The 144,179-nt window shown below is 40.6% G+C and overlaps 1 protein-coding gene across 3 annotated transcripts; it reads left to right on the forward strand.

The window, feature by feature from the left end:
• Positions 1-29,257: 29,257 nt before the first annotated feature.
• Positions 29,258-113,828, forward strand: LOC147448147 (putative methyltransferase PMT8). Of its 3 annotated transcripts, none has more exons than XM_086524008.1 (4): positions 29,258-29,564; positions 30,518-30,886; positions 31,007-31,171; positions 81,015-81,897. In XM_086524008.1, the coding sequence occupies exons 2-4, from the start codon at positions 30,536-30,538 to the stop codon at positions 81,165-81,167; spliced, it is 669 nt and encodes a 222-aa protein (XP_086380134.1). In that variant the 5' UTR covers positions 29,258-29,564; positions 30,518-30,535; the 3' UTR covers positions 81,168-81,897. The 3 variants fall into 3 exon arrangements, with proteins under 3 accessions (XP_086380134.1, XP_086380136.1, XP_086380135.1); XM_086524010.1 differs by lacking the exon at positions 81,015-81,897 and adding an exon at positions 113,802-113,828 and having other exon boundaries at positions 29,262-29,564; XM_086524009.1 differs by having other exon boundaries at positions 29,262-29,564; positions 81,010-81,897.
• The last annotated feature ends 30,351 nt before the right edge of the window (positions 113,829-144,179 follow it).

The following is a 144,179-nucleotide window of genomic DNA, read 5'->3' on the forward strand; positions in this document are numbered from 1 at the left end:
TCTAGATATCTATCAATCTCTAGACTTTATCTTTGCCTACTCTCTGTCTACCTAATCTCTACACTCTCCCTCTCTCTTCTCTCTCTATTCCTTAATCTCTATCTTTGCACTCTCTCTATCCCTTAATCTCTATCTTTACCTAATCTCTATCTCTACCTAATCTCTGTCTCTACCTCTATGTACTCTATCCCTATACAGTCTCTCTCTACACCTTATCACTACTCTCTCTCTCTCTCTCTCTCTCTCTCTCTCTCTCTCTCTCTCTCTCTAATCTAGCCTATGCTATATCTACACATTTCCTCTCGCTAATCCTCCCTTCAATCTCTCTTTCCTCTCTGTCTTTTCTTCTTCTTCTTCTCTCTCTCTCTCTCTCTCTCTCTCTCTCTCTCTCTCTCTCTCTCTCTCTCTCTCTCTCTCCGTCCTCTAATTAACACTTAATCTCTAATTAGCACAAAATTAACACTTTTCTTAATGTAATTTTTCTTTGAACTCTCTTTTTTCCTTTTTTTAATGTCCAACCTCTTTTTCAAAATTTTAATTTTCTTTTCTTAATGTTTAACGCATAATGTTTAAACCTTTTGTCTTTTTTTTCACTCAAATTTTTTTCTCAAACTTAACATAAACACATTTCAAACAATTTCTCTCTCTCTCTCTCTCTCTCTCTCTCTCTCTCTCTCTCTCTTTGCTCTCCCTAATCACCCCAAGCAATCAAGAAAGCACCTATGATTGCAAGCAAGCAAGCACACCAAACATGCAAGGTTTATGAAATTTCTACTTCTATTATTTCTAATGTGTGGTTGGGGTAGGGGGGTTTGTGAAGAAGCTTACCTCTTCGCTTCCCTCTTCCTTTCGATCAAGGTTCTTGGTTATCAAGCTCCAACCATCATCCATGTAGGATTCTCCTCCAAAGAGGGTTCGTGTGTGTGTATGTGTGAGTGTGAAGGAAGGAGAGAGAGAGAGAGAAGCTTATTAATGGTGCAGGTGATAAGACGTGATGAACGAAAGAGTAAGGCATGCTTTCAAAAATGTGGCATACCTTGCTCTATTTCTTTTTTAAGAGTGCCAAATATTATTGTATCTATTATTGTGGATATTACCATGCCTGATACTGCCCATATTACCACATTTTGAATTTCAATACTAGACACATCTATCTACACCCTCCTTTTCTCTCTCTATCCCACTTCTCTACCTCTTAGTCCTCTCTCTCTACCTACTCTACCTATCTACCTAATCTCTAGATTCTCTCTTTATCTAATCTATCTATAACTCTCTCTCCCTATCCCTTAATCTCTAGTCTATACCTAATCTCTATATCTACCCTCTCTCTACTCTCTATAACCATCTCTCTCTATCCCTTAATCTCTATCTCTACCCTCTCTACTCTCTCTCACCATCTCTCTCTATCCTTTAATGTTTACTCTCTATCTTCTCTCTACACGCTAACCATCTCTCTCTATCACTTAATCTCTACTCTCTTATGATCTCTATCTCTACCCTCTCTAATCTCTCTAACCATCTCTCTTTACTCTCTCTCTCTCTCTCTCTCACTCTCTCACTCAGCCGTTTTTTGACCTAGTAGACAACAGTTTACTCTTTTGATCATAACTTCTTCATTTGAACTCCGATTTAGGTGATCTATAGCCTCAATCGAAGAGCACAAAGCCCTCTACGTATCGATGTAAAGACATAATTTTTTTGAGCAATGGAAGGCTTTGCTGTAACAGTATCTCAGAACTGAAAAAATTATCAAAACTTTACGTTTTTGTTGCCGACTTGACGGCAATGTCGGACAAAACTTGCAAGGGTGCAAAATACACACTCGCCATGGAGAATGATGCAAAATATCCAAGGAATTTGGATGCTAATCCAACCACATCTTCTATAACAAAACGGAAGCAATGATCATGGCTTACTTGATCTCATTACAAGAAACCGTCAACAAGCAAGGTGAAGAGTTGCGCGCACTTGCAATGGAGAATGGTACTTTAAGAGTTCTTGTTGTGGAGAATGAGCAGCTCCAGAAGGTTCTTGAAATGCAAAAAACACGCTTGGTGTATCTTGAGAATGAAGTTCAAGAATGTAAGCGCTCTCTTCTGGACATGAATGTATTGAAAGAGTGCTTGAGCAAAGTTGAGAGTGATCATGTATTGAAAGAGGAAACGATAGATACAATACGACATGATGTATGTGAGATGAGAAATGCATCCAAATCATAGGCTGATATATGTAAGGATAATGTGGTTTCTACATCTCCTATCATGCAAGCCGTTGTGCAAGCAAAGAATGCAGAGAATGTGGACACTCAAGAATTGCAAGAACGGCAAAAAAGCTCAAAGAACATCGTCATTCGTGGAATCAGGAGGAAAGCATGGAAACACCCCAATCTCTTGCGGTTGCTATTGAAGAGTTTTTTGCTACACACTTTGGCATGTCTGGAATCATGGCTTAAGGTGCACATCGAGTTGGAAAACAAGGAGTCCCTCGCTTGGGAGAAAGACCTACTGTATGTACCATGGCTGATGAGGTAAAGAGAAAGATCAGGGCCTTGACAATAGTTGGATCTACCTCAAAGGAACGGGTTGTAATGTATATGAGGATTGCACTCTTATGCAACAAAATGTATGTCGCAAAGCATATGAGGAAAGAACCAAGAAGGTCAAGGTGTCATGTCAAGAAGAAAAGTCACTTGAGGAATATGCAAGTCCATCCAACAAATAGGGACACATGATCTATGAGACCAACTCACGCTTGCGAATAAGCTTTTGGAATTGTAACGGCTATCCATGGAATGTGAGAATTGGCATTAATGAACTTACCAATGACTCCGATATGATACTTCTTGTTGAAACATGGGAGCATGATGTGCAACAAATTCTTGGATTTGACAAATATGATGTGCATTCTTTGATGTGGACCAAAAATGCAAAGCAACATAGCGGCCAAGGAGGCGTAGCATGTATGATCAAAAAGGGTTTAAAAGATGTTTCCACATCAAAGAAGATAAGTATAAACGCTACTTATGGCTGAAAATCAGCCCACCCAATGGTCAAGTCATGTTTGTGGTTGGTTGCTACATTCCTCACTATGACTCCAACTTTTATGCTCGCTTGGGTATGGATAGAGATCAGCCCTTTTTTGAACTAGAGGAAGACATTGTTCATTACAAGGACCAAGGTGAAGTCATTGTCTTTGGAGACATGAATGCTTGCACAAATAGGTTACAACACAACACACAACAAGTTGACATGCCGCATGTCTCAAGAAGAATGGATGGCTCATACATGTATAATCAAAGATCTAATGATGCAAAAGAATTGGATCACTATGGAAAGTCACTTCTACATATATGCAATAGTACCGGAATGCTCATTGCAAATGGTGTATCTTTATGGCAAGGCACCAATGACTTTACATGTAGAAAGCACAATGGTGATAGTGTGATCGACTATATGTTGTTTTCGGAAGCGTGACTATAGAATGCATACAAAAATTTACACTTGGTGAATGGAATCCGGAATCGGATCATAGGATGCTATGTATTGACCTCAAGTGTGGTAAAAGACCCGAGAATGTAGCCTCCAATCATGATGTGAATCATTCATGCCTACATCTAGACTTCAAACGAGCACTTATATATGCTGATATGGTGGACCAAATGTTAAGCATGACAGAGCATCAAGAGAGCCCAACATTAGAATGCAAGTGGAAAGTTTTCAAAGAAGTAATTTTCTCTTGTGCAAGGGAATGCTTTTCAGTGAAACGCGTCTTGCAAAAGATCTAATAAAGGTAGCACCAAGAAGAAATGGTTCGACATGGAATGAAGTCAAGCCCAAAAACACTTGGTAAGGTTGGATGCAAGCAAAGACAAGGAAGGTTACTTGGAACATTCACACACATACAAAGAACTTGTTCAAAAAAAGAGGAGAAGGCGGGAAGTCAGAAAACAACTTCTTTTAGCACAAGAGAAAGCACATGCATGTGGCAAGTTTTGGCAAAATCTAAAAGGAAAGCGTGTTGAGAGCTTTGGTGACTTGACTCTTGAGGATAGGTATACACATTGCAAGAACCTCTATGAGAAACCCAATGTTGATAAGATGGAGTGTTGTAGCTCCCTTCCGTTTATGCCTCCCTTCTTTACCATTGAAGATGTATATTGCGCGCTTGAGAAACTTTCTACCCACAAGGCAGGGGACCTTCAAGGTTTCAAGGCTGAAATGATTAAATGGACAAGCAAGAAAACACGATATTGGATATGTGATATGTTTAACCTTGCACTTCAGCATGGCATGCCTCATGATTGGAGTGAAAATTGGATCAAATCTTTGCACAAAGGAGGAGAAGTAAACAATGTGAACAACTACCACACTATAATGGTTGGTTCTTTGATGGAAAAGTTATTTGGATGTATCATGGAGATGAAGATAAGTGAATGGGCTGAAAAGAACGGCAAACATGCGCTATGCCAAGAAGGTTTTCGAAAGCATCATAGCACTATTGATCACCTTGTCACTCTTCGAGTTCTTATGGAAGCGTCTCGATTAAAAGGAAGAAAGTTGTATTGTTGCTTTGTGGATTTCAAGAAAGCTTTTGACATGGTACTGCAAGGAAATCTTTGGAGACGTATGCAAAGCCTTCAAGTGCCGAGAGAATTTATGCATGCAGTCTTTAGCATCTACCAAAAAGTGATATGTCGACTACATATGGGAGATGGAGTTTCAGAATTTTTTGCAAGCACCATTGGTGTCAAACAAGGATGCCCACTTTTCCCAACCCTCTTTGGCTACTGATTGATGAATTGGAATGCATGGTTCTTGATTTTATGCAACAAGAAGGCATAGAAGAGGTTAAAATCGAAAATGCAGTGATCATGCTTTTGCTTTATGCCGATGATGTAGTGCTCTTGGCACATACCTTAGAAGATGCACAAAAGCTTATGAGTGTCTTGGAACGCTTTTGCCTACATAGCGGGCGGATCGTGAATGGATCCAAAACCAAGATTATGCTTGTAAAGACCCTCAATGATGAAAATCCATGCATTGTATACAACAATGAGCAACTTGAAGTGGTAGATAGCTTCAAGTACCTTGGACTTGAGATTCCATCCAATCATAGATGGAAGGATTGCGCAATGCGTCGCTTGGAAGCGGGAAAGAGGGCTTATTATGCATTTGAGAACATGTGCAATGCTTGAGGGATCAAGTGTTGGGCTCTCAAAAAGTACCTCTTTGACACATTGGTGACACCGGTGCTTCTTTATGGAGTGGAGGTGTGGGGTGGTAGAATCGGGAAGTCTACTTGGAAAGAGTTTGAGAATGTCCAAAAGTGTTTTCTCACCAACTTTTTCCAAGTCAAGACATAAACACCCTACATGCTCTTACTTCTTGAGTCCGGATTGCTTCCCATTGAGGTCTTGGGCATGCAAAGGGTTGTGGAGTACATGCTTAAGACACAACGTAGCACTTTGTATCGACTTCCTAAAATCGCATATGAAGCAAGTCAAAAGGTCCAAAAGACATGCAAGAGCAAAATACTAAGTTCGGGGTGGATGCTTGACATCAAGAAATGGTTTGGAAGATGGGATGCATGTCACTTGGTCAAGGATGCGTCGATCGACTCCCAAGTTAATGAGGCCTTCTTACAACGCCAATGTATCACGGCTTGGGAGAAATTCGAAGGTTCTTGCTTCAGCCATTACACCACACACATTGTCCCAAACTACAAATCTCTCTTCTTCTCCGAGCGAACCCATGCCTACATCCTTGAGCCCATCCCATTGAGTGCGATCCGCACCATTGCCTCCATTCGTCTTAGCTCGCATTCTCTACGCTACGAGACAAGACGTTGGGGCACTGGCGAGGAGTCTCATCGACTTTGCACCTTATGCCCTCGTCAAGTGCAAGAGAGTGAGTACCACACACTACTTGAGTGCTCAGCTTTTGACCACATTAGGTACTCTTTTCCCCATATATTCAGCCATGAGCTCTCCCTATATACCTTCCTCTCCCAACCACGATGTGGACTCTCTATTGCGATGCTCATTTCAGCCACTTTTGAGCATCGAGAGTCACTTATGACCTCCACTCACACCATGTGACATGTTCATTTGGTCCCATAGGTCATATTTGACCTCCGAGGATGATAATAGAACTCTCTCTCTCTCTCTCTCTCTCTCTCTCTCTCTCTCTCTTCTCCTCTCTCTAATCTAGTTGACAATATGTTAACACTTTTCCTCCCTCTAATCTCTCTCTCTCTCTCTCTCTCTCTCTCTCTCTCTCTCTTCCACTCTCTCTCTCTTTTCCACTCAGATAACACAAATTAAACAATTTTTCTTGATCTACTCTTTCTTTAAACTCTCTTTTTTATTTTATTGTTTAATGTCCAATCTCTTTTTCGATTTTTCAATTTTCTTTTCTTAATTTTTAAACTTTTTCTATTTTTTCCACTCAATTTTTTTAATCTTAAATTTTTAATCTTAAACTTAACATAAACATCTTTTCAAACAATTTCTCGCTCAAACTTAACATTAATTGAACATATTTCAAACATTCTCACTCTTACATTAAACATTAATCTACACTAGCCATTCTCTTTTCCACTCTCTCATTTTTCTTTCTCCCTTATCACACACCAAGCACCTACGCCAAACATACAAGAGGTATGAAAACTTAAAATCTACCTTTTCTAATGTGTGTCACAATAAAGCTTTCAAATCGTTTATCATAGCTCTTTACCGCATTTTGCAGAGAGAGAGAGAGAGAGAGAGAGAGAGAGAGAGAGAGTCCAAAATGGGGTGGCCAAAGAAGAGAGAGGGGGCGGGATGGCATATTTTTACAAATTAAATGTTATCACGCTTATTCCCACTACTACTATCACCTGCATTACCATGCTTATTTCTGTTGCTATTATCTCCTTTATTATCAACCCCCGCTTTGGCACTAAAATATTCAAGTTTGGGTACTTCTTTGTATTTTTCTTGTGGAAAGAAAGTTAAAAACATGATTCTCGAGACATGAAATGATGGTTATTTGGGTAGATTAGGTTGTGCAAGTCATCTGGCCGCTTTGTCACTAATGTTGATCCGCAAAAGTAAAATACGCATCATGCAAAAAAAAGAAGAGGTTCACACTCTCCTCCCAATGAGCAAGGAACACAATAAAGGAGCTAGCTCTTCTTCAAAGCAGTCTTTGATAGCAAAAGCACACTCGCACTACGCACAACACAAAATGCTAGCTCTACTTGCACGCATAACTCTTCAGAACAATAATAGAAGAAAACGTGTGAAGGTGGATGTGAGAAAGAGAGAGAGGTTATAATTGTCGTTATTACCTCTAGCATTATCACGCAATATTTTGGAGCCAAAATATGCAAATTTAAGTACTTTCTTCTATTTTCTAAAAAAATTACAAAGAATTTTTTATTTTTTATTAATAGTTTTATAAACAAATATAGATATTTTATCATTAAATTAATCTCACCCACATAAATTAGCGTGCTTGATATAATTAGAGAGAGAGAGAGAGAGAGAGAGAGGGAGAGAGCAATGAATGGCTGGGCAACACGACAAAAACTTTTCATAGAATAAAATATACAATTTTATAATTCATCTTCCAAAATATCTCTACAAGTAGCATCATCTAAATTTAAATCCATGGCTCCTAAATCAATAAAGAGAGAAACTGAATCGTTGTTTGTGGATGTGTTGGCTTTATCATCTTCAGATTTATTATCTTCCATCTCATCATCATCATCATGGCAATCATCCTCCTCACTAAGATTGGTGGGGTGAGACTTGAATCATCAATCTCTCTCTCCTTTGCCTCCTCCTCATTTTCTTGTAGTAGGTGGGAGAGGGTTGAATATGGTCTCCACTTCATTATGGCAAAAATGGTTCCCTGCGAGGTGTCACTAAAACTACGAATCAAAGTTTTGATTGGTGGATTGATGGGATATAGACGACCTATAGAAGAGAAGTTCAAAGTGAATGACATTGGTATTATGTGACAAGCAAATAAAGATAAAGAAGGTAATCATGCACCTGCTCACAATCATGCACCTGCTCACAATCACATGACAAAACTAAATTGTCAAATCTCCCCCTGTGATGCACACTAGAGTCCACCATGGAGAGCCCATTCTCATGCCATCTAAACACATTTTCAAACCACTTTCACTCAAAGATGAAGGTATGAAAGGTTCTAAAATTGACCTTTAGTATTCTTTCAATAGTCCCACAATGGTGCCTTCATCATTATTTGTGTCAAAGTTTCCCATGACACCACAATCCATGGTGGTTGACGTTCGCCAATGTAGCGTGTATAAAAGTGCTCACCCTTTGACCACATAGAATTAAAAAAGAAAGGCACTATAAGAAAAATAATAATACAATAATCATTTACAAAGATAAAACCAAGAAAAAACTATACAATATGGTTTAAACGTATGAGTACTCTACCTTTGGCACATACATACTCCCATTCTTTGTCGGTGATGTCCTCTCCACATGCCTTTGCTTCAATCATTCTCTCATGGATCCACTCGGCGCTAATGAAATATGGAGAACATGCAAGGTGTTAAGGAATCGGGGGTCCTCTCCTACCTCCATGAGCTTGCTTCCATGCTTCACTGTCTTGCAAATGCCTTGCCTTTTCCATTGTCCATAAGTCCACCCACTTGATGATAACCTTTGCATTGGGGATGTAAGAGTTGTTGACCACTCGGTGTAGATCCATTAGGAGAAAGTTGGACTCACTTTTGGGCCCTGTAAGAAGTTCCACGTCGGCTTAGAGAGAGAAAATGAAAATGTTAGATTGTGCATTTTATGTGATACTTTTTTGCGCCAACAAAAAGCCAAAATGACATTCTTTGGTAGGTAGCCACCACCTTTATCATTCTTATCCTTCATTCTCTTGTCAGGAATCCAACTAACCGTATGACTAATGATTAAATGACAACTTACAAGCGTTCCCTCCACAAACATAAGCCACATGAACTCTATCAACTCTAACATGAGAATATGGTCTTCCCTCCCAAAACCTGAGATATTTCATGAGTTTCGAGTGTCTGTATTTTTCTCTATCAACTCTAAGAATAGAGAACGCTTCTTTTTCTAATGAAAACACCAATTTGAACTTGCAATCCTCAACCCCTTCATCTTTAACACTTACCCAAAGAAAGAACACACATCATCTTCATGTTGATGTATTGCAAGAGTACGCACCGTTGCAAAAATGTAGGAGGGAGTCTTTCTTATCTCAACGGGAGAAAGAACTTAGAAGGACAAACAAGGAACATCATTTGGATTTGTGGACCAATGGGTCTATTTATCCAAAGGATCCTATGACAAATGTGCCACCTCCCTTTGCTTAATATCACTAACCTCTTACATTTCACAGGCGATGGCAAGGATGGGCTACTGGGATACACCGAACATTTAGAAATGAGAGAATTGAATGCAGAAAGGCAAAGAAACTTCCTGGCAATGGAGAACATGCAGCTGAAGAAACTTAATGAAGTATGCTGTCAAAAGATTTTATCAAACAAAGAGACAATCCAAGGCCTTGAGAAGAAGATCACAAGTTTGTGAGAGAAAGACACTGTGCTTGGTAGTCGAAAAAGAAAACAAGATCTGTGCAACATTGAGAACATGAAGATTGGTAGTGGTGGCCTGAAAAAACAAATACGAGCTTTAAGGTAACTCAAAGTTTGTTTTTGCTTTTGTATCTTCAATGTGCTTCACTAAGAAATGGATAAACTCTCCTATACATGACCATAATGCATGGCGCTTTTTTGGCAAGTCTTTACTGCATCCAAACTTGAACGGTGCAGGCTTCAATGCCAGAGTGCATTACAGCCGTCTAGTTCCAAAACAAGTAGTTGAAGAGATGATAACTCAGAAAAAAATTTGTAAGTTGAAAGGGAGGCTCCTTACCTCCTTCATGAATAAGAATCGGTTGGAACCAATGGAAGTTCAAGCAATGCTTGATGAGAGTGGCATCTCGCAAGTGGGATACAGGGCACTCTTCAAAGCATTAGCTAAAAAGTCTCAAAATAAACTACAGAGAGGATCATTGCTGCCAAAGCTATCACATGTAAAGGTTGCTCGCTGGCACGTAAAGGATGAGGTGTTTGAGAAACTTGGGTCACCATTCCATATTGAAGCAACGTTCTTAGGCAAGGGTGGTAGAGAGGCACAGTTTAACGAGCACAACAACCTCTTCGTTGATCTTGAAGCACTGCAAAGGTATGCAGTTTACTTCTTTGATATCAGTCATCGAGAGGAGTGCGGTGGGGTTCTCAAGTTTGTTTTGAAGCTCGACGAGTGTGAGGTCCTGAAGAACAAGAAGTTGGAGAGAGTCACCATTACCCTCATGAACAGGGCTCTAGATCCATCAATAACGAAAGAGGATCCACGATACTTCAGCATGCAATCCAAAAACAACATTATAACTCTAGGATCATTCCAGGTATACTTCGTTCACTCTATAAAAACAAAATATTGATTATTTGATTGTTGATTTTGTGTTTTCGTTTTTCATTGCAGATTGATAAGGAAAATTTTGAAATCCTCGTTTCGGTTTTTAGTCAAACCCAAATTCCTTCTATCATTAGTGAACAAAGAAATGGAGTCGTTCTTTTAGTGGAAGGATTTGGTGACTATACAGTGGAATGGCACATAGCAGGTGACTTAAAGACTCTTAAGTGTATGTACAACATAACACACGGAGCAGCTGGGGCAAATCCATGCTTATATTGCATGCGATGCACAATCTCTTGAGAGTGTGCAATGGAATAGAGCTCCCAACAGACATCTTCAAGATAAAAATTTTAGGCCAGTGCTTGATATTCCTCTGAGTAGAGTTCACATCTGTACACTTCATGCACTCTATCAAATAATTGAAAAGGTGTTTTATTTGTACATATGTTTTGCATGGACATTAAAGCCAGAGTGTGAGTCAAAAAGAGTGATCAAAGCATTAGAGGGAGTGCTCTCAGACATTGGTTTGCATGGAGGCAATGTCAAAATCAAAGAGGACCCTAAGATGTCTCAAAGTCGTTACAAGGTACCTAGGAAAGCATCGAGCGGCGTGAAGGCCTGAAGGTTTCTTGGGTTTAGCCTCAAAGATTCAGGTAGAGAAGAAAGAAAAAACCTGTTCAACAAATGGAAACAATTACATAAAGTGGTTAAAGACAATGCTTGTGGTGGGGCAATCCAAAATCACAAGGCAAACGTGTGGAAATCACTAGATAAAATTTTCCACTATGCTGAGCAACATTCTTGGGACCAAAGTAAGGTCACATCATTTCAAGCAGCCTTGCTGGATTGGAAGAAGGCTTACCTTATAGGGTGGGGTGGGAAACATATCACACATTACATGGTAGGTTAGCATTCTACGTATACAAAACAAAATTTTAAATTGTACTCTACTGACCATTTTGTTTTATTTCAATGTAACACATACTGTTCAACCATGGTCCATATTTTGCCAAGACATACGGCTCACTATTAAAATGGTCCACACAAGGCATGGAAAAAACCCACTACATGGCAAGAACATGCTATTTTAAGCACACTACACATGGGGAGGAAAGGATAAGGCCAATAGCCTATTAGAGTTACACCAACGGACTTATACGACTAATTCATAGAGCAAGGCAGAAGGAGCTTCTAAAGAGTTCAAAAATTACACGGTCTTTACAACACATCCACAAAGAGAAGAAACAGATGTCTTGGGGAAATTCAAATGCGGGGGAGCACCATGCGAGGTGGCGACAGTCACGAGTCAGGAACGGGAGAAGATGAACCTTAGGGAGAAGATGGACATGAGCCCATCATTTTTATCCTCTTTGATGCACCTCCTTCTTCCTCACTATACCTCTTTGATGTGCAAGCTTTGTAGACGAGCATGTTCCTCCGTTGATGGCATCATCCCCACGGGCATCAGGTGTCTTCTTTCCCTAAAAAACAGTCGCTTGTTGTATGGATCTAAGATGTCCAGGTCTTCAACCCCTGCAGCTAGACCCTGAGCTGTGTAAGACATGAAATAGGGGGCTCTGAGTGCTTGGCACCCATACCCAATGCCAAAGACACGTAGAGCAAACTGTTTCTCAATCAGAATTAGTCTTTCTGCATTTAGTCGAAGGGGTTGTCCACCACACAATCTTGTAATAACTTTCATTGCAAACAGTGGGAACTTTGCATTGTTCTCGGAGTATTCCTTGTGGTATATTATGATCTACAAAAAAATAGTAAAGCATTTATGGGCCGTAAGTGAGGTGAGTACAATTGCCAAGTACTTGAATTGTTTCTACAAACCTTTTTGTGGTTGAAATGCCCGATTTAGTGAGACAACGCCACATCCTTGCCTTATACTCCAGTGAGACAAGCCCTTGCCGTGACCCTCCCGCTTTCTAAGGAAACTATCGTCATACACTAGCACCTGTCAACAAAAAGATTGATCATGATATTTTATCACTGGGCCATGTCCAATACCATCTGAATGCCTTTAAAAATTACCATCTGATTCTCGTCCATTTCGAGCATCGAGCTTCCCCACAAGTGAATAGACTGACTATTCATTACTTGAGCTCTGGGTGCCACGGGCCTACCCATGTTTTTCAAGCCAAGTTGTCTTGATGTTGATTGAAACTGCTCATTTGTTGGCAAATTGGCCTCTCCGAACTTCGCTTCATTGAATGTATCTTTAGTCAGTTGATACCCTAAAGTAAAATGTGAGTCGTAGACAGCTATGTTAGCAATAAGATGTTGGTCCACTCCATCATCATCCACAAATCCCATGTGTGTCTCACAAAAATTTGCAATTGTAGCTAGGAAATAATCCTCCCGTATATTCAACTCATGCATGATATCTGAGAGGCCAATTTTTTGGCAAATTGGCCTCTCCGGACTTCGCTTCATTGAATGTATCTTTGATCAGTTGTTGCCACCCTGAAGTAAACAATGAGTCGTGGACAGCTGTGTCAGCAATAAGATGTTGGTCCACTCCATCATCATCCGCAAATCCCATGTGTGCCTCACCAAAATTTTCAATTGCAGCTAGGCAATAGTCCTCCCATATATTAAGCTCATGCATGATATCTGTGAGCAGAACATAGTGGGTGTCGCCCGCCATAGCAAAGCTAAAAGCACAATTCAAAGGCAAAGTCACTTCCTTATTTGGGCTTTCTTGCTTGCACCCTATTGTTGCATCCGCAAGAGAAGCAAGAGTTAAGCCCGCATCAAATGTTTCCTTTAATACCTCTACCCACTCTTCTTCTGGGTCAAATTGCACCTCCACATCCTCTACCTCTTCCTCCGGCGCCAATGGACAACTACCGAAAGTTGTTGACTGGGAAGTCTCTGACTCACCATCCGTCTGCAAGTATGAGTAATAGACAAACCCGTGGTAGAATTCCACTAAGCGACACTTTATGAAGTGCTTCATACACATGTATTGTACAAGCAGTGCATTGGAGGGACACTTTTCTAGACAGCGATTCAGTCTCCTTGAAGCACTCGAGTCAGGGTCAAGGTCGGTTGGGTGCACATATCTCATGCCATCAACTGTCATGGAATTGTCACAAATGACTGCCTCATACTGTTACAAATGGGTTTGTAGGTACTCAATGAGAAATCTATAATCCTCTCTATAGAAAACTCTGCATTAAACATTCTTGATATTTTTTGGTGCATGGTGATGAGCACGTGCATTGTATAAGAACGTGAATAGTTTTTCTTCACATGTATCCTCGCCCACAACGTCTATCTCTAGGACTATGATCCCCATGACTGAAAGAAAAATCAAGCCAAAACTACCATTCAAAATTGGTCTGTATTTGGTGTCATAACCAAGCGAATATTGAGCCTCGAGTATCCCTCAAGGTCTCTATTCGCTTGGTTTTGTCTCGTGTGCTAATGTCATAATAGGTGACGTCACTTAAGTCAAAACTAAGCGAATAGGGGTCCCAAGAATCTCCAAAGGGCCCTATTTGCTTGGTTCAGACCCAAGTTGAATTTTCGTTGTACCCACAACGTCTGTCTCCAGGACTATGATCCCCATGACTGAAAGAAAAAGCAAGCTAAAACTACTATTCAAAATTGGTATGTATTTGGTGTCATAACCAAGAGAATATTGAGCCTCGAGTATCCCTCAAGGTCTCTATTTTCTTGGTTCTTTCCCGTGCACTAATGTCATAATAGGTGACGTCACTTGAGTCAGAACCAGGCGAATATGGGCCCCAAGAATCTTCGAAGGACCCTATTCGCTTTTTCTGACCCAAGTTGAATTTCCACTGTACCCACATCCATTCGGAACAGGTGGATTATAACAGAGCATTTAATGTTATCAGTAATAGATATATAGGCCTACTCACTCATTATGCCCACACATAGCATTGAATAACTTCTCAGGCACGGTCACATAATGAGTAATTATTCCAACCATGCGGTGCGAGACTTCTAATCTTACCCTAATGACCACTCTTTGGCCCTTGGAGTGTTGTTCCCATTGTGCTCTAACCCCATAACGCAGTGGCTTTGGTGCACACATAGTTAACAGCAAGAGGAAGGGGGGAGAGAGAGAGAGAGAGAGAGAGAGAGAGAGAGAGAGAGAGAGAGAGAGAGAGAGGGAGAAAGAACCTGTCTGTAAGGGAGATCCTGTGCCTGTAAGGGAGGATCCTATGCCTGTTAGGGAGGACCCTCTGCCTGTTAGGGAGGAGCCTGAGGCAGCCATGGATAAAGCTCAAGAAAGGCAAGGGAAAGGCTCTGCTTCACAAGGGCCATCCAACGAGGAGACTTTATCAGATGAGTCAATTATTTTAGAGCAAATCAACGAAGAGAATGAAGAGGAATTGCAAGTTCTGATCAGGTCAGCACCTCTGCATGTACAAATACTGCTGCTTGGAAGGTCGGAGGAGGCTTTCATTTTCAACCTTGATCAACAAGACTTCCTGTGCATGTGCAGTTTCTCCAACTCCAACGCAACAGATGCGGTCATCAACATTGCTTTGTGGTACTTCTCAAGCTCTTTATAAGTCACGGTTGGTTCATTAAATGGCTCACTACCAAGACATGGGTCAGTACCAAGCGAGTCAGTGGCTTATGGAATTGGATAGTGATACCACTCGCTCGGTATTGACCCATGTCTTCGCGGTAGTCATCAACGTTGTTGTGTTACGTCTCAAGTTTTTCTTTATAAGTCAGGCTTGGTTCATTAGATGGCTCACTACTGCTAAGAGATGGGTCAATACCAAGCGAGTCAGTGGCTTACGGAATTCGATAGCTGCCACAGTCGCTCGATAATGACTCATGGGTTTGTGGCAGTGACAGCCCGCTGAAATATCTTAAGTTTAATCTCTACCATTGATTCATGTTAGGCACACTATCTTGCTTCTACCCGCTGAGGCTCAAAGCAAAATATACGTAATAGATCCAATGATATCGCCTATGCTACAGAACAGCGGAGTTTCCTTTTTGGCTCTGATGGTCTGGTTTAGCAGAGTCAATTTTGATCTAGCGTGCTTTCTGGTCACTGCATACAATCAATCGTGAGTTTCTTCTTGCCTTGTAAAAACCATGTTGGATTTAGGATCTTTCTCCTCATCTTTGATGGTTTTGGTGGAGTGATCATTGGAGTCTGTTGTTATTTGACATTGAAGATAAGATTGTCTACTACACAAACTCCGGGCAAAGCAGGTTGTTTCATGGTCGTGTAAAAACGTAAGGCACATCTAGGTACATTTGGAAGTAGTGTCTCTTTGTAATGTGTTACTGACTCTTGTAATGTGTTACTGACTCAAGTAGTTATGTATGTAGTGCCGCGAAAAAACTTGTATGCTATGTAGAGCATGTTTTGTTAGAGCATGATCTAGGGAATACCATCCGGCATGAACGGATAATCGTGCCCACGTAGGTTTGATGACTATAGCTGCGAACTTGTTTGAATGCCTTGTTGATCCTTAGTCAAATTTTGGATGTACCAAACGTAAGTAATCGTGTTGTTTCATTGTTTGTTTGCTGCAACGTTTGTATTAAAAGAAGTAACATCTTTACTTACTTTCCTATTATCACGCTTCTACAGGAACTTCAGTTACATAACTACACCCCCAATGATGTGCGACATTTTTTTGTAATGGTCATCCAGCATATTATAATCTCGGTAAACAGACGTACAAGAGAGGAAGGGGCGAGAGATGAGGAGTTCGAACAGGCTCACATTAAGAAAATGACGCAGCGCTACAATCAGACTCAAGAAGAGGTTCGAAATATGCAAGAAGCAAGAAATCAATATTATGCGAACGCCACAGAAGTAGAGAAATGGGCTACACATCAACGACAAGAGCAAGAACAGAGGGAAGCTTCATAGGTGCAAGATGCATGGGAAGCCATGGAAGAGGCCTACGATTTCAAACGACGGGAAAGGATGCCCGAGACCAGCATCCCCAGAGGTAGAAGTAGCAGCAACCGGGGAAGAGGGCAGGGGAGCGGTGGCAGCACAACTGGGGGAAAGGGCAGGGGACCAGTGGCAGCAACCAAGGGAGAGGATAGGGGACCAGTGGCAGCAACCGGGGGAGAGGACAGGGGACCAGTGGCACAAACCGGGGGAGAGGACAGGGGAGTAGTAGTACAGAAAGGGAGCAATAACTTGTATACATCTTGATAGAAACAACACAATTTGTAAAGTTTTGAGACAACGAAAAGTGTACATCTCTTAAACATTGTTTGAGCGGCACAAAATGTCTCTGTATTAATCATTTTGAAGAGTACATCATGGTTTGCATGGTATCAAAGCTCATTGCGTGCACAAGGTATGTGACCTAGCTTCCGGTGGAAGCAATTAAATGAAGTGTATATGAGAGTGACTCCTTGCACAATGTTGTTTTCTCCTTGCGTCTTGGAATCTGAAAAGAAGACAAAGTTAGATTCTATGTCTTAATGTATTAAATACAATCAAAATTCATCCATTTAGTAAGCACCTTTCTGTTGTTGAGACTGAATGCATACAATTCCGGCAAAAGTGGAAGTTCTTCACATGTAAGATCTAGTCTGAGTTGTGCAAGAGTTGTGTTAGACATTATCTCCATCACAGTAAGTAGATTGTATCAAAAGTAGAGCTCCATTGATAAAGGTTTGTTCTCGAGGCTAGACTCTGTATCTTGGTCGAGTGGAATAAGCTGTCCACTAAGAAGATGATATCTAAAATAGTAAAACGACACTATGAAATTTTGAGAGCTTATAATGAACTTGCAAATTATGGACTTCTTTTGCAAAATACAAGTTTTTTCATGTGATTGTTTCCTATCCCAATTATCATCTAAAAAGTTGCAAATGAACATTGTTACGGTGGTTCTTATTTGCTCATCGAAGAAGAAGTCTACAAACACTTCAAAAGGCATAAATAGTGTGAGCCAAACTATTTTTGTGGCAAGTGAATACTTGAGGGACTTTTGTATATCCTAAAACAACTTATTCTCAAAGCTTTCACTAGTTTGTGAAGCTGGCAAAGACCAATCCTTGCTGTCAAATGATGGAAGTGACAAAGGAGCTACACAACCCCAACCAAAAAAAGTTCTCGGCTCCAAATATGACATATCATAAAAGAATATTCCATTATCTGCAAGATCCTTGTGTTGTCTTCCTCGGTACATTTGCTCACCAATAAATGCATGGAAAGCATCAGAAATCCCAACTATGCTCTCAACTGGTTGCCAATCTGTCCTATTCGATGGATAAATATCTGAAACATACCAAAGATGATATCCACCACTTAACCTTCGAATATAATCATGCACTAAGTGAGATGCTCAAAATAACTTACAGTTGGGTCGATGCCATAAAAAACTTGGAGGAGATGTTTGCAACCTTAAGTCTGCATGCTGGAAAGCATGTTGTATGAGGACCTCTTTCACCCATTTGCTTGTGCACACACTTTAAACTCTTTAACTTGTCCCTTGAAAGCCTCCACGAAATCATTGCGTTACCTCCTCTTCCTCCTCCTAGTTTGCAGTAGAACCCAACTTCCGATAGTTATTCCAGATGGTATCCATGCTTGATCATCTATATTATAACTGTTAAAAATGCTAACAGAGTCAATGGTAGTGCTAGGCCTTCGAGAAGTAGTCATGGTGTGCACTAGAATACACAGAAAGGTTAGCGCAAATATGAAAAAGGGAAGAAGTTTTGAGAGGGAAGTAGAGCTACTCAAAGTCATATTTGGGCGGGAATATAGATACTAGATAGAGTCTTCAATGAAAGTTCTGAAATTTGTCGGTACAGAGTTAGTACGACTTATGGAATTGATGCCTTGAAAGCGTGAAATTGTGCAATTTGATGAACAAACATAATATTTTCTCCCTTTTTTCTAAAAGAGCTTGGCTCCAATATGTTGATTCTCAACGTAACGTTAATCTCTTCCTCATTGGTCGAGTGACACTCTCTCTCTAGAATTGAAAGGCCCAAAAGTGAGTCCAACTTTCTCCTAATGCATATCTATGTTAAAGAATTTTCCCTTTCCACTTGGCAAGTGTAAGTCATCCTTGCATCCTCCTCATTTGACCACATGTGAGGCACGAAGGGATCAACTTGTGCCAAATAATCTGAAATATAAACAAATACCTCTTGTACGATCCAGTCTTCGGCCATGTTTGCCTTTGGTTGGGCCCGTAGTCACACAAGATCTTTGAGAGTCTTTAAAAATCTCTCTAAAAAGAGCATTCATCGTGCATGTACGACTCCATAAATAGCAATCTCCTCAACCACGTGAACCAAGAGGTGGACTTGACTAACAAGACCACATCAAGGAAATGCATCCTCAATGGCACACACTATTTCCACGACAAGCTTTTGAGCAATAGGGATGGCATCTATTTCAATTTCTTTGGAGATTACAAATCTACAAGATAGCACACAAGAGTACACTAAGTGCATGTTGAGGATATAGTGTATATAGAAAATTTTAGTTGAATAGAGATATAATGTACCTTACTAACTCCTCAAGTTTGAAAATAGCATTCCTCCAATTACTTGTCTGGGCATGTGCATATACTCATGGGAAAAATGAACTACAATGTCAAAAGATTAAAAAAATATATGATTTTGTTCATACAAAAAACTCAATAGCTAAAAAAAACGATGGAGAGCATAAGAATTGAATGAAAAAAATACATATAACATCTTGTGTCAATCATGGGACTTCAACCCATACAATTGAGTGCTTCCACCTTTATTTACCTTCGTGAAAGCTCCATTTACTGACCTTGTGTATCATGTTCGTGCAATAGATGCAATGGAACCCTTCACTCAAGCAAGCTCATCTTTGGTTAGGACCCATGGGGCTTTAGGAAGAAAGATCTTGCCATTGTTGGCTCGCCGTGGAGTGGCTGATGCGAGGAGACATTTCAAGGCTTTGAGTGCGCGAATGCAGTGTGTGTGCAGAGAGTGAGAAGGGGAGAGTGAAGCAAGGCGGAGGGAGCTCCAAAAGGGTATAATCCCTTTGTAATCTACTTCTTGTTTTGAAGTACTAAAGCCATTGAGTGGCTGCTTTCCTATGGACATAGTCCACATTGGGTGAATCACGTATATCATGTGTACTCACTCTCTCTCTCTCTCTCTCTCTCTCTCTCTACTCTATAATCTCTCGTGTGTAAAAATTATCTCTCTCCATTAAGTAAACTACTCAATTATCTACTTAGCTACACCATATTTCCTAACAACTAGTATCAGAGCAAGGTTTTCTCATAGCTAAAGTATCTCAAGGAAAGGATTCCTTGAATTGAGTGGGAGTAATGACCGAGGAAGGAAGCTCAAGATCAAGAAGTTCAACGTCAAAAACTACCAACGTTGGATGATGTAGATGGAAGATTATCTCTACCAAAAGGGCCTCTATTTGCCACTAGGCGGTCTTGCAAAGAAGCCCACAATGATGGCAGATGAAGCATGGATTTTCCTTGAACAAAAGGCACTGGGAACAAACCGGTCAAGCTTGGCATCAACGATGGCCTTCAACGTTTTGGAGATGAAGACCACAAAGGACTTGATGAAGTCACTTGACTACTTCTACGAGAAACCATCAACATCCAATAAGGTATTTATTATGAAGCACTTCTTCAATCTAAAGATGGAAGAGAATGGTTCAATTGCAAAACACCTAAATGACTTGAACCATAATATAAGTCAACTTTGATCGGTAAAAATCAATTTCGATGATGAAGTGCGAGCTCTCCTTATACTATCGTCTCTACTAGATAGTTGGGACAGCCTTGTGATGGCTGTAAGTAACTCTATCTCTGGCACAAATACTCATAAGTTTGATGATGTTGTGGGTGTTCTCCTAAGCGAGGAAATGAGAAGGAGAAGCACAGGAGAATCATCAAGTGTTGCACTATTAGTGGAAACAAGAGGAAGGCCTAAGGAGAGGTTCAAAATCCAAAAGGGTCGTGATCGCTCAAGGTGGAGCAAGTCATGCAAAAAGTAAGTTCTTGAATGTTGGAATTGCGGCAAGAAGGGCCACGTCACCAAGGATTGCTGGTCAAAGAAGAAGAAGGAGCCGGAGTCTCAAGACAACAAGCCAACATCGGAGGCCAATGTGGTAGGTAAAGTAGAGCAAGATGCTCTAATTCTCTCATTAGACGATGTGTCTAATTCCTAGGTAATAGATTTCAGGCTTCATTCCATGAGACACCACACAAGCAGCATCTCCAAGATTACACCAAAGGTAATTTTAGGCATGTATACTTGGGAGATGATGAAGCTTGTGAAATTGTCGGTAAAGGTAAAGTTTGTGTCAAAATTGCTAACAAAAATGAATGGAAGCTTAAAGATGTTAGGCATGTTCCTTCTCTTTGCAAGAATTTAATCTCTACAAGACAATTGGACGATGAAGGTCACAACATTGCATTTGGAAACAAACGGTGGAAGATCTCAAAGGGATATTTCGTGGTAGCGAAAGGAGAAAAGGTTGGTACACTTTACTTGTGTTTTGTCAGCTCGCAATCTTCAGTTTGTGCAACAACTACAGAAGTCGACAGTGCGGTATGGCACTACCGGCTTGGGCATATCAGTGCCAAAGGAATGCATATCCTTCAAACAAAGAAGTTTCTACCACGTTTGAAAGAAGTGGACTTAGAGTTCTCTGAAGATTTTGTTTATGGTAAACAAAAGAGGGTAAAATTTCAAAAATTAGGAAATGAAAGAAAACATAAAAAACTTGAGTTAGTTCATTTTGATGTTTGGGGTCCTACAAGTACACCATCACTTGGTGGCTCATTGTACTATGTAGCATTCATAGACGATGCGACCAAGAGAACATGGATTTATGTAATGAAGAATAAATTCGATGTTTTTTCCATATTTCAAAGGTGGAAACCTTTGTGGAGAATGAAGCAGGTACTAAGGTTAAATGCCTCAAATCCGACAATGAAGGCGAATATTGCAGCCAAGCTTTTGTGCTAGCAATGGCATTCGGAGGCAAAAGACAACCCCAAGGACACCTCAACAAAATGGGATTTTGGAAAGGATGAATAGAACAATCATGGAGCAAGCACGAAGCATGCAGCTACATGCAGGCTTACCACTTGAGCTTTGGGCGGAAGCCATAAGTACGTCTGTGTATTTGATCAATCGGTCACTCTCAACAGCATTGGATGGGGAGTTCTAGAGGAGGCATGGACATGTAAACCGGTGAATTATTCATTTCTTAAAGTGTTTGGGTGTTAGGATTTCATGCACATAGATAGAAACCTAAGATCAAAGCTAGATGCAAAGTCCAAAAAGTGTTTCTTTATTGTCTATGGAGAAGGTGACTTTGGGTATCACCTATGGAATCTTGAAGATGGTAAGATCTTTAGGAGTAGGATGTAATTTTTAACGAACAAAATATGTACAAAGATTACTTGAAAAGAAAACAAACAAAATAAATAGGTGATGAGTACATGGAGCTTGAGGATGGTGAAGACTCAAGGAGTACAAACGGTGACAACGCACAACAACGTCAACCAAATGAGGAACCTCAACCTGTTCCCTCTACAAGAGCAAGTAGACCTCCAGAAAGTTTTATTCCTTCCTTCAACCATCTCTTGATCTCAGATTCTGGAGAGCCGGAATCATACAAGGAAGCTATCCAACATGAATCCAAAGAAGAATGGATAAAGAGATGCAAGTGGAGATAGACTCATTACATTGCAACCAAATATGGGAGTTGGTTGAATTGCCTAAAGGTAAGCGGTCACTTCAGAACAAATAGGTGTATAAGGAAGAAGAAGGTGGGAAGAAAAGGTACAAGTCTAGGCTTGTGGTAAAAGGGTTTTCTCAAAAGAAAGGTATTGACTTCAATGAAATATTTTCTCCTGTTGTAAAAATGAAATCAATTAGGCTTGTCTTAAGCCTTGTGGCTACTCATGATCTAAATCTTGAGCTAATATGGCATTCCCTCATGGTGACTTAGAGAAGGAAAATTACATGCTTCAACCAAAGGGGTATGAAGTAAAAGGTAAGGAGAAAATGGTTTGCAGATTAAAGAAGAGCTTGTATGGTTTAAAGCAAGCATCAAGACAATGGTACTTGAAGTTCGATCGATGGATGCTTGATCATGGATTCAGAAGGTGTAAGTTAGATCATTGCATCTACACGAAGAATTTGGGAGGTGGGAAGTTCATCATCCTAATGTTGTATGTTGATGACATGTTGATTGCAAGTGCTAACATGCATGACATCAAAGACCTAAAAGAAAAGTTGTCTAAATAATTTTCAATGAAGATTTAGGTGCTACGAGAAGAGGATACTTGGTATGAAGATATCAAGGGAAAGGACAAAGAAGACAATAAAGCTATCTCAAGAGTATTACATCAAGAAGGTACTAGAAAGGTTTGCAATGCAAAATGCAAAAATAGTTTCTACACCTTTGGTTGGTCACTTTAAACTAACCAAGGATATGTGTCCAAAGACACAAGAGGAGATAGCCTATATGTCTAAAGTTCCATATGATGCAGCGATAGGTTCTCTTATGTATGCTATGGTCTGGACAAGGCCAGACATTGCACATGAAGTGGGACTTGTAAGTAGGTTCATGGACAACCTAGGTAAAGAGCATTGGCAAGCTATGAGGTGGATACTTAGGCATCTGAAAGGGACAACAACAAATGCTTTGTACTTTGGAGGAACTTATATTTTTTTAAAGGGTATACTGATGCAGATATGGCATGCGACAAAGATACTCTAAACAGCACTAATGGCTATGTCTTCACGATTGGAGACACAACAATAAGCTGGGCTTCAAAGCTATAGAAAGTGGTCTCACTTTCTACCACGAAAGCAGAGTATGTAGCAAAGAAATTATGTGGCTTCACAGATTCTTAGAAGAGCTTGGATTCAAACAACACAATTGTGTCTTGTACAGTGATAGCCAAAGTGCTATCCATCTTGCAAAGAACTCAGCCTTTCATTCAGGGACAAAGCACATTGAGGTGAGATATCACCTCATACGCACTCTTTTGAAAGGAGAGTTTCATACAAGTGAAAATTCTACAGACATGTTTACAAAGGTGGTCAACAAGGAGAAGTTAAGCTTTTGCTCACCTTCAATTGGAATTCAAGAATAAGAAGGCAGGATGGAAAGCAGTCATAGGTTTGGTGTGGAGATCAGTCTCCAAGTGGGAGATTGTTAAATATGGAGCGTGATTTACCCTTGTAATTTTTTGTATTAAAAACGCACATTTGTAAGGTCCCCATTATGAGAAGAAGCCATCGTGCGTGAAGAAAATCACTCACCAAAAACCAAAAATCACTCCCTGTTGGAAACCAAAATCACCATCAAAATATTCCTTTTTGCAGGAATATTATGGCCGGTCGGCGGTCGAAAAGTGGTCGGAAAATGACCGGTCGGTTGGCTGGTTGGCCAGGGATCGGTAGTCAATGGCCTGTGGGGCTGGTGGTCGGAAGTCAATGGCCGGTGGCCAAATTTTATAGCCAGTTTAGCTGATTTCAAAGGGGGACTTGTCTTCTCAAGGGCGGCCACACATGGGTGGATTGGAGGGTCCGATTTGGACTTGTCTACACAAGGTCGGCCACACATGGCTGCCTCTCATGAGAGAGGGCAACCCTTTTGGCCTATAACAGGAGGCCTCTTCTACACACAAAAATGGATTGTGAAGCATTGTGGTGCATTGTGAAGTTGATGCGAGGTGGTGAGAGTAAATCAAGGTGGCAGGAGCTCCAAAAGGGTATAATCCCTTTGTAATCTACTTCTTGTATTGAAGTACTAAAGCCATTGAGTGGCTGTTTTCCCGTGGATGTAGCCCACATTGGGTGAACCACGTACATTGTGTGTACTCTCTCTCTACTCTATAATCTCTCGTGTGTGAAAATTATCTCTCTCCATTAACTAAACTAGCCAATTTATCTACTTAGCTACACCCTATTTCCTAACAAATGCCTCAAATCCTCCCTCATTCCCAAAGAGCCTCTTTTTCCCGTAATGTGGTCCCATAGGGTGTGAGCTACATTCTTGAATATGTGCATGGGATCCGAGAAGTGTTGTATTTTTAAATCCTTCCAATATGGAAGCCTTGAAAATATGGAGTACCTTGACATACCTTTTGGTGGAGTAGATGGAGGTGGATTTCTATTGTGTGCACAGTGCACTTCCCAAAGCTTTGCCCAATTTACCATTATGCACTTTAGAGGTGTCTTTCCATTTGTTGAAGCCTTGTATTTGCTATGAATTTGGGGTAGGAAACAATGGTTTTTTGAAAGATTACCTTGTGCAAGCTATCCAATCGCTCTATCACCAATGATGGACCACAAGTAGGGCATGCATTGTGGCCCAATGTGGATAGCCATACACTCATATTGTTAGAGAAAATCTTGAAACTTCAAATGGTAGAGATTGAGAAGAGTGAATTCAACATATCAAAAATCTCTCCAAGGCCAAGATAGCCATGCATAGTCCAAATAGGGATACCCCTCACAATGGCCTCTCTCCTCTTCTTTGAAAGTGAAACATCAACAACAGGGATGCCCTTCCATAACTCCTCCAAATCCTTGATGAGGGCTGAAGGTAGACATCAATATTTGCCATTTTGTACTTCCCTAGGACAACCAAAGAGAGAAGTATATTTCCCTTCTTGGTTGTCTCACATGGTTGAATATTGTAGTTGATGATCACCACAAGCCAAATGCTCCATGATGTAGACTTGGTGCCAAAGAGATTGACACCATCGCTTGCCAACTCAACCTCAAGTCGAGGCTCTAGCCAAAAATCTAGCCAATGAGTCTCAATGTGCCTCCATGTAGGTGAATTGGTAGGGACATGCATCATTACATCATTTGAGTGCTGGCTGGCATGCCATGTGAGAAGATCCATTGTAGACCTACTTTTAAACATGTTCTAAATCCAATGCATCAATACCTTATGAGGTACGTGAGCTCCACTCAGACGTGTCTTATAGCGTGCTTCTTTGCACATGGAATTCATTCTGATAAAGTACACAATAGGTTATGCATAAATGGATACGCTCATACTCCATGCAAAGTGCAGTGACATACAACCTTGCCTGTTGATGATCCGAAGGTATGTGGTGATCTTTAGGAAGCATATTTCCCAACAAACTACAAAAAAACAAAGAACGATACAAATGCAAGGGGAGACTAAGACATTTCAATTCACAAAAACAAAACTTACTTTGAGAAGTGCATTTACACTTACATTTCTTGAACCAAATTTTGCTTGCAAGTTGAGGATTTCCAATGATGCCCAGAGCATCGAGTATTGTGGACCATCATAAAGAGGTGTTCAGGAACTCAATAGCAACGTATCCTCCATTGGTTGTACCCATTTAGTGCACGGATACAATCCTCTTCACACATGTTGGTTTCATGTGCCAACAAATCATCAACCATGTCAGATATGTGTTCATCCTCAAATTTAAAGTGTCCTTGCGATACATGTGGAGGAGCTACCAAAGTAGAGCTAGTTCATCAATCACCATGTGGCATGCCTTTGCTCACCTACTCTTGCTGTTTTCTTTCAGCCTTACATGCCAGAGGACCACCACCAAGCACAAACCAATGGGGAGCATCCTCAAGAAAGGGGGGATGATGATCCCATCTATTCGAGCGCTTTTTTAGGGATCCAAATCCCCTCGTTCTCCACATACTCCAAGACAATGTGCCTTGATTGAGGGATTGCCCCTTTGCACTTGGTGCAAGGACAAGGGAGTTTCTCATTGAGCCATCACTCACATTTTGGGTGGTTTGTAGGGCCACGATCATCCCAATCCCACTATACATGTTGGAGAGGGGGAATGGGGACCACATCCAAAACACAACACAATGGCCTCTCTATAGCTCACGGTATTCACAACACCCCTATACTCTCAAAAAGACCTTTCAAATTTATAATTTACACTAGCAAAACTAGGTCTACTTTCCATAGCATCCTCACACACCCAGCACGATCATTGCACAAGACACACCTACCACCATGGTTCGTCTCAACCCTTACAACACACACAGTATCTCTATATCACTCTCTTTACACAAAATACCGTCACCACAGGGGGCACACACACATCCACACTGCTGTGCCGACACCTTAGAAAACAACAAGAGCAAGACAAAGAGAAGGGGGGAAGGAAAAAATGACACCAAAATGGGCGACAATGGCCGTGATCTTGCTTCAAAAGAAGATTTACAACATTTCCAATGGCCAAACCATGGCTAGCTTCAAGAAAAATGCCTCATGGGATTGATAAGCACACACCTCTATCTGAAACCCCCTCTGTAGGCTTCAATGGCTTCAAAAAATCCCCTTTTGTTGAGCTTCCATTTCGTTTTTAGCAACTGCTCTCTTATTGGTCCACTTGGCAGTCCAATTTGGCATCTTTTGGAGAGGCCTTTGCCCTTCAACTTTACCAATTTTTACTTTTCTTACTCTTGAGTCAGGAGCACAAGTGACATTGCTAGTGCCCCTTGTGATTCTCAAGGCTTCACATCTCTCTCTCTCTCTCTCTCTCTCTCTCTCTCTCTCTCTCTCTCTCTCTCTCTCTCTCTCTCTCTCCCCCTCTCCTCGGGGGATTCACTATGTTTTTCCGTACGGTACCACATGAGTGTACAATAGGGGGGTTTTTAGATTTTGTACATAAGCGTATACAATAGGGGTAGCCCCTCATTATTTCATACTCATACCGTACACATAAGGGAGGGGGGGGGGGGGGGGGGGGGGGGGGGGGGGGTTACATTGGGGCTACATTCAACTACCTGAGCCACCATAAATACATCAGTAAGCCTCTCTCTCTCTCTCTCTCTCTCTCTCTCTCTCTCTCTCTCTCTCTCTCTCTCTCTCTCTCTCTCTCTCTCTCTCTCTCTCTCTCTGTGTGCATCGATGAATAGTTTCATGGCGTGGTGACAGTAATGCGTGGTGATAGTAAGGGAAAACTTGAAATTCTCTCGTTTTCTTGGTCAAAATTAGAAGCTTTTGTCGATAATTACACTAAAACTTATGTAAATTTCCTCGTAGCCAAGCTCAAACCCCTCTAATTTGTCAAAATTCCCAAAATAGCCTTCAAATTTTTAAAACTCCCAAAGTACCCATGTATCTATTTTGATCGGATTGATCAAGCTTTTCTAATTTTTATTTCTTTTTGAAAATTGAGATGCATTTTTGAGTGGTTAGCATGTAATTTGTCACATATTACCTCACAAAACAATCGATTATGTCCACAAAGATAACACATAAGTGTAGTCATCAACAAAATGTCAATCATTGAAGAACAAGAATACATCCTAATTCCTCTCGGTCCTGGAGAGAGAGAGAGAGAGAGAGAGAGAGAGAGAGAGAGAGAGAGAGAGAGAGAGAGAGAGAGTCTTTCCCTACTATGCCTTGTACAGGATTTGTTGCTTCCACACAATTTACTTCTTTATTGATTTATGCACATGAATTGCCCTTAAATTCCCTTTGTACATGACCTACCCCTTGCTTTATGCAATCCACCAAACTATGTTTGTGTGACAAAGCCTTAAATATATGGGAAATATTCAATATATCATTGACTGTTGAGTCTCGATCAGAGAGAGAGAGAGAGAGAGAGAGAGAGAGAGAGAGAGAGAGAGAGAGAGAGAGAGAGAGAGAGAGAGAGAGAGAGAGAGAGAGAGAGAGAGAGAAGAAAAGAGTATTTTAACGTCGTAGGAAACTATCCCTAGAGATCTCAAAGATCTATTCGACGAGGAGAGTTGAATTCAAGAGGAAAATGGTGAGAGAGAGAGGGAGAGATGCTTGTAGATAGGGCTTTGGGTTTTCTCACCTTCAAATATAAAATTTAGTGGTAAATTTGTAAACCTAGGTTTTTTTACGAGCACTGTCTGCTCTTCATTGAATTTGGGCATCAGTGCGATGAGGTGCTTCTCTCCCCCGCGAGTTGCAGACCCTTTGTAGATCTCAACCCTTGTTGAAGCTTGGATGGGGGAGCTTATATGTTCAATGCTGTTTTTATGAAGCGAGTATTCATTTGGCACACCATATCCATGCTGGCATACACATGCTGCACGTCTTTGGATAGCCAATGGGTAAGGCCAATGTCACACTAGGGCAGGGGAATGCTGGCCATGCTGAGGTGACGACCTCTCATTTGTGAAGGAAAAAGGGAAACTTGGCCTACAACCTTTGCGAGAGGGACGATCTTGCACCCTCGGACAACTTCGCAAGGCACCATGTGAGCTACAGTCTGACAGTTCCCCCTTGCGATTTGCTGCAAAGCATGACCAACTTATTTTTCAAAATTTCATGTGACAGCAGCACGCCCAGTCACCTTCAAAGAGAGAAAGGGGTGGGTGCCCCGATGTGACAGGGGCCTAAGGCTGCTTACACACCAAACATATGCTTGCCTGTCACTTTTGGGGACGGGCACACATGCATCACGCACTGAAATAAGAGAACATTTAAAAGGTGACGAGTTTTCTAGATGATACTTCTAGCTTATTGGTTAGACGCTTCAATGCACATGAGTTGGCAGGAGCTCAGGCCCTGCCCATCCTCGGACAGGTAGTCCCGACTGCCCATTTTGTCGTCCGTTGCCCATATTGCATGTCCAATTATGTTTTGTCGGTTGGCTTCCACGTCCGCACATCCAAGCTTGGGCACACGGTGTGTAAGCAGCCTAAGCTGGTTCAAACTTGCCGAAAGCAAAAGGGTGGGAAATTGGGAAGGTAAAAGAGAGCATTCTCTCGAGAGCTACTGCTCCAGTCACCGACTTAACGGGGCTCTAGTGAACAACATGACATGGCATACAACGTAAGCTTACACTCGGATTCCTCCTCACCCCCACACACATTCAAACAGCATTCTGGGTCGCTTTACATCTAGGGGCCAGCTCTGGCGAGGTGAGGACTCGAGGAGAGAGAAGGCTTTGGATCGAACACAGGGTTAGCTGCTAGACACAACACCTGCACTAACGCTCACTAAGTAAAAGCTGTAGGCCAGCGCTCTCGCCTCCAATCTCTCTCTGTGTGGCTATGGTGCCTCAAGAAGCAGCAAGATCGCTCTCCTCTTAAGGACATTTTACTTCTTGTCTGCCTGGTAAGACCTCGTTTTCCATTTGTTTACAATCTTTTCCGGCTCACGTGGTTTAGTTTTTAGGGTTTGTTTTACAGCAGAGCAGCATTTTCTCTCTCGGTTTTGTTGAATGTTTCAGTGCATTTTCTTGGTTCTTTCTGACAAGTCTGCATTGGCAGTGGCTGTCATTTCAGTAGGTTCAATCAACATTCTTATTTTAACTTCTCGATCTCTTTCACTTAATCTACTACAATGCCAATTATTTTTGGCATTAAAGTCTCTCAAACGTATCACGGATAAGAAGACTGGGTCTCACAAGTCGAAAGCTCTACAGGAAGAATTTTTGTACCTGTTAAGTCAACATGGTTGACAACTGCAGATATATTATGGGATCTACCCAGCCTTATTAGCAACCTGCAGCAGTATGTTTCTTTATTTCACTGTTAGGCCCAGGCATTATATATAAACGGCAGTCACAAGTAGTCAAATCTCTTGATCAGTTTTTAGCTTTAATCTTGTGTGAGCCAAGCATTGCAAATAAGTCAAGGAAATGTGTGTTGTTTGCCAGACCTTTTTTGCATATCGAGCAGATCCAATAATTTTTGCAGAAGTTTTTTGTCACTCACAACTGTGAAAGTGTGTTATTGGAACCCATTTACCAATTTTGCATGCTGGTGTGATGTATGTTTATATTGTCCAACTTTATGTGTCTGTATAAAGATGTATGCGTTTGGAGATTTTTAGCAAATTTTAGGCATTCATCACAAGGGATGTTGAGACATATAGAGAGTGCTTCTTTTGTAGCTCTTTCTTGAGTTTTTTCTTTATCTGTTTTCTTGTGTCTCTTGTTTTTCTGTTTTGTGAGTGTTTTGTTTCGCAAGTTCAGTCTTTTCTTTTTCTATGAAGGTATATACTTTATAAGATTTATGCTCCCTTTGAATTTTGAACGAGTACCTTTTTGTTTGAAATGCATGCAGACTTGTGGAGTTATTTGAATGTTGGGGAATCACAGTTCTGCCAAAATGCGGGGCCACAATGATGGTTCACAAGGAAAACGCCTAGTACTCTCAGTTTGTCTAATGCTTGTGGCATTGTCCCTTGTATGCACATATTATGGGTCGTTTTTGAAAGCTACTCTTCAGAATAAAAGAGATTCAATGCATATGCAAGATGTTGGGGAGATGGCTTCAAGAAGGCTTGGCAGAAATGCAGTCGAAGACGATGATGCAAATGAAGCTGGCTCAGAACCTGTGGAAGGAGCAGCAAATGCAAGTATCAGAGAAAAAGTAAACGAAGTATCTAACACAGAGGACAATGTTTTTGATGTGACCATCAAGACTTTTCTTGTAAGTCTCTTACATTCAATAGACTTCTGAAGGGTAGAGAGACCCTTGTGTCTTATATTTTAAAAAACTATTAAGACTCTAAGAAGCAACCTCTGATTTTGGCAAGACTTCTTCGTGCAGTCTTGCGACATGCGACATTCCGAATTGATACCATGTCTGGATCGTCATCTCCATAGCCAGCTTAAACTGAAGCTAAATCTTTCCTTAATGGAACATTATGAACGTCACTGTCCTCCTCCACATCGAAGGTTAAACTGCCTCATACCTCCACCTCCTAACTATAAGGTGTGTCTATTGTTGCTTTTATCGGTTCTCATGAAGTAGAGATGTATACAAGTTAGTATGATTGTGGAAGTGTTGATGAGAAAATAAATATTATGGTCCAGTGCCTCGATAGACCTGACCATAACAAAGTCAATTTGTCTTTTCTTTGTTCTAGTGATAACTTGTGATATGTGGTTTTAGTGTTCTTTTTCAAATCCAGTTTTTTTTATTTCGCTTTTTCAGTCCTTTTTTCTCTTGCCTTATCCCCTAGTCACCTTCAAAGGGAGATCCTTTTGACTGAATGAAGCATATATATTGAAAATGGCAATCAATTTTGTGAGAGGTGGTCACTCAAATGAAGTGCAAACCCTTAACTTGAAAAGAGAAACTATCACAAAATAGAACTTCTATTTAAGACACAGTACTCACAAAATCTCTATCAGGATGGAATCATTGGTATGAGAATTGGCACCCCTTTTGTTCTATTTTGATTTACAAGCACAAAGTGTACCCTTACAATTTTTTCAACAAGTTTGAATGTAGTGCTCTGTCAAGGCAGAGACTTTTAATTGAGGTCCTTGGCCTGTTTACGTAGGCTCCAAAAGCATTTGGCTGGAAAGCTGCTCTTCTATGAGCATGCTGTCCTCAAAAGCTACCTGTATGAGTGAGTATTTGTCTGCTAGGCCCAAAAAATAAGGATGCCTTCTGTATTTGTGATATTGGCTTTTGGCGACGATCCTTACTTTTCCCAGCTGGTGCCGATTTTGGTACTATGGCATGTGCCAAGTCAAGATTTACCGACTACGTAGTCCATATTGATAACATCCCCCGCACAGTCGCCGCGCCTTTCTCCCAAAAGTAAAGTAAAGAAAACCGCACGCACACACACACAAGCCCCCATCCTTTCTTTTCTGGGGCCTTCTTGAAAAATCGAATCGTCCATGATTGGGTACATATAATCACAAAAGACACATGCTTGATTGAAAGTAGGACTTATCGATTCATCAACGTAGAGCAATAGAGAACAAAAGATTAAGTTGCGACAAAAACTTGTCAGAGTTCCATTTCCTATCGCAAGGTGGCTTCGACATCTCTCAAGAGTAGGATTATGGAGTGGGGAACTGTTTTTGTGGCTGTACCTAGCCTTATGTGAGGTGGGCGTACCTGCCCGAGGCTTGGTGTGCCATGGGAAGGTGTGCTAGAGACAGGAGCCCCGTTCCTAGGTCAGTTTGGGGTCAAAATCTGAGTTTTATGCATTTGATGGCATTTTGGACATGTGGCATTTATTGATGGCTTCTCCTGATGGATATGGGTTGTGGGTTGTGTCAGGTACACAGTTAACCCTATGTGCATGTAGACAAGCTAACTTCTACTTCTAGGGCTTAGGACAACCTAGGGAGTGTTTTGGTACCCTTGTGAGCTTGTATGCAGGTCTGCATGTACACGCACTTTAGATCTAGGGCTTAGGACAGCCTAGGGAGTGTTTTAGCACCCTTCTGAGCTTGTATGCAGGTCTGCATGTCCACGCACTTTAGATAGATTAGTTGCATACCCTTTGAGTGCACGAGCACAGCCAATGTCTACTAGGTGTAGGCACTAGGGAGTGTTCCCATACAGTAGCATTAGTATCAAGCCTAGGTGGTATCAATATGTGAAGCAACTCTTATTAAAGGTTTTTAAATACGTGATAGTTTGGCCCAACATTTAGGAGTCGTGGGGTTCCTCTGGCTTTGCCTAACCCAGCCCTGCAAGATGTCACGTGCACATGGCTCTGTGCGCCACGTGGACATGCTTCATTGACTTCCATAGTCAATTCTGTACGTATCCCTAGATAGGAGTGTCTAAAATCCTAGGAGGATTAGTACCGGAAATTTTGTGAGCATGTTCGCAGTGCCTCTGTCACCAGTGTGTGACTACTATCTATCCTTTTTGTTGATTTCTTTCTTATTATCTATTTACTTTCACTTTTTGGAAACACCCCTCGGGAAATCTAACTGCCCTGCATTGCATAGCTAGTGTGGAACTGTCCAGAGGGAGTCCAGGCCTGAGGGCAAGAGAGCACTAAGGTTGGACAAGGACTATGGTTAGCCAAGTGGGGTCATTGACTAGCCAAAGTGGAATCCTTTGCTACAGAGGCTACATTTCAGTTCTGGATGTGGCCGCAGTGTACAAAGAGGGTCGGATGACCTAGAAAGATACAATGGCAGCATCTCCTAAAATTTAGGGAACTGCTATTTTGGGACCTGAAAATGTCTTCGCGTCATTACGTGCAGTTTGACATGGGGATCATTTTGTTACTCTGTGGCCAAGTCAACAGAGGCTGCAGGTGAGATATTTTTAGACCCGAGGGTCTAAAGCGAGAAAATGCACAAATGAGTGACACTTGGCACTTTGAGGCCAGTTTACTACTTATAGAGAAGGCAAAAACGTGATTTATAGTTGGGAGGCTCATTTTGCAAGTCTCTGTCACAGGTTAAGAGCTATGGAGTGCTTGCTTTCCCTCTTATGCACAGTGCGGTGCCAGGAGTGATGCCCTGCACGCTACGCACTGCCCTCTCTCTCCCCTTTGGCAGTATGTTATGCCCCTCTAGTGGGCTTTTCATTTGACCAATGTACAGTTGTGTGGGTTCATGCGCGATTGCCGAGGCAAGAGCCTCTTGCACAGGTACCGGATTAGCTAGCGGCTAATCCCCCCGCAGGTACAGGTGAATTCGGAGAGGTTTCACGCCAGAAATCTCGTCCGATTCAAAGGGCAAGTAGCCCTACAGGTGCGGGAGCTCGAGGACTTGCTAGGGATGCGACCGGCACGCGAAACGGAGCCCGAAACAGTGAATTACAGCATGCTGTGTATTTTTGCAGGTTTAGGGTTTTGGCCCTAAACGGACCCTAATACCCCCAGGAGGTTCGGGGACGCAAGGGGACCGCTGTACAGGCGATCTGGCGCATTTTCAGGGCTGAAAACAGAGAATTCAGCGTGCTGCAGATTCTCGCCAGGTTTTGCAAAGTGCCCGTATGCGTCGGGAAAGTCGGTCAATGCGTGGGAATACTGACCGTGAAGGGTTCTAGTACAGTTATGCTGCCGAAATCGGGCTGGAACATTGGAAATTCAGCCGAGTTTGTGCGGGGCAGCTTGTAGGAACCACAGCGTTTATTCCCTCTTTTGAACAATAAAGAAATACCGAAAGGGGCGCCTAAGTTAGGGGCCAATCTGGTGTCCGTCTACTCATACAGGTGCAATCTAGCAGCCTGTATCCCTCTCCCCTTTGTTGTGTCTTGAAAGTACAGGTAAAATAGACGACTAATAATGGGTGAAAGCTAAATCAAGGTTTAAAGTAAAGTCTACCGCCCTTTTTGGATTGAACAGGCCGGTTACATGGTTCCATCGACGGGATTAAATCACTTTTTCCCATAGAAGTGAGCCTTGGTCAGTTTTGGGCTTGAAGACACAGGGGATCATAGACCAGACACAGGGAATTGTAATTATGGCTGACAGACCAGATGATGTGACTGAAGAGGTTTCCTCTTCACAGGGTCAACAGACACATGAAGTGGGTGAGTCCTCAAGACCACCACAGACTGATGATGATATATTCAGGACCCAGTTGGCTACTGCTGTGGCTATGTTCACACAAGTAATGCAGAACCCAAGGTTTTTAGCCTTTCTGCAACCTCCTGTTCCGTCTCAGCAAGTTGGGTCACTGGATCATATTCAAAAGCCTGTTAAGGCTCGAGCACAGGTGATTCATACCGCACAGTCAATGGAAACACCTGTACACTTGACGGAGAACATGCAGTCTCCACAACGTATGCCTAAGGTGCAAGAACAGGTGGCTGAGATGCCAGTTTTTCAAGCTGTACCAATTCAGCCCGCCACCTTTCAGCAGCCTATAGCTGGTTCTAATGGGCAGGGAAGCAACTTACAGGCTATGCAACAGGTCTTCCCACCACCTTCAGTACACCCTGGCTATTTTGGAGGTGGATCGGTATTTCAGAGCATGGCTGGTCATGCACCTGGAAATCAGTTTTATACGCCAGGAACAGTGTTTGCGGGTGCTCAAACGATGATGCCTAACCCCATGTACAGTGTCATGGGTATGCAACCAGGGTTTCAAAGCACTCAGGGACAATTTGGGATGCCACAAGCAAATTTTGGTATGGCTGGAATTACAAATCAGCAGCCAAATATGGCGTTTCCAAGTCAAGTTAATAGCGGCCAAGGAACACAGATGAACCCTATTAGTGTTCCCATGTTTCAGTCACTTCCATATGACAATTTAACGCCGCTGGAGAGGCCAACTCCGTACAAAGAAGGTGGCAAAGGTGTGTCATTCACGACCTTTACAGGGTTTGATGACAGGAAGAAGGCTCTTTCATTCCTCCAGCAGTTTGACAAGGCCTATGCAGGGGGAAACTTTACAGAGGCTTCAAAGGTCCGCAAGGCAGCCACTTTCTTGACAGGGAATGCGGGACAATGGTGGACAACTTTATTGCTTCAAGGACAAGCTCCGTCCACATGGATTTACTTCAAGCAGATTTTTGCAGCAGCATGGTTATCTGATGATTTTGAAGCAGATGTCATGACAGAATGGCACCAGCTTAATGCTGCCACTTGCAGAAATCTGGATGATTACAATCGGAAGTTTTGGAAAGCTCTACTTCCAGTAACTTCCTATAGGTTTGTGCCATTGACAGAACAGATTGAAAAATACTGTTGTGGCCTACCCAAAGGATTGAGAAAATACTGCACGAAGACAAAAGTCACTACTTTGACGCAGCTCATCGAGGTAGCAAACACTGGCAATGGTTTGCTCAAGGGAGAAGATTGTGAATTTAACACTGGCGTCAAGGCAGGATCAGGCAAGAAAAATTCAGCCAAGAAGCACGTTCCCAATGAGGCTCCTAAAGGGACTCAGGAGTCGGCCAATGCAGGGAAAGACAAAGCTACGGCTGAATCAGAAAAAGGACCAGCAAAGAAATGGAAAAGACGTTTTCCTCGCAAGTCAGAAGAGCAAAAGAAGGTCCTGAGGACAGAGAACAAATGCTTTATATGTGAGCAGCCTGGCCACATTGCTTACAATTGTCCTACAAAGAAAAGGCCAGCTGATTCTGAAGACAAGGAAGACAAGAAAGGAAAGAAGCCCATGGCTGGTCTAGTGCCAGATATGGTGGGCGACAAGCCAAATTCAGATGCAAGTGAGCTTTGCAGAGCATGGGGAAAGGTTAGGGATCAAACAGTGCTTATCTTCTTTGATCCAGGTGCCAAAGCCAACTTCATTTCCCCAGAATTGGCTTCAAAGTTGGGAATCAGACCTGAAGAGATGGGGTATACAGCAGAGGCAGGTTTGGCATGTCCTGGCCATACAGAGGCTGTCACACCCATCATTGGAAAGTTGCGTCTACATATCCAGTCCTATGTAGATGCTGAAGAATTTTACATCATGCCACTGGACGGATGTGATGTGTTGTTAGGTATTCCTTGGTTATTTCGTGTACAGGGAATCATGGATGCCTACAACAAAAAGATCACTGTACAGAGCAGGGGAAAGACTCACATTCTGGATGTAAAGCTTAAAGGGGAGTCTATTCCTACTATATCAGCTTCTGCTATTACTTCTGTAATGAAAAAGCATCTTTCTGCGTACTTGGTTTTTGCACGTGAAGTGTCAGATTGTGATGAATCAAATTTATCTGTGCTAGATAAAGAAAGGTCAATGTTTTTACAACAGTATAGTGACTGTTTTTCCGATTCATTACCGTCTCAATTACCGCCAGAGAGACCCGAGGACCATGCGATAGATTTGGTGCCAGGCTGTAGCCCACCAAATAAGCCTCCGTACAGGGTTAGTGCGGCTCAGCAGAAAGAGATAATGGGCCAAGTACAGGAGCTGTTAGAAAAAGGGCTGATTCAGCCCAGTTCATCTCCATTCTGTTCTCCAGTATTGTTGGTGCAGAAAAAGGATGGCTCATGGCGTATGTGCATCGACTACCGTGCACTGAACAAGAATACCATCAAGAATAGGTTCCCTATACCTAGAATTGATGATATTATGGACAAATTAGAAGGAGCAGCTATGTTTAGCAGGATAGATCTAAAGAGTGGGTATCATCAGATCCGCATTAGATCAGAGGATGTGCACAAGACTGCTTTTAGAACGACGTTTGGCCTTTACGAATTTTTAGTGATGCCCTTTGGTCTCACAAATGCTCCTGCTACGTTCAATAGGATGATGGACAGAATTTTCCGTCCACACCAGCAGTTTGTTGGTACGTTCTTTGATGACATGATAGTCTATTCAAAGAATGAAGAGGAGCATAGGCATCACTTGGCCATTGTGTTCAAAGAGCTACGCAGTCATAGGTTGCTCATCAATGCAAAGAAAAGTGAGTTTTTTCTGGAAGAGATTCACTTTCTGGGACACATTGTCTCAAAGGACGGTGTCAGAATGGATCCTGCAAAAGTCGAAGCGATCAAGTCATGGCCAAATTTGAAGACGGTGCATGATGTCCGAAGCTTTTTGGGACTATGCTCCTATTACAGAAGGTTTATCCGAAATTTTGCTGAGATTGCTTCACCTTTACATGCTCTTCAAAAGAAGGCAGTCACCTTTAGATGGACACAGAAAGAGATTTCAGCTTTTAATCTCTTAAAGGAAAAGATGACTTCAGATCCAGTCATTGTGTTGCCAGATCTTAGGAAGTCATTTGTGGTCCAGTGCGACGCCTTCGGTAGTAGCATTGGTGCTGTGCTAATGCAAGATGGCAGGGTAGTAGCCTATGAGAGCAGAATTTTGCAAGGGCCAGAGATGACCATGCAGGTCTATGAGAAAGAGTTACTGGCTGTGATTCATGCGCTCTTAAGTTGGAAACACTACCTGCTAGGTGCAGACTTCGTTGTCCAAACGGACCATCAGACCTTGCGATACTTCTTGACACAGACAAAGTTATCTGAGAAGCATATGCGATGGGCAAATATCTTGTCCATGTTCCATTTTCAGATTGTGCATGTGGAAGGCAAGAAGAACGTTGTGGCTGATGCCTTGTCAAGGAAGCCACAAATTTCAGCTGTGTCAATTCCTTATCATCATGAACTTGATGATATGAGAGAACAGTATGTAAATGATGAAGATTTTGCAAGGGTCTTCGAGCAACTAATGGATGGACAACGTCATGAACACTATCTTCTTAAAGATGGGTTCATGATGATGCATGGCAGATTGTGTGTCACAAAGCCATTGCGACGCAAAGTTATGGAAGAGAGTCATGTCCCACCGTATGCAGGGCATCGTGGTATCGATGCTACAGTTAAAGCGGTTGAGACATTCTTCTATTGGCCTACATTGAGAAGAGATGTGGATGCCTTTGTGCGAGAATGCCTAATATGCCAAAAGGTCAAGTTTGACAGGCAAAAGGCACCAGGGTTATTGCAACCACTACCTATTCCAGATAAACCATGGGAAAGTATTGCTATGGATTTTATCTTTGATCTTCCGAGAACGCAGACAGGAAACGATGGTATTTGGACCATTATTTGCAGATTCAGCAAACAGGCTCATTTTATTCCTGTCAGGAAGAAGATAAAGCCAGATCAGATGGCACGCTTGTTTATGAGCAATATTTTCAAGTATCATGGCATGCCACAGTCGATTATTAGCGACCGTGATCCACGCATGACTAGTTTGTTCTGGAGAGGCTTGTTTGAGAATATGGGTACCACGCTCAAATTCTCTTCGTCATTTCATCCTCAAACAGATGGGCAGTCAGAAGAGGCAAATTCTACTGTCCTACATCTGCTGAAGTGCTATGTGTCAGAGCATAAAGGAAAGTGGGAGCAGTATTTGCCATTGGTGGAGTATGCATACAATAATACAATGCATTCATCAACTGGCAAGGCACCTTTTGAGATAGTTGAAGGTGGCAAGAAAGTTCCTCCCATACTGCATACAAAGGACAAGATATTTGAAGCAGATAAGTATGTTCAGGACATGGATGAAATGTACCAGAAGGTCAAAGTGGCCTTAGAAAGGACTCAGGCAAAGCAAAAGAAAGCAGTTGATCGTCACCGTCGTGAAGTAGTATATTCACTTGGTGATTGGGTGCTTTTACGCTTTGAAAAGGCAAGGTTAAAGAAGATGAAGGGCAAGGAAAGACTGTTTCCAAAGCTCAGCATGCGTTACTATGGGCCTTTTCAAGTATGCGACATAATCAGTGATGTTGCATATAGGCTGAAATTGCCTGACAGTTGGAAGATTCACAATGCGTTTCATGTGAGTCTTCTCAGACCCTATGTGGGTGATGTGCCAGAAGATATGCCAGCTGAAGATCAGCCGGAAGTCGAGGAACTTGACGAGATCTTGCTCCCTGAACAGATTTTGGCACACAAAGAAAGGAAAGTGAAAGGCAAGGTTGCTAGGCGTTACTTGGTAAAGTTTAAAAACTATCCACCAATGGATGCTAAGTGGATGGAAGAAGGTGAACTTGCAGAGTCACCAACTGTGTTATCACTTTACCTGGAAGCCTTCGATTTGCAACCTACCTTGACCCCTTGAGTTTCAAAGCTAAATGGATTGTCAGTGTGACAATGGCTTCTGAAACAAATGATGTACAAGGTATTTAAAGTGAGCTCAAATGAAATACCTGTTACATGAATGTTAGAGCTGTACAGATTGTCAGTTTGGCAATTGCTCTTATGGAATGTCCAAAAGTTTGCTTAGTGCTATAGAAGTGAGTATTTCTTGTCAGTTTGTCAAGGATACAGTGATTGCTTCTATTGAAGAGTACATGTGTAACTGCATTCTTAAACTGTCGGTTTGGGTATGCTCGAAAGTGTTACGGGATCCAACGTGTACTATAAGACAGTGGCAAAATGTGCAGCTACCATTTTGTCATTGGAAAGTTAGTGACTCAAAGCAATGGCAGAGTGTGAAGCTACCACTATGTCATTGGGACAGGGTTCACACGCAGGCAATACATGAGTCGACGAGGTGTTGAATACACCAGGGTTGACAATGAGCATGTATGTGTCGTACATGTGTCGACAGGTGTTGAATACATCAGTGTTGACTAGGAGCATGAACGACATAGATGCAAACGAGGACGTTTGAGATTTCAAGAGGGGGGTATGTCACCAGTGTGTGACTACTATCTATCCTTTTTGTTGATTTCTTTCTTATTATCTATTTACTTTCACTTTTTGGAAACACCCCTCGGGAAATCTAACTGCCCTGCATTGCATAGCTAGTGTGGAACTGTCCAGAGGGAGTCCAGGCCTGAGGGCAAGAGAGCACTAAGGTTGGACAAGGACTATGGTTAGCCAAGTGGGGTCATTGACTAGCCAAAGTGAAATCCTTTGCTACAGAGGCTACATTTCAGTTCTGGATGTGGCCGCAGTGTACAAAGAGGGTCGGATGACCTAGAAAGATACAATGGCAGCATCTCCTAAAATTTAGGGAACTGCTATTTTGGGACCTGAAAATGTCTTCGCGTCATTACGTGCAGTTTGACATGGGGATCATTTTGTTACTCTGTGGCCAAGTCAACAGAGGCTGCAGGTGAGATATTTTTAGACCCGAGGGTCTAAAGCGGGAAAATGCACAAATGAGTGACACTTGGCACTTTGAGGCCAGTTTACTACTTATAGAGAAGGCAAAAACGTGATTTATAGTTGGGAGGCTCATTTTGCAAGTCTCTGTCACAGGTTAAGAGCTATGGAGTGCTTGCTTTCCCTCTTATGCACAGTGCGGTGCCAGGAGTGATGCCCTGCACGCTACGCACTGCCCTCTCTCTCCCCTTTGGCAGTATGTTATGCCCCTCTAGTGGGCTTTTCATTTGACCAATGTACAGTTGTGTGGGTTCATGCGCGATTGCCGAGGCAAGAGCCTCTTGCACAGGTACCGGATTAGCTAGCGGCTAATCCCCCCGCAGGTACAGGTGAATTCGGAGAGGTTTCACGCCAGAAATCTCGTCCGATTCAAAGGGCAAGTAGCCCTACAGGTGCGGGAGCTCGAGGACTTGCTAGGGATGCGACCGGCACGCGAAACGGAGCCCGAAACAGTGAATTACAGCATGCTGTGTATTTTTGCAGGTTTAGGGTTTTGGCCCTAAACGGACCCTAATACCCCCAGGAGGTTCGGGGACGCAAGGGGACCGCTGTACAGGCGATCTGGCGCATTTTCAGGGCTGAAAACAGAGAATTCAGCGTGCTGCAGATTCTCGCCAGGTTTTGCAAAGTGCCCGTATGCGTCGGGAAAGTCGGTCAATGCGTGGGAATACTGACCGTGAAGGGTTCTAGTACAGTTATGCTGCCGAAATCGGGCTGGAACATTGGAAATTCAGCCGAGTTTGTGCGGGGCAGCTTGTAGGAACCACAGCGTTTATTCCCTCTTTTGAACAATAAAGAAATACCGAAAGGGGCGCCTAAGTTAGGGGCCAATCTGGTGTCCGTCTACTCATACAGGTGCAATCTAGCAGCCTGTATCCCTCTCCCCTTTGTTGTGTCTTGAAAGTACAGGTAAAATAGACGACTAATAATGGGTGAAAGCTAAATCAAGGTTTAAAGTAAAGTCTACCGCCCTTTTTGGATTGAACAGGCCGGTTACAGCCTCTGTGTCCGGAAGAGTCCATTAGATTAGGTTTTCAAGTTTTGGAACCCTCTTGCATAAATGGATTGTACAATGTTGGGTTAAAGGCCTAAATAACCCCTTTTTGTACATTTTTGTACTTTGTCCAGGTTCATATTGAACCTGGACACAATTTTTTAAAGTCACTTATAATAAAAGTGGGAAAACCAAAAACTCACTTATTGAGTTTTCTCCAAAAACGTGAGCTCTCTCTCTCTCTCTCTCTCTCTCTCTCTCTCCTTCGATCCCTAGCGCTTCCTCTCTGTTGCACCCCGCCTCCTACTTCTTGCCCCAATCTTGCACTACATCGCGACGCGTACCTACCGGTACCTCCTGCTTCGCGCTTTCAAATGGTATCAGAGCCCTAGGGTTTCAAAACAACCCTGTGCAGTTTGCTGAATAGTGAGTTAAAATTGCTCTTCTACGATCAATTTCGCTTCCATCGCGAAGCCCCTTGCTTTCGGAGTCGAAAAGGTCACCAAAACAGTCCAAAACAGGCTGTTTTTAGGTCAAAACAGGTGATTTATAGGTTATAACAGGTCAGAACAACAATACGCAGGTGTACCAAAGTTGTGGGATCACATGTATTGATGTTTGTCGTGACAAATTGAGTGAAAATCTGAGTACAGGTGTTTGAAATTGCACTTTTCAGATTTGGACAGTTTCATGTAAAGAAATTGTGGTCTATCGTATGCAAAGTCTTGTGGTTGTTCCTATTTGCTGAAATTTTCAGCCTATTTGCTGACCGGGTCTATTGAGCTATCCATTCTTACCAAATGTGTAGTTGTGCCTATTTTTACTATAAAAAGCGTTAAAGATTTTAAGATCGTTAGTTTCTTTTACATGTAGTTACAAATTCTATAGTCTCAATTTCCCACATGGTCATATGGCTTGACCGGGTGTGTTATCTTGAGCTATAGTTTCTTGCCAAGACACGTCTAGCATACCTTGGGTCTATGTGTCACAGATATACAATGTCTTCACTTTGTATATAGTTACAAATATAGTCTCAATTTGTCACATGGTCATATGGCTTGACCGGGTGTGCCATCTTGAGCTATCGATTTTCACCTTTAGTTCTTCTAGCTATCCATATGGCTTGACCGGGTCTCCTGAGCTATCCATTCTTACCAAATGTGTAGTTGTGCCTGTTTTTACTATAAAAAGCGTTAAAGATTTTAAGATCGTTAGTTTCTTTTACATGTAGTTACAAATTCTATAGTCTCAATTTCCCACATGGTCATATGGCTTGACCGGGTGTGTTATCTTGAGCTATAGTTTCTTGCCAAGACATGTCTAGCATACCTTGGGTCTATGTGTCACAGATATACAATGTCTTCACTTTGTATATAGTTACAAATATAGTCTCAATTTGTCACATGGTCATATGGCTTGATCGGGTGTGCCATCTTGAGCTATCGATTTTCACCTTTAGTTCTTCTAGCTATCCGTATGGCTTGACCGGGTCTCTTGAGCTATCCATTCTTACCAAATGTGTAGTTGTGTCTGTTTTTATCATAAAAAGCGTTAAAGATTTTAAGATCGTTAGTTTCTTTTACATGTAGTTACAAATTCTATAGTTTCAATTTCCCACATGGTCATATGGCTTGACTGGGTGTGTTATCTTGAGCTATAGTTTCTTGCCAAGACACGTCTAGCATACCTTGGGTCTATATGTCACACATACACAATGTCTTCATTTTGTATATAGTTTTAAATATAGTCTCAATTTGTCACATGGTCATATGGAGGTTCCTAATGTACTATGATATGCAGGTCATATAACCACTTCAAGTTAGATTACTTTGACTCTATTGAAAATGTGTTTGATTTTAATGTGTAAGATAATCCTTAAATCCCACGTGGGAGCCCAAGATGAGGTGGACAGTTTTTTTGGAAAAGGAAATTATGTGATGAAAATCCCATGTGGGAGCCCAAGAAAAGGGTAAACTGATTTTTTTTGAGAAAGAGGTCTCCGTACAAAAGAGACTCTGGCGAAATTTTTAAGATTTATATTTTATGTACAAACTCAAAATTAAATACAGATGGTGCTTTTTTAAAAGTTACATTTGCTTAAGCATAGACGTGCATTCATATCACATATAATTGTTTTTGTTCAAAAAGATTAATCTTTTAATGGGTTGTTTTGTAATGTGTTTTGATTTGATGAGTGAAGTTTTTCATAGTTGTTTAAGAGTATGCATTATTTGTTATTTAGAGAACAATCCATTTTATATGTGTGCCTTACCGCTGTCTTCATGACACTACTCCAAAACCAGTCAATCTCTTCTTTGTAGAGCACTCTCCTTAGCACTCCATCTTGACCACATATCATCAGATCTTCACCTATCAAAGTAAACCTGTGAGCCTTTTAAACAATCCTTTTTCTCTGTAGCCTAGACAAACCCTCTTGACATTGGCATGTGCTCAGAAAGTCCTCTATCTCCTTTAGAGTCTCTCTACCTGCATGAGTGGTAGGTGCCACGTACAAACCTGCTACATGCATCACATGTACTCGACTACTAGCTAACCGATCTGCTTCTTGGTTTTTCTCTCTCTTGACATCCTTGAATTGGAACGCTTCAAATAACTTTAATAGCTTCTTAAATGAAAAAACCAATGCTTCAAGGAATCCTTCTTTACCTTCGATAAGCCTAAAAGCTACTTGATAACAAGCAATGCATTACCTATCACTACCAGCTTTCAAAATGCCAAACTCCATGCAATACTTCAGACCCAAGCCTCATTGTTGGTGTGGACTTATTCAAGGTCATATGCCTTGGAAAAAATAACCTTATCCTATGGGTCTTGGATCACCACACTGCCTCCTGCTTTTTGCACCACTCTTCAATACACTATGTTGAACCACATCACAAAAGCATCTTCCAGATTAAGCTCCTCCCCAAGTTCATCTCACACCACCCTCAGATACACTAGCAAATCAACAGCCTTATTGACAAAAGTATCTGTGAAGTGGGATTGGCTAGTATGGTCAATGTTGAGCCCAAACTCAAACTCCTGCAGCTCTAGCACCCACTTCATAATATGTTTTCTTGGTTTCAAATGGAGCATCACTTCAAGAAGTAGATTATTAGATGTCAACACATAAAATTTGTGAACAATCAACTTTAAACTTTTAGCACGAAAAAACCAAAGTCATCACCCATGGCTCTACTTCAGTGTAGGTTACCTCCTCGGGACTTATCACCCTACTCTCAAAATAGATGGGTTTATAGCTCCTACCTAACTTTTGCAACAACATGAATCTAATAACAACAATACCTACCATCATAGAAACATAGAAATTGTCCTCTTAATTTGAAGGACACACTGTCAATAACTCACAAAGGATCTCCTTACCCTGCCAAAAGCTTTTTGTGCTTCTTCACTCCATTGAAAACCATGCACTTATTGGGCCATCTTTTGGAGAGGATACACATATTATAACCATGACAATTACTTTAGTTTATGCACAAATGAAGCCAAAATTTGAGCACTTGAAGGAGGCTCCATCAACACTAGAGCCTTAACAGCTTCTATCCCATTTTGTGACACCACATGACCTAACAATTGAGCACAAGGTTGCGACAACTTGCACTTCTTGGGGTTCAATTGACCACCCTCTTCATCAGCCCCTAGAAACATAATTGTAGCTTTGACATATGCATTGACCTAGAACTATAACACCTAATATCATCCATAAACACCCTAATAAATCTACCCAAGTATGGCCCAAACACCCTGTTCATCGAATCTTGAAAAAGTAGCATATGCATTCACCAAGCTAAAAGGCATCCTCCAGTATGCAAAACACCCCCAATGTAGTCTTCAGCTAATCATCTAGCATACTACCTATCTCAAAGTAGTCGGAAAACCCATCCATAATGGAAAACCTCTCATGCCCTGCCACCTAGTTCAAGATTTCATCCTAGAATGGAAAAGGGTAGTGATACTGCTTTGTAGCAACATTTAACGGTTTGTAATCAATGCACACTCTCCAGCTCCCATTCTTCTTTGGAGTGATGACAATAGATGAAACCCACTCCGAGTCCTTCATCGGATAGATAATCCTTGCATCCCCAAAAACTTGTTAATCTCCTGCCATAGGTCTTCCTTCTGAATCTCCCCTGTCTTCTCAGCTTCAACGCCTTTGGATTATATCCCTCTTTGAGTACAATTCTATGCTCCACATTTTTTGCCCCTCGTAGATCCTTGTACTCAGTCACAAATAAATTTGGATATGATGCACATAGTTGAACATACATCTCATTTTCTTGCTTAGTGAGATACTCACTCAACATACTAGCCACTTCCTCTACACCTATACCATGAACATGAGTTTGCATACCTTCTTTTCATGAGAATCATCTATGGTAACACCAAACAGATCGGCATAAATCTTCATCATGTCATCATTGCTCTCATCTTCCTCTGTATTGGTGTAGCCTTCATCATAGGCCATCTTGGTCTCATACTCATAGATTTTTTGTCTTGTCATCTTCATAGGATGGAAACTACTCTCTTTGGTCTTTAGGTCTAGTACTATCTATCTATCCTTCTCTTTGTCTGACAAGGTGAACACCTTGCTCTTCCAGTCCTTCTTGGCCCTATTGCAAGAAGCCACAACCTCCCCAAGATGATAGGGTAAGCGTTGTCACCTACTTTCATCATGAAATAAAGTCAATAAGGCACTCTATTCCCATCATCTCAACCCTCACATCTTCTTGATCCATGCCCAAACACCTCGCTTTTGCATGATTGGCCATCCTCATACGCACATTTGACCTGGCCACCACATTAACACCTACACTCTCATAGCTACTGTCATCATGACATAGACCTAAACTCCCCTATCTATATAAGAATGTACTTATATCTTATTCTTGATGAATGCATCAACAAGAGGAAGAATATTTGCGAGACTTCCTACATTTAAGACCATATTCTCCACCACATGCACATCACCCCCTAGCCCCTTGGTAGTCTAGTGCTAACACTTGTAGACCACTACCTTCTTAGCTTGGGATTCAATGCCAACAACTGTCCAAAAGTAATGCTAGACTTTTGGCTTTGGACATCACTCACTACATCATATTCGAGATGACCATGCCCCAGCTGAAAGTGCACCTATTTGATTTTGCAATGTCTCCTCCTTTTGCTAGTCTCCAACTGCTCTCTCCCTTGATACACCTTCTCCTTGCCTTTGCAAGCTCTAGTTTCTTGTTCAATCTTTGTTTCCCTTCCGAATATTTCCATTTTATTAGGTAAGACCTCACATCTTGCTTGTCCACACCAATGATGTAGATTGTCCTTGCCCTCTTCCTCTGCCAAACAATGGGTATATGCCTCCTCTTTTCCTAGGTAGATGTGAGCAATTTGGAGCATAGTGACCCTCTTCTCCACAGTTATAACATCGACCAAGCAATGGCCTTGTCCAACCTCTTCCTCCTCTTGGTTGTCCCTTGTCCATCATGCTTAGCCACATTTCTTGAATTTTCTTGGACAAATCCTAAATTGTACATACCCAATATTGTGGCACAACTACCATATCCTAATTCCCATGATTCTCCTCTTGAATAGCACCACAAGGGCTCTACGGTTGGGTAGGAACCACCACCTCATAGCCCAACACGCCCTGATCAATCTTCTTCTTTATCTTCTTACTCTTGGACCGTGAAATTTCCACTGCACCATTGTTATTCTTTGGGATTTCAAAATCAACCTTTTCTTGCACCTTGGGATGCAAGCACACCATGAATTTACCTAGCTTGAAGTACTCACCATTAGACAAATGCATGGATGTCGCCAATTTCTTCCCAACATGCTTCAAAATGATCAAGAAAGAGATTGAAATCTTCACTTACATCTTGCTTAGAGCCTTCAGCTTTGCATCCATCTCGATTGGAGACGCCTCCTTGCAGAAATCATACAAAAATCGCACTCATAGAGCCGAACATGCATGCCATGGCTTGCCTTCCAAAGCTTCATACCACACTTTAGCTTTATCATGCATCACCAACAAAAAAGTTTCCATCTTTCTATCCTCATTAGGTATACGCAATGATAGCATATATAGCTCAAAATCTGTAATCCACTTGTTTGAATTCTCCTCGTGTATGAAAATTGGTCCATAACTTCATGTTGCCATGCTTACCAATGAAAAGAATTGTGCTTCTCATCAACCTAGGAGAAATCAGTGTGCTCCTCCATGGGGGCACCAAAAGATGGAGAGGAGAAATGCAGAATACATCCGAAACACAACACAACGGTCTCTCTATAGATCACGATATTCACAACAACCATGTCCTCTCAAAAAAACCTTTAAAATTTACAGTTTACACTAGCAAAACCATGTCTGCACTCCACCCAATGCTCACATATCGGACAAGATCACCGCACAGCACACACACCCACCACCATGGTTTGTCTCAACCCTTGCGACACACACAGTATCTCTATCTCACATTGCCGACATTGCAAAAAACAACAAGAGTAGGAGAAAGAGAAGGGGGAAGGGGAAAACGACATCAAAGTGGTTGACAATGGCCTTGATCTTGCTTCAAAAAAATATTTAAAACATTTCCAATACCAAAACCATGGCTAGCTTTAAGAAGAATGCCTCATGGGCTTGTCAAGTACTCATCTCTATCTAAAACCCCCTCTACAGGCTTCAACCTATGGCCTTTCCGTAGGCATCGACGGAGTTTTTGGCTCCAAAAAAGCCCCCAATGTTTTTTAAAAACCCCTTTTGTTGAGATGCCATTGCATTTTTAGCAAATACTCTCTTATTGGTCCACTTGGTGGCCCAATTTGACATCTTTTGGCAAGGGCAGTGCCCTTCAGCTTACCAATTTCCACTTTTCTTACTCTTAATCCGTGAACACTAGCGACATCGCTAGTGCCCCTTGTGATTCTTGAGGCTTCATCTCTCTCTCTCTCTCTCTCTCTCTCTCTCTCTCTCTCTCTCTCTCTCACGCCAAGGATCCTAAGGAGCAAGGCTCGACCTAAGAGGTCAGGGATCTGAGCCAGGGGCTTAGATTGGATCAATGAGGACTGGGGATCCATATTGTGGCTAGGGCTACGAGCCGGCCTATATAGAGTGTGGTAGGGTGGTGGATCTGGAATCTCAGTCTCCTAGCTTTTACGCTGGTATCAGAGCTCAGGGGGGAGGGTTATGGAGGAAGGGGGCCTTGCATGGCTGGTGCATCTCTAACTCTCTCTCTCTCTCTCTCTCTCTCTCTCTCTCTCTCTCTCTCTCTTCATGGAGGGCATGGTCCTCAAGATTGGGGGAGGGTTTTGCAGGTTTGCATGGTGGAGAAGAAGAAGCCAAGGCTTTGACTACGGGGGCATGGCCGCTTACCAGAGGTGGAAGACAAGCTGCAAAAGGGCCGCGGGCACGGTCCCTAATGAGGGGAAGAGGCATGGGTGCACCCAAGCATCTCTTCATGGAGGGCGTGGTCCTCAAGATTGGGGGAGGGTTTTGCATGTTTGCATCGTGGAGAAGAAGAAACCAAGGATTGACTACGGGGACATGGACGCTTACCAGAGGTGGAAGACAAGCCACAAAAGGGCCGCGGATAGAGTCCCTAACGAGGGGAAGAGGCACGGGTGCACCCAAGCAAAACCGCATGCAGATGAGCTTGATGTGAGCGCGAGGCTGAGGGGAGCATCTTGCATCACAGGCTCGAAGTCCGGGGCATAGCATGGCGATCACCAGCTCTCTCTCTCTCTCTCTCTCTCTCTCTCTCTCTCTCTCTCTCTCTCTCTCTCTCTCTCTCTCTCTCTCTCTCTCAGGCCAAGAATCCTAAGGAGCAAGGTTTGACCTAGGGGGTCAAGGATGTGAGCAAGGGGCTTGGACTAGACCAGTAAAAACTAGGGATCCATATCGTGGCTAGGGCTAAGAGCTGGCCTATATAGAGGCTGGTATGGTGGTGGATCTGGCATCTCTGTCTCCTAGCTTTTACACTGGTATTAGAGCTCAGGGGAGAGAGTTATGGAGGGAGGGGGCCTTGATGGCTGGTGCATCTCTAACTCTCTCTCTCTCTCTCTCTCTCTCTCTCTCTCTCTCTCTCTCTCTCTCTCTTCGTGGATGGCGTGGTCCTCAAGATTGGGGGAGGTTTTTGCATGTTTGCATGGTGGAGAAGAAGAAGCTGAGGCTTGACTACGGGGGCATGGCCACCTACCATAGGTGGAAGACAAGCCGCAAAAGGTCCGCGGGCACAGTCCCTAACGAGGGGAAGAGGCACGGGCACACCCAAGCAGAACTGCATGCAGATGAGCTTGATGTGAGTGTGAGGTTGAGGGGAGCATCTTGCATCACAGGCTCGAAGGTCGGGGCATAGCATCGCGAGCACCAGCTAGCGCTCTCTCTCTCTCTCTCTCTCTCTCTCTCTCTCTCTCTCTCTCTCTCTGTGGATCCTGAGGAGCAAGGCTCGACCTAGGGGGGATCAAGGACCTGAGCCAAGGGCTCGGACTGGACCAGTGAGAACGGGGGATCCATATCGTGGCTAGGGCTAGGAGACGGCCTATATAAAGGGTGGTAGGGTGGTGGATTTGTCATCTTAGTCTCCTAGCTTTCACTGGTATCTGAGCTCAAGGGGGAGAGTTATGGAGGAAGGGGGCCTTGCATGGCTGGTGCATCTCTAACTCTCTCTCTCTCTCTCTCTCTCTCTCTCTCTCTCTCTCTTCATGGAGGGTGTGGTCCTCAAGATTGGGGGAGGGTTTTGCATGTTTGCATGGTGGAGAAGAAGAAGCCAAGGCTTGACTACGTGGGCATGGCCGCTTATCAAAGGTGGAAGACAAGCCGCAAAAGGGCCGCAGACACAATCCCTAACGAGGGGAAGAGGCACGGGCAGCACCCAAGCAGCACCCAAGCATCACAAGCTCGAAAGCTGAGGCATAGCATGGCAATCACCAGCTCTCTCTCTCTCTCTCTCTCTCTCTCTCTTAGAATCTTCTGCATGCCATGGCCGCTAGAGCAGGGTTATTTTCACACCAAGCAGCCCTAATTGGAGAGAGAGAGAGAGAGAGAGAGAGAGAGAGAGAGAGAGAGAGTGTAAAATAACTAGCATATTTTGCAATTTTGCTCTATTTTCTTAAATTTTCTAAGCAAATTCTCTCTCTCTCTCTCCCTCTCTTCAACCAACTGTTTTGAATTTTCAACCGCTTCAAGGCTAAGCTAGGGCACTTTTCCCAAACGGCAAACATTGTTGAGCTTATATGTGTATGAGAGAGAGAGAGAGAGAGAGAGAGAGAGAGAGAGAGAGAGAGAGAGAGAATCTTGCCACTTGAGAGCAAGGGGAAAACCGCCCCAAAATAGAGAAAAATAGTGCAAAAGCCTTGTAAGGTCTCTGACCCCGATCAAAAAGAGCACCATTGTACCTTGAAATGAATATAATGGAAAAAGTTACTATTTTTAGCACTTTTCCAAATTATGTCAGTTCCATGATGTTTAGAATATTTTTAAGCTTCGAAATGTGAATTAAAATAATTTTTGTAAAAATTTTTCCAAAAATAGTAAGTTTTTGGTCACCCGACCCATCCAGTTTTGACCGTCTCGAAAAACTGCACCCGTACTCCAAATTTAAAAAAAATGCATTTTCGGACCCCGGGGGCTACTAAATATGGCAGGTACTCGGTCCAGTACGCCTTAGTTAGAGCTCAGTACAGCAATTTACGGCATCAAAATCCGACTCGTATGACCCGTTTTAACCTAAAACCAATTTTTCATAAAATTGTCCAGGGAGGCACCGGGGGTCCGAGGCTGTGTGGGAACACGTTCCAGTCCACTCCAGCTCAGCTTTAGCAGCTAGGGGGCGCCTTCTCTCTTTGTGGGAGTCCTGGGAGAGTTTCCAAGCCAGTAACTAAGTGTCAGAGCCAGTTAACCAAGCCAACTGGACACTTGGTGGGTAGGGGAACTGTACTTGCCAATGCAGAGACTCAGTGCTCCCCCAGATGCAAATAGCAAGGCTGGTCGATTTTCAGCCTGTAGGAGCCTATTTAAAGGCACACACACACACACACACACACACACATGCTCACACACACACACCCAATATACACCCACACACCTACACACACCTTGGGGAGGTGCTGCCGGTACACACAGTTTTTGAAGGAGAAGCAAGGAGGGAGGTGCTGCCGAAATTCTCATCTTGAGGATTCATTGGATCAGAAAAATCAAAGGATTCTCAGTCCCTAATCACGATAATCATGGTTTAATTATTGCTCTTCTTAATTCTCATCTTTATTCTCCAAATTCCTTAGCTACTATGCTTAATCCTGGCTAAAATTCCCTATAGCGGCTCTATAAATCTCCATAGCTATACTCCATTACATAATCATCATTCAATTAGCTAAATTATCAAGCCATTCATTATCCTTAACCAAGGATTAATGCATGATTAGGAAAGATTCTCTCTCTAGGCAGCATAGTTAATAAATTGTCAGCCAGTAATAGTGTAAATTTGATGAAATTCATTCTTTTACCACTCAATAGTGTTGTAATTAAATTACACTCAATCTTCTCCCACATTAAAATGTGATTAAGGCTGAAAATTAATCCGTCATTAGGCCATTAAGAAGAGAATTTTATGTCACACATGCCTGCGGCAATTCTGCATCTTCATATTGCTCTAGGAAAATGAATGAGCTTGCTTACTTCATCTCTTTCGTGAATCAATTAGTAAAATTTTGAATTTCTTAATCATCTAAGCCAAGTAATTAACCTTAGAGCCATTTCCCATAGGGTAAGTAAGGAATTACCCATAAAATTGCTAGGTCTCGAAAGAAAAATCTAATCTCTTGCCTAAGGAGGATTCTTTAATAATTCTAATCTGCCATTTGGTTGTTATGATGCTCTCGGAATTTAGCTCTTTTCTTCAAGTTTATCATTTAAAGTAGTGAGTAAAATGGCCCCGGTTAAGAGAACTCGCTTCGGTGGTGCCCACGACCACGAGGCGGGAACGAGCAATACAAATGGAAAAGGAAAAGCTCCCATGGTCGAACAAGCACCAACCATCTCACGAGCCAATGACGAAGAAATGGAAGAGGTAGATCACAGTTTTATTCAAGTTGTTTAATTTAACATTGCATACGTTTAGCTAGGAATGAACATATCCCCAAACATGTTGGAGAAATCCGACGGAAACCTCGGCAATTGAATTCATTTGTATATTAAAGTCTAAATTAGGAAAGAAATGATTGACGGATATACTGTTTGCAATAGGAAAGAATGTCTGCTAGGGAAAATTTAGCTCGGCATGTTCATTCTATTGCCAATGTTGAATTAGTCATGAACCCCCTCCTGATCACAGGGGGCAGAGTTCCTCGTTAAGGGCTCTTGAATCCACGACTTCTGGTTAAGCGGTGGATACTCACGACTTGCTTTCTATGCGGTGGGAACCCACGTCTACTGGTTAAGCGGTGGGAATGTCCATGTCGTGCTTTCTATGCGGTGGACATACTTAGTTGTATGGGCAGCTAGGCGACAACGTGAGGAGTAAACTCTCGCTGGAGGGGGGATGTTGTACCTCCAGAATATTGGAATTTTAATGAATAAGTTTGAGTATAATTTTTACTAGAACTCTGCCTTGGTGCTGCTTTGCAATACTGATTGAAGGGCTGTCTTAACGAACATTGTGAATCGGAATCTAATCGAGGAACTTTTATGTTGAACAACTTTTGTGGTAGTAATTAGGGCACACAAGGAAGTGTGAGTGTGGGGGTGGAAAGTGGGGGCTTGGCTCAGGTTGCCATTGCCTATGAGAAGGGTGGTCCTGATTGGTCGGAAACTCTCTGTCCCCATAGTGTTTGAATTGATACTAGTAATACTCATTGCCCCTAGAGCGGCGAATTCTCAAGTGTACGTGCCTCTGAAACATGGGGAAAAAGGCACTCGAGGGTTCTCTCCTCTTGTAAGGTGGGTCTTAGAACCGCTAGATAGGTTAAGTACGCCTTCCGTGCGAGGTGGAGCTAGATCTCACTGCTAGTAGGCTCGAACTCGACTCACTTTGTGATGAGAGATTGTCTGCTAGTTGAACCTTGAACCACTTTGTCTGCTTCCGCTATAGATCTAGTGGCCACCAGGTTCACCATCAGATCCACTGTTGGATACGGCGGGGTGGGGACCTCACACCTGGTATCAGAGCTATAGGTTTACGAACTGGAAAATGATGTTGTTTGAAATTGTAAAAACTAAGGGATTGTAGGATAGCTCGTACTCAAAGCTTGAGCATGATGTTTCCCAGTATAATGACATTGGATTTGTCTAGTAGATTGTCTCCTGAGTGATGTTAAAGAGTTTTACTCGTTGAGCTTGTTGGGATTCAGTGGGTTTCACATGATGTTTTTTTGAGAAGTCGTTGGTGCGACTAGTGCTGCGGGTAGGTAGCCTGTTGATGCACATAAAGTTATAAGTATGGATCAAAGCTCTCGAGTAAAGTTGTAAACATTATTTATCGGACAATTTTGGATGTATTCAATGGAATTTAAACTAATGGTGGAATGGTTAAATCCTTTGTGATAGATGTACAGATTAAGTAGGTTACTTAAGCCCAAAAGTTAAATTTCTTCTTGAGTATGGAAAAGCTTAGGTTCATTTGAGAAGAGTGCTATAGTAATGAGTTTTATACCATTGGATAGGCACCGCCTGTTGCTCTCTACTCGGAAGCGCAAGAGAAGAAATTCCTCCTCAAACAAGCTCAGCCTCCAACCTTTAAAGGCGAAGGGGTTAATGTGGAGAGAGATGCGGAAGTATGGATGGAAGCAATGGACGACTATTTCGAAGCTGCGGGAACCCAACCCGTGAACCAAACCATGCTTGAGATGTTCCGCTTGTCTGGCGATGCCAAGATCTGGTGGAAACAACATTGCAGGGACTTGGATATCAAGGGATCTTCCCAGTCATGGGAAGACATCAAGGCTGCTGTGATGGAGAGATATTTACCACCTGCATATAAAACCTTGAAGATGAATGAATTCTTTTCACTTCGGCAACTGACTTCATCTGTCGAAGAGTATTATGCAAAGTTTGTCACTCTACGGAGATATGCTCCTAAGATGACCTTGGAACAACAGGTGGCGAGGTTCTGCTAAGGGCTAATCGATCCTTTGAATACTCGGTTGGAAGCTCTCAGGCCGACAACACTACAGGATGCCTTGCTAAGGGCCAAACCGTTAGCTAAAGAGATTCAGAGGGCTACCCAAGATAGTCAATACTATTTGTCAAAGAGGGCCAGGACAAACAACTGGAGTAACAGACCAATCAACCCTGCATACGACCATCGTCCGGTAGTAGCTACTGCGGCAGCTACCGAGTTTCCCAATATAAGATGCTTTGAGTGCCAGGAGTATGGACATTACAAAAGCCGATGTCCAAAAAGGATTTCCCAAACATCCGGTATTAATAATGTATCTCTGAACGTCCACAGGCGAGGTCAACCAAACGGAAGAGGAGGCCGTGGAAGAGGAAACATAGGACAAGGAAGCGGAGCTTTCGCTAATGCCGTAGTGAGACAGCCAACTGTGGGTGACGAAGCTGACGAGAGAGCATCTATGTATGTTGCAACTGCTAGTGAGAAATAATTCAAGCACCAGGACCTCATCAAAGTTCAGCAGAATAAGACGCATAAAACTAAAGACAATTCTATTATCAAAGGATGACTTTACTTTCGACAAGGGATATATGTACCTAAGTAGTTAGCATAGAGTTTATCCAGATGTATTCTTGAGATGAGGACATCTCAAATTTTTCACGTTGGGGAGGTTGTAAGGTCTCTGACCCTGATCAAAAAGAGCACCATTGTACCTTGAAATGAATATAATAGAAAAATGTACTATTTTTAGCAGTTTTCCAAATTCTGTCAGTGCTATGATGTTTAGAATATTTTTAAGCTTCGAAATGTGAATTAAAATAATTTTTGTAAAAAATTTTCCAAAAATAGTAAGTTTTTGGTCACCCGACCCATCCAGTTTTGACCGTCTCGAAAAACTGCACCCGTACTCCAAATTTGAAAAAAATGCATTTTCGGACCCCGAGGGCTACTAAATATGGCAGGTACTCGGTCTAGTACGCCTTAGTTAGAGCTCAGTATAGCAATTTACGGCATCAAAATCCGACTCGTATGACCCGTTTTAGCCTAAAACCAATTTTTCATAAAATTGTCCAGGGAGGCACCGGGGGTCCGAGGCTGTGTGGGAACAGGTTCCAGCTCACTCCAGCTCAGCTTTAGCAGCTAGGGGGCGCCTTCTCTCTTTGTGGGAGTCCTGGGAGAGTTTCCAAGCCAGTAACTAAGTGTCAGAGCCAGTTAACCAAGCCAATTGGACACTTGGTGGGTAGGGGAACTGGACTTGCCAATGCAGAGACTCAACGCTCCCCCAAATGCAAATAGCAAGGCTGGTCGATTTTCAGCCTGTAGGAGCCTATTTAAAGGCCTGCACACACACACACACACACACACACACATGCTCACACACACACCCAATATACACCCACACACCTACACACACCTTGGAGAGGTGCTGCCGGTACACACAGTTTTTGAAGGAGAAGCAAGGAGGGAGGTGTTGCCGAAATTCTCATCTTGAGGATTCATTGGATCAGAAAAATCAAAGGATTCTCAGTCCCTAATCACGGTAATCATGGTTTAATTACTGCTCTTCTTAATTCTCATCTTTATTCTCCAAATTCCTTAGCTACTATGCTTAATCCTGGCTAAAATTCCCTATAGCGGCTCTATAAATCTCCATAGCTATACTCCATTACATAATCATCATTCAATTAGCTAAATTATCAAGCCATTCATTATCCTTAACCAAGGATTAATGCATGATTAGGAAAGATTCTCTCTCTAGGCAGCATAGTTAATAAATTGTCAGCCAGTAATAGTGTAAATTTGATGAAATTCATTCTTTTACCACTCAATAGTGTTGTAATTAAATTAGATTCAATATTCTCCCACATTAAAATGTGATTAAGGCTGAAAATTAATCCGTCATTAGGCCATTAAGAAGAGAATTTTATGTCACACATGCCTGCGGCAATTCTGCATCTTCATATTGCTCTAGGAAAATGAATGAGCTTGCTTACTTCATCTCTTTCGTGAATCAATTAGTAAAATTTTGAATTTCTTAATCATCTAAGCCAAGTAATTAACCTTAGAGCCATTTCCCATAGGGTAAGTAAGGAATTACCCATAAAATTGCTAGGTCTCGAAGGAAAAATCTTATCTTTTGCCTAAGGAGGATTCTTTAATAATTCTAATCTGCCATTTGGTTGTTATGATGCTCTCGGAATTTAGCTCTTTTCTTCAAGTTTATCATTTAAAGTAGATAGTAAAATGGCCCCGATTAAGAAAACTCGCTTCGGTGGTGTCCACGACCACGAGGCGGGAACGAGCAATACAAATGAAAAAGGAAAAGCTCCCATGGTCGAACAAGCACCAGCCATCTCACGAGCCAATGACGAAGAAATGGAAGAGGTAGATCACAGTTTTATTCAAGTTGTTTAATTTAACATTGCATACGTTTAGCTAGGAATGAACATATCCCCAAACATGTTGGAGAAATCCGACGGAAACCTCGGCAATTGAATTCATTTGTATATTAAAGTCTAAAGTAGGAAAGAAATGATTGACGGATATACTGTTTGCAATAGGAAAGAATGTCTGCTAGGGAAAATTTAGCTCGGCACGTTCATTCTATTTCCAATGTTGAATTAGTCATGAACCCCCTTCTGATCACAGGGGGCAGAGTTCCTCGTTAAGGGCTCTTGAATCCACGACTGCTGGTTAAGCGGTGGATACCCACGACTTGCTTTCTATGCGGTGGGAACCCACGTCTGTTGGTTAAGCGATGGGAATGTCCATGTCGTGCTTTCTATGCGGTTGACATACTTAGTTGTATGGGCAGCTAGGCGACAGCGGGAGGAGTAAACTCTCGCTGGAGGGGGGATGTTGTACCTCCACAACATTGGAATTTTAATGAATAAGTTTGAGTATAATTTTTACTAGAACTCTACCTTGGTGCTGCTTTGCAATATTGATTGAAGGGCTGTCTTAACGAACATTGTGAATCGGAATCTAATCAAGGAAATTTTATGTTGAACAACTTTTGTGGTAGTAATTAGGGCACACAAGGAAGTGTGAGTGTGGGGGTGGAAAGTGGGGGCTTGGCTTAGGTTGCCAATGCCTATGAGAAGGTTGGTTCCGATTGGTCGGGAACTCTTTGTCCTCATAGTGTTTAAATCGATACTAGTAATACTCATTGCCCCTAGAGCGGCGAATTCTCAAGTGTACGTGCCTCTGAAACATGGGGAAAAAGGCACTCGAGGGTTCTCTCCTGTTGGAAGGTGGGTCTTAGAACCGCTAGATAGGTTAAGTACGCTTCCCTTGCGAGGTGGAGCTAGATCTCACTGCTAGTAGGCTCGAACTCGACTCACTTTGTGATGAGAGATCGTCTGCTAGTTGAACCCTGAACCACTTTGTCTGCTTCCGCTATAGATCTAGTGGCCACCAGGTTCACCATCAGATCCGTTGTTGGATACGGCGGGGTGGGGACCTCACAAGCCTTAAAAAATAACCAAATTTTCTAAAATTTCATATTCTGACTTTCAAGGAAAGGATTTTTATATGTTTCTAAAAATGATTTTTATCGAACACTGAAGAGAGAGAGAGTCGTGACCACGGGAAGAATGTGTCTCAGTTTAATATCGTGTCGTTTTCAATTTCAAAAATGTCGGGTGATCGAGGGCAAGGGAAAAAGGAGAAAAATTAACCTAATTTTCTAAGATTTTCTTGGAAAATATCGTTTCGTTTTCAATTTCACAAATGCCGGTTGAGGGCAAGGGGAAAAGGACAAAAATAAACCTAATTTCCTAAAACTTGTCTCAGCTTAAGATCGTGCAGTTTTCAATTTCAAATATGTCGGTTGAGGGCACAGGGAAAAGGAGAAATTCCACCCCTAAATAGAGAAAAAAGTGTAAAAACCCCAAAAATAAACCTAATCTCCGAAAAGTTCCTCCGAAAAATTCATGGAAAGGAATTTTGTATGTTTGGAAGAACAGTACTCGAGGCAATTTGAGAGAGAGAGGAGTCCCTGCCCCACGTGGCATATCAAATGCAAACTCTGTCATGAGTCCAACAATCTTCCATTCGACCCAAGAGAGAGTGTGAGTTGCATTTTCCATGGTAGTTCTGTGTGAGCTACGCTTCCTCCAACTGGGGAGAGGGGGGAGTGACACACAGAGAGAGAGAGAGAGAGAGAGAGAGAGAGAGAGAGAGAGAGAGAGAGAGAGAGAGATGGTCATCCAAGACAAAAGTCCCATGTGTATATATGCATGAGAGAGAGGACGTGTACCAACCCATCCTGGACAGAGAGACGTGTCACGTGATAAACAGGTCGAGGCACGGAGAGATAAGAGTGGTTGGCGTACTTACCAAATTATGAGAGAGAGAGAGAGAGAGAGAGAGAGAGAGAGAGAGAGAGTTGTGTGTTGCGTGGTGTGCAGGTCGAGGGGCACACACACGCAGTGGGTCAGTGGTACTTTAGAGAGAGGACATTTTGAAGCAAGTGAGAGCGAGACGGAGAGAGAGAGAGAGAAGTAAAAGGTCATAAGAAAGAGCGCCAAGTAGTAAAATTTTATGGCCGTTTTCCTCAGGCTGTCTCTCTCCAGTAGTAATTTCTTATGACCGTTTTCCTAAGGCTCTCTCCAAAAAGAATTCAAAAATCAACCATACATATTAACGTGAATTTCATTAGCGTGATGTTAATAACGTTGAATAATCATTTTTTAAAACATATGCTCACGTTAAATATTCACATGAACTTCCTATTAACTTGCAAAACCTGTCCAAACCGGTATTCCACTTGGCTTTTTTCATCGTGATGGTCTCACTAATGGGTGCTTGCCATATCCCAGCACGTCCGCCAAGCGTGAATAATAGCGCGATGGGCTGTTGGTGGCTTTCAGATTACCATTCAATGACTTAAATGTGATCGCGTAAAATGTAATTGTGTGATAATAGCACGTGATATTCATAAAAATTTCGTGTGGTCACGTGAATACTCTCTCTCTCTCTCTCTCTCTCGCTCTCTCTCTCTCTCTCTCTCTCTCTCTCTCTTGTAGAGAAGAGTATATTGCTTTTGTAACTTGAGGGGAGAGGGAGTGACAAAAAGAGAGAGCATGCTTATGGGTCATAATCTCAATCTTTCAACATGCCCCTCAGTTAAAATAGTTATGAACATCATTCGAACAAACCTACTTCACCTTTAAAAACACTTTAGACTTCTGTAGGCTAATGAAAAGAATAGCTGAGATGGAGAACTTTATTGAACAGGTGCGGAATATATTTACATGACCCGTGTTTAGCTGGGGGGATTGAGCGCTTCTGCAGAATGCCTGCAGGAGTAGAACGCTTATCAAAGCTTTTGTCAGTTTGGGATTGTGGGCTGCGGTACGCTCCTCCAGGTTCCTCAAATCTTGGAGCGCCAAGAATGGTACCCCCAGACGCCTGAAAATATCAGTTAATGTACATGTCATCATCTTCTTCTTCATGCAGACTAGTACTCCAGTCGCTCATGAATTGAAATTAAGCGGATCTTGAAGCTGGAGATCCGGAGAATGAACTAGTACTAAGTAAAGTGAGAACCTGAGTATTGAGGCGACCAGTCTCCTTGAGAGTGTTGGTCTTGGCAGAGCTCAGCTGCGATGGTTCCCGAAGCCCGCGGGTGACAGCATCTTGAGTGTCGCGCCGCGTGCCCTCCACTTTCTGCATTGCCGCCTCCGTTATGCCCCAGGACCCCAACATCAGAGCCACTACGCCCGCAATCACTTCCGCCCGCCTTACCCCGGCCACACCCACCTGCGCTAATGTTATGCATCACGATCGTGCTTACCAATTAATACAATATATGCTACGCATCACATGAATGATCGCACTACGTACCACGTCTTGATCTGTATTGCGCCGCCGGCTCATGTGGCAGTTTATCGGCCTCACACGTACACATGATGAGACCCACGCGGTTGAGCAGACGGCCCCCGAAGGGCGCGTGCTACTCGCAAACAGATTGTTGTTTATGAAAGGTGATGACGACAAGCTGAACAGCGACGTCGTTGCGGGAGACAGAGTAAGCGCCATAACTGTCAGTGTACAAGTAAGATTATTAGAGATTCACAGCTTCATCACAGGATTCAAATCGCTGCTGCACTACCGACTTAAATAAACCGACCAAATTTGAGCAGCGAAAAAAGAGACATTTGCACAGGACGCGTGTTACGGCCGAAGCTCTCCACTTTGCAAAATTTGAGTGACGTTGAGGAGTTCTATGCTGACATCTTTTCTTCTCCCCCCAAAAGAGGGGTGGTCCATACTAATGCCAGGGCTGAGATAGCTAGCAAAAGGAAAAAGAAAGTTCCTTTGCAGCTAGCAAAAAAAATGGACCAGCCCCTTTCAGAGGGGGAGATAAAAGATGCCATAGATTCTCTTAAAGATGGAAAATCTCCTGGCTCGGATGGAATACCTAATGAATTTTTCAAGCAGTACAAGGATTTTCTGGTCCCATATTTTTTGTCCATCTGGAGTGAGGCTACTAGAGTTGGAGCTCTGTCTACCAAAATGAACACTGGTATAATAAGGCTCATTCACAAAAGGGGATCCAAGGAGGACCTTGGGAATTGGAGGCCTATCTCCTGTCTGACTTCTGTTTATAAAGTCTTTCTTTGTCTCTAGCCAAAAGACTTAGCAACATCATGCATCAAATCATTTTACCTGAGCAAAAAGGATTTATTAAAGGTACGTTTATCCTTGATGCTATAATCACCTTGTGGGAGGCTATTGACTATCTTCAGGAGAGTGAGACTGATTTTATTTTCTTTAAAATTGATTTTGACAAGGCTTATGATAGAATGGAATGGGATTTCATTTTTCAGTCTTTGCATGATATAGGATTTGGCAAGAAATTCATCAAGTTTATTCAGATTCTGTTTGGTAATGCTTTTGCCAGAGTTTCTTTAAATGGGGAACTTTCTGATTCTTTCCCTCTTATGAGGAGCATTAGACATGGCTGTCCTATAGCCCCCATGCTGTATGCAATATGCTCTAACTCTTTGGGCTGGCTAGTTCAGGATGCACTTGAAAAAGGGCACATAAAGGGAATACAAATACCTGGTGCTAGTAAAGATCTGGTTCTTCAGCAGTTTGCAGATGATACTAACTCTCTTATGGCTAATGACAGGGATTCAGTTGAGAAATTCTGGAAATGCTTAGATACTTTTTGCTTAGCCAGTGGTTCTCAAATTAACCACTCAAAAACTGGTTTTAAATGCTCTAATGATCAGGTCCCTCAGATAATAACTGACGCAGGTTGTATGCAGATCAATGATGGCCAGGTATTCAGATTGCTTGGTATACCGATGGGTTTTAAAGTGTCTTATGCTCAAAGATGGGATTGGGTCGTAAACAAATTCAAACAGAAGATCATGTACTGGCAATTTCATCAGTCCTCTGTCTCAGCTAGGGCTTTTGTGCTCAACCACTACCTTCTTCCTTCTCTCATTTTCTTCTTGTCCTGTTGGCACCCTGCCAAATATCAACTGAAACAAGTCACCAGCCTTGCTAGGAACTTCTTGTGGGGAGGGAGTCTGGACCAGCCGAAGATGGCTAAAGTTTCTTGGGCCACGTGTTGTTTACCTAAAGAGCAAGGAGGTCTTGGTCTCCTCAATCTGGATCAGATGGCTGTCAAACTGGCAGCTAAGTGGATATGGAGAGCATTTGACTCTGAAGATTACTGGGCTTTGCTTCTGAGAAGAGACATCCACAAATTCAAATTGAAATCCTACAAAGCTTGGAGTAACCTGCAACTTAGAGATTTCCTTCTTGCCCCTGTTGAATGTGTGCCTTATGGTTCTAAACTTGTTTGCAGATTTTGGAAAGCTTGGAATGCCATCAAAGAGAACTGGACTCCCAAAAAGGAAATCCTTTCTAATTATTGTTCTTTCTTGCTAGATTCCTTTTGGTTTGGCTTCTTTGCAGACACTTCTGATGCAGGTTTTGGTAGAAGAGGGGACAAAGTCTTCAAAGCTGGAATCAGGTGCTGGGGCGACATCTTGGTGATGGGCAAGTTGAAGACTCAAAATATCCTTCAGATGGAGTTTAATGTGTCAGCAGCAGCCAATGTTGTCAAAGAGCTGAGTTGTGCATGAGCAAGATTGGAGTGCCTGTCAAAGCTTCCTTCTCAGGCAGTCAGGCTTCTCATCTTTCTTTCCTGATGTTTAAGCAGTTCAAACCCAAGAGAACTGTGGAGAATGCTCTCAAGCAAAAGCTTAACAAGCTCTGGAAGATTGGGTGGAGTTGCAAACAGTGGACATATCGTTTCAAATGTCTCTGGGCTTATCCAACTTGCAATAAGCAAAGCACTTTGATGTGGTTGATTATGCACCAAGGAGTTTGGACAGCTGCCAGAGCTCTCAAAGCTGGCCTAGGCAATGGGAGATGCAGTCGATGTAAAGTAGCCATAGAAGATTGTGCTCACCTGTGGGTCCATTGCAAGTGCAATAAGGATATCATTCAGCTTCTGCATGCAGTCCTCTCCTACTTCTCACTTTCGGAGCTTGACCATAAGGATCTTCTGCTATGGACGTCCCATTATGGAATATATGGAGAGGAATTCTACTTTGGTATATATGGATACAAAGAAATGCGGTGGTTTTTCATCATCCTTCTTCCCATCCTGTTTCCCTTCTTAGAAGAGACCTTTTGAATTCAGCTAATAATCTCTGTAACAAGGCCACTGATGCTAGGTATGAATGTGTTCCTGTCACCTCCCTTCAGAAGAGTATAAGATGGCAGAAATGGAGGGCACTTATCCCAAGGTTCTATCATGCTTCAAGGTATCTCATGAGAGATGCTATAAATCCTTGAGCTATCTCAAGGGGTGAACCCTCCCCCTTCCTGTGGGTTCAATGTAACTTTCCTTTCTGTTCATTTATAATCAAATTCAACTTCTCTCAAAAAAAAAAAAAGAGTGACGTTGAATCTTGATATCCTGGTCCCAGTTTATTTTAGCAGAATTGAGCCGCGCGTCGCGAGGTAGATCTCTGCTATAACTAAGGCCCCTAGGGCCCTGTCACACTGGATGGGTGACCGCGGGCCCAGCTGAAGTGGCAGTAGGATATTCGCCGCAGCAAAAGTTGGCAGTTGGCATCATTTGCCCACCACCTTTTGAGAAGGAGGCCACCCCCAAGAGCGAGAGTTTCGAACTCTAACGCTCAGCATAGGACCTGGATGCGTTGTATCCCACTGTGTGTGTGTGTGTGTGTGTGTGTGTGTGCACGCGCGCTTTTTCAAATTGGTATATCCCACTCTGCTACCTTTGGTGGTGGTTCTAGACATAGAGAGATAAGAAGGGTAATTCAAATTGGAACACACGAAAAGATAGATTTCAAAATATCTACGAAGATCCACACCCAACTATCATGCATCTTTTCCTCTCTCTTTTAACCTCGCTTCACATACTACTTGTAAATGAGTTAAAGGTAAAGATATAACGTCTATGTTTAGACTTCTTATGTTTGAGCTAAGACATTTCTTAATGCATGATCAACATGGTTGGTCTTGTGCATGGGATCAATTTCTTCTTGGCCAGATGATGCAAATGATGAGTAGTTTTTCAACCCATACCTTGTTTCCATTGGATCTCCTTTTTTGACACAGTCATATGCTTCCACATGAAACAAGTATTCTATTTTTTTTTCAAGTTCCCTTGGTTGTTTGACTACCTACGAGGGCATTCATTTCTATCTACAACATCGTTGCTTCTTTGGTTGCTTCCACATGAAACAAGTATATATTCATTTTTTTTTCAAACTCCCTCGGTTGTTTGACTTCCTATGAGGGCTATCTACCACATTGTGAGGCATTTGTCCTCATTTGGTACAAAACCCACAATAAAAAGATGTTTCATATGGGCCACCTCTTTGTTTGTGTCTACTTCCTTGTAAAAGCTATCTGGGTTGCAGGAAGCGCTCTTAGATCCGCTATAATTAGATGATTTCGCCTTGTTTAGTTTGAGCATTCTCACTTGCTGCTGTCATAGGTGCTCTTCCATTTCTATATCAGCAGAATCCTCAATAAATGACACCATCTTCATCACAAAAGTGGGTATGTGGCTCTTGGGCACATGTATCTATCATGGCAAAGATATGCATCCATTTCTAGTTGATTGACTCTGAGTCAGGGAAGTCCTTATAGACATAACCATTGCCTGTGGTGAGCATGTCATCAAATTTAGAAACTTGATCTACTAGGAGATTGTTATCTTGTTTTTTATAAAAGAAGAAGGTTGTCCTCTCCCTCATATATGTCACTTTCTCCATTCAAGCATAAGATGGTTGATGATTCAAAATCTGCCACTAGAATGTACACTATATCCTTGTAGTCAAGGATTATGAAGTTGGCTCTCACTGTTACCCCTTCATATCGGCACAAGTAAAGGTACCCATAACCCCAGTCTTTCACCACTATGAGTTGCTGCATGAATGCTCTACCTAGTATAACATGGTTAATTGGGGTCTCTACCAAAGTTTACCATGGAAAAGGTATGCATGTATTTCACCCCGCAACTAGTGACTTGGATGTTTTCCAACAATCCAATGGGTTTTTCTAGCCTTCCATTCGTGAGCTGGAGTACCATCCTATTTTTCCTAAGAGCCAACCTTCCGCATGCTTTCCAAGTGGTTTTGGTTGTTATACTCAGTCTTGCCCTTGTACCCAAAACTACCAAAAATTCATCGCCTTTGTACTCCATTGGTAGAGCGGTATTGCCCTTGATGGCATCATCATCTTTGTAGGAGATTTTATGGATTGGCATTGGTTATTGTTTTCCTTTGGGCATAGGTTTAAGGAAATTCTGATCTAGTTTGTGCTTCAAATAGAAGTCAATCACTAGGGCTTGTTTACACTATGTACTTCTAATAGGCAATGTGGATTATAAGCAAATTTCTCAAGAGAAGTATACAAGTGATAGGAGCCGATAGTATGGCTTGGAGGTTGTCAGGTTTCTTCTTGGAGGCCAGGTTGGGATGAGATGGTGAGGTTGGCCAAGCCTTACTGATTCGCTTAATTTTGTATTTGGCCTCCAAATCCCCCAATATAGCTAGGTAAAGTTCTTAGCAATATTTGGCTATTAATTGCAAGATAAAACCGTGAGGCACAATGTTTCCCTCAGAGAAGATGGCCTTATCGTTCCCTACCCTCATTCCCCGCTAGCTTAGCTCTAATACCAATGTAATGGAAATGGCCTATGAACTTTGAGAATAGAGGAATTAGGAGAATTAAAGAGAGCATTTTTGTGAGACTACTTTGAGAACATAGAGGGTGAACTTAATTCACGGTAGCAACATAACCATAGTACTTAATTAACTTGGCATGAACAATACTTTTACAAGAGATAGAGTTTAGAGAACTTGACAACAGTTGAGGACCGGATTTATGTGGATCCGGTCCCCCCTCCAATAGGATTTTGTATTATAGATTCTCCCATCAAGAGAGACTTGGTACAATACAATATTTGTGTTCCTTGTAACCTAGGTGATGCAATGAAGATGGAAATCTTCATGCATCATGAGCATAACATAGACTTTGTAAAAAGCATTAACTAGCCCCAGCCTCAATCCCAAGGCCTCAAACGCCTTCAAAGTGTATATCCATGGATTTTATCTTTGGATTACCCAAGTCTATCCAATGGGAATACGGGAATATGGATAATAGTCAACATGTTTAGCAAGCAAGCACACTTTATTCCTGTCAAAAAGACCAAGAAGAGGTGCTACAACCCGAAGCTATCCTTTGGCATGAAGACAGGGTACTACGATATGCTAAGATTATCCAACGCTATCTTATTAAGTTCAAAAATTATCCTTTTGAAGATGCTAGATGGATGCAAGGAATACAGATTAAGGATAGTATGAACCTTGTCAATGCTTACAATGCTACATTAGAGTAAGAAAATGTACATATTTCTTTTAAATGATCAATGTTTTTGTCTTATAAAACTAATTCTCTTTCTATTATACACAAATTTAAGTAGTATGCATGCTTAGAATCATGTTTGTGATGACGATATCTCTCAAACACCAAATGGATTAGTCATCCATCTTGGAATGATTCTATAGGGTAAAAAGGGATCCTCTACCCGTTAAGAAACATTGACTAATGACTATGGCTTTATCTCTTCTACCTCATAGTCAAAGATGACTATGATTTCAAGAGAGAGGTAATTTCATAAAACTTAATATCTAATCAAACCAAATGATTTTCTCATATTAAACTGATCATTTAATGTGGGAGAATAGACAAGAACAAGGGTTAGAATATAGACATGTGCTTACGCCAATGGTGAAGGGGTCCAAATGAGAGATGATATGTCAAAGAGAAAGGCTAGGTAATGGAGCTTAAAGACCTTAGGGTTAGCTTCATTAAAGACCTCCAAAGGTTAGTGTTAAAAGTCCTTCGACCTTAGGTAAGCTAGGGTTGTGCTTAAGGTGGAAACACGATCCAAGTTTGAAGTGCTTTACGTGCTTACTGACCAAGGTTCTTGAGGTGCTTAATGACTAAGGTGCTAAGGTGCTCCATGACTAAGGTGATTGAGGGGGTAAGGTGTTCAAAGTCAATGCATATCCGGGGGGCGAGCCCTCATTCTAGGGGCTAGAGAGAGAACACATACACCGACACACAAGGCATCCTTGTTATAAAGAAAGCGGCAAGGACGCTTGTCAACCTCCTCTTCATGTTGCCCTGCCTAAAGCCTATTGGTTAGCCTCCCAAGGGGTCCAATAATAATTTAGTTGATTTATTAATTGTTTCTGCATTTATCGAGTCCTCTCTCTTAAAGGGGAAACGGGGACACTTGTCCCAGGGCTACCCTTGTTGCTTGATATGTACTAAGCCTGTGATTGCCCAAGCTTGAGGAGGTCCAATCAAATGCCAGAGAGTGCTAGAAGAGGGGGTTGACCAAAGCAAGAAGGGGGCTAGCTTGGGGGGTGTCATAATAACTAATATCTGATTCTCCTAAATGATTTCCTCACATTAAACTGATCATTTAATATGCGAAAGTGCGAGGGGAGAAAAAGCTAGAATATTGGTTAAGCTGGCAGACCAGCCACAGTAGTGATCCAAAGCAGCAAAAATAGGGATCCAAGGGGAGGCCATCTGCAAAAGAGCTATGTGCAAGAATGGGCTCCAAAGACCTAGGGTTCATCCCATTAAGACTTCCAAAATGCTAAGGTTCCAAAATTCAAAGGTTGTGTCCAATGGTCAAAGGCTTAGGAAATTGCATGCTTTGTGTGTGTCCCAAAAAGTCTTCACAAACTCCTACATAGCAGGGGGCGAGCCCAAGAAGTAGGGGATGAGAGAGAAACACACATGCACACTCACAGGCTTCCTTTGTACACAAGGGGAAAGAGGGACACATGTCAGCTCCCTAGGCCAGATGCCCACAAGGTGTACTCAAATCCTATTGGATGGCCATGGAGGTGGACCAATGAGAATTGGGCTAGAGTAAATCTAGTTTAATTAATTTAAAAACACTTCATAAAAGAAACAAAGAGATTAAGCTCTCTAGAAGACTATTGGACAGTCTCCCAAGGGGTCCAATGAGCATTATTAATTGCATGTGAGTAAGTAGAATAGGGAATTTTCAGCCTTGCAGTGCACCTACCTTTGTGCAGTTAACGGGGCATCACCGTCGAGAGCTATGGTCTTAATAGTGGAGTCCTACGGGGCTTGCCTACGGCTTAACCACTATTGAGATATTAGAAGCTTGAGAGGAGTCGGTGTTGTTTTGGTGTTGAACGATCCTCTCTTCTATTCCTTGCAACAATTAATGGTATTCGAGCCACGGGTACAGTAGCTTGAGTGCTTTTTCTAAAGGGGTAAAGAGGAGTAGAAACTAGGGCTTGAAGTGCCAAAGTACACCTAAAAGTTGTTAGAATGGCTGACAATAGTAAAGAGAGTGAAATTAATGTTGATAACTTTGATTTTGCTAATGAGCAGGCTACTAATGATGCCCCAATGCTTGTTAACTATCTTGTTTCTAGGCTTCAACAAGCCATGGGCAATCCATCCCTCCAAAGTGAAGTGCAACGGCAGCTTCGTGCTCATAAGATTCTCCAAGCTCCCCACCATGACGCGAGAGCACCTAGGAAGCCTCCTTGTGAGACTTCCAAATGAGTCCCCTCTCCAATTCGGGAAGAAGAAGAGGATCCATATGAAGGGCTCAAAAAGTTGCTTCTTAATGATGCATCTCCTTCTCAAAGGAGAATTCAAGAGTCCCCACTGAAGGAACGAGAAATAAGTGAGTCTCCTGCCACCTCGACGGAGATATCTCCACGAAGACGGCGGGCTAAACGCTCTCCATCACCTCCAAAATGGAGAAGACCATCACATGATTCTCCACTCCATAATTCAAAGAGGGATGACAAAAAAGCAAGAGAAGAAAAAGGCAAGAAAGAGGATACCCTCTTCTCCATCTTCTTCATCCTCTTCCTCTTATGAAAGTGATGGCGAAGACAAAGAAGATCAAGGCAAGAAAAAGGCGAGAAAGAGGTCACCCTCTTCTCCATCTTCCTCAAATTCTTCACCTTCTGAATAAAGTGATGGTGCGAACTTTGAACCATCAAAAAGAAGAGTCCATAGGAAATCCTATGCCGCATGGAAGAGGTTGTCCAAGATCAAGAAGTTCAAAGTGGGAGGGAAGAGCATCTCTTTCCTTACCTACGATGGAACCTTTGGTGCTATGGACAAAGTCTTGGCCTTTATCCAACAGTTCGATGCGGTGTTTGGAGATGAGGGCTTGACAGAGTCCTCTAAGTTAGGCCATGTAGCTATGCACTTTCAAAAGTCCGCCAGACAATGGTGGTCTAGCCTACAAGCCAACGGTGAAGCTCCATGAACATGGAAAGCTTTAAGAGCTTCCATTATGAAGCAGCTTTTAGAAAATTTCTCACTAATAGAAAAACCATTACATGACCTAACAAAGAAAAACGTTAGGTACACATGGTCTACCAAGGAGAACAATGCTTTCGAAAAGCTTAAAAAAAAGCTTATTTCTCAACATGTGCTTACACTACCGGATCTCTCAAAGCCATTTGAGGTCCAATGTGATGCTTGTGGTGATTGCCTTGGAGCTGTTTTGCTCTAAGAAGGGCATGCCATAGGCTATGAAAGTCGAAGGCTCGACCCTATTGAGCAAGCACTAGGCATATATGAAAAGGAACTCCTCGCAGTTCTACATGCCTTAGACTCATGCAAGCACTATTTATTCGGGACTCCTTTCATTCTGTGAACGGATCACCAAAGTCTTAAGTACTTCATGACACAGACCAAGCTCTCCGACAAATAAATGAGGTGGGCAAACTTTCTTTCGCAATTTCATTTTCATATTGCTCACATTGCTGGCAAGCATAATCAAGTAGCCGATGCACTCTCAAGACAGTCGAGAGTGAATGCGGTTTCCATAGCAACTCACAATGATCTATCTTCTATAATAGATGAGTATGCTATTGATCCCGATTTTAGAGACGTAATTTTAGCCCTTGCACTAGGGAAGAAAGAGGAACCATTTACTTTACAAGATGGTTATCTTATCTATGGAAATAGACTATGCGTTACTAACTCACTTCGTGAGAAAGTAATGTTTGAATCTCATGCTCCTCCTTATGCGGGTCATAGAGGGATTCAATCTACCCTAAAGGGGATTGAAACATATTTCTATTGACCTACCATGAAAGCAAACATACAAGAGTATGTTTCTAAATGTGTGGTATGCCAAAAGACGAAGTTTGATAGAGGGAAGCAACCTGGATTGCTTCAACCTTTACCAATCCCTAATTCACATATCCATGGATTGCCTAAGTCTATCCATGGGAAAACGCGAATATGGACGATAGTAGACAGGTTCAGTAAACAAGCTCATTTTATACCTGTCAAAAAGACTATCAAATCCCATCAAATAGCAACCCTCTTCATTTCACAAATCTTCAAGTACCATGGCTTGCCAATGTCCATAGTGTCGGATAGAGATCCTAGAATGACCAGTAATTTCTGGAAGGGTCTCTTTGAAAATTTAGGAACAAGGCTAGATTTCTCTTTGGCCTATCACCTACAAACGGATGGCCAAAGTGAAATGCCTAACCTAACAATTCTTGATCTACTAAAATCCTACGTAACGGAAGTAGATCAAAGATCCCAATGGGAAAGGTACTTACCCTTAGTGGAGTATGCCTACAATAACACTGTACATACTTCCACGAGAAAAGCACCTTTCGAGGTAATTGAGGGAAGATAAAAAAGTCCCTTGCTACTTAAGGTACACGGGAAGATCTTTGCTGCTGATGAGTGTAGCCGAGACCTACAAGAATCTTTCCAAAAGATTAAGGATTCTATCTCTTTCTCATAGAAAAGGCAAAGGCTGCTGCTGAAAAGCACAAAAGAGCCCAAGCCTTTAAAAAAAGTGATTGGGTCTTACTCAAATTTCCCAAGGCTCAATTAAGGCACACGACGGGCAAGAATCCTACGGGACACCAAAAGTACTATGCTAAGTAGCAAAAAGGTACTATGGTCCCCTCCAGATTCTTAGGCCAATCAATGAGATGGCCTATCAACTCAAGTTTCCTAGCCATTGGCTCATACACAATGCTTTTCATGTGAGCCTATTAAAGCCTTACAAAGGAGAGCCACCTCAAGAACCTACTATTGAAGACCCACCGACGATCGAGGACCAAGAAGAGGTGATGTAGCCGGAGCCCATTCTCCGACATGAAGACAAGGTACTAAGAGGCGGTAAGACTATCCGCCAATATCTTATTAAGTTTAAGAATTATCCTTTTGAAGATACTAGATGGATGCAAGGCATACAACTAAAGGATAACCTAAACCTTGTCAATGTGTACAATGCTTCCCAAGAGTAAGCAAATGTACAAATGTTAAAAATGAACAAAGTTTTTGTCTTATAAGACTCTCTATTTATTTATTGTGCACAAAAATGAAATAGTATGCATACTTAGATCAAGTTTGCGGAGACAACATCTCCCAAACACCAAGTAGAGCTTGTCACTCTACTATGGAAGATTGATAGGACTAATGTGCAGACATGCTTGCGGTAGCTTAGGCTCTCAAGCGCCAAATGGTCTAGTCATCCATTCTGGACTAATGAATATTCTTTATCTTCTCTACCCCATAGTCGAGGACGACTATGATTTCAAGAGAGAGGTAATGTCATAATAACTAATATCTAATTCTCCTAAATGATTTCCTCACATTAAACTGATCATTTAATATGGGGAAGTGCCAGGGGAGAAAAAGCTAGCATATTGGTTAAGCTGGCAGACCGGCCATAGTAGGGATCTAAAGGAGGAAAAATAGGGATCCAAAGGGGGGGGCATCTGCAAAAGATCTATGTGCAACAATGGGCTCCAAAGACCTTAGGGTTCAGCCCATTAAACTTCCAAAATGCTAAGTTCCAAAATTCAAAGGTTGTGTCCAATGGTCAAAGGCTTAGGAAATTGGATGCTTTGTGTGTGTCCCAAAAAGTCTTCACAAACTTCTACATAGGAGGGGGCGAGCCCAAGAAGTAGGGGAGGAGAGAGAAACACACACACATACACACACAAGATTCCTTTGTACACAAGGGGAAAGAGGGACACATGTCAGCTCCCTAGGCCAGATGCCCACAAGGTGTACTCAAATTCTATTGGATGGCCAAGGAGGTGGACCAGTGAGAATCAGGCTAGAGTCAATCTAGTTTAATTAATTTGAAAACACTTCATAAAAGAACCAATAGGAATTAAGCTCTCTAGAATACTATTAGACAATCTCCCAAGGGGTCCAATGAGCATTCAGCAGCCCAATGGCTTGCCTGATTCCTATTGGCCAAGAGACAAAGGGGTCCAATGAGAGTTTAATTGCAATTATTAATTACTTAAAGCTCTCACAAAAGGGGAAAGGGGGACACATGGTAGAAGGGTATCACTTATGCTCCTGAAATCCTATTGGCTAAGCCTGGGGAGGTCCAATGAGGTGCTAGCAAGAGCAAACAGCAAGAGGGGTCGACCAAGAGAGAGAGGGGGCTGATTTTTCAAAGGCAATTATCCACACACACTCACACAAGCTCATGTGTAGAGTAAGAAGACTCTCTCTCTCTCTCTCTCTCTCTTCTCAAGCTTTAATGGAAAGCTTATCACCTACTCCAAGCTTGTGAGAAGGGAGGCCTACACCAACAACTTTTGGCTTTGTGATGCAAATCCAACCAAGAGCCAAGCTTCAACGCATGCTCATCTCCTCTACCATGCTAATTACTAAGCTAAGCTATGCTAATATGAGTGATTATGTGAGGAGATGTACATCTTTCTCGTAAGACTACTCCTTCTTCCTCTCAATCTACTCTCATACCCCGCTAGCTCTCACCATGTTCGAAGGTGTGTGAGGTCTTGGGTCTGAGACCGTGAGGTAATTGATGTTGTGTTTGATAAGTTTTTCTTAGTGCTTGAAGTTTCCATCCTCATTGCACTAGTTAGTATTGAAGGAACACAAAGAATTGTATTGTAAAATGTCTCTGATGGGAGAAACCGTAATACAAGGCCTTTTGGAGGGGGGACCGGCTCCATGAAAATCCGGTTCTCAAATGTTGTCAATTTCTTAATTTCTCTCTCTTTTGAAGTATTGTTCATGCTATCTAACTAGGTGTTATACTTTTTGTTGCTCTCTTCACGCAAGCACTCTTGTTATTCTCATTAGGAATCTATTCTAATGAAATTCTCACTATGTTCATGCTATTTTCCACTACAAACAAGTTACTAGACCATTAAATGTTACAGGGGGTATACTCTCCCACACACACACACACACTCTCTCTCATTGTGTGAAGTGCAAACTGCAAGAGCTTCATCTCCTTCTCCAAGCTAGTAGAGAAGTTGAGAGCCTACACCAACACTCTTGGCGATGGAATTCAAATCCAACCGAAAGCCATGCTTTGATGCTTAAGCTTGTCATCTTCTCTATCTTCATTGCTATGCTATTATGTATGCTAGCAAGAAGAGTGATGATAAGTTAGGAACTGTTTCTTTCTCCTATAAATGTTTCTTCTTCCTCTTCCCTACCCTCATTCCCGCTAGCTTAGCTCTATTACCAATGTAACGAAAATGGCCTATGAACTTTGAGAAGAGCGGAATTAGGAGAATTAAAGAGAGCATTTTTGTGAGATCACTTTGAGAACATAGAGGGTGAGCTTAATTGATGGTAGCAACATAACCATAGTACTTAATTAACTTGGCATGAACAATACTTTTAGAAGAGATAGAGTTTAGAGAACTTGACAACAGTTGAGGACCGAATTTATGTGGAGCCGGTCCCCCCTGCGATAGGATTTTGTATTATAGATTCTCCCATCAAGAGAGACTTGGTACAATACAATATTTGTGTTCCTTATAACCTAGGTGATGCAATGAAGATGGAAAGCTTCATGCATCATGAGCATAACATAGAATTTGTAAAAAGCATTAACTATCCCCAGCCTCAAACACCTTCAAAGTGAATAGCCATGGATTTTATCTTTGGATTACCCAAGTCTATCGATGGGAATACAGTAATATGGATAATAGTTGACAGGTTTAGCAAGCAAGAACACTTTATTCTTGTCAATAGGACTATTAAGGCACACCAATTGTAAACTCTCTTCATATCTCAGATTTTCAAACAGCATGGATTGCCAACATCCATTGTGTCAGATAGAGATGTTTTATTAAATTATTTCATTTGGACATGTGTCCTCTTTTTCCTCTTTGAGAGAAAGAACTTAATTATTTATTTTTATGGATGTAAATTCTCATTGGACCTCTATAAAGCCTATCCAATAGGATTCAAGCACATCATGAGGGCCCAAATGGAGAAATCTTAACATGTCTCTTTTATGCTTCTTAAGTCATTTTGTTTGAATTGAACACTTCAAGCATGGATAATGTTTATACCTCTTTAGAGTTTAACTTTGAGTTGCACACTTCAAGAACCTTAGTCATTCAAGCAATAAAAATCACCTAAAGCTTTGGGCAAGGTTCCCACAAACACTTTAAGCACTTTAGTTAGCAAGCCGACAAGCACCTCATACTTGGGTAGGATTCCCACCTCAAGGTCAGCCCTAACTTGCCTAAGGTCAATGGACTTTTTAACACTTAATTTTGGAGGTCTTTAATGAAGATAACCTTAAGGTCTTTTAAGCTCCATTAGATGCACGTTGCTCTTTATAGACTACCTCCTTTTGGACCCCTATTGAGATGTAACTATCTCTCCTCTTGGTCCATTGCTGAGTAAATCTAGAAGCACTTATTGCACATTGCTCTTTATAGACCGACTCCTTTTGGACCCCTATTGAGATGCAACCATTTCTCCTTTTGGTCCCCTATTAAGATAGGTCTAGAAGCACGTATCTATATCCTACTCTTGTTCCCCTTTTATCTTTGCATATTAAATGATCAGTTTAATATGAGAAAATCATTCAATAAAGTTAGATATTATAGTTTATGACATTATGTCTCTCTTGAAATCATAGTCATCCTCGACTGAGGTAGAGAAGATAAAGTATAGTCATTAGTCCATGTTTCTTAGCGGGTAGAGGATCCTTTTTTACCCTACGACATCATTCCAGAATGGATGACTAATCCATTTGGTGCTCGAGAGACTTATCTGTGGCAAGCATGTCTGCTCTTTCGTCCATATCATACTTCCAAAGTAGAGTGATAAAAACTAAGAATTTGGGAGACGTCGTCAGCACAAACATAATCTGAAGCATGCATACTTCTTAAATTTTGTGCACAACAAAAGAAAGAGAATGAGTCTTATAAGTCAGAAACATTGTTCATTAAAAATGTATTTTCATTTGCTTACTCTAGTGTAGCATTGCAAGCATTGACAAGGTTTATACTATCCTTAAGCTAGGTTCCTTGCATCCATCTAGCATCTTTAAAAGGATAATTCTTAAACTTAACAAGATATCATTGGATAACATTACCGTTTCTTAGTACCTTGTCTTTGTGTCAAAGAATCAATTTGGGCTGCAATACCTCTTCTTGATCTTCGATCTCTGGCGGGTCCTCCATTATTGGTTCTTTTGGTGGCTCTCCTTTGTAAGCCTTGAGTAGGCTCACATGGTTAGCATTGTGAATGAGCCAATGGTTGGGAAAATTTAACTAATAAGCCATCTCATTGATTGGCTTAAGAATTTTAAAAGAAAGGATCATAGTATCTTTTTGCTAGTTTAGCATAATACTCTTGGTGGCCCGTAGGATTCTTGCCCATAGTATGCCTTAGATGAGGCTTGAGAAACTTTAGCAAGACCCAATCATTTTCCTTAAAGGCAAAGGCTAAGGCTCTTCAACCCTTTTTGCTTTTTCTATGAGATGGATATAACCTTTTTAATCTTTGGAAAAGATTCTTGTAAGTCTCAACTATATTCATTAGCAGCAAAGATCTTCCCATGTACTTTAAGTGGTAAGGGACCTTTTGATCTTCCCTCTTTAACCCCAAAAGGTGCTTTCCCCTTAGGAGTATGTACAATGTCATTGTACGCATACTCTATAAGAGGTAGGTACTTCTCTCATTGAGAACGTTGATCTACTTCCATGACATAGACTTTTAGTAGATTCAAGAATCGCTAGATTAGTTATTTCACTTTGGTAATCCGTTTGTGGATGATAGGCCAAAGGAGAAATTTAATCTACTTCCTAGATTCTCAAAGAGACCCTTCTAGAACTTACTGGTCATTCTAGGATCTTTGTCTGACACTATGGATGTTGGCAATCCATGATACTTGAAAATTTGAGATCTAAAGTGGGTTGCCATTTGATGTGCCTTTATAGTCTTTTTGACGGGCAAAGAGTGTGATTTCTTGCTAAGCCTATGGATTGAAACAATCCAAGTTGCTTCCCTTGATCAAATTTCAATTTTTGGTATACCACGCATTTTGAAACATACTCTTGTATGTCTACTTTTCATGGACCAACAAAAATACATTTCTACTCCTCAAAGGGTAGATTATGGAATCCTTCTTTGCCCCACATTGTGAGAAGCATGGGATTCATGCTTGAATTTCTTATTGTATGGGTGAGTAACACATAGCCTATTGCCGTTTGGAAGATAACCATCCTCCAAGGTGAATGGTTATTTTTTTCTTCCCTAATGCAAAGGCTGTAATTACCTACTTAAAGTCTTGGTCAGTAGCATACTCATCTATCATAAAAGATAGATCATTGTGAGTTGCTATAGACACCACATTTACCCTTGGCCATTGTGAAAGTGCATCGACCACTTGATTGTGCTTGCTAGCAATGTGAGCAATATGAAATTTAAATTGTGAAAGAAAATTTACCCGCCTCATTTGTTTGTCAGAGAGGTTGGTTTGCATCATGAATTTCTTGAGGCTTTGTGATCCATTCATAGGATGAATGGAGCCCCCAAGAGATAGTGCTTCCATGTGTCTAGCTCATGTAGAACAGCTAAAAGCTCTTTTTTGCATATGCCCAAGACCCGTTCATCGACATTGAGCCTTCAGCTCTCATATGCTATGGCATTCCCTTCTTGAAGCAAAACTACTCCAAGACAATCACCACAAGCATCACATTGGACCTCAAATGGCTTTGAGAGATCCGGAAGCATAAGGACTGGTTGGGAGGTAAGCTTCTCTTTGAGCTTGTCAAAAGCACTTTGTTCTTTAGCATTCCATGAGTACTTAACATTCTTCTTTGTTAAGTCATGCAATGGTCTTGCTATTTGAGAAAATTTTTCTATGAAGCGTCTATAGTATGCACACATACCAATAAAGATTCTTAGCTCATGAGATTCCATGGATTATTACCTCCAACTTTGATGGATCCATACGGATGCCATCTTGAGAGATAATGTGACCTAAATATTGAATCTCTTGTAACAAAAATTTACTTTTCTTTTGATTAATGAAAAGCTTATTCTCTCTCACAATGGGAAAGATTACCTGGAGGTGTCACTTGTACTCCTCAAGAGAATCTGAGTGACTTGAAGATTTTTGTCCATCGTGAGTTTGAATGCGGCTGGAGTATTTGTCAGGCCAAAAATTTTAACTTATCAAATAGACCTTCTACCCACGACACGGGATTTTTTTTTTTAATAGTGATCCTATTTAGTGCTCTATAGTCGACACACATGTGATATGTGATAGATTCTCTAACAAAAATCATATACTCAAAAATAGAGCTTTTCATTGACTTATCAAAAGCAAGTGTATTTACCAGGGATATGGTGTTCCCCGACTCATTAGCAACTATGTACATGCTCTTTTCCCTGTAGGTGAAATAGATTCTCCTTTCAGGGAACTTCATGTTGGCAGACATGCGATTGAACCATGGTGCCCCTAGGATAACATCCTCATGTTGGAGAGGAGAGATTAAAAAAAGTCTTCTTTGTCAACGTAGCTTTGGACATGAAGCCTCAAATTCCCAATCAAGGGACTAACGGAGGCTTGCTATCCTTTAAAAGCTCCATCAGTAGTTACATTATCTCCCATCTTGAAAGCTTGAATGCCCAACTTAGTGGCCAACTCCGTTGATATGAAGTTGTGAGTAGAGCTCATTTCTTCTTGGCCTTGTTGTTGGTGTTGGTGTTTCCTTGGGAAGAGTTTTGAGAATTGCTCTTCCCTTTAGCTTCATTTTTGCAATTGTGATTGCTAGAGAGATAGAGACAGAGTTGCTAGAGCTTTAAAGAGAGCAGCAGACAGCGAGCACAACACTTCCGCAGCGAGCCACCGAGCATGTGATTTTTCTGATAGTGTTTTTGTGTTTTTTCTGTGCAATTAATTTGCTAACACTGTTCTCGTGGAGCTTTGCTCACACCTCAGTGTTAGTTTGTATTTTATTTTTTACTAGCACTATTGTTGTGGAGCTTTGCTTACACCTCAGTGTTAGTCTGCAGGTTTAGACACCCTTCCTTGGCTGTGTTGATCCTCGTGACACACTCCAAGGGGGGCTAGACTTTAGATGCTTCGTCCTTAACTGTTGCTGACCTCCGTGTTACACTTCAGGGAGTAGCTTAGGTTGCACAATTAAACTTTTCGTCTCGCTGGTTGTTGCTGACCACCGAGTCGCACTACAAGGAGGAGTTAGCTATCATGCATCTTTTCTTCCTTGTTATTGCTGACCATTGCGTCGACTATTGGAAGATTGGATTTAAAAAAATAGATTCCTTATCTTTGGTTGTTGTTTGCTGACCACCATGTCGCAATGCAGGGAGGGGTTTAGGGTTGTCAAATCCATCATCCTTTGTTGTTGTTGACCATCACGTTGCACTACAAGGAGATTGGATTTAATAGATTCTTCATCTTTGATTGTTGTTGACCACCATGTCACACTACAGGGAGGGGTTTAGGATTTTAAATCCATCATCCTTGGTTACTGTTGACCATCACGTCGCACTGTAAGGAGATTGGGTTTAATAGATTCCTCGTCTCTGGTTGTTGCTGACCACCGTGTTGCACTGCAGAGAGGGGTTTAGGGTTGTCAAATCCATCTTCCTTGGTTGCTGTTGACCATCGTGTCGCACTGCAAGGAGATCGGATTCAATAGATTCCTTGTCTCTGGTTGTTGTTAACCATCGTGTCGTACTGCAGGGAGAGGTTTAGGATTTTTAAATCCATCGTTCTAATAGATTCTTCATCTTTGATTGTTTCTGACCACCGTGTCATACTACAGGGAGGGGTTTAGGATTTTAAATCCATCATCCTTGGTTATTGCTGACCATCACGTCGCACTGTAAGGAGATTGGGTTTAATAGATTCCTCGTCTCCGGTTGTTGTTGACCACCGTGTTGCACTGCAGAGAGGGATTTAGGGTTGTCAAATCCATCTTCCTTGGTTGCTGCTGACCATCGTGTCGCAATGCAAGGAGATTGGATTCAATAGATTCCTCGTCTCTGGTTGTTGTTGACCATCGTGTCATACTGCAGGGAGAGGTTTAGGATTTTTAAATCCATCGTTCTTGGTTGTTGCTGACCATCGCGTTGCACTGCAAGGAGATTGGATTCAATAGATTCCTCGTATTTGGTTTTTGTTGGCCACCGTGTCGGACTGTAGGGAGAGGTTTTGAGTTTTTAAATCCATCGTTCTTGGTTGTTGCTGACCATCGCGTCGCATTGCAAGGAAATTGGATTTAATGAATTATTCATCTCTAGTTGCTCATCCTCTCTTCAAAGATCCTGAATATGCGGCGAAGATATACAGAGACCAAATAGGAAGCAAGCCGACATTGCAGATCGTGCTAGAGGAGGCAACTGCTACAGCTGTTCAGCATTGTGGCATGATATTGCCACGTGCTCTTGTTCATTATAGCAAAAGACCTATGTTGATCTTCAAGCATTGGAATGGAGGTCATCTTGAGTAGCGGATTCAGGCATGTCATCATGATGGAAGCAATCCTGCAATCAGAGAGTTCCAACACACGTCTGGAACTGTACAACAATTCACAGACAAAATTTTTCCAAGCTGCAATGCTCTTCTGTAGACGATTAAATTCGTGCATAGTCACGTATTTATTCACAATGATCTACACACTAGAAATATTCTACTCCATTTTGGCGAGCGAGGAGTGTATGTTGGCATTGCGGACTGGGGACAAAGTACACCATCAAACACTTTGGAAACATTTCCCAAGCTGCCAAATCTCACCCCTCAATGTAGAGCTCAATTTGAGCGAGATTATCCATGGATTGCCCCTTAAAATATAAGCACCAATCCTCCTCCATTCACCAAGGCATCTGATATATATAATCTCTTGTATATTCTTAGGTGCTTGCTTGCATGTATTCTAGAGCCCACCGAGGTTCTCAATCGCGAATTTTTTCGCAATGTAAACAAACATCTTGCTAGTGGAAAATCTCCCAATCCCTTAGATAGACCTAAGATATGGGATTTAATCCTTTGTTTGAATGGAAGCCATAATGTTGGCTATCATATTGTAACCAAATCTGGCTTGAGGCCTATTGATGATTAAACCAGTAATCAACTATTTGGCATTAATGGTGTCACATGTGCAATGTGTGGTGTTACGTGTGCAATGTTTTCAAAGTTCTTCAAGTTGAAGTTTTAACGTATTTCAAGTTAGATCTCTCAATTCTCTAAACCATCTCTCTTTTTCAAGTGCTAAGACCTGTCTCACTAAAGTTTATTATTTTGCAGTTCAGTTATGGAAGATATTGCTTCCGACCAGAACGCATAGCAGCCTAATGATCCTTTGCTTAATCATGCTGGCTCAACAAATTTACAAAGAGGAAGAGATTCGGGTAGCTCAAGGAGATCTCAATGCTTTGGCTGCAACCCAACAAGATGAATCATAACTTCAAGGGGAGCCACTAAATTACAGGCACTGCAGACAGTTATGCCGGAATCACTTCGTACGCAACACATTATTTCGAGTTAGTGGAAATGATAAGGCTTCTGCTCCCTTGAAGGTTTCAATTCTGCAACACACTGTCCTCGCACCAAATATCCTTGCAAGATTTATCCAAGTGTACAGATCGCCACCAAATAATAATCAAGTGGCAATTTACTTTGTGCAACAATGTTATTGCTACTATTTAATGCAGCTCAAAGTTGATTGGAACGATCATCCCACTACAGGAGGTGTTGGGAAAGGGTGCCTAGCCGAGAAGATTCATGCATGGGAAGCTAATCAAGAAGACCCTCCTCGCAAGAGAGGTTACACATATTTTCCCAAATAAACCACAATTATTCAGTAGCTTGCAACCTAAGGTGTGGATTTGGCAAGTCAAGGAGAGACCCCAACCATGCTATGCTCTCGTATAGCAAAGCTAGAAAGAAAGTTGGCATCGTACAAGGCAAGGTATGGGCCTATTAATGAAGAAGAGATGGGCAATGCCAGTCCAAGTGATCCAGTTGGCAATTCAGAATTTTGTGTATCTAATCTCTTTGGAGATCAAGCCCATGATTTAAATTAAATCTCCCAAATAATAATAAGCTCTTTTTGTATTTTAAATCTCAAGATTTTTAATTAAAACCTCTTTTTGGTATGTAAATCTCTATTTGTTGGAACAAATGGATGTGCCAGATGTTGTTGCAATTGTATAAATTATGTTCTCTCTTCTACCCTCTTTTTTAACAATGATGGAGAGCAGATGGAGAGAAAGAGCAACAGTGAGAGAGGAAGAGAGTGAGAGAGAGTGATACAAGGTATGGATTGTAAAGCTAAACTCCACATAACTTTTTCATTGCAAAATTAAATGAGAGTATAGTAAAAACTTTACAGCTCATCCATCCCCTCAATCACAGGCACCATGTCATCAATTTCTTCTTCATCTGAACATTCTGGATTAATATCTTCTGAGTTCCATTTCATTTCATCATCAGAGTTGAGCTCATTTGCAATTGCTTCGTGTGTTTGGAAGTGCCCGAAGCTTTCTTCTATGGCACGTGTGGCTAATCTTGTTGGCTTATGCATAAGTCGCATGTTATAAAAGACATACACCAAGTCCGCAGCTCGTTTAGGACTTAATTGATTTCATTTTTTAGTATGCACGAAAGCAAATGAAGACCAATTTCTTTCACAGCTACCACTTGAGGCGGCAACAGACAATACTCTCACAGCCACATATTGAAGTTCCACTTTTTCTCCACCGTACTCTTTCCACAAAATTGGTGCACTCATCGTCTTGATAGCATCTATATGCCAAGGATCCCCTAACGTTCCCTCTCTACTAGTATATGCCGTCTTCTATGTGTATGCCACATGTCCATCCACATTGCCTAATAGTTGAGCACACACTTTCTTGAAATCACTGATCACTTTGTTGTTTGAAGATTGCTCGTGCATCTGGAACTTGGGATCCAAGACAAAACCTGCTCCATGTAAAGTAGTATGCACCTTCTCCCATTTCTCCAAAAAACAGGAGAGTTTACAAGCTGATAGCATTTGGAAGAAGTAGGTTCATACTTGGGATATTTATCAAGCCAAATGTCCCATCTTCTATCTTCCACTGTTTCAACAATGGTTGCTTTTACCTGCTACAGTGTGGAGAAACGTAATATGCTGTCGCAAAATGGGTCACACAAAAAAATTGTAAAATTTTGGTTGGGAACTTTGTTCTAAACAAAGCGTAATAAAATGAGTGCTCTCTTATAAACTTCACCAAGTGGTTTGCATCTAGAAGAGTTTGCTTAATAGAAGGAACTTTTCCAAAGTCCTTTAAGAGAAAATTCAAAGTGTGAGCAGCACATGGAACCCATGTAATCTCTGGATACTTTGCTTGAATTGCTTTTCTAGCTGGTTTGTAGTTAGATGCATTATCTGTGACAATGGCTGTCACATATTTAGGTCCCCTTGCTCTTCTAATCGAACACTCATAAACACCAGCAAGATATCCACTAGTTTTTTCTTTCAGAGATGTATCGATCTCTTCAAGAAAGATGGCACCTCTTGGACAAATCAACATCACATTAATCAATGGTTTCTTCTGGAAATTTGTCCAACCATCTAGAGCAATTGTGCATCCATACGCCAACACAAAATCAAGAGTTGTGCGCTGTAAAATATTCTTTGATGTAGTTTTTACTTTATCTAAATATTCTGTACGCATCTTATTATAATCAGGAACCACAAACCCCTTCTTCGTTGTGCTCATTAAAGCATCTTTGAAGATAGGATTTTGAATGACAGTAAAAGGAATTCCACATGCAACAAATGCTTGAGTCCACTTAAGATGGAGTTCAAGCAGCCATTGTTTCCCAAATGCCTGTTGCAAAGTAGGATCACTTGGTGCAAATTCTCCTCCAGTCCATGCTTCACTTCAGCTTATGTTAGCAGTAGAGCTTCAGGTAGGATTAGAGCTACAATTCCCAGCAAAGGATGAATGACACCCTCCTTGACTTGAAGTAGGGGTCAAGTGAGGGTTTTGATCATTCTCGAGTGTCATCTCGCTGTCCCTAGCCATAGATGGAGCCATCATTTTGGGACCTCCCTTTCTTTTGCCCTCAAGAACTCTCTTTGCCTTGAGCGCCCACTCGGAAAATTTTTCAGCAATACCTCTTGGGGGGTTTTTTCAAGCTGCCACGTTTCCAGGAATTTTGAAAAAATGTTCTTTATCCTATGAGCATTTCCACTAAAATTATGGCCGCAGATCTTACACCTCAGCTTTGATGTAGTCTTCCCACTGGCCAATTCATCTACGTAGTTCCACTCGTATCCTTTCACCATCTTTTTTAGATTTGCAAACTCAAAACAGAACTAGTTACTAAATACACATCTAAAATCAAACTCTAATACCATTTACATTACTTTATTCGTCAACATTTTCAACTTCTTTAAATTACAAATACCAAAAATAAAATTTTCTCAAGTGTGAGCTTTCACTTTACACCTGAATCATGATAAATAAATCACTTAATCTATCTCAATAACTTCCAAGTGTGAGTAAACTCTACACAATGCAAGGTATCTTTAAATTACCTATCTCAATTACCTCCACGTGTGAGTGTAACTCTACACATGGCAAGCAATCAAAATTCATTACTTCTCTAAATCTCTTCTAGGTGTGAGAATACCTCTACACAAAGAGAGAGATTATTATTTAATCTACCTAAATTGTTTGTAGTGTGAGTATTACTCTACACATGACAGACAATCATTAGATAAATCTAACGTAAGTTACTTCCAGGTGTGAACATAGTTCAACACACAACAAGCAACTCTTAACTTTAACTATTTAACTAAAGTTACTTCTAAGTGTGAACATAGTTCAACACAAAGCAAATAACTGCTAACTTTAACTCCCTTGAATCACCTCCAAGTGTGAGTTTCCTCTACACAAGGCAAGTAATCATTAACTATCTTACTTAACTTACCTCCCAGTGTAAGATATACTTCACACAGAGCGGATAACTCAAAACTCCAAAGCCTATTAAAAAAAAATTCCAAGCTCTAAATTTTCACTAGAAAATATATAGCTAAATTAAAACTAGCATTTTTATATTTTTTTGTGTTGTAAAGCTCACCTATAGGTAAGATGAGGGAAGAGAGATCAATGGAATGAGCAAAAAAATCCATTTCATCGTATATAAACAGATTTATTTCGATCTAATTAATATTTCGATCGAACTAATATTTTGATCGAATTAATATTTCGATCGAAATACTGAGAAATTATACGATACGGTGTTTTTGCTGATGTGGCACTATATAATACGGCCAAATAAAGATAGGTGTCGTATAATACGTCCGTTTAAAGCGTATTATACGTACACCATATAACGTACAATGCAACTTAGATGGAAACTTGTAGAGTTTTCCATATCTTTGGGGCCTCGTTGTTTCCATGAAGGCTAGCCCACCATTGACGAGCAGATTTCTAAAAGTGCATAGCTACATGGTGTAGCTTAGAGGACTTGGTGAAGCCCTCCTCTCCAAAGGCCGCATCAAATTGCTGGATGAAGTCCAACACTTTGTCGGTGGCACCAAAGGTGCCATCATAGGTGAGAAAAGAGATAATATTTCTTCCATCGTTGAATTTCTTGAGCTTTTGGGACCTTCACCATGCAGGGTAAGTTTTGTGATGTCCTCTCCTCTTGTATTCTCTAGGAGAATAACTATTTCTTTTGTCGGAAGAGGAGGAAGGTGAAGAAGAAAAAGAAGATGGTAACCTCTTTCTTGCCTTTTTCTTCCTTTGTTTCCTCTCTTCTCTTTTGGAATGATGAGGAGAAGGACTATGGGTTGATCATTTCCTCTTGGGAGGAGTTGGCTGCAGTCTAGACCGTTGTCTTTGTGGAGCCACATCTTCATAGAAACTTACGGATTTACTTGTTCTTTGAATTCCTCCTCTCTTATGGGAGAGAGTCTTCTTTTGGGAGTCTCATCAAGAGGCCTCATAAACTCTCTCTCCTCTTGGAGAGGAAGGGAAATCCCATAAGTACGAAGTTGTTGGGTAACTTTGGCTTGCAAAGTAGGGTTGCCCATAGCTTGATGCAACCTAGTAACAAGATAATTGATAAACATGGAGGCATCATCATTAGCACCTTCATGTGCAAAATCAAAGTTGTCAATGTTCATTCTACTCTCTTGGTTATTGTCAGACATGCTAATTATACTTATGTGTTTACTTAGTGTATCCTTTGGCAATTCAAAACCTTAGTTGCTACTCCTCTTAGCCTTTGAAAATAAGCACTTAAGCATCTACACCTATGGCTCAAATTGGTTAATTATAGAGAGTAGTGGGGTGGGTCTAACATCACAGAATTGTCAAGGGATAGCTCCTTTCAGACTTCTTATGGCTCAATAATGGTAAATCCGTAAGCAAGTCTAAAAAGACTCTATTATTAAGACCAAAGCTCCCGAGGTGTGCACTATATTCCACATAGTGGGCTCAACAAAACTGCTAATAGATCCCAGTCCCACTTACCCTAATATAATTAACAAAATCAACCATTAATAGGCTACTTAAGGACCACTCTTCTTAAGCAAGAAAAGAGAAACCAAATACTCTGATACCAATGTAATGGAAATGGCCTATGAACTTTGTGAATAGTGGAATTAAGAGAATTAGAGTGAGCATTTTTGTGAGATTACTTTGAGAACATAGAGGACGAACTTAATTGATGGTAGCAGTATAAACATAGTACTTAATTAACTTGGCATGAACAATACTTTTGCAAGAGAGAGAGAGTATTAGAGAACATGACAATAGTTGAGGGCCAAATTTACTTGGATCCGGTCCCCCCTCCAAAAGGCATTTGTGTTATAAATTCTCCCATCAAGAGAGACTTGGTACAATGAAATCTTAGTTTTCCTTGTGACCTTGGTGATTCTATGAAGATGGAAAGCTTCATGCATCATGAGCTTAACATAAACTTTGCAAAAATAATTAACTATCCCAAGCCTCAGTCCCAAGTCCTCAAACACCTTCAAAGGTGGAGAGAGCTAGCGGGGAATGAGGGTAGGGAAGAGGAAGAAGAATCATTCATAGGGAAAAGAAACATTTCCTCACTTATCATCACTCTTCTTGCTTAGTATAACATAATAGCATAGTAATGAAGATGAAGAATATGTCAAGCTTAAGCATTGAAGCATGGCTCTTGATTTGCATTCCATAGCTAAGAGTGTTGGTGTAGGCTCCCCACTCCTCAACAAGCTTGGAGAAGGAGATGGAGCTCTTGCACTTCACACACTAAGACAATGTGTGTGTGTGTGGGAGACTATACCCCCCTCTCATGATCCTCTCTCTCTCTCTCTCTCTCTCTCTCTCTCTCTCTCTCGTATTATTTAATTATTTCATTTCGACACGTGTCCTCTTTTTCCTCTTTGAGAGAAAGAACTTAATTATTTATTTTTATGTATGTAAATTCTCATTGGACCCTTTTAATGCCTATCCAATAGGATTCAAGCACATCATGAGGACCCAAATGGGGGAAATCTTAACATGTGTCTTTTATGCTTCTTAAGTCATTTTGTTTGAATTGGACACTTCAAGCACCTAGTCTTTTAAGCATGGAACCGTTTATGCCTCTTGAGAATTTATCTTTGAATTGAACACTTCAAGAACCTTAGTCATTTAAGCAAACACCTCAATCTTTGGGCAAGGTTCCCACAAACACTTTAAGCACTTTAGTTAGCAAGCCGACAAACACCTCATACTTGGGAAGGATCCCCACCTCAAGGTCAGCCCTAACTTGCTAAGGTCAATGGATTCTTTAACACTAACTTTTGGAAGTCTTTAATGAAACTAAGCCTAAGGTCTTTTAAGCTCCATTAGATGCATGTTTCTCTTTGATAGACTACCTCCTTTTGGACCCCTATTATCTTCCCCTTTTATCTTCCCATATTAAATGATCAGTTTATGAGAAAATCATTTGGTAAAGTTAGATATTATATTTTATGACATTCAACTCTCAAATAGCTAAAGAAACAAGTCAACAATTGTGCTGCAAATTAGCTTACAATGGAGCCATACATAGGCACCTGCAAAGAGGGAACAATGGCTAAAAAATTCACCTCACAAATGACCCTCAAACCTACCTGTATACTTGTCAATGTGAGAGTTAAGCTTGATCACAAACTATGGCGAGTAAACTCCAGCCACTATCTCACAAAAGCATACACAAAGCAAAAGCTCAAGGCACCTGCTGTGTCGTAATTGTCCTCCAACTGCAAATGGCAACACCTGTGGAAGTACTAGACTTAACCTATAGCTGGAAGTCAAAACTGGAAGCTCCAAATGTTCGAGCACTCACAGCTCAAGACCAAAAATGCAGAGTGAAATACATTCACGATGCACCACCCAAAGGGGAAAACACTGCACGCAAATCCTGAGTGCTACAAGCAATCGCAATCTTGATCACACCAACCATGCGCATGAAACTACTGGGAAAATATCACCAAATTTTTCTCAGTAAAATGGCTACAAAACCAGCAACCAAAGTGAGTGCACTCTCAAAACCATGAGCAACCAAAGCACATCAAACCGCACACCAAATGCTTGCACCAGTCTCCATACTTTGCATACATCATTACGAACACATGCAAATCTAGTACACAAATACCTGCTCTACCTGTGACTGCCAAAAAAAATGTTTGAGGCATACATTGTCAATCTCAAACTGCAATACATGAGTCTCCCTGAGCATCTAACCACACAAATCATACATTGTATCCTCCCACCTATGAGCAAACTTGCAACCAATACCACTCTCATATCCAAGAGCAAACCATGTGTGGAATCCTTGACACACAATAAATAGTTGCTTCTATAAAACTTTCAAAGAAATCAATCAAAATGGATATCACCATTGCATTTAGAGCGTGCCAAAACCCCAAGTTACACCCTAACCTTTGATAAATCGCATTCCGTATCCAAAAGTGTAATGGAATTTGCCTATTCAATTTGAGAGTAGCGGAATTTAATGAGAGTACTTTCAAGAAATGATTTTGTGAGCATAGCGGGTAGACATAATTGAAGATAGCAACATAATCATAGCAATTAGTTAACTTGGCATAGACAATACTTTTGCAAGAGAGAGAATTTAGAGAACATTACAACAGTTGAGGACCGGATTTATGTGGAGCCGGTCCCACCTCCAATAGGCATTTGTATTATGATTTCTCCCATAAAGAGAGACTTGTTACAATACATTCTTTGTGTTCCTTGTGACCTAGGTGAAGCAATGAAGATGGAAAGCTTCATGCATCACCATCATAGCATAACCTAAACTTGAAGAAAGCTTTAACTATACCAAGCCTCAGTCCCAAGACCTCAAACACCTTCGAAGGTGGAGAGAGCTAGCAGGGAATGAGGGTAGGGAAGAGGAAGAAGAAACATTTCATATGAGAAAGAGATAGTTCCTCACTTATCATAACTCTTGTGCTAGCATACATAATAGCATAGTAATGAAGAAGAAATAGATGGCAAGCTCAAGCATTGAAGCATGGCTCTTGGATGGATTTGCACTCCATAGCCAAGAGTGTTGGTGTAGGCTCTCAACCTCTACTTGCTTGGAGAAGGAGAGGGAGCTCTTGCACTTTGCATAGTACACAATGAGAGTGTTTGTGAGTGTGTGTGGGTGAGTATACCCCCTAAGCAACCCCTAGCTTGCTTGGGTCGACCCCCCCTTGTAGCTCATGCTTGAAGCTCATTGGACCCCTCCAGGCCTAGCCAATCACAAGCAGGAGCCATTACAAGCAACAGGGGTAGCCTTGGGACAAGTGTCCCCCTTTCCCCTTTGAGAGAGAGGACTTGATAAATGCAAAATCAATTAATTAAATATCCTAAATTATCATTGGACCCCTTGGGTGGCCAACCAATAGGCTTCAGGCACACCATGCGGGCAACATGAGGAGGAACTTGACAAGTGTCCTTGCTGCCTCTTCAAGCTGGGGCTTCCCTTGTGTGTGTGTGTGTGTGTGTGTGTGTGTGTGTGTGTTTGTGTGTGTTCTCTCTCATCCCCCCCCCCTTGTAGGCTCGCCCCCCTCCTTGTAGGGATCTTTTTGACTTTGGATGAGCAAGACCCTTAGTCATCAAGCATGACTAAGCACTTGAAGTAGGGGGTGTTCCCACAAGCATCTCAGGCAAGCTTCTCAAGGCACCTCAAGCACCTTAATCATGCACCAAGTCAAGCACCTCAAGCATGGATCCAGTCAAGCACCTCAAGCATGACAAGAACCTCAAGCAGGACAAGCACCTCAAGCACGACAAGCACCTCGAGCTTGGGCCGGGTTCCCACCTCAAGCTCAGCCCTAGCTTACCTAAGGTCAAAGGACTTTTACACACATTATTGGAGGTCTTCAATGAAGCTAACCCTAAGGTCTTATGCTCCATTGGTTAGCTTTGCTCTTGATAGACCATCTCCCATTTGGGCCCCTTTACTATTGGCCCCGTGTTGAGATAGATCTATAAGCACATATCTATATCTAAACACTTGTTCCCGTTTATTCTCCCACATTAAGTGATCAATTTAATATGAGAAAATCATTTGGGTTGGTTAGATATTAGATTTTATGACATTACCTCTCTCTTGAAATCATAGTCATCCTCTACTATGAGGTAGAAGAGATAAATCCTTAGTCATTAGTCAATTTTACTTAGCGGGTAGAGGATCCCTTTTCTTTTATGTTACGACATCTTTCCAAGATGGATGACTAATTCATTTGGTGCGTGGGAGACATAGCTGCTGCAAGCATGTCTGCTCTTTAGTCCATTTCATTCTCCCAAAGTAGAGTGACAAATTCTACTTGGTGTTTGAGAGACGTCGTCATCACAAACATGATTCTAAGCATGCATACTAGTTAAATTTGTGCACAATTAAAAGAGGACTAGTCTTATAAGACAAAAACATGAGTCATTTTTAAAAAAAATTGTACATTTGCTTACTCTAATGTAGCATTGTAAGCATTGACAAGGTTCATACTATCCTTAAGTTGTACTCCTTGCATCCATCTAGCATCTTCAAAAGGATAATTTTTGAACTTAATAAGATACCGTCGGATTATCTTACCATGTCGTAGTACCTTGTCTTCATGCCAAAAGACATCTTCGGGTTGTAGCACCTCTTCTTGGTCTTCAACTTCGGGAGGGTCTTCAATAATTGGTTCAGTTGGTGGCTCTCCTTTGTAGGGCTTAAGTAGGCTTACATGAAAGGCATTGTGTATAAGACAATGGTTGGGCAACTTGAGTTGATAAGCCGTCTCATTGATGGCCTTCAAGATTTGGAAAGGAACATAGTATCTTTTTGCTAGTTTAGCATAATACTTTTGATGGCCCGTAGGATTTTTGCCCGTCGTTTGACTTAATCGAGCCTTAGGAAACTTGAGTAAGACCCAATCATTTTCTTTGAACATTAAGGCTCTTCTATGCTTATCAGCAGCAGCTTTTTGCCTTTGTTGAGAGATGGCTATAGCCTCCCTAATCTTTTGAAAAGATTCTTGTAGGTCACGGCTATACTCATTGGCGGCGAAGATCTTCCCATGTACTTTGAGTAGCAAGGGACTTTTAGGTCTTCCCTCTATGATCTCGAAAGGTGCTTTCCCCGTAGAAGTATGTACAGTATTATTGTAGGCATACTCTACTAGAGGTAAATACTTTTCCCATTGTGAGCGTTGATCTACTTCGGTAACATAAGTCTTGAGTAGATCGAGTATCGTAAGATTGGCTATCTCACTTTGGCCATCCGTTTGTGGGTGATAGGCCGAAGAGAAATTCAATCTTGTTCCTAGATTTTGAAAGAGACCTTTCCAGAAATTACTGGTCATTCTAGGATCTCTATCTGACACGATGGATGTGGGTAATCCATGGTGCTTGAAAATCTGAGATATGAAGAGAGTTGCCATTTGATGTGCCTTAATAGTCTTTTTGACAGGAATAAAATGTGCTTGCTTGCTAAACTTATCGACTATTGTCCATATTCCTGTATTCCCATGGATAGACTTGGGTAATCCAAAGATGAAATCCATGGATATACTCTCCCATGGTTGCTTCCCATTCCCTTCTCACAAAGGGAATGGGTAACACATAGCCTATTGCCGTGGAGAAGATAACCATCCTGCAAGGTGAATGGTTCCTCTTTTTTTCCCAAAGCAAGGGCTGACATTATGTCTCTAAAGTCAGGGTCAGTAACATACTCATCTATCATAGAGGATAGATCATTGTGAGTAGCTATAGACACCGCGTTAACTTTTGGTCGTCGTGAAAGTGCATCGGCAACTTGATTGTGCTTACTAGCTATGTGAGCAATATGGAAATTAAATTGCGAAAGAAAATTTTCCCACCTCATTTGTTTGTGGGAAAGTTTGGTTTGCGTCATGAAATACTTGAGACTTTGGCGGTCGGTTCGTAGGATAAATGGAGTCCCCAATAGGTAGTGCTTCCATGTATCTAGGGCATGTAGAACAGCTAAAAGCTCTTTCTCATAAATGCCCAAGACTCATTCATCACTATTGAGCCTTCGGCTCTCATATGCTATGGCATGCCCTTCTTGCAGCAAAACCGCTCCAAGGCAATCACCACAAGCATCACATTGGACCTCAAATGGCTTTGAGAGATCCGGAAGCACAAGGACTGGTTGGGAAGTAAGCTTCTCTTTGAGTTTTTCAAAAGCATTTTGCTCCTTAGCAGTCCATACAAACTTAACGTTCTTCTTTGTTAAGTCGTGTAGTGGTCCTGCTACTTGAGAGAATTTTGCTATGAAGCATCTAAAGTATGCACACATACCAATAAAGCTTCTTAGCTCATGTAGATTCCTTGGGTTAGGCCATGATTTCATTACCTCTAACTTTGATGGATCCATACGAATACCATCGTGAGAGATAATATGACCTAGATATTGAATCTCTTGAAGGAAGAATTCACTTTTCTTTTGGTTGAGGAAAAGTTTGTTCTCCCTCAAGGCTTGAAAAATCACTTGGAGATGTTGCTTATGTTCCTCCAAAGACTTGGAGTAGATGATGATATCATCAAAGAACACTCCAGTGAATTTACGATATGGTCTAAAAATTTTCTCCATGAGACGATTGAAAGTAGCTGGTGCATTAGTCAAGCCAAAAGGCATGACTAGATATTCATAAAGACCAAATGTTGTGCGAAACGCGGTCTTTAGGATATCTTCATCCACTATCCTTATTTGATGATAGCCACTCTTAAGGTCAATCCTACTAAAGTAGGTAGAGCCTTGTAGCTTATCAAACAGATTCTCTACCCGAGGCACGGGAAATCTGTTTTTGATAGTGATATGGTTTAGTGCTCGATAGTCCACACACATACGGTATGTACCATCTTTCTTTTGCACTAAAAGGACTGGATAACAAAAGGGAGAGGAACTAGGCCTCACCATCCCTTTGTCTACCAATTCCTGTACTTTCCTCATAATCTCCTCTTGTTGAGCTTGTGAGACTCGATAAGGAGGTTTGTTAGGCGGTGAGCTTCCTGGAAGGAGCTCAATACGATGGTCATCATCCCCTCGTTTTGGAGGTAGGTCCATAGGGATATCATCGATGAACACATCTTGGAATCCTTTTAGAAAAGTAGACAAGTCTAACTCTTCTTGATTCCTATCATTTACTTTTGATGAAACATTATTAGCTTTTAGAGACTCTTTGACATAAATCATGTACGCAGAAACTGAGCTCTTCATTGATTTATCAAAAGAAAGAGGATTTACAAGTGGAATAGTGCGACCACGCTCACTAGCATCTATATACAGGTTCTTTCCCTTGTAGGTGACGTAAATTCTCCTTTCAGGGAACTTCATGTTGGCAGCCATGCGATCAAACCATGGTGCCCCTAGGATAACATCCTGATGTTGGAGAGGAGAGATGAAGAAGTCTTCTTTGTCGACATAGCTTTGGACATGAAGCCTCAACTTACCAATCAAGGGAGTAACGGAGGCTTGTTGTCCCTTGAAAGTTGCATCAGCTGTTACTATATCTCCCATCTCAAAAGCTTGAATGCCCAACTTGGTGGCCAACTCTATTGATATGAAGTTGAGAGTAGAGCCAGGGTCAAACAAGATGAAGGCATCATGCTCTCTTACCTTTCCCCACGCATAGGAAAGTGATGATCCTTTGCAATGAGCATCCTCTTTTGGAGCTTCGATGGTGGAAGCTCTAGGAGTCTCATTGCGAGTATTCTTCTTGGGGCAAGAACGATAGCCATGTCCTTGCTCCCCACACTTGAAACACTTATGGTCCTTGCGAAAAGCTTCAAGCTCTTCAGGAGAGAGTTTGTTTTTACCTTTGTAAACTCCCTTCTCCTTGGACCGATTGTTGTTGTTGTTGTTGTTGTTGTTGGAAGTGCCTTGGGAATTATTTTGAGCATTGGATTTCCCCTTTGCATCATTTTTATCTTTGTTTTCCATGGGCTTGACATTACGTCTAGCCCCTTGATGGAAATTGATGCGTGAGGCAACCATGGTGTGGTGGATTACTTCGGTAATAGTATCGGGCCATTGAGAGTTGATGTATTCGGCCATCTCTTCAGGTAATCCCGCACAAAATTGTTGTCTTTGCTCGGCAAAGTCTATCTTTTGAAAGACAATAGCTTTGAGATGTAAATCCCAAAACTTTTCTACATACTTGTTGATAGACTCATGAGAGAGAAGCTTCAAGCCGCGCCATTCGGTAAGAACTTTATCTTTAGTATCACTTGGAAGAAATTGCTTCATGATGGAAACTCGTAGAGTTTTCCATGTCTTTGGGGCTTCTCCATTTCCACGAAGGCTAGCCCACCATTGACGAGCTGATTTTTGGAAGTGCATAGCTACATGGCGTAGCTTGGAAGACTCTGTGAAGCCCTCGTCCCCAAAGGCCGCATCAAATTGCTGGATGAAGGCCAACAGTTTGTCGGTAGCACCAAAGGTGCCATCATAGGTGAGAAAAGAGATACTCTTTCCTCCCTCCTTGAACTTCTTTAGCTTTTGTGACCTTCGCCATGCAGGAAATGATTTGCGATGTCCTCCCCTCTTGTATTCTCTAGGAGAATAGCCATAACTTTCATCGGAAGAGGAGGAAGGTGAAGAAGAAGGAGAAGAGGGTGACCTCTTCCTATCCCTTTTCTTCTTTTTTTTCCTCTCTTGCCTTTCAGAGTGATGAGGAGAAGGACTATAGGTTGCTCTTTTCCTCTTGGGAGGAGTAGGCGATCGTCTAGACCGCCGTCTTCGTGGAGCCACATCTTCAGAAGAACTTAGACTTTCATTGCTTTCTTTCTCTTTGGATTCCTCCTCTCGAATGGGAGAGAGTCTTCTTTTGGGGGTCTCTTCAAGAGGCCTCCTAAGCTCTCTCTCTTCTGGGAGAGGAAGGGAAATTCCATAAGCAGGAAGTTGTTGAGTAACTTCGGCTTGCAAAGCAGGGTTGCCCATAGCTTGCTGCAACCTAGTGATGAGATAATTCACAAACATGGGAGCATCATCATTAGCACCTTCATGTGCAAAATCAAAGCTATCAATGTTCATTCTACTCTCTTGATTATTGTCAGCCATGTTAACAAAATTTAAGTTTATACTTAGTGTATGCTTTGGCAATTCAAAACCTTAGTTGCCACTCCTCTTAGCCTTTGAAAATCGGCTCTTAAGTATCTACACCCACGGCTCAAAGTGGTTAATTATAGAGAGTAGAGGAGTAGGTCTAACATAGCAGAGTTGCCAAGGGCTAGCTCCTTTCGGACTTCTTATGGCTCAATAATGGTAAAGCCGTAGGCAAGTCTAAAAAGACTCCATTATTAAGTCCAAAGCTCCCGAGGTGTGCACCATCCCCCATATAGTGGGCTTAACAAAACCGATATTAGATCCCAGTTCCACTTACTCTATTATAATTAACAACATCAACCATTTATAGGCTACTTAAGGACCTCTCTTCTTAAGCAAGAAAAGAGAAACCAAATGCTCTGATACCAATGTAATGGAATTTGCCTATTCAATTTCAGAGTAGCGGAATTTAATGAGAGTACTTTCAAGAAATGATTTTGTGAGCATAGCGGGTAGACATAATTGAAGATAGCAACATAATCATAGCAATTAGTTAACTTGGCATAGACAATACTTTTGCAAGAGAGAGAATTTAGAGAACATGACAACAGTTGAGGACCGGATTTATGTGGAGCCGGTCCCCCCTCCAATAGGCATTTGTATTATGATTTCTCCCATAAAGAGAGACTTGTTACAATACATTCTTTGTGTTCCTTGTGACCTAGGTGAAGCAATGAAGATGGAAAGCTTCATGCATCACCATCATAGCATAACCTAAACTTGAAGAAAGCTTTAACTATACCAAGCCTCAGTCCCAAGACCTCAAACACCTTCGAAGGTGGAGAGAGCTAGCAGGGAATGAGGGTAGGGAAGAGGAAGAAGAAACATTTCATACGAGAAAGAGCTAGTTCCTCACTTATCATAACTCTTGTGCTAGCATACATAATAGCATAGTAATGAAGAAGAAATAGATGGCAAGCTCAAGCATTGAAGCATGGCTCTTGGATGGATTTGCACTCCATAGCCAAGAGTGTTGGTGTAGGCTCTCAACCTCTACTTGCTTGGAGAAGGAGAGAGAGCTCTTGCACTTTGCATAGTACACAATGAGAGTGTTTGTGAGTGTGTGTGGGTGAGTATACCCCCTAAGCACCCCCCTAGATTTCTTGGGTCGACCCCCCCTTGTAGCTCATGCTTGAAGCTCATTGGACCCCTCCAGGCCTAGCCAATCACAAGCAATAGACATTACAAGAAACAGGGGTAGCCTTGGGACAAGTGTCCCCCTTTCCCCTTTGAGAGAGAGGACTTGATAAATGCAAAATCAATTAATTAAATATCCTAAATTATCATTGGACCCCTTGGGTGGCCAACCAATAGGCTTCAGGCACACCATGAGGGCAACATGAGGAGGAACTTGACAAGTGTCCTTGCTGCCTCTTCAAGCTGGGGCTTCCCTTGTGTGTGTGTGTGTGTGTATGTGTGTGTGTGTGTGTGTGTGTGTGCGTGTGTGTTCTCTCTCATCCCCCCCCCCCCCCCCCCCCCCCCTTGTAGGCTCACCCCCCTCCTTGTAGGGATCTTTTTGACTTTGGATGAGCAAGCCCCTTAGTAATCAAGCATGACTAAGCACTTGAAGTAGGGGGTGTTCCCACAAGCATCTGAGGCAAGCTTCTCAAGGCACCTCAAGCACCTTAATCATGCACCAAGTCAAGCACCTCAAGCATGAAGCCAGTCAAGCACCTCAAGCATGACAAGAACCTTAAGCAGGACAAGCACCTCAAGCACGATAAGCACCTCGAGCTTGGGCCGGGTTCCCACCTCAAGCTCAGCCCTAGCTTACCTAAGGTCAAAGGACTTTTACACACATTATTGGAGGTCTTCAATGAAGCTAACCCTAAGGTCTTATGCTCCATTGGTTAGCCTTGCTCTTGATAGACCATCTCCCATTTGGGCCCCTTTACTATTGGCCCCGTGTTGAGATAGATCTATAAGCACATATCTATATCTTAACACTTGTTCCCGTTTATTCTCCCACATTAAGTGATCAATTTAATATGAGAAAATCATTTGGGTTGGTTAGATATTAGATTTTATGACATTACCTCTCTCTTGAAATCATAGTCATCCTCTACTATGAGGTAGAAGAGATAAATCCTTAGTCATTAGTCAATTTTACTTAGCGGGTAGAGGATCCCTTTTCTTTTACGCTCGACATCTTTCCAAGATGGATGACTAATCCATTTGGTGCTTGGGAGACATAACTGCTGCAAGCATGTCTGTTCTTTAGTCCATTTCATTCTCCCAAAGTAGAGTGACAAATTCTACTTGGTGTTTGAGAGACGTCGTCATCACAAACATGATTCTAAGCATGCATACTAGTTAAATTTGTGCACAATTAAAAAGAGGACTAGTCTTATAAGACAAAAACATGAGTCATTTTAAAAAAAAATTGTACATTTGCTTACTCTAATGTAACATTGTAAGCATTGACAAGGTTCATACTATCCTTAAGTTGTACTCCTTGCATCCATCTAGCATCTTCAAAAGGATAATTTTTGAACTTCATAAGATACCGTCGGATTATCTTACCATGTCGTAGTACCTTGTCTTCATGCCGAAGGACATCTTCGGGTTGTAGCACCTCTTCTTGGTATTCAACTTCGGGAGGGTCTTCAATAATTGGTTCAGTTGGTGGCTCTCCTTTGTAGGGCTTAAGTAGGCTTACATGAAAGGCATTGTGTATAAGCCAATGGTTGGGCAACTTGAGTTGATAAGCCGTCTCATTGATGGCCTTCAAGATTTGGAAAGGACCATAGTATCTTTTTGCTAGTTTAGCATAATACTTTTGATGGCCCGTAGGATTTTTAAGAAAATAGGTTAATCTAGCTTTGCTTATTAAGAAGGATTAGGCTAATTACTGTTTAATTTAATCAACTAGAGCTTAATCTCTAGTGATTTCTGTGTAGTGGTCTCTCTAGATGAGAGAGAGTGTATCAAGGCTCCGAGTCTGTTTGAAATTGTGAAGCAAGGGTCATATTTATAGGTTTCTGGCCACTCACAGGCTGGAAAATGGCAATAACTTGCATCCCAAGCAGCCCTACAGGTCAAAAAATACCCCCTGCTGCTAAATCTAGTCTAGGAGAGTTCATCATTACCCCACACAGCCCCCCAGATACACAGAATCGATTTTTAATGATGAAAATTGTAAATATCAATAATTTCTAGAACCTTAGGATAAGAAAGTCTTTATTGATAACAATTATTGAAACCATCCAATTTTACTTAACTAATTAAATTTCTAGTGTAATCTTTCAGAGCCCGTAACTTTTCCAGATTTTATCGGAATTTTGTTCTTAAAATTTCTAGCCCGGGGTTTGCTGTGCTTAAGATTCCAAAAATACCAATATTTTCCACGGTCAGACAGTTCTACATTGCTTTTTCAATAATCAAATCAGTTTGATTAAGCTTTATACAATCTTTAAGATTTCAGAAACTGGAAACCTTACAATCACCCCAACTTAAGAATTTGAGATGCCCTCATCTCAACCGAAATTGGAAAAATCTTTGAGAAGAGAAATTCATCCTTGCAAGTGGCATCTTCGAAGGGATAACCTTTCCACTTTACCAAATGTTACTGATTACTCTAAGAGTTCTTTCTAGTTTCTGGTTGGAGTTACTTGCTAGCCAATTTTTCCTCAAGAAACTCTTAGTGTTGAGCCCATCTTAAAAACCTTTACAAACCATTCGTATCATCTCAAAAACCAGGTTAAATCAATTCCATAAAATATCTATATATCCACCTTGTCAACATGAACGTGCTTGGTCTAACTGACCATTCAGAGTATCATGTATTTCAGCTTTGCCAATCTGAACGCGCTCGACATGTTCTTGCCATTCTGAGCAATCTACGTTTGGCACAAGCTTCCACCATTGCACCAGAGGTACCCCCTCTGTGCTCTAACCTGGTTGACCAACAATATGTAAAGGGTTTTAAAAAGTATCATACCAAGAGTTCTTTTCGGCTTCCTATTAGTCTCGTAACTTAATACTTTCATATCTAGGTCATTTTTCAAGGAAGGCTTTCGTGTGCACAAGGATTGTGAGTTGGTTGCTTAATAACTATCTCAATCTCAAGATTCAATTTCTTTTCATACTATCGAGAACCTCTGTCTCATTTGCTAGATCAACCCTCAATTTCTTGATTAAATACCAACTTAACTTTAGATTCATTAAGTAATTTTGGAGAAGAAAATCATGTATACCATTATAATATATAAGTAACTCAAGTTTTTACATTATTGATTTATAGTAGTTTACAAAGCTCTAAGATTGTTAACTATGGCCAAGCGAGTGGCTCTTTTATCTTTCTTATTCATAAGGTTGGTTCTCCTATGATTGCATAAGATCCAGTTCCTCTTGCTCTTCCTCTACCTCGTCCTCCATTTCTACCTCCTCTTACATTATCTCCTTGATTTTGAGGAATGGTTCTAGCAGTAGTTCGAGGGTTTTGCTCTTCAAGACAGTTATTTCCATAGTGCCCCATTTAATTGCATCCATAGCACCTAACGTTTGGGAAGGTCTGCTCCAGGTTTACTACTGCAGCTAGTCCACGTTGTTGGTATCCTTGGTTGAAAGTTCCCCTGCTCTTACCCTAAAGTTATTAAATCCATTATAGTTCCTTATGAAGTTGGTTCCTTCGGTTGCAAGAGGCTTAGCCCTGAGAAGGGCATCCTGTATGGATGTAGGCCTCATGGCTTCGAGACGTGTACTTAGGGGTTTGTTGAGGCCTTGACAAAAACGGGCAATTTGTTGCTCCATGGTCATCTGGGGAGCATAGCGTCGTAAAGACACAAACTTGGTGTAGTACTCCTCTAATGAAAGTCCTAGCTGGCTAGACCAAAGAACTCGTTCATCTTGATAGCCTGATGTGAAGGAGGGAGATAACGTTCTTTGATTGCCTACTTCATTTTCTCCCAAGATGGACTACTCGTGGGATTATCTCTGCAGTGTTGCTTCCACCAAAGTTGAGGCCTTGACAGAAACGGAAAATTTGTTGCTCCATGGTCATCTGGGGAGCATAGCGTCGTAAAGACACAAACTTGGTGTAGTACTCCTCTAATGAAAGTCCTAGCTGGCGTAGACCAAAGAACTCGTTCATCTTGATAGCCTGATGTGCAGGAGGGAGATAACGTTCTTTGATTGCCTGCTTCATTTTCTCCCAAGATGGACTACTCGTGGGATTATCTCTGCAGTGTTGCTTCCACCAAAGTTGAGGCCTTGACAGAAACGGGCAATTTGTTGCTCCATGGTCATCTGGGGAGCATAGCGTCGTAAAGACACAAACTTGGTGTAGTACTCCTCTAATGAAAGTCCTAGCTGGCGTAGACCAAAGAACTCGTTCATCTTGATAGCCTGATGTGCAGGAGGGAGATAACGTTCTTTGATTGCCTGCTTCATTTTCTCCCAAGATGGACTACTCGTGGGATTATCTCTGCAGTGTTGCTTCCACCAAAGTTTGGCATCTCCACTGAGGCGGAACATACCCAACATTGTTTGGATTTCTAGAGCAGTTCTTGCAGCTTTGAAATAGTCATCCATAGCATCTAACCACGCTTCAGCATCTCGCTCTAAATTGGGTCCCTCTCCTTTGAAAGTAGGGAGTTGAACTTGCTTTAGTAGTAATTTTTTCTCTTGACTAACAATGTAAAGGCTATTTACGCGAGGGTTCTGGGCACTCATAGGCTGGAAAATGGAAATAACTTGCATCCCAAGCAACCCTACAGGTCAAAAAACGCCCCTTGCTACTAAATCTAGTCTGGGAGAGTTCATCATTACCCCACACAGCCCCCCAAATACACATAATCGATTTTTACTAATTTCTTTGATTTTTAATGATGAAAATTAGAAATATCAATAATTTCTAGAACCTTAGGATAAGAAAGTCTTTATTGATAATAATTACTGAAACCATCCAATTTTACTTAACTAATTAAATTCCTAGTGTAATCTTTCAGAGCCCGTAACTTTTTCAGATTTTATCGGAATTTTGTTTGGCAAATTTCTAGCCCGGGGTTTGTTGTGCTTAAGATTCCAAAAATACCAATATTTGCCACGATCGAATAGTTCTACATTGCTTTTTCAATAATCAGATCAGTTTGATTAAGCTTTATACAATCTTTAAGGTTTCAGAAACTAGAAACCTTACACCTAAACGTACATCATAACCTTTAACAATGTTCTATACACTCTTGGAAAACAGTACATGCTACATCATGTAAGCCCAAAATGGATGTTGGAATTAGGGTTGCAAGAAAACACACACAACTTGGAGAAGACAAAGGAAGCTCAAGGCACACAACAAAGAGTGTACTACTTAGTGTGCAATGGAAAGATAGATATCCCTAGAATGAATGGGCATATATAAAATGCACGGGGGAAAAAACCTCCTAGTGAGGGAAAAAATTCTCTGGCGTTCCTAAGTGTGATCACACACATCACTACCACATGTATATGGTAACAGAAACCCCCTGGAGTGATGTGGTGAATGAAAGTTGGCACATGAGTAAAGGGAAGTGCCATGCCCTGAGGACATGATCAGTCCACAAAGGGGAGTAAGACCAAATCTTTGCAAAAAGCTTCGAACTTTTCATGCGACAATGCCTTTGTGAAAAGATCTGCAAGGTTATCCTGTGTTGGCACATAAGCCAAGCCGATCTCTCTTGTTGAGAGCCTCTCCCTGGCATAGTGGTAATGCACCTCAATGTGCTTTGTACAAGCATGAAAAACTGGGTTCCTTGCAATTGCCAATGCGCTCTGACTGTCAATGTAGATAGTGTTGGTAGTGTCCTATCCAACACCCAAATCAGCCATAAGGCGTCTGAGCCATACACACTCAACCATAGCTATGAAGACTGCACTGTACTTAGCCTCACAACTAGAAGTTGCCACATTAGGTTTCTTCTTGCTCAACAATGATATACATGAACTGCCAAGCAGGAACAAAAACCACTTGTGGACACTCGCGTGTCAAAACAACCAGCCCAATCTTAATCCAAAAAAACATGTAAGTCTGGCGGCAATGATCCCCCTTGGGATGAAACAAGCCAAGGTGTAAAGTGCCACTCAAGTAGTGAAAAATCCTGTTGGCAGTATGTCAATGCTTAGACCCTGGGCTATGCATAAATTTGCTGACCTGTGAGATTGCAAACTGAATATTCGGCCTCGTGTTGCATACATAAATGAGGCATCCAATAGCAGTTTGGTAAAGAGTGATATCTGTAGGATCACCAGCATCATGGAGACTCAATTTCAAACCTGTTTCCATGGGAGTGGCAATGGTTTGCAATCCTCAAGTCCAAACTTACATAGCAATGTCTCTATGTAACTTTTCAGACACAAGGCAATACACTACTTAAATTGTATACCCAAGTAATGATGCAACAGCCCCAAATCTTTCATCTTGAAAGTAGCATTCAAATCAGCCTTAAATTCTGCAATATGTCTCTCATTTGGTCCAGTGATCAGCAAATCATCCACATATAGAACCACAATGTGAAGTACGTCACCCTCGCGCTTTACATACAATGTGCTTTCTGTTGGATTGTTACAAAAGCCTCATTTGACCAAATGAGTGTCAGCCTTCTCATACCAAGCACGAGGAGATTTCTTCAACCCATACAAAGCTTTGTTACATTTGCACACCTTATCCTCTTGTCCTTTTTTGACAAAACCGCGAGGTTGCGCTACATAAACTTCCTCAAATATGTCACCATTCAAGAAATCAGTAACAGTGTCTGATTGGTGTACATCCCATCAAAATGAGCTGCCAATGCACATAGAAAATGCACAGTAGTTGTATGACAAGTGGGAGCAAAAGTCTCTTCATAATCTATGCCTTTTTGTTGTGCATAACCATTTGCAACAAGTCGAGCCTTATAGCGATCAATCTCACCATCCGGCTTGCATTTCAACTTGTAAACCCACTTCGTACTAATGGCCTTTTACTAGGAGGCAAATCACATAAATTTCATGTGTCATTTTCTATAAGTGCATCATATTCTAATTGTATGGCAGCCATCCAATTTTTGGAATTTTGTGCTTCATCAAAAGACAGAGGTTCCTCAACATCATGTAAGCTAGACACAGGCAAAGCATAACAATCTAATGCATAAGATGCATGGCGAGAGACTGAATGAGTACGACTAGACAAAGGTGCATCCAATTTACTATCACACAATGTATGCACCAGCCATTTTGGCATACCTCTAGCCTGCTCATTTTCAGCCCTTTCCTCATCAAGTACATCATGTACATCTACATCAGTAATAGGCTGATCTGTAACATCATAGGTTGTACATTTGCCTCATTGGAATTTACATTTGTACTTCCACCATTGAAAAGAGGCAACAAAGTGTCATAAATGTCTTGTGAGCTTACATTACTGTCTCTAGTACATGACAGCAAGGGATGAACAGAATCTTCCACAAACTCAACACCTTGTGAGACCAAGATACGCTTTCTTTGTGGATGATACACCCTGTAACCTTTGATTTCAGCACTATAACAAAAAAAAAAACATTTGATAGCCTTATCATCCAATTTTTTGCTTTGTGTTTGTGGCACCAAAGCATATGCCAAACAGCCAAAAACACGCATGTTCTCAATAGAAGGCTTTTTATCATGCCATGCTTCATATGGAGTAATAGACTGCAAAGCTTTTGTAGGACACCTGTTTAGTACATAAGTGGCACACATGATGGCCTCAAGCCAAAAAGAATGCGATAAAGCTTGACTTTTGACCATACATCGTGCCATTTTTGTACATAACCCTTTTTTCCTCTCGGCAACACCATTTTGTTGAGGTGTATAAGGCACTCACTATACATTGGTGTTTTATCCAACGACTACCCAAAAATGCATTAAATTCATGAGACATATACTCCCCCACTCAATTGGAATGGAGGATGCCCATAGTACATTTCGAGACATTTTTAGACATAGCGAGAAATTGTTTGAAGCACATAAAAACTTCAGACTCCGTTTTAAGCGGAAATACCCATGCATGCTTGGAGTAATCATCATGAAAGTCACAAAGTAAAGGTAATTTCCCAAGGACAGAGTTTGCATGGGCCCACAAATATCACTATGCACAAGCTGCAACCTGCATGTGGCCCTAACTGAACCATCCTTTGGAAACTTAGAACGTTGCATCTTACCCAAAATACATCGGTGCTTCACAAACATGTTTGACAAGTGCTTCAAGAGGCGGTAAAGAAACAACCATATTAGATTTCTACAAACGCAGAAAACTGGTAAAATTCAAATGACCAAAATGTGCATGCCAAAGTCTTGCATCTGAAATAGCCTTTGAAACCACAACTCCATTTGCAAAATTTTGCCCACACTTGTCATACAAAGTGAGCTTATACAACCCACGACATATAATGCCAGATGCAACAATTTCATCATCGAAACTGAGATCATGTACTGTACATCTATCATCCACAAATTTTACTACAAGACCAAGTCTAGCAAGGTGCATGTTAAGTATGGAGCCTAATTTAAACCCTTGTAATTTTTTGTTGTAAAAACGCGCATTTGTAAGGCCCCCATTATGAGGAGAAGCCATTGTGCATGAAGAAAAATCACTCGCCGGAAACCAAAATTTTCATGCCCAGTCTCGAGCCGGAATATTCCTTTTTGCCGGAATATTATGGCCGGACGGCAGCCCAAAAGTGGTAGAAAAACGACGATCGATTGGTCGGTGGTCGGCAGTCAATGGCCGGTGGCTGGTGGCCGAATTCAAAAGTGGACTTGTCTCCTCAAGGGCGGCCACACATGGGCGGATTCGAGGGTCTGATTTGGACCTATCTACACAAGGGCGGGCTACACATGGCTGCCTCTCATGAGAGAGGACAGCCCTTTTGGCCTATAAAAGTAGGCCATTTCTACACACATTTCACAGTGTGAAGTTGATGCAACAAGGTGGGTGTGAGGTGGTGAGAGTGAAGCAAGGTGGGAGCTCCAAAAGGGTATAATCCCTTTGTGACCTACTTCTTGTTTTGAAGTACTAATGCCATTGAGTGGCTGCTTTCCCGTGGACGTAGCCCACATTGGGTGAACCACGTATATCGTGTGTACTCTCTCTCTCTCTCTCTCTCTCTACTCTATAATCTCTTGTGTGTGAAAATTATCTCTCTCCATCAAGTAATCTACTCAATTATCTACTTAGCTACCTCATATTTTCTAACAACTGGTATCAGAGCAAGGTTTACTCGTAGCTAAATTATCTCAAGGAAAGGATTCCTTAAATTGAGTGGGAGTAATGGCAAAGGAAGGGAAGCTCAAGATCGAGAAGTTCAACGGTAAAAACTACCAACATTGGAAGAAGCAGATTGAAGACTATCTCTACCAGAAGGACTCTATTTGCCACTAGGCGGTCTTGCAAAGAAGCCCGCAACGATGGCAGATGAAGCATGGATTGTTCTTGATCGAAAGGCACTGGGAACAATCCGGTTAATCTTGGCATCAACGGCGGCCTTCAACGTTTTGGAGATCAAGACCACGGAGGACTTGATGAAGTCACTTGATGACTTTTACGAGAAACCATCGGCATCCAATAAGGTATTTCTCATGAAGCACTCGTTCAATCTAAAGATGGTAGAGAATGGTTCAGTTGTAGAACACCTAAATGACTTTAACACCGACATAAGTCAACTTCGATCGGTGAAAATAAATTTTGATGACAAAGTGTGATCTCTCCTTATACTATCGTCTTTACCAGATAGTTGGGACAGCCTTGTGATGGTTGTAAGTAATCCTATTTTTGGCACAAATACTCTTAAGCTTGATGATGTTGTGGGTGTTTACCTAAGCAAGGAAATGCAAAGGAGAAGCGCAGGAGAATCATCAAGTGCTGCACTGTCAGTGGAAACAAGAGGAAGGCCTAAGGAGAGGTTCAAAAAGCAAAAGGGTCGTGATCGCTCAAGATGGAGCAAGTCACGCACAAAGTCAGCTCTTGAATGTTGGAACTGTGGCAAGAAGGGCCACGTCAAGAAGGATTGTTGATCCAAGAAGAAGAAGGAGTCGGAGTTTCAAGACAACAAGCCAACATCGGAGGCCAATGTGGCAAATAAAGTAGAGCAAGATGCTCTAATTCTCTCATTAGACAATGTGTATAATTCCTGGATAGTAGATTCCGGGGCTTCATTCCATGTGACACCACACAAGCAACATTTCCAAGATTACACCAAAGGTAATTTTGGGTATGTATACTTGGGAGATGATGAAGCTTGTGAAATTGTCGGCAAAGGTACAGTTTGTGTCAAAACTGCTAATGGAAATGAATGGAAGCTTAAAGATGTTAGGCATGTTCCTTCTCTTCGCAAAAATTTGATCTCTACAGAACAATTGGACGATGAAGGTCACAACATTGCATTCGGAAGCAAACTTTGGAAGATCTCAAAGGGATCTTTGGTGGTTGCCAAGGGAGAAAAGGTTGGTACATTTTACTTGTGTATTGTTAGCACGCAACCTTCAGCTTGTGCAACAACTACAAAATTCGAAAGTGCGCTGTGGCACTACCGGCTTGGACATATGAGTGCCAAAGGAATGCAAATCCTTCAAACAAAGAAGCTTCTACCAGGTTTGAAAGAAGTGGACTTAGAGTTCTGTGAAGATTGTGTTTATGGTAAACAAAAGAGGGTAAAATTTCAAAAATCAGGAAATGAAAGAAAAAATAAAAAACTTGAGTTGGTTCATTCTGACGTGTGGGGTCCTGCAAGTAGACCATCACTTGGTGGCTCATTGTACTATGTAACATTCATAGAAGATGCGACTAGAAAATGTGGGTTTATGTAATGAAGAATAAATCCGACGTGTTTTCCATATTTCAAAGGTTTCCGGAAAGCCTTTGTGGAGAATAAACAAGTACTAAGGTTAAATGTCTCAGATCCGACCAATGGAGGCGAATATTGCAGCCAAGCTTTTGAAAGCTTTTGTGCTAGAAATGGCATTTGGAGGCAAAGAACAACCCCAAGGACACCTCAACAAAATGGAATTTTTGAAAGAATGAATAGAACAATCATGGAGCGAGCGCGAAGCATGCGGCTACATGCAGGCCTACCGCTTGAGCTTTGGGCGGAAGTTGTAAGTACGTTTGTGTACTTAATCAATCGGTCACCCTCAATGGCATTGGATGGGGGAGTTCTAGAAGAGGCATGGACAGGTAAACCGGTGAATTATGCATTTCTCAAAGTGTTTGGGTGTGAGGATTTCATGCACATAGATAGAAGCCTAAGATCAAAGCTAGATGCAAAGTCCAAAAAGTGTTTCTTCATTGGTATGGAGAAGGTGACTTTGGGTATCGCCTATGGAATCCTAAAGATGGTAAAATCTTAAGGAGTAGGGATGTAATTTTTAACGAACAAAATATGTACAAAGATTACTTGGAAAGAAAACAAACAAAAGAAACAGGTGATGAGTACATGGAGCTTGAGGACGGTGAAGACTCAAGGACTGCAAACGGTGACAATGTGCAACAACGTCAACCAAATGAGGAGCCTCAACCTATTCCCCGAAGATCTACAAGAGCAAGTAGACCTCCAGAAAGGTTCGTTCCATCCTTCAACCATCTCTTGATCTCAGATTCTGGAGAGCCATAATGATAGGAAGAAGCTATGCATCACGAATCCAAAGAAGAATGGATGAAGAGTATGCAAGTGGAGATGGACTTACTACATCGCAACCAAACATGGGAGTTGGTTGAGTTGCCTGAAGGTAAGCGGGCACTTCAAAACAAATGGGTGTATAAGCTGAAGGAAGAAGAAGGTGGGAAGAAAAGGTACAAGTCTAGGCTTGTGGTAAAAGGGTTTTCTCAAAAGAAAGGTATTAACTTCAATGAAATATCTTCTCCTGTTGTAAAAATGAACTCAATTAAGCTTGTCTTAAGCCTTCTAGCTGCTCATGATCTAAATCTTGAGCAAATGAATGTAAATACGGCATTCCCTCATGGTGATTTAGAGGAGGTACTTTACATGCTTCAACCAAAGGTAAGGAGAAAATGGTTTGCAGATTAAAGAAGAGCTTGTATGGTTTAAAGAAAGCATCAAGACAATGGTACTTGAAGTTCGATCGATGGATGTTGGATCATGGATTCACAAGATGCAACTTGGATCACTGCGTCTACACAAAGAATTTGGGAGATGGGAAGTTCATCATCCTAATGTTGTATGTTGATGACATGCTGATTGCAAGTGTTAACATGCAGGACATCAAAGACCCAAAAGAGGAGCTTTCTAAATCTTTTTCAATGAAAGATTTAGGTGCTGCAAAGAGGATACTTGGTATGAAGATATCAAGGGGCATGACGAAGAAGACAGTAAAGCTATCTCAAGAGTATTACATCAAGAAGGTAATAGAAAGGTTTGCAATACAAAATGCAAAAACAATTTCTACACCTTTGGCTAGTCACTTTAAACTAACCAAGGATATGTGGCCAAAGACACAAGAGGAGAGAGCCTATATGTCTATAGTTCCATATGCTATAGCAGTGGGTTCTCTTATGTTTGCTATGGTCTGGACAAGGCCAGACATTTCACATGCAGTGGGTGTTGTAAGTAGGTTGGTGGACAACCCAGGTGAAGAGCATTGAAAAGTTGTGAAGTGGATACTTAGGTATCTAAAAGGACAACAACAAATGCTTTGTATTTTGGAGCAGCTGATATTTTTCTAGAAGGGTAGTATGATGCAGATATGGCAGGTACAAAGATACTCGAAGGAGAACTACTGGCTATGTCTTCACGGTTGGAGGCACAACAGTAAGCAAGGCTTCAAAGCTGCAGAAAGTGGTCTCACTTTCTAACATGGAAGCAGAGTATGTAGCAATGAGGAGGCAAGCAAAGAAATTTGTGGCTTCACAGATTTTTAGAAAAGCTTAGATTCAAACAAGACAATTGTGTCTTGTACAGTGATAGCCAAAGCGCTATCCATCTTGCAAAGAACTAATCCTTTCATTCAAGGACAAAGCACATTGAGGTGAGATATCACTTCATACACACTCTTTTGGAAGAGGGACAACTAAAGCTAGGAAAGGTGCATACAAGTGAAAATGCTGCAGACATGTTTACAAAGGTGGTCAATAGGAGAAGTTAAGCTTTTGCTCATCTTCATTCGGCATTCAAGGATAAAACGCCAGGATGGAAAGCAGTCACAGGTTTGGTTTGGAGATCAATCTCCAAGTGGGAGATAGTTAAGTATGGAGCTTGATTTAACCCTTTTAATTTTTTGTGGTAAAATCAAATCGCACATTTGTAAGGCCCCCTTTATGAGGAGAAGCCATCGTGCGTGAAGAAACATCACTTGTCGGAAATAAAAATCACTTGTCGAAAACCAAAATTTTCATGCCCGGTCTCTCGGAATATTCCTTTTCTTGGAATATTATGGCCGGACGACGGTCGAAAAGTGGTCGGAAAACGACCGGTCAGTTGGCCGGTTGGCCGGTGGCCAGTAGTCAATGACCGATGGCCGGTGGTCGGAAGCCAATGGCCGGTGGCCGGTGGCAGAATTCAATGGCCGATGGCCGAATTCAAAAGTGGACTTGTCTTCTCAAGGGCGGCACACATGGGCGGATTGGAGGGTCCGATTTGGACCTATCTACACAAGGGCGGCTACACATGGCTGCCTCTCATGAGAGAGGGCAACCCTTTTGGCCTATAAAAGGAGGCCATTTCTACACACATTTCACAGTGTGAAGTTGATGCAACAAGGTGGGTGTGAGGTGGTGAGAGTGAAGCAAGGTGGGAGCCCCAAAAGGGTATAATCCCTTTGTAATCTACTTTTTGTTTTGAAGTACTAAAGCCATTGAGTGGCTGCTTTCCCGTGGACGTAGCCCACATTGGGTGAACCACGTATATCGTGTGTACTCTCTCTCTATAATCTCTTGTGTGTGAAAATTGTCTCTCTCCATTAAGTAATCTACTCAATTATCTACTTAGTTACGTCATATTTCCTAACAGTGCAGATACAAACAAAAGATTCTTCTTGATCCTAGGTACATAAAGTGCATCAACAAGTGTGAAAGAACTTCCATTTGCAGCATTAAGCACAATCTTTCCAACTCCTTGAATTGGATAAGAGGCATTGTTGGCGCAAGTAATTGAATTCCCATGAGGGACAAACTCAAGAGAGGTGAACAAATCACGATGTGAGGTAATGTGCTTTGTAGCACCAGTGTCAAAATACCACACATGTGAATCTGCATCAATTGACATGCATGCATTTGGACAGCAGGATTATAGGTACACTTTGCACTAAAAGCCCGTCTTACATCAACATCAGCTTCATAGTCTCTTTTCACAGAAGACTCAACAATAGTTGCATTTGTAGTGGAACGAGCATTTGCAGTGGAGCCACTCTCTTTCTTCTTAGCCTGTTTGGCCTTCAACTTAAGACACTGCTTGATCAAGTGATCATTAGCTTTACAATAATGGCAACGCATCTTCTTTTTTCCCTTATCACCAGAATTTCCAAAGAAATTGCTGCCAACAGAAGCATTAGGAACATGTGATTTTCCACTTGCAGAAGAACCATAAGAAGTGGCTGCATTGTTGTACCACCCTTTCTTTGAGTAGCAATAAAAGCTTGTTCAGCTGCATGCTGTCTAGTCTTGTTTTTTTTGGAAAGTGACTCTTGCAATAGCTATGTGCATAATGCATCAAACTTGACAACTTTAGGATTTCCTTGGGTCATAAGTCTCCAAGTACTAGCAAAAGTATCGTAAGAGTCTGGCAAGGCATCAAGAACACTCTGCACAAGGAAACTGTCTAAAATGACTTCACCTGCAGAAATAAGGTTCTCATTGATATCTTTGACACCAACAAGGAAAGTGTCTATATCATCTTCCTCATGTGTAATCTTCGACTCCATCTCTTTATGCAGCAATGCGATTTTTGCCTCATTGCGGCTTGCATAGAGACCAGCCAGAGTATCCCAAGTCTATTTTGCACATTTTGATGAACAAATGTGATGAGTAATGGTGCACTTCACAGACAACACAATCAACGCATGAGCCTGCGCATCCTTTACATCCCAACGAGCTTGTTCTGTCGTAGGCAAAACAACTCTAATAGCATCAATCCTTGCAGCAAGAACTGCAACATAGCCTACATCCTCAGAACTAGGACATACATCAATGCCCTGCAAAATATTCCATACACCTTTTGACACAAGAACACGTTGCATCAAGTAAGCCCACATAGGGTCATTGTCCCCATCCAATCTGTCCTCATCATAGCAAACATCTTGAACACATCTGTGTTGTTGTCAGCCATGGTAAATGTTGCACCTGATGTGAAAACTATCCAAAAAGAGGATAAACGAAGTGAGAACAACACGTGCTATATAGCCCCAACTGTAGAAGACTATAAGGGACCTATTATGTAGAAAACGGCACTGACAAAAAATTTGTACAAAATGACAAAATAGCACTGCCTGTAGTGAAAACGGAGGCCGAAATGAGCATGAATTTTTTTGGTCATCCGAACGCTCGCCAAAGCTCATTGAAATTGGAGAAAGTGAGCATGTGTGTGCTAGAGCTACTGGCGACTAAGCCCGTGAGGATGCAACCTGCTCTGATACCAATTGTTGGAATTAGGGTTGCAAGAAAACACACACATCTTGGAGAAGACGAAGGAAGCTCAAGGCACACAAATGAGAATGTATTACTTAGTGTGCAATGAAAAGATAGATAGCCCTATACTGAATGGGCGTATATACAATGAACAGGGAAAAAACCTCCTAGTGAGGGAAAAAATGCCTCAATGGTCCTAAGTGTGTTCACACACATCACTACCACGTGTATATGGTAACAATGGATACTTGTCTCCATCCAATTTGTCATCAGCAAATAGCATTTTGAAAGCATCATTACTCTTAGCCATAGTGAAATGCTGAACCTGATTTAGAAAATGCCCAAACGGAGTAGAAACTCAAGAAAAATGTACATGTTATATAGCACAATCCACAATAGCTATCAAATACTTGTTATGCAAAAATTTGCTTGGAAAAATTTATACTCAAAAGAATGAAACTGCATGCACAATACTTGTAGCAACGGGAACGGAGGCTAAAACAAGCCCAAATCAAAACTCTAAGCACACCAAGATCTTGGAGCTACCACCCAAAGTATTTATCCACCTATATATGATTTACAAAGCTCACCAAAATTGAAGAAAGTGAGCGGAGGGATGTTGGCGGCACTAGTGACTATGCCATGGAGACACATTCTACTTCGATACCAATTATTAGAGTTAAGGTTGCAAGAATGCACACACAACTTAGACATGGAGAAAAAGCTCAAGACACACAATTTAGAATACATTACTTGGTGTGCAAATACAAAATAAGATAGCTCGAGTGATAGGCATACATACAAAGCACAAAGGAAAAAAATGTTTTAGTGAGAGAAAATTGTGCCTCAATAGTCCTACGTATATTCACACATAACTACCCTCTACATGGTAGCAAATAGAATTAGTAAAATATTAGTGCATTAATCTAATTAGTGAGCTACTCACACAAAATAAAAGTGCAAAGCTAGTGTGTGTTGTGTGTGAGTATTTGTTTAATTTCCCTCCATATTGAACCATACTCAAATTGGGACTTATAGATTAGTATTAATGATTTAATATTAAATCTTACATAAAAATTGCAAATGATAGTGTGCTAAAGTACTTGCACAATTGAATTCGAAAAACAAAACATAAGGAGAAATTGTAGAACATTTGATGTTTGAAAATGTATCGAATTATCTCTTGAGAACGAAACGTCATTTCATATTTTCATTCAAGCAACAAATGACTTGGTGCATAGCTTCAAGGCCCTTAGAAATTGATGAACGTGAGATAGAGTCCCTACCACCATCCACAAAAACAAGATTGTTAGAACATTCCCCGTTTAATGTGGGAAGACATGTACACGATTGTCTCATCAGTGTTATTAATGTCACATCAAAAACATACATCCCTAACCTACCAATGATTATTTGTAATTAGGGCTTTGACTTTACAGGGGAGATTGGTTTGAGTGTGACTTGTTTACATATGTTTAGGTTGGCACTAGCTAAATTGAGTTTATGGTTAGCCTGGCTAGTATTGATTGGCATTCTAGCAGTCAATTTTGTGACAGCTTGCTTGTCCTGCAAAAACAATCATTCTAGTGGCTAAGCCTACTTATTATTACCTAGTATATGCCAATTTATTCCCATCATATTCAATGCTTATCTGGAGAGTATATGTGCTACCAAACGTATCCTAAGTGCCTATGGTTGAGTGATTTTGGAAGAGAATGGTTATAACAAATTTTGAGTGCATTATGTGATCAAAAAAACTTATCACACTCTCTAATCATGCGGTTGTGTTTAGATTATGTTTGATGGTAATTTTTATGGCACAATGTGGTTAATTAATGTGTGTTTGTAGGGTTAGGTGAGTAGAAAATCATATAACTATGTGTCTTATATTCCAATGCAGGATTTTTTTTAAAATTTGGAGTACTTTTACTATGGCCCAAAAAGAACTTTTTTCAAATTGAAAGCCAAATTAACCAGGACATTGCTCAAAATAGCTTTTGAAAACCAGATCGCGGGCAGAGAAGAAGTTGTTTCTTTCCATACTTATGCATTCCTCATACCTATATGTGCCTGTTTAATTAATTTGAAACCACATTACAAATTTTCACCATTTATGAGTATATCACGTGATCCAAAAAGCTTACACGCTAACAATGTGGTTACTCTAACAATGTGGTTAGTCTAAGTGGGGTTAGTTGAAAAAGATCTCATGTGTGTATGTAAACTCATGCTCAACCACATACTTAAAGTCTTTTCGTTCACAGAAGCAAAGCACCTAAGGATTATAAAGTAAGCTGCTTTAAATAATATAGAAAACATTTTCCATTACCAACATATCATAAAGACTATTTATTATACATCTATTTGAGATTATGAGTATTAAACACCCAAATGTGAGGCGTTGTAATAAGATGATTCATGGACCTGTAGGAGTAAGAAACGTTCAAGGTTTTGATTATTCAACATTTCTGTTAAGCTTTGTTCAAATACTATTTAACATGGTGAAAAAGAAAAAAATGATAACCTAATTGATGTTTCCAATTTCCATTTGCAAGCTAAGTTTAAAAGAAGCCACCCAACTTCCAATCCCACCAGAGTGATTCAAAGCCGTGCTAATCTTTTGAGATCGATTGTTTGTTTGTTTGTTTGTGTGTGTGTGTGTGTGAGTGAGACACACCCATCACAGAAGCTTGCTCGTATAGTAAACTTGCATTAACTATAGTACTTGCAAAGGCTAACCTATCACGCATTGTGTGTATGTGTGCACGCATGTGCGTGCACGTGCACGTGTGTGTGTGTGTGTGTGTGTGTGCGCGCGCGCATGCGCGCGTATGTGCACGCGCGCTTGCATGTACATGTGTGCTTGTGTGCACGAGTAGCAACTCAAGTAATGGGTGAGCTAAGGTGTGTAGTGATAAGAACTAGAAAAGGGGGACCCTCTATAAATAGGGGGTTACATGCAACATACATCTATCCATAAGTTTATTTTTTATAAATAGAAGATCATCCATGGTATCTATCCGTATGCAACAATGTTGCAATCATGTCCAATTTTTCTAAACGAGAGAGTTTACATATAAATTAAAACTCAAACCATCCCAAGTATAAGCTGCACACAGAGGTGAACAAGAATATCCCATGGGGATACCAATTACATGTTGAAAAACCTGATCTCCCAATGTCATAAAGCAGTTATTAAGAATGAATTTGTGTAAAGATAAAAAGTATTCAAAGGAGAATATTACCTCCTTTGGCTTCTTAATCAAAGTCATCTTATTATTTTAAGAGGTGGTTTGAATCCTAGAAACCTAGAATGCGTGATAGTTCTTATAATATTTTTAACGGAATTCATTAAGCTATCACAGCATGTGTGAGGTATTGCTTCATAGAAGGCTTTCACATCAAAGGTGTGTATATCAAGGATGTTTTCAGGAAGGTTAACCAAAAAATCATATTGATGTTCAATTATCATTCATAATCCATCAAAATTCATTTTTGTATAGTTTAAAATTTCCCATGATATACGGTAGAATTTTTGTGTATGGAGGAGGGATATCCGTGATGTTCATAAATTCCAAAGATGCTTTTAATAAAGCTCATTTACAATCAAAACTTAGGAGACAATGCTCTTTCACAAGCCACCATCTTGGCTAGGTTCTTACACTTAAACATGGGGGTTTGTGCCAATTTGTCTAGGCCACAAATAAATAGATGTTCCAGAAGGTGTGAAATGTGGTCATGATAGTTTCCTTGATGTAAAGAAGATTGGTTTCTTGAACATTGAGACATAGTAGTGGACACATCTTTTCCCAAGCTTTCTTAAATTATTGAATAACAGGTTTGGGATTAATTGGAACCATAGGAATATGATTGCTGAGAGTGTCTCTCAGACGTAGTGATAATGCACCTCAATGTGCTTTGTGTAAGCATGAAAAACTATGTCATGCAATTAGATAAAAAAGGAAGTCCTACAAAAGAGATTCTACATGAAGGTGACTTGCATATGAGAAAGTCATTTCTGTAGGCAAAGTCATTTTTGAGAGTTCCCTTGTGCATACTATTGTTGATGCTTTGCTAGATTCTTACAGACTTTTTCTAGTACTTGGAGACTGATGATCCAAGGAAATCCTAATGCTATCAAGTTTGATATATTATGCACATTTCTGTTTGCAAGAGTCACTTTCAAGAAATAACAGGACTAGACAATGTGCAATTGAACCGGCTTTTATTGTTGCTCAAAGAAAAGGTGGTAACATCAATGTAGCCACTTCTCATGGTTCTTCAGCGAGTGAAAAATCATATGTTCCTAATCACTCTATTGGAAACACCTCATCTGGGAACTTTGGTGAAAAGGGGAAAAAGAAGATGCATTGCCATTATTGCAAGGCTAATGATCACTTGATCAAGCAGTGTCTTAAATTAAAGGCAAAACATGTCAAAAAGAAAGAGGTTGATTCCACTACAAGTGCAGCTATTGTAGAAACTTCTGCAAAAGGAGATTGTGATGTTGATATAGATGTAGAGTGGGCATTTAGTGAAGAATGCACTGTTGATCCGTATGTTCATGATGCATGTATGTCAGTTGCTACAGATTCACATGTGTGGTACTTTAATAGTGGTGCTACAAAGCATGCTACCTCACATTGTGGCTTTAATAGTGGTGCTACAAAGCATGCTACCTCACATGTGTGGTACTTTAATAGTGGTGCTACAAAGTTGCTACAGATTCACATGTGTGGTACTTTAATAGTGGTGCTACAAAGCATGCTACCTCACATTGTGGCTTGCTTACCTCTCTCGAGTTTATCCCTCATGGGAATACAGTCACTTGTGTCAACAATGCTCTTATCTAATCAGAAAAGTAGCATTGTAAGGATTGACAAGGTTCATATTACCCTTATGTTGTGCTCCTTGCATCCAGCTAGCATCTTCAAAAGGATAATTCTTCATTATGGGTTCTATGTAAGGTTTCCAGTTTCTGAAACCTTAAAAATTGTACAAAGCCTGTTAATTTTAATTTGGTTATTGAGAAAACACTGCAGTATGATCCAACTATGGCTGATATTGGTATTTTTGGAACCGTAACCAGAGCTTTACTATGGTTAGAATTTTTCAGAATCAGATTTCAATGAAATCTGGAAAAGTTACAGGCTCTAAAAGGTTACATTAGGAATTTAGTTAGTTAAGTAAAATTGGATGGTTTCAGTAATTATTATTACTTAAGACTTTCTTATCCTAAGGTTCTAGAAATTGCAGATATTTCCAATTTTCATAATTAAAAATCAATAAAATTAGCAGAAATCGATTCTGGAAGCTGGGGGAGCTGTGTGGAGTTGTGGGGAGCCTGCGCGGACAGATTTAGCAGCAGGTGGCTCTAGTTGGAAGCTGGGGCCTTGCTTGAGGTGCCAGAACTTGCCAAAAACAGTCTAGAGGCCCTAAAAAGCTATAAAAAGACCCCCTTCCTTCACAAAAAAATTAGACTCGGAGCCTTGGTACATTCTCTCTCATCAAGAGAGACCTCTATGCAGAAATCACTAGAGATCAAAGCTCTAGTTGGTTAATGAACGATAATTAGTACTAACCTTTTTTAATTAGTAAAACTAGATTAACCTATTTACAAATTTCTTAATTAATTGAAGATTAAACCTATGTATACTCTAAAATTCTCTCCTAATTCAAAATTCTCTGCTGATTATTGTGATTAAGCTTAAGGATACTAAACTAATTATTTATTATATCATATTAGGACTGAAATTACTCATTTTAATCATTAATTAATGATAATTATACTAATTAAGTTTAAATTAAGATGAGATAATTATCAAAGATATGTTAGACTATCATTATGCTAGAAAAATTATCTTGTAATTTCTGAGTAATTTTTATAATTATTTAAGCAGAATTACACTGTTTTAAAGAGAAAAGTAAAGGGAGAAATGATCAAACTAATCCAAAATAATTTGAGATAATTATTAAAGCTAAATAACATCTTACAAAACCTGTGATAATTATCTTGACCTCCTATAATTAGTTTAACTACTTATCTCAGCAGAAGTACACTGTTTTTAGGAGAAATTAAAAGGGAGAAAATAGCAAACTAATCCAAAATGCTTTGAGATAATTATAAGAGGTAAATACCATTTTATAAAACCCATAATAATTATCTTATCCTCAAATAGTTAGTTTAACTAATTATCTCAACAGAATTACACTATTTTTAGGAGAAAATAAGACATAGAAATTAGCAAACTAATCTAAAATGCTTCGAGATAATTTTCAAAGCAAACATATATTGTTTGAGACTCGTGATAATTACCTTTTGTTTAGATAATTAGTTTAACTAATTATCTCAGTAGAATTACACTATTTTTAGAAAAAATTACAAGGGGAAAATAGCAAACTAATCCAAAATGATTTGAGATAATTATTAGAGCAAAAAAATATCTTTTGAAACCCATGACATTTATCTTAACCTCAGATAATTAGTTTAACTAGTTATCTCAGCAGAATTAGATTGTTTTAAGGGGAAAATAGCAAACTAATCCAAAATTCTTTGAGATAATTATTAAAGGTAAATCACATCTTATGAAACCCGTGACAATTATCTTAATCTTTGATAATTAGTTTAACTAATTATCTTAGCATAATTACACTATTTTTAGGAAAAAATAAAAGGGAGAAAATAGCAAATTAATCCAAAAACCTTTGAGATAATTATCAAAGGTAAGACACACCTTGAAGAATGCATGATAAATATCTTAACCTCAAAGAATTAGTTTAGATACTTATTTTCATTAAAAGTAATTGATTTTTTGTATAAACTGGGGAAAAATTTTAGTAAATGAATTTATATAATTACCCAATAATTACCAAAAGTCAAAAATCACTATTGAAGGTTGGAAAAATTACCTTAGCCTAAATAGTTAGTATAATAAATTACTGTCGGCTAATTTTGTCTAAATTAAACTATAAATATAGAAGGAAAAAGTTATAAATCAATTTTAAGAGTTAACCAAAAAATTCTTAAAGATAGAATATATCAAATTACATCTAGGGTGAGTAATCCACTAGCAGATAGGTAACTTATAATTTACTAAGGCCAAAAATAGGATATTCTTAGAATATGGACTAAGGAGAAATCCAGTAAGATAGCTCCCATAATTATATGATAATTATGGAAGAATATTAATAGTACAAGGAAGTATAGGAGAAATATCTCATCCAATAACTAACAAGGATACCTATTTATTCCAAAAATCTTTATTTTTGGGTAAAAAGAAAGAAAAGAGATTATTCAATTAATCCTCTAATCGATTAAGTCCTTTTATAAAGGCTGCCAATATGGCTCCAAAGAGAACCAAACGAAATCCTCTTACCGAGGAAGAGGATATTAGCAACAAAAGAAATAAAGCCACTCATGACCATGAGGTTGGGCCTAGCCATAGGCCTACGGAGGAAAGTCTGTAGGCTCTAGTGCAGCAGCACATGGACGACTAGTCCCAGGTGGATTTCTATTTTGTTCACTTAAGTCTTTAATTATATTAAAGTTCATTTCAAAGTTAACATTGCATACGTAAGGGTTACGAAGGATAAACTGGCTGTAAATGGAAGGTAACTTCCAAGAAACCAACGAGCAATGATTGTAAATAGAAAAGAAATGATTGGGTTATGACTGATTGACCTACGAAAGAAATGTTTGACCATCCTTAAGACAGCTTGTCTCAAGACACCTCTGATTCCTTGGAATATTGTACTCCAGGTAATGAGTAATGATGGCAATTCCTCCATGGATGAGTCGGTTTCCTCAGTGCGCATGGAGTCTTTACCCCGTGCTTGTTTGTGCTTGTGGATATTACTTAGGATATCGAGTTTATCCTAGAGGAACCGCTTGGTTGTATGGGCAATTGGTTGGCGTATGGGCGCCCGGACTATGGGTGATGGATTTTTCCACCCCGATTTTTATAAATAAGGAATGGGTGCCGTTTTTTCACCCCTGTATAGGTGGTCTTGAGACAAGCCAGTATTGGTCAGAGATACTTCAGAATGACAGTACCTTGTCTTAAGTCTAAAGATGTTTGTTTGCTAAAAGAATGTTTTCAAGGATTTTCTTAATGAAATTCAGTTATGAAAGTTAAAGGAAATCATTGTTTTAATTGTGATAAGAATGTGGTAGTAATTAAATAACACAGAATCATGTATGAGTGCGGGGTGGTAAGTGGGGATTGACTAAGGTTGTCAATCATGGATGGGTGGACCTGATTAGTCAGGTAACTATCCATTCCCACGCACTAAAAATTTCTAGAAACTTCTTCACTTGGAAGAAGAATCCACCAACAGCTGTGCCCTCACATATGTTAGGGGGAAAAAAGCGTTGGCTAAGGAAACCTTAATCTGAATGATGTAAGTTATAGGGCCAGAATAGTTTTTATTTTATTCAACAAGTTATCCCATTTTCACTGCGAGACAGGACTAGGTCTCCTTCTAGGGCTATAAACCTACAAGTTATATTGCATTTTTAATTATGGTATGTTGTGAAATGAGAATTTCCCTATCAATACAGGAAAATATTCGCCAAGCTTACCAAAAGTTTGTGATTTTCAACATCATGTTTGAGGCTGCTTGCAACTCCAGTAAATTTTTATTTTGCAAGAGCATCATGCAATTATTAGTGAAATGTTTTCCCCTCCTCCTACATGGGGAATCAACTGGTCACAGCTTGGCAGAATTTTCCTGATTGATGTGGGACAGATAGAAGGTTTGGCACTCAATTTGAAAAGACTCAAGTGGGCAGAAACACTTCGGACCATCAAAGTTTTCTTTTTTAGTGAGACTAAAGATCAAGATCATACCATTACTATAGATGGGGTAGAAGTGCCACAAATTCAGTGGGTATATGGTCAGGTAGCCAAAGTAATATACCCAAGTAGGATCAGACCCATGAGGGTAGGCCCAAAATTTAGGGGACCAAAAGATGTTATATTTTTTGATCCCCTGTCAGACCCACCAGTGGTGAAGAGGATTTTGGTATAGAGAGTTACACCTTGTATATAGTATGAATCCATCTTGCATATAGTATGAGTCCATCTTGTATATAGCATGAGTCCATCTTGTACATAGTATGAGTCAGTGTTGTATTAACTCTTGTATATACCATGGTTTTATGACATGCTTTATGTAATTTAATTGGGATGATTATAGTAATTGTCAAATTTTTGTTTTTATTCAAAATTTTGAAAGTATATAGATTAGAAAACTTGCATGACAACACAAAATTATTGTTATCACTAAAAGATCTTCATTAATTAAAAACCCAGGGTAATGCAAAAAGCCTCTACACTCCCACCCAGGAAAAGAAACTACTACTAAAACAGGTTCAACTCCCAACTTTCAAAGGAGAGGGAACCAACTTAGAACGTGATGCCGAAGCCTGGCTCGACGCCATGGATGACTATTTCCTGGCAGCAGGAACTAATTTGGAAAATCAGGTAATGTTAGGAATGTTTCGACTCACTGGAGATGCAAAATTTACTTCAAAATTCTGGAAAGCTTTATTTGAATCCTTAGGTACCCAACTATGTTTCAGTACAGCCTATCACCCTCAGACGGACGACCAAACAGAAAGAGTGAATCAAGTTATTGAAGACATCCTTAGAATCTATTGTAGTAGAGAACCCCGGAAATGGATACAATTTCTTCCTCTGGTGGAATTCGCCTATAATTCCTCATTTCATAAAAGCATTGAGATGTCACCATTTAATGCTCTTTATGGGCATGAATGTATATCACCCCTAAACTTTTCCGACCCTACTACAAGAGTGGAAGCTTCAAAGCAAATGTTGGAGGAGATGGATGCCCAAACCAAAGCCATACGACAGGACATTCAGGTAGCTAAGGACCGTCAAAAACATTATGCTGATAAAAAACGGTCTGACCGATTTTTCAAACAAGGGGATAAAGTATTCCTTAGGGTACGGCCAAAGAGAAGCAATTTATCCTTGGGAAAATACAAAAAACTAAGCCCCAGATATTGTGGACCTTATGAAGTGATTAAAGTAATCAATGATCAAGCTTATGAATAAAAACTACTTGAACACCTCAAAGTCCATAATGTATTCCATATAAGTCTTCTAAAACCCTACATTCCAAATCCCAATCACACTGTAGACGACAAACAGATTGTGATGCAAAAGCAAGGAATTCTTGAACTCCAACCAGATTGTATTCTTGATACTAGGGAAATAAGTCTACGAAACAGAGTAATCAAGGAACGTTTAGTAAAATGGAAGGACTACCCCACTGAAAACGCCACATGGGAGGACGAAGTATCACTTCGCAAAGATTTCCCCAATTTCGGTTGAGATGAGGAAATCTCAATTCCTTAAGTTGGGGTGATTGTAAGGTTTCCAATTTCTGAAACCTTAGAAATTGTACAAAGACTGTTAATTTTAATTTGGTTATTGAGAAAACATTGTAGTATGATCCAACTATGGCTGATATTGGTATTTTTGGAACCGTAACCAGAGCTTACTATAGTTAGAATTTTTCAGAATCAGATTTTGATGAAATCTCGAAAAGTTTACGGGCTCTGAAAGGTTACACTAGGAATTTAATTAGTTAAGTAAAATTGGATGGTTTCAGTAATAATTATTACTAAAGACTTTCTTATCCTAAGGTTCTAGAAATTGTAGATATTTCCAATTTTCATCATTAAAAATCAGTAGAATTAGCAGAAATCGATTTTGGAAGCTGGGGGGGCTGTGTGGAGCTGTGGGGAACCTTCTCGGGACAGATTTAGTAGCAGGTGGCGCTAGTTGGAAGCTGGGGCCTTGCTTGAGGTGCCAAAACTTGCCAGAAACAGCTCAGAGACCCTGAAAAACTATAAAAAGACCCCCTTCCTTCATTAAAAAATTAGACTTAGAGCCTTGGTACATTCTCTCTCATCTAGAGAGACCTCTACGCAGAAATCACTAGAGAGCAAAGCTCTAGTTGGTTAATCAACGGTAATTAGCACTAACCTTTTTTAATTAGTAAAACTAGGTTAACCTATTTACAGATGTTTTAATTAATTGAAGATTAAAACTATGTATACTCTAAAATTCTCTCCTAATTCAAAATTATCTACTGATTATTGTGATTAAGCTTAGGGATACTAAGCTAATTAATTATTATATCATATTAGGACTGAAATTACTCATTTTGACCATAAATTAATGATAATTATACTAATTAAGTTTAGATTAAGATGAGATAATTATCAAAGCTGTGTTAGATTGTCCTTATGCTAGAAAAGTTATCTTGTAATTTTTTGAGTAATTTTTATCATTATTAAAGCAAAATTACACTGTTTTTAAGAGAAAAGTAAAGGAAAAAATGATCAAACTAATCCAAAATGTTTTGAGATAACTATCAAAGTTAAATCACATCTTATGAAACGTGTGATAATTATCTTAACCTCAGATAATTAGTTTAACTAATTATCTCAGAAGAATTACACTATTTTTAGGAGAAAATAGCAAACTAATCCAAAATACTTTGAGATACTTATCAAAGGTAAATCACGTCCTATGGAATTTGTGATAATTATCTTAATCTTAGATAATTATTTTAACTATTTATCTCAGTAGAAGTACACTATTTTTAGTGGAAAATAAAAGGGGAAAATTAGCAAACTAATCCAAAAATGCTTTGAGATAAATATTAGAGGTAAATCATATCTTATGGAACCCATGATATTTATCTTAACCTCATATAATTAGTTTAACTAATTATCTCAGCATAATTACACTACTTTTAGGAGAAAATAAAAGGGAGAAAATAGCAAATTAATCCAAAAACCTTTGAGATAATCATCAGAGGTAAGACTCACTTTAAAGAACCCGTAATAAATATCTTAACCTCAGAGAATTAGTTTAGATACTTATTTTCATAAAAAGTAACCAATTTTCTGTATAAACCGGAAAAAAGAAATTAGTAAATGAATTTATATAATTACCCAATAATTACCAAAGGTCGAAAATCACTATTGAAGGTCGGGAAAATTACCTTTGCCTAAATAATTAGTATAATAAATTATTGTTGGCTAATTTTGTCTAAATTAGACCATAAATATAGAAGGAAAAAGTTATAAATCAATTTTAAGAGTTAACCAAAAAATTCTTAACGATAGAACATATCAAATAACATCTAGGGTGAGTAATCCACTAGCAGATAGGTAACTTATAATTTACTAAGGCCAAAAATAGCATATTCTTGGAATATGGACTAAGGAAAAATCCAGTAAGATAGCTCCCATAATTATATGATAATTATGGGAGAATATTAATAGTACAAGGAAGTACAGGAGAAATATCTCACCCAATAACTAACAAGGATACCTTTTTATTCCAAAAATCCTTATTTTTGGGTAAAAAGGAAGAAAAGAGATTATTCAATTAATCCTCTAATCGATTAAGTCCTTTTATAAAGGCTGCCAATAAGGCTCCAAAGAGAACCAAACGAAATCCTCTTACCGAGGAAGAGGATATTAGCAACAAAAGAAATAAAGCCACTCATTACCATGAGGCTGGGCCTAGCCATAGGCCTACGGAGGAAAGTCTGCAGGCTCCAGCGTAGCAGCACATGGACGACTAGTCCCAGGTGGATTTCTATTTTGTTCACTTAAGTATTTAATTATATTAAAGTTCATTTCTAAGTTAACATTGCATATGTAAGGGTTACGAAGGATAAACTCGCTGTAAATGGAAGGTAACTTCCAAGAAACCAATGAGCAATGATTGTAAATAGGAAAGAATGATTGGGTTATGACTGATTGACCTAGGAAAGAAATGTTTGACCATCCTTAAGACAGCTTGTTTCAAGACACCTCTGATTCCTTGGAATATTTTACTCCAGGTAATGAGTAATGATGGCGATTCCGCCATGGATGAGTCGGTTTTCTCAGTGCGCGTGGTGTCTTTACCCCATGCTAGTTTGTGCTTGTCGATATTACTTAGGATATCGAGTTTATCCTAGAGGAACCGCCCAGTTGTATGGGCAACTGATTGGCGTATGGGCGCCCGGACTATGGGTGATGGATTTTTCCACCCTGATTTTTATAAATAAGGAATGGGTGCCATTTTTTCACCCCTGTAGAGGTGGTCTTGAGACAAGCCAGTATTGGTCAGAGATACTTCAGAATGACAGTACCTTGTCTTAAGTCTAAAGATGTTTGTTTGCTAAAAGAATGTTTTCAATACTGTTTTCAAGGATTGTCTTAATGAAATTCAGTTATGAAAGTTAAAAGAAGTAATTAAATAACACAAAATCGTGTGTGAGTGCGGGGTGGTAAGTGGGGATTGACTAAGGTTGTCAATCATGGACGGGTGGACCTGATTAGTCAGGTAATTATCCATTCCCGCGCACTAAAAACGTCTAGAAACTTCTTCACTTGGAAGAGGAATCCACCAACGAATGTGCCCTCACATATGTTAGGGGGGGAAAAGTGTTGGCTAAGGAAACCTTAATCTGAATGATGTAAGTTATAGGGCCGGAATAGTTTTTTTTTTATTCAACAAGTTGTCCCGTTTCCACTGCGAGACAGGACTAGGTCTCCTTCTAGGGCTATAAACCTAAACCATTATCAATGGTAAGTGTGAATTCCCTGGAATTCTTCTTGTTTAGGGACTCAGATTTTGTTAGGCCTAGAGACCTGTCAAGGATCCCGTCCCGCTTTTGGTGTCGGCGGGTTTGGGGTCCTCACATTCTATTGGTGGCTCTCCTTTGTAAGGCTTGAGTAGTCTCGCATGAAAAGCATTGTGTATGATCCAATGATTGGGCAAGCTTAATTGATAAGCCATCTCGTTAATTGGTTTAAGAATTTGAAAAGGATCGTAGTATCTTTTTGTTAACTTACTGTAATACTTCTGGTGGCCCGTAGGATTCTTGTCTGTAGTTTTCCTTAAACAAGCCTTGGGGAATTTTAGCAAGATTTAATCATTCTTCTTAAAACTTAAGGCTCTTTTGTGCTTGTTAGTTTCTAGCAGCCTTTTGCCTTTGCTGTGAGATGGATATTGTCTCTTTAATCTTTCAAAAAGATTCTTGTAGATCTCAGCTATACTCATCAGTGAGCGACAAAGATCTGAAGCCATGTACTTTAAGTAGCAAGGGACTTTTAGATCTTCCCTCAATGATCTCAAAGGTGCCTTCCCTATAGAAGTATGTACAGTGTCATTCTACGCATACTCTACAAGGGATAAGTACTTCTCCCATTATGAGCATTGATCTACTTCCATGACGTAAGTTTTTAGTAGAACTAGAATTGTAAGGTTAGCTATCTCCCTTTGGCCATCCGTTTGTGGATGATCGGCTGAAGAGAAATTTAACCTTGTACATAGGTTCTCAAAGAGACCCTTCCAGAACTTACTAGACATACTAGTCATTCTAGGATCTCTATCTGACACTATAGACGTTGGCAAGCCATGGTATTTAAAAATATGAGATATGAAGAGGGTTTTCGTTTGATGTGCCTTAATAGTCTTTTTGACAGGTATAAAATGTGCTTGTTTGCTAAACCTGTCGACTATTGTCCACCATATTCTTGTAATCCCATGGATAGACTTGGGCAATCCAAAGATAAAATTCATGGATATGCTCTCCCATGGTGAATTAGGAATTGGCAATGGCTGGAGAAATCCAGTTTGCTTCCCTCTATCATACTTTGTCTTTTGGCATAACACGCATTTTGAAACATACTCTTGTATGACTACTTTCATGGTGGCCAATAGAAGTAGGTATCTACTCCTTGAAGAGTAGGTTGAATCTCTCTATGTCCTGCATAAGGAGGAGCATGGGATTCATGCATTACTTTTTCACGAAGTGAGTAGCACATAGCCTATTTCCATAGAGGAGATAACTATCTCGCAATGTGAATGGTTCCTCTTTCTTCCTTAAGGCAAGGGCTGAAATGAAATCCTTGAAATTGGGGTCAGTATCATACTCATCTATCATAAACGATAGATCATTGTGAGTTGCTATAGATATCGCATTTTCTCTTTGCCATTGTGACAGTGCACCTGCCACTTAATTGTGCTTGTCAGCAATGTGAGCACTATGAAAATATAAATTGCAAAAGAAAATTTTCCCACCTTATCTTTTTGTTGGAGATCTTGGCTTGTGTCATGAAATACTTGAGGCTTTGCTAATCCGTGAGTAGGATAAATGGAGTCCAGCAGATAGTGCTTCCATCATTCTAGGGCATGTAGAGTAGCTAGTAGCTCCTTTTTATATACCCAATACTCGCTCATCATTGTTCAGTATTCAACTCTTGTATGCCATGTCATGTAATGCAATATGGCTATAACATTGATTGTAGCGGAATTAAAGTAACAATAGTGAGCATTTCCTTAAGAGAATTCTTAAAGACCATAAGGAGAGCACTTCATTAAAGGTATAAAAATGAACATTACACCTAGTTAGCTTGGCATGAACAATACTTATAAGAGAGAGAGAGAGAGAGAGAGAGAGAGAGAGAGAGAGAGAGAGAGAGAGAGAGAGGATTAGAGAAACTGACAACATTTGAGGACCGGATTTACTTGGAGCCTGTCCCCCCTCCAAAAGGCTTTTGTATTATAGATTCTCCCTTGAAGAGAGACTTGGTATAATACATACTTTGTGTTCCTTGAGACCTTGTTGATTCCATGAAGATGGTAAGCTTATTGCACCAATATTACGCCCATAACTAACTTGCAAACGCATTAACTTGTCCCCGGTCTCAATCCCAAGACCTCAAACACCTTCAAAAGTGGAGAGAGCTACCAGGGAGTGAGGGAAGGGAAGAGGAAGAAGAAGTAGCATATGAGAAAGAATTAGTTTCCTCTCATATCATTACTCGTAGAGCATAGCATAGCATAGTAATGAAGATCAAGAAGATGGTAATCATTGCTTTGAAGCATGACTCTTGGTTATTTTGCATTCCATAGCCAGGAGGTGTTGGTGTAGGTTCTCTACTTCTCAAGCTTGGAGAAGAAGATGGATTTCTTGCTCAACACCATGAGATTGTGTGTGAGTGTTGTAGAATGAGCCAAAATGAGAGCCCTAGCCTTGCCTTGGTCGACCAGTCTGTCTCTTGACTCTAGATTGATCCCTATTGGCCCTTGCCAAGCTTGGCTAATCACAGGCCATGGTCATTTCAAGCAATAGGGGTAGCATTTGGACAAGTGTCCTTCTTTCCCCCTTTAAGAGAGAGAGCTTAATTAATTAATTGCATGCATCTAAATTTTCATTAGACCTCCCTAAAGGCCATCCAATAGGATTCAGGCACACCATGAGGGCAACATGGATAGGTGCTTGATATGTGTCCTTATTTCCTCTTAAGTCTTGGGCATGCCTTGTGTGTGTGTGTGTGTGTGTGTGTGTGTGTGTGTGTGTATGGGCATGCCTTCTCATTACCCTACCTTTAGGGCTCGCCCCCTCCTTTGTAGGATTCGTGCTTGACTTTGAACACCTCAAGCACCTTAGTCATGAAGCACCTTAAGCACCTCAATCCAAGCATCTGAAGCACCTTTGTCATCAAGCACGACTAGCACCTCAAGCACCTTAGTCAGCTCAAGCCTGTCAACTATTGTCCATATTCCCATATTCCAATGGATAGACTTGGGTAATCCAAAGATAAAATCTATGGATATACTCTCCCATGGTGAATTAGGAATTTGGCAATGGCTGGAGTAATCCAAGTTGCTTCCCTCTATTATACTTGGTCTTTTGGCACACCACTCATTTTGAAACATACTCTTACATATCTAGTTTCATGGTAGGCCAATAGAAATATGTCTTTACTCCTCAAAGAGTAGACTGAATCCCTATATGCCCCGCATAAGGAGCATGGGATTCATACGTTACTTTTTCACGAAGGGAGTTAGCAACACATAGCCTATTTCCATGGACAAGACAACCATCCTACAAGGTGAACGGTTATTCTTTCTTCCCTAAGGCAAGGGCTGGCATTAAGCTGACGTTATATCCTTGAAATGAGCGTCAGTAGCATACTCATTTATCATAGAAGATAGGTCATTGTGAGTTGCTATAGACACTGCATTTACTTTTGGTTGTCGTGATAGTGCATTGGCCACCACTGGATTGTGCTTACCAACAATATGAGCACTATGAAAATTAAGTTACAAAAGAAAAATTTCCCACCTCATTTGTTTTTCGGAAAGCTTGGTTTGCATCATGAATTACTTTAGACTTCGGTGATCCGTTTGTAGGATGAATGGAGTCCCCAAAAGATAATGCTTCCATGTGTCAATGGCATGTAGAACAGCTAGTAGCTCCTTTTCGTATATGCCCAACACTCGCTCATTTGAATTGATTCTTCAACTCTCGTTTGCTATGGCATGCCCTTCTTGAAGCAAAACTGCTCCAAGGCAATCTCCACAAGCATCACATTGGACCTCAAATGGTTTTGAGAGATGTTACGTTCTTCTTTGTTAAGTCATGTAATGCTCCTTCTATTTGTATATGAAGAATCTATAGATGCACACATAACAATAAAGCTTCTTAGATCATGTAGATTCCTTGGGGGTTAGGCCATCCTTTTAATACCTCTAACTTTGTTGGATCCATTCGGATACAATCTTGAGAGATATTGTCACCTAAGTATTGAATTTCTTGAAGGAAAAATTCACTCTTCTTTTGATTCATAAAAATTTTATTCTCCCTCAAAGCTTGAAAGATTACCTGGAGATGTTGCTTACACTCCTCAAGAGAATTGGAGTAGATGATGATGTCATCAAAGAATACTCCAGTGAACTCGGGGTAGGGCCTAAAAATTTTCTCCATTAAGCGGTTGAATGTGGCCAGATTTTTCAAGCCAAAAGGCATGACAAGATATTCATAAAGACCAAATGTTGTACGATCTTTACAATATCTTCATTGACTATCCTTATTTGATGGTAGCCACTTTTAAGGTCAATCCTACTGAAGTAGGTAGAACCTTGTAGGTTATCAAATAGATCTTCTACTTGCGGTACGGGAAATTTGTTCTTGATAGTAATGTGATTTAGTGCTCTATAGTCAACACACATACAATATGTGTTGTCTTTCTTTTGCACTAATAGGATGGGTGAACAAAAGGGAGAGGAACTAGGCCACACCATCCCCTTGTCTACCAGTCCATGCACTTGCCTCATAATCTCCTCTTGTTGAGCTTGAGAAACTTTATAAGGAGGCTTATTAGGCGGTGAGCTCCCAGGTAGAATCTCTCTCTTATGGTCATCATCCCCTCATTTTGGAGATAGCTCTCCAGAGATGTCATTGATAAAAGCATCTTGGAATACATTTAGGAAATTAGACAACTCTAATTCTTCTTGATTCCTACGCTACCATTTCCATTGGATAAAACATTAGGATCATTTATCGGACTCTTTGACAAAAATCATGTACGCAAAAAATGACATTTTCATTGACTTATCAAAAGCGAGTGAATTTACAAGGGGTATAGTATGACGTGACTCATTAGCATCTATGTACATATTCTTTTCTCTGTGGGTGAAATAAATTCTCCTTTCAAGGAAGTTCATATTGGAAGCCATGTGGTTGAACCACGGTGCCCCTAGGATAACATCCTCATGTTGGAGAGGGGAGATGAAAAAGTCCTCCTTGTCGATGTACCTTTGGACATGAAGCCTCAATTTCCCAATCATGGGAGTAACAGAGGCTTGTTATCCCTTAAAATCTCCATCGACAGTCACGGTATCTCCCACAAAAATCTTGTATGCCTAGCTTAGTGGCCAACTCTATTGATATGAAGTTGTGAGTAGAGACATGGTCAAAAAGGATAAAGGCATCATTCTCCCTCACCTTTTTCCAAGCATAGGAAAGGGATGATCCTTTGCAATGAGTATCCTCTTTTGGAGCGTTGACCATGGAAGCTCTAGGAGTCTTATTGTGTGAATTCCTTTTGGGGAAAGATTATAGCCATTACCTCGAAGACTAGCCCACCATTGTCAAAAAATGCATAGCCACATGACGTAGCTTGGAGGACTCCGTGAAGCCCTCATCTCCAAAATCCGCATCGAATTGCAGGATAAAGGCCAAGACTTTGTCGGTTTCTAGCACCAAAGTGCCATCATAGATGAGAAAAGAGATGCTCTTTCCTCTCTCCTTGAACTTCTTAAGCTTGTAGGACATTTTTCAGGCAGCATAGGATTTGCGACGTCCTCTCCTCTTGTATTCTCCAGGAAAAAAACCGATGCTTGCATCAAAAGAGGAGGAAGATGATGAAGATGGAGAAGAGGGTGACCTCTTTCTCACCTTTTTCTTCTTTTGATTCCTCTCTTCCTTCTCAGAATGAAAAGGAGAAGGACTATATGATGATCTAACCTCTTAGGAGGAGTTGGGGATCGTCGAGACCGTCATCTTCATGGAGCCACATCCTCCAAAGAATTTGGAGATTCGCTTCTTTCTCTTTCATATTATTGGAAGTATAATCACAGTTAAGAAGTTGAGAAAATTATATCTTCAGGAAATAATGAGTCTAATAGATATCAAGTTAAGAAAAGCTAATTTTATGCTTTATAAAGAAGGACATGATTAGTCAACGTGCACTAAAAACATTTAGAAAAATTCTTCAATTGGAAGAGGAGTCCACCAACGGTTGTGCCCTCACATCTGTTAGGGGGAAAAAAGCATTGGTTGAGGATATCTTAGTCCAATTTGTGAAAGTTGTAGGGCCGAAAGAGTTTTGACTTTTAAGATGTTGTCCCGTTTTCACTGTGAGACGGGACTAGGTCTTCTTCTAGGGCTATAGATTCAAATCATTGTCAATGGTAAAGGTCTATTCCCTGGACCCTTCTTACTTAGAGACTGTCACTTTTAATAGGCCTAGAGACCTGTCAAGGACCCCATTTTGACTTTGGTGTTGGCGGATTGGGGGACCTCTCACGAGTTCCTCCTCTTCTCTCACCGGAGAGAGTCTTATTTTGGAAGTCTCTACAAGAGGCTTTCTAAGCTCTCTCTCCTCTTGGGGAGTTTGGAGAATCCCACAAGTGCGAAGTTGTTGGTTAACTTTGGCTTGCAAGGCAGGGTTGCCCATAGCTTGTTGCAACCTAGTAACAAGATAGTTCACAAACATGGGAACATCATTAGTAGCATCTTCATGTGCAAAATCAAAGTTGTCAATATTCATTCTACTCTCTTTATTATTGCAACTCAAAACTTTAGTTGGCTACTTTTCTTTATTTTTAAAAATTAGCTCTCAAGAATCCACACCCATGGTTTAAAGATAGCAAAGAGTAGTCGAGAGGTTCTAACATTGCTCGATTGATTATGGCTCGTGTTGATCTTGCTAGTAGCTCAATAATGGTTATGCCAAAGGAAAACCCTGAAAGACTCCATTATTAAGTCTATAGTTCCCAACAGTGTACCTCGAACTAAGTTCTTTTCAACCAAGATAATAAATCCATGTCCCACTTACCCTCTCGCAATGAATAGGTCCAACCTTTCATGAAAAACTTAAGGACCTCTCTTCTTAAGAAAGAAAAGAGAAACCAATAGCTTTGATACCAATGTAACAGAATATGCCTATATCATTGATTGTAGCAAAAGTAAAGTAACAATAGTGAGCATTTTCTTGAGAAAATTCTTAAAGAGCATAAGAAGAGCACTTGATTAAAGGGAGAAAAATGAAAATTATACCTAGTTAGCTTGGCATGAACAATACTTGTAAAAGGGAGAGAGAATTAGAGAAACAAACAACATTTCAAGACAGGATTTACTTGGAGTCGGTCCCCCTCCAAAAGGCTTTTGTACTATAGATTCTCCCTTGAAGAGAGACTTGGTACAATACATAATTTGTGCTCCTTGAGACCTTGTTGATGCCATGAAGATGGTAAGCTTCATGCACCAATATTATGCCCGTAGCTAACTTGCAAAATCATCAATTTGTCCTCGTCCTCAATCCCAAGACCTCAAACACCTTCAAAGGTGGAGAGAGCTAGCAGGGAGTGAGGAAAGGGAAGAGGAAGAAGAAGTAGCATATGAGAAAGAGGTAGTTTCCTCTCATATCACTACTCATAGAGCATAGCATAGCATAGTAATGAAGATAAAGAAGATGTTAATCATTGATTTGAAGCATGACTCTTGGTTATTTTGCATTCCATAGCCAGGAGGTGTTGGTGTAGGTTCTCTACTTCTCAAGCTTGGAGAAGAAGATGGAGCTCTTGCTCAACACCATGAGAGTGTGTGTGAGTGTATTAGAATGAGCCAAAATGAGAGCCCTAGCCTTGCTTTGGTCGACCCCTCTCTCTCTCTCTCTTGACTCTAGATTGATCCCTATTGGCCCTTGCCAAGCTTGGCCAATCACAGGCCATGGTCATTTCAAGCATTAGGGGTAGCATTTGGACAAGTCTCCTTCTTCCCCCCTTTGAGAGAGAGAGAGAGAGACAGAGAGAGAGAGAGAGAGAGAGAGAGAGAGAGAGAGAGAGAGAGAGAGAGAGAGAGAGAGAGAGAGAGAGAGAGAGAGAGAGAGAGAGAGAGAGCTTCATTAATTTTACATGCATCTAAATTTGCATTGGACCTCCCTAAAGGCCATCCAATAGGATTCAAGCACACCATGAGGACAACATGGGTAGGTGCTAACATGTTTCCTTATCGCCTCTTAAGTCTTGGGCTTGCCTTGAGTGTGTGTGTGTGTGTGTGTGTGTGTGTGTGTGTGTGTGTGTGTGTGTGTGTGTGTGTGTGTGTGTTCTCTCTCATGCCTCTACCTTTAGGGCTCGCCCCCTCCTTTTTAGGAGTCATGCTTGACTTTGAGCACCTCAAGCACCTTAGTCATGAAGCACCTCAAGCCCCTTAGTCATCAAGCACCTTAGTCAGCAAGCACGACAAGCACCTCAAGCACCTTAGTCATCTCAAGCACGACAAGCACTTTAGTTAACTCAAGCACGACAAGCACCTTAGTCAACTCAAGCACGACAAGCACCTCAAGCATAAGCTTAGCTTGCCCAAGGTTTAAAGTACCTAAAGGTCCTAAGTCTAAGGACTTTTAACACTATCCTTAAGGTCTTTTAGGCTCCATTATCTACTCATTGATCTTTGATAGTAGACGATCTCCCTTTTGGACCCTTAATGAGAGGTACATAGCCTTCACTCATTTTTGGTCCCGTGCTGAGATAGATCCAAAATCACATATCTATATTCTAACTCTTGTTCCCTTTCATTTTCCCACATTAAATGATTAGTTCAATATGAGAAAATCATTTGGGATAGGTAGATATTAGATTTTATGACATGGCATGACCTTCCTAAAGCAAAATTGCTCCAAGGAAATTGCCAGAAGCATCACATTAGACCTCAAATAGCTTTGAGAGATCCGACAATGTAAGCACATGTTGAGAGATAACTTTCTCTTTGATCTTGTCAAAAGCATCTTGCTCTTTTGTAGTCCATGTATACCTAATGTTCTCTTTCATTAAGTCGTGTTATGGTCCTACTATTAGCGAGAATTTCTCTATGAAGCGTCTATAGTATGCACACATACCGATAAAGATTTGTAGTTTGTGTAGATTCCTTGGAATTAGGCCATCCTTTTATTACCTCTAGCTTTGTGGGATACATTCGGATGCCATCTTGAGAGATAATGTGACCTAAATATTGAATCTCTTGTAAGGAAAATTCACTTTTCTTTGGATTAATGAAAAACTTATTCTCTCTTAGAACTTGAAAGATTACCTGGAGATATTGCTTATGCTCCTCAAGAGAATTGGAGTAGATAATGATATCATCAAAGAATACTCTAGTAAACTTGCAGTGTGGGACCTAAAGATGTTCTCCATTAAGTGGTTGAATGTGGCCAGAGCATCTGTCAAGCCAAAAGGCATAACAAGATATTCATAAAGACCAAATGTTGTACAAATAGCGGTCTTTATGATATCCTCATTGACTACCCTTATTTGATGATAGCCACTTTTAAGGTCAATCCTACTGAAGTAGGTAGACCCTTCTAATTTATCAAATAGATCTTCTACCCGTGGCATGAGAAATCTATTTTTTATAGTGATTCTATTTAGTGCTCTATAGTCAACACACATATGATATGTGTTTTCTTTCTTTTGGACTAAAAGGACTGGTGAACAAAATGGTGAAGAGCTAGGCCTCACCATCCCCTTTTCTACTAGTTCATGAACTTTCCTCATAATCTCCTCATGTTGAGCTTATGAAACTCAATAAGGAGGCGGCTTATTAGGCGATGAGCTCCTTGGTAGAAGCTCTATTGTATGATCATCATCCCCTCGTTTTGGAGGAAACTCTCTAGGGATATCATCAATTAAAACATCTTGAAATTTACTTAGAAAATTAGACAACTCTAAATCCTCTTGATTGCCACCATTTTTATCTAGTAAAACATTTATGATTATTAAAGATTCCTTAACATAAATCATGTATGCAAAAAATAAGGTTTTCATTGACTTATCAAAAGCAAGAGTATTTACAAGGGGTATGGTGTTACCCGACTCATTAGCATCTATGTACATATTCTTTTTCTTGTACTTGAAATATATACTCCTTTCAGGGAACTTCATATTGGCAGCCATGCAATGAACCATGGTGCCCCTAAGATAACATCCTCATGTTCCTCTTTGGCAACATAGCTTTGGACATGAAGCTTCAAGCTCCCAATCAAGGGAGTAATGGGGGCGTTTTGTCCCTTGAAAGTCCCATCATCCATCATAGTGTATCCCATCTTGAAATCGTGTATGCCTAGTTTAGTGGCCAACTCCATTGGTATAAAGTTGTGACTTGAGCCAAGGTCGAAAAGGATAAAGGCATCATGTTCTCTCACCTTTCCCCAAGCATAGGAAAGGGGATGTCCTTTACAATGAGCATCCCCTTTTGGAGTTTCAATCATAGAAGCTCTATGTGGCTCATTGCGAGCATTTCTTTGGGGACAAGTGCGAAAGCTATGTCCTTGCTCCCTGCACTTAAAGCATTTGTTGTCTTTGTGAAAACGCTCGCGCTCTTCAGGGAAGATTCTATTCTTACCTTTGTAGAATCCTTTCTCCTTAGCTTTTTTTGTTGTTGTTTCTAGAGTTGCCTTTAGAAGAATTTTGAGCATTTTTCTTCTCTCTAGGCTCATTTTGGTCTTTACTTTCCATGGGCTTAGAATTCCTCTTAGCCCCTTGTTGGAAATTAATCCGTGAAGCAACCATAGTATGATGTATCACCGCAAAAATTGTCCTAGGCCTTTAACAATTGACATATTTGGCCGTGTCTTCAGATAGTCTAGCACAAAACTATTATTTTTGTTTTCCAAAGTCTATCTTTTTGTATATAGTGGATTTGATATGTGAATCCCAAAACTTGTCCACATACTTGTGGATAGACTTTTAGGGAGATAGCTTCAAACTTTTCCATTCGGTAAGAACTTTATCTTTGTCATTACTTGCAAGAAACTGCTCCATTATGGAAGCTCTTAGGGATTTTCACATCCTTGGAGATTCACCATTGTCTGGTGGACTTTTGAAAAATGCAAAGCTACATGTTCTAGCTTAGAGGACTCCGTGAAGCCCTCATCTCCAAAGGCAGCATCAAATTGTTGGGTAACGGCCAAGACTTTGTCCGTAGCACCAAAGGTGCCATCATAGGTGAGAAAAGAGATATTCTTTCCTCCCTAGTTTGAAAAAGGATAATAATTCCTACTACCTTGTGCTTGGCTAAACTCCTCCACCATGAGGTCATTTGAGGCTCTACCCACTTCATTATTTTCATCCACATGCAGATTAAACATTGTGCCTATCAATTCTCGGCTAAACAAATAACCTCCAATAGTATTACCCTTGGTGTCCTACATGTGTAAGAGTGTTGGGTGACCCTCGAGTTCCATCAATGCTTCCAAGGTAGCATAATATATTCCAAAAGTCCAATCTTTGTGATCCTCCCCCTATGTACATGTACAATATATTTAATTCCTGCCGCATGTCAACATTCACAAAATATCCTTCTTGAGTTGGGTCTTTGCTCTAATTTCTTTGAATTGAGGGCCTCCACTCCTAGACCCATTGACTCCCTTGGGAAAAATATTCCCTTCAAAATCTACAAGTAAATATGTTGATTCATCAATGTCCTCTACTATTTGAAAGGGTCTCAAATACTTGAGTTTTAATTTACATAGCCTTATGCACAACTTACTATTATACATCAACACGTAGTCTCCTTCTTGAAAACTTTTGTGCTTCAAATGCCTATCTACCCATGCTTGTCTTCTCCTTTTGATTGCCTCAATAACATAGGATGCCTAAAGTTTTTGCTTTCCTTAAGTTTTAGAAGTTATTCTTGTGCCTAACAATTGAAGAATCTTCTCCTAACAACTTGTACTAAACTAAAACCCTTAAACATGGCACCATGAAATCCATTGGGAAAATGGCCTCTAAGCCATACACCATTATAAAATATTTCATCTGTGTGCTTACTTTGAATGCTGTCATAAATTTCCACAGAGCAGAATCTAACTTACTATCCCAATCCTTCCTATTTTCTAAAACCATTCTTCTCAAAATTTTGAGCAAAGTTTTGTTTGTGGATTTTGCTTGAGGATAATACATTGTAGACTTCTTGTGGATTATTAGGTGATATTGAGTCGAATTCATAATCACATTGTTAATAAAGTGACCTCCCTGATCATAAACCAAGTTCCATTCGGCACCCAGACCTAGTCATGATGTTGTTATACAAAAAAATTTCCACACTCTCAACTCTATTATCCTTCATTGCTTGTGCTTCCACCCATTTAATACAACAGTCTATTGCCACCAAAATGTACTTGTTCCCTGTGTATTTTGTAGCTGACTTCATTGGAACCACGAAGTCAAGGACCCACTTTTGAAATGATTTAAGGGGAAGAACCAGATGCAATGGTATTCTATCTGCATCCTATGGTCTACCATCCCTTTGAAGTATCAAACATGTCTTCACATATTCATGAGCATCCTTGAAAATTGATGGCCACCATAATCCTACGTAAAAATCTCTATGCAATTATTTCTTGTGAAAAGTGACCACCTACATGTGCTTCACCTAAAATCACTCTTTGTTCAAAATAACACATCTTCTTAAAATAAGATCAATCCCTCTTTTGTAAAGAACACCCATGATGACTGTAAATGTCTTGCTTCTCCAAGCTAAATTCTTCCTTTTTACAATTGACATCTCTTTAGGGAGATCTCCCTAAAGTAAAGATTGCAACATTTCTTCATACTAAGAGTCTTCAGAATCCACACGTTCCCCTGGAAACAAATCTAAATGAGAAAACCTCATCAACTTTTTCAAGTGGATCTTCTCCATTATCCAACATGCCCAAATAGTTAGCTATAACATGTTCCTATCTTAGTTTATGAACTACTAAGTAATCAAAATCTTGCATTAACAAAACCCATCTGGCCAATCTTCTTGAGAGGTGGGGTTTTTTGACCAAATATATCAAAACTTGATGATCAACATGGATCACTACTTTATTTGCTAACAAGTAGTCCTTAATTTTTTGTAAACCAAAAATCATCCCTAAGCATTCTATTTAAGTAAAAATCTATTTTTCAAGTGATTTTCACGCTATTTTCAGCTTTTCATGCTTTTCGATGCTACTCGCTTTTTAGTGAAAAGCGAGTCTGTTTTCTTTTTCAGATGGATGAGGGTAAGTTGTGGTTCAATTTTATATATTTTTTTTCTCTTTATGTTATTTATAGTTTTTTGTACTTTTGACGTTTTTGAAAGCTATGTGCTTCTTACAATGACCTAAACCTAAAGATAATATTTTTAGTCACCATGTGGCTGAAAAATGACCATACGATGAAGAGACTAGATTAAACAAGATTTTTATGGAATTTATTTTTATATAAAGTGTTATTATCATAAACTTGTCAGGTCAATGCGGAGATATTGTAATTATGCTAGAGTATCACATGTAGCCCTTTTAATCAATCAATTTGCAACAAAAATTGAAGTAAAAGGGGTGAGAGTTGACTTCTAAGCATGGCTTTGTTTCCAGCAAAGTTTCCAAAAGCAAGGATCTATATTTGGTTGAGAAGGGGGCACTACATGTTGGCTTGGGCCACAGTATAGCCTGATAAAAGCAGCATATAAGGAATAGTTCTACTCAATTTTTAGTGCTAACAGTTGCGTAGACTACCACAAGACTATACATACGTATTATCCGATGTGGTGCAAGATCTCTATCACCATCTTTATAATATCTTCTCTCTCATTCACGGGAAGAAGGAGAAGAAGAACACACTCTCTCTACTTGCTTACTATATTCTCTTCTCTTTTCATGGTGCTTGCGCTCTCCATCAACTTTGTGGCAAGAACCTCTATATAGATCTCATCACAAATCTCTTGTGGAAAAGTAAGAAGCCTTTTGACCATCTTTGATCACTTCTTTATCATGGTAAGGAGCTCTAAACTCCATATCCATCATCTCTTTCTCTCTCTACTTTTGTTTATGAGAAACTACGCTCTCAATGGTTGCTTTTCCGTGTACATAGGCATGCATGGGCTTTCCAAATGTGTAAAAGAATGCTTCACACTTGTTTCATCATGTTTAGCATGCTAATATATGCATACACTGTGTTTATGATCATGTAGATGCATAAAAGGTGCATTTTGTTTCATGTCACGTAGGCAATATGGACACTATTTGGGTCGTATCTCCTAAATCACTATGATACAGGTCCAACCCTTTGAACCAAAGATAATATACACCATTTTGGGAATTTTCTCTCCATGTGTAACTTGAAAATTTCTACATGAGTAAAGAGTTAAGGTCAAAATACAGCCTGCTGCTCATTGGTTTTAGTTAATATTTTAAACGCCAAGCTCCTTGGAGAACCACCATATAAATTCATTGGATGAGGAAACCACTAAGAGTGTCACAAATTCTAATATCCACCTATCCCAAATGATTTTCTCATATTGAACTGATCATTTAATATGGGGAGATAAATCGGAATAAGAGTTAGGATAAAGATATGTGCTACTAGACCCATTCTCAGCAGGGGACCAAGAGGAGAGATAAGCTCATCTCAATAATGGTCCAAATGGAGAGAGTTATGCCAAGGAGAAATGTGCACCTAACGGTAATTTAAAAGACCTTAGGTTAAGCTTCATTAAAGCCTCCAAAGGTTAGTGCTAAAAGTCCTTAGACCTAGAACCTTTAGGTAAGATTTTGGCCAACTATAAGTGGTTGAGGTGCTTGAGCCAAAAAGTAAACAAACTAGCCCTACAAAGGAGGGGGCAAGCCCTACAAGTAAGAGCGTGAGAGAGAACACACACACCCACACACCCCAAGAGTCACCCTTCCATAAGAGACATAAAGGATACATGGAAGGCCCCTAGCTAAGTTGTCCCCCAATAAGCATGAACACTACTGGATGGTTTATGGAAAGGTCCAATGAGAATTAAACTTAATTAAATTAAGCTTAAACTTTATGGAAAATCCCCTAAAAAGGACCAATAAGAATTACGACCTACTTAATCTCTATTGGACAGTTCAAGAGGTCCAATGAGAATTGAGCAGACCTTGTGCAAGCTTAATTTCTATTGGCCAGTTGACCTAGGGAGCCAATAAGAATTTAGCATCAATTATTCAATAAATCAATCTCTCTTTCAAAGGGGAAAAGAAGGACACTTGTCTAAATGCTACACCCCCCGCTTGATTTGACCTAGGCCTTCCATTGGTTAGCCCCAAACTTGGGCCAATGGGCTTTGAGCTAGTGTAAACAAGGAGGGTCAATCTCTCTCTCTCTCTCTCTCTCTCTCTCTCTCTCTCTCTCTCTCTCTCTCTCTCTCTCTCTCTCTCTCTCTTGCCTCACACACATTATCTCATGGTGTGCTAAGCAAGAAGTGATCTCCTTCTCCAAGCTTGAGAAGTAGAGAGCCTACACCAACATCTCTTGGCTATGGAATGCAAATCCAAACAAGAGTCAAGCTTCAAAGCATGCTCATCATCTACTCAAATTTTCATTACTTTGCTAAGCTATGCTCTAATAGTGATGATATGTGAGGAGAATACTTCTTCCTCGTATGTTACATCTTCTTCCTCTTCACTTTCCTCGCTCCCTCCTAGATCTCTTCACCTTTGAAGTTGTTTGAGGTCTTGGGATTTAGGTCAAGGACAAGTTTATGTTATTGCAAGTAAGTTTAATTTTTGTTTTGAGCATAATCTTGGTGCATGAATCATTCCATCTTCATGGCATCAGCAAGGTCTCAAGGAACACAAAGAATGTATTGTATTGAGTATCTCTTTATGGAAGAACATATAATACAAAAGCCTTTTGGAAAGGGGACCGGCTCCAAGTAAATCCGATTCTCGATTGTTGTCAATTTCTCTAATTATCTCTCTTTTACAAGTATTGTTTATGCCAAGCTTACTAGGTGTAATGTTTGTATTGCTATCTTTAATCAAGCACTTCCTCTCTACCTTCATTAGGAATTCTCTTAATGAAATGCTCACTACTATCATTTTGATTCCGCTACAATCAATGCTATTAACCTAATTCCATTACATTGGTATGAGAGCTATTGGTTTCTCTTTTCTTGCTTAAGAGGAGAGGTACTTAATCTTATTACAAGAGGTTTTTAAGTTACCAAAAAATAAGTTAGCAAACACCTCAATTTTGTTAGCATGGCTAACAATAATAAAGAGAGCAGAATATTGATGACTTTGATTTTTCACATGAAGGTGAAACTAATGATGCCCCCACACACACCACATGAGCTCTCACTAAAATTTCTCTCAAAAAATGAGACTGAGAACCGTAATTTCATTTACACTTTGCCTTATATACCTAGGGTTGAAATGTGCAACTTTTGGGTGCCCAGGGCTTTAGGGCTCAACAACTTACTGTATCTACAACCTAGGCACACTAACTGACATGTTCTTTACAGCTTGGAGCTCTCATTGAGCCTGTAACTAACCATATATATTACAATGGATTGAAATAAATTGGGAATTTACGTTTCAGGACCATGTTGGAAAAATGTGTAAATCCCATATTCATTACTTCTTTGTACCCATATTTAATGTACAGTCACTAGGCATAGGCATTTAACTGATCCTACTGACATCAGCTCAAATTAACATTCCCTCCTTTCAATTTTAGTGCCTATCCTCGGGCATGTTTGAGAAGTAACCATGCAGGCTAGAAGGTTGTTAATTGGGTTTTATTGTCTTCATTGATCAATGAATTTGTTGGTGAGGTTCATTTTTTTGTAGTACTTGAATGTCCAAACTTGTCTTTGGTGTGAGATGATGATGATACAGTGTTCGTTGTAGAAACATACTGGCAAGGTTTTCTCTTTCTTTATTAAGAGTATGTACAAGAGAAGTAGATCTAAGTTAGGGTCTAATACCTAGATGACCAAAGGGGAAAATTTGGAAAGAAAGTGCCTTCGGGATATGCACATTATTGGATTACTTTTATTAGCATGGAAAATCTTAATAAGGTATTGAAGGGATTATTTGTTGATATATATAGGAGTAAGATGGCAACAAATATGAAGGGTAGCAATAACATTAAGCATTCAAATGTCCTATTGCCAATGCCCGTATCACAAATCAACAATCACATTCGCCAAATCCTTAATTACACATTGATTTTTAGGGCACACAAAGACAATTTAATGCACACACACCTAAAATTTGGCGTACATGCACTCAATTAGAGTGCACAACTTAATCTTATTGCACACAATCACAATTGAACCATTCAAGCACACATTCAACACATCAACAATGAAAATTACTGAGTGTAATCACCAATTTATGCACATTTGGTTCTAGAAAAAATTGGGCATTACACGACAATATGCAAATGCACAAGTCAAAAACCCAAAACCCAAAACCACAAAAGTAACAACGACTATACATCCCACACACGTCTTGATTCCAATGGCACCACCACACATTTTGTGATTGCTCAATGGGTAGGTTGATTCCATTCACACTCCAAAACCCTAATCTTGCATTTTAAAATCAAGCAATGGTTATGTGATTAGCACAAATTGACATTGTTAGAATGCAATCCAAGCCTCTAATTAGGCAAACATCAAAGCATAAGCACCAAATGTTAGTCCAATTAGTAGAAAGTTAGTGTGTAAGCTAGCATAAATTAGAGAAACTAGAAAGGGGTTAGTGAGAAATTAGAGTGCGTAGGCACACAATTAGAGAGATATGGTATCAAATTAGGGAAAATTGAACACATTTTCATATGCACACATATCCAAAATCCACAAAACAACAAACGTACAAATCAAATTAGTGAAGAAATTAGCGAGGAAACCTATTTGATTGTGTCATTATTACACTAGCATAGGCCATCAATCCTTGACAATGATGCCAAATATTGGGGGTACCATCCTAGCATAGCTCCCATGAGCAACACATAAATGTGAATCCGGAGTGATGAGCTACCCAGCTAGGGCATGGAAGCACTCACACACAATTAGTGGGCTAATCATGGCAACATGAATAGTAACTCCTCTATGAGGTGAGCTTATTGGCCTATGAAGGAGTTAAACCACAAGATTGGCAATCTACACATCCACTTCTCTTTACCTCAATCACACACACTAACAATTATAGTGATGTACAACATTACTAATCCCATCATGCAACACACTAATCACAAGGGTACATTCATAGGTCTATCAAGCATCCATGTTCCAATCAACCAATATGAACTGAGATAAACTGGTCCCTTTTGACAACTATTCCAGGTTGGATGATTAGAGTTAGTTAAACTAGATCATGCAAGAAAACTTCAGACACCATATCAAAAAAATGCAAACAGTAAACTGAAATGGAAATGCAAGACTAATACTGGAACTGGAACTAGAACTGGAAAGTATATTCTAATAAAATAAGTATATCTGATAGCAATTACAACAGTATGAGCCAAAGAATGCTTTGAGCTTAATGCCAAAAGAGTACAACTAGCTACATGAGTGACAGTCGATACAATGGACACAATAGAATCTACCAAACAAATAATTGTCTCTATTTATAAGTGTTAAATTGGGCCTCTAACTAACTATTTTTTATACAATTACTGTAGTAATTGAGCTTGATAGTTACTGGTACCACCCGCTGATTTGAATTCCAACTAGGGTATGTTCCCACTGTCTACATTTCCTTCCTTCCTTTCTTTGAATTTTGGAATATTTCCAAATTTTCAGATGTGTTGAAAAAAATGAGTCTGAATCCGACCCACTTTTCTTCCAACTCGCTCCTCTGCAATAGATCGCAAGCTTCTCTGGG

The sequence above is a fragment of the Adiantum capillus-veneris genome, chromosome 11 (genome assembly GCF_014529385.1).
Source record: "Adiantum capillus-veneris isolate H3 chromosome 11, ASM1452938v2, whole genome shotgun sequence".
Lineage (NCBI taxonomy): Eukaryota > Viridiplantae > Streptophyta > Polypodiopsida > Polypodiales > Pteridaceae > Adiantum > Adiantum capillus-veneris.

Coding starts and splice junctions, on each gene's coding strand:
- LOC147448147 (XM_086524008.1), top strand. CDS start 30,536: ATGTTGGGGAATCACAGTTCTGCCAAAATGCGGGGCCACAATGATGGT. Junction 30,887..31,006: donor TGACCATCAAGACTTTTCTT/GTAAGTCTCTTA, acceptor TTCTTCGTGCAG/TCTTGCGACATGCGACATTC. Junction 31,172..81,014: donor CTCCACCTCCTAACTATAAG/GTGTGTCTATTG, acceptor TTTGCAGTTCAG/TTATGGAAGATATTGCTTCC.